The sequence below is a fragment of the Triticum urartu genome, chromosome 3A (assembly GCF_056163025.1).
Source record: "Triticum urartu cultivar PI428250 chromosome 3A, HENAU_Tu73, whole genome shotgun sequence".
Classification (NCBI taxonomy): Eukaryota; Viridiplantae; Streptophyta; class Magnoliopsida; order Poales; family Poaceae; genus Triticum; species Triticum urartu.
Window position 1 is genome coordinate 656,842,322 of NC_141875.1, and position 144,179 is coordinate 656,986,500.

Sequence of the window (144,179 nt, forward strand, 5' to 3'; positions counted from 1 at the left end):
TCCTGAAATACCTGAAAAGGACTAAGGATATGTTTCTCGTAAATGGAGGTGAAGAAGAGCTCATCGTAAATGGTTACGTTGATGCAAGCTTTGACACTGACCCGGATGATTCTAAATCGCAAATCGGATACATGTTTACATTAAACGATGGAGCTGTCAGTTGGTGCAGTTCTAAACAAAGCGTTGTGGCGGGATCTACATGTGAAGCAGAGTACATAGCTGCTTCGGAAGCAGCAAACGAAGGAGTCTGGATGAAGGAGTTCATACCCGATCTAGGTGTCATACCTAGTGCATCGGGTCCAATGAAAATCTTTTGTGACAATACTGCTGCAATTGCCTTGGCAAAGGAATCCAGATTTCATAAGAGAACCAAGCACATCAAGAGACGCTTCAATTCCATCCGGGATCTAGTCCAGGTGGGAGACATAGAGATTTGCAAGATACATACGAATCTGAATGTTGCAGACCCGTTGACTAAGCCTCTACCACGAGCAAAACATGATCAGCACCAAGGCTCCATGGGTGTTAGAATCATTACGGTGTAATCTAGATTATTGACTCTAGTGCAAGTGGGAGACTGAAGGAAATATGCCCTAGAGGCAATAATAAAGTTATTATTTATTTCCTTATAATCATGATAAAAGGTTTATTATTCATGCTTTAATTGTATTAACCGGAAACATAATACATGTGTGAATACATAGACAAACTAAACGTCACTAGTGTGCCTCTACTTGACTAGCTCGTTAATCAAAGATAGTTATGTTTCCTAACCATAGACATGTGTTGTCATTTGATTAACGGGATCACATCATTAGGAGAATGATGTGATTGACATGACCCATTCCATTAGCTTAGCACCCGATCGTTTAGTATGTTGCTATTGCTTTCTTCATGACTTATACATGTTCCTATGACTATGAGATTATGCAACTCCCGTTTGCCGGAGGAACACTTTGTGTGCTACCAAACGTCACAACGTAACTGGGTGATTATAAAGGAGCTCTACAGGTGTCTCCAAAGGTACATGTTGGGTTGGCGTATTTCGAGATTAGGATTTGTCACTCTGATTGTCGGAGAGGTATCTCTGGGCCCTCTCGGTAATGCACATCACATAAGCCTTGCAAGCATTGCAACTAATGAGTTAGTTGCGAGATGATGTATTACGAAACGAGTAAAGAGACTTGCCGGTAACGAGATTGAACTAGGTATTGAGATACCGACGATCAAATCTCGGGCAAGTAACATACCGATGACAAAGGGAACAACATATGTTGTTATGCGGTCTGACCGATAAAGATCTTCGTAGAATATGTAGGAGCCAATATGGGCATCCAGGTCCCACTATTGGTTATTGACCGGAGACATGTCTCGGTCATGTCTACATTGTTCTCTAACCCGTAGGGTCCGCACGCTTAAGGTTACGATGACAGTTATATTATGAGTTTATGCATTTTGATGTACCGAAGGTTGTTCGGAGTCCCGGATGTGATCACGGACATGACGAGGAGTCTCGAAATGGTCGAGACGTGAAGATTGATATATTGGAAGCCTATGTTTGGATATCGGAAGTGTTCCGGGTGAAATCGGGATTTTACCGAAGTACCGGGAAGGTTACCGGAACCCCCCGGGAGCTAAATGGGCCATGATGGGCCTTAGTGGAAAAGAGAAGAGGCAGCCCTACATGGGCTGCACGCCTCCCCCTTCCCCTAGTCCTATTAGGACTAGGAGAGGTGGCCGGCCCCCTCTCTCTCTTTTCCCCCTCCGCGAATCCTATTCCAACTAGGATTGGGGGGGGGATCCTACTCCCAGAGGGAGTAGGACTCTCCTGGCGCGCCACACCTTGGCCGGCCAGCCTCCCCCCCTCTAGTCCTTTATATACTGAGGGAGAGGCACCCTAGAACATACAAGTTGATCCACGTGATCTATTCCTTAGCCGTGTGCGGTGCCCCCAACCACCATAATCCTCGATAATACTGTAGCGGAGTTTAGGCGAAGCCCTACTGCTGTAGTGCATCAAGATCGTCACCACGCCGTCGTGCTGACGGAACTCTTCCCCGACACTTTGCTGGATCGGAGTCCGGGGATCGTCATCGGGCTGAACGTGTGCTCGAACTCGGATGTGCCGTAGTTTCGGTGCTTGATCGGTCGGATCGGGAAGACGTACGACTACTTCCTCTACGTTGCGTCAACGCTTCCGCAGTCAGTCTGCGTGGGTACGTATACAACACTCTCCCATCTCGTTGCTATGCATCACATGATCTTGCGTGAGCGTAGGAAATTTTTTGAAATTACTACGAAACCCAACACTCCTAGGGCCGGCCGCACCCCCCACCTTGCTCCTTTATATACGGGGGCAGGGGGGCACCTCTAGACACACAAGTTGATCTTCAAGATCGTTCTCTTAGCCGTGTGCGGTGCCCCCCTCCACCATAGTCCTCGATAATATTGTAGTGGTGCTTAGGCGAAGCCCTGTGACAGTAGAACATCAAGATCGTCACCACGCCATCGTGCTGATGGAACTCTTCCCCGACACTTTGCTGGATCGGAGTCCGGGGATCATCATCGAGCTGAACATGTGCTAGAACTAGGAGGTGCCGTAGTTTCGGTGCTTGATCGGTCGGGCCATGAAGACGTACGACTACATCAACCGCGTTGTCATAACGCTTCCGCTGTCGGTCTACGAGGGTACGTAGACAACACTCTCCCCTCTCGTTGCTATACATCACCATGATCTTGCGTGTGCGTAGGATTTTTTTTGAAATTACTACGTTACCCAACAGTGGCATACGAGCCTAGGTTTTATACGTTGATGTTATATGCACGAGTAGAACACAAGTGAGTTGTGGGCGATATAAGTCATACTGCTTACCAGCATGTCATACTTTGGTTCGGCGGTATTGTTGGATGAAGTGGCCCGGACTGACATTACATGTACGCTTACGCGAGACTGGTTCTACCGACGTGCTTTGCACACAGGTGGCTGGCGGGTGTCAGTTTCTCCAACTTTAGTTGAACCAAGTGTGGCTACGCCCGGTCCTTGCGAAGGTTAAAACAGCACCAACTTGACAAACTATCGTTGTGGTTTTGATGCGTATGTAAGATCGGTTCTTGCTTAAGCCCGTAGCAGCCACGTAAAACTTGCAACAACAACAAAGTAGAGGACGTCTAACTTGTTTTTGCAGGGCATCTTGTGATGTGATATGGTCAAGACATGATGCTAAATTTTATTGTATGAGATGATCATGTTTTGTAACCGAGTTATCGGCAACTGGCAGGAGCCATATGGTTGTCGCTTTATTGTATGCAATGCAATTGCGCTGTAATGCTTTACTTTATCACTAAACGGTAGCGATAGTCGTGGAAGCATAAGATTGGCGAGACGACAACGATGCTACAATGGTGATCAAGGTGTCGCGCCGGTGACGATGGTGATCATGACGGTGCTTCGAAGATGGAGATCACAAGCACAAGATGATGATGGCCATATCATATCACTTATATTGATTGCATGTGATGTTTATCTTTTATGCATCTTATCTTGCTTTGATTGACAGTAGCATTTTAAGATGATCTCTCACTAATTATCAAGAAGTGTTCTCCCTGAGTATGCACCGTTGCGAAAGTTCTTCGTGCTGAGACACCACGTGATGATCGGGTGTGATAGGCTCTACATTTAAATACAATGGGTACAAAACAGTTGCACACGCGGAATACTCAGGTTATACTTGACGAGCCAAGCATATACAGATATGGCCTCAGAACACGGAGAGCGAAAGGTCGAGCGTGAATCATATAGTAGATATGATCAACATAGTGATGTTCACCAATGAAACTACTCCATCTCACGTGATGATCGGACATGGTTTAGTTGATTTGGATCACGTGATCACTTAGAGGATTAGAGGGATGTCTATCTAAGTGGGAGTTCTTTAGTAATATGATTAATTGAACTTAAATTTATCATGAACTTAGTACCTGATAGTATCTTGCTTGTTTATGTTTGATTGTAGATAGATGGCCCGTGTTGTTGTTCCATTGAATTTTAATGCGTTCCTTGAGAAAGCAAAGTTGAAAGATGATGGTAGCAATTACACGGACTGGGTCCGTAACTTGAGGATTATCCTCATTGCTGCACAGAAGAATTACGTCCTGGAAGCACCGCTTGGTGCCATGCCTGCTGCTGGAGCAACACCAGATGTTATGAATGTCTGGCAGAGCAAAGCTGATGACTACTCGATAGTTCAGTGTGCCATGCTTTACGGCTTAGAATCGGGACTTCAACGACGTTTTGAACGTCATGGAGCATATGAGATGTTCCAGGAGTTGAAGTTAATATTTCAAGCAAATGCCCGGATTGAGAGATATGAAGTCTCCAATAAGTTCTATAGCTGCAAGATGGAGGAGAACAATTCTGTCAGTGAGCGTATATTCAAAATGTCTGGGTATAATAATCACTTCATTCAATTGGGAGTTAATCTTCCAAATGATTGCGTCATTGACAGAATTCTCCAATCACTTCCACCTAGCTACAAGAGCTTCGTGATGAACTATAATATGCAAGGGATGAATAAGACAATTCCCGAGCTCTTCGCAATGCTGAAAGCTGCGGAGGTAGAAATCAAAAAGGAGCATCAAGTGTTGATGGTCAACAAGACCACTAGTTTCAAGAAAAAGGGCAAAGGGAAGAAGAAGGGGAACTTCAAAAAGAACAGCAAGCAAGTTGCTGCTCAGGAGAAGAAACCCAAATCTGGACCTAAGCCTGAAACTGAGTGCTTCTATTGCAAGCAGACTGGTCACTGGAAGCGGAACTGCCCCAAGTATTTGGTGGATAAGAAGGATGGCAAGGTGAACAAAGGTATATGTGATATACATGTTATTGATGTGTACCTTACTAATGCTCACAGTAGCACCTGGGTATTTGATACTGGTTCTGTTGCTAATATTTGCAACTCGAAACAGGGACTACGGACTAAGCGAAGATTGGCTAAGGACGAGGTGACGATGCGCGTGGGAAATGGTTCCAAAGTCGATGTGATCGCGGTCGGCACGCTACCTCTACATCTACCTTCGGGATTAGTATTAGACCTAAATAATTGTTATTTGGTGCCAGCGTTAAGCATGAACATTATATCTGGATCTTGTTTGATGCGAGGCAGTTATTCATTTAAATCAGAGAATAATGGTTGTTCTATTTATATGAGTAATATCTTTTATGGTCATGCACCCTTGAAGAGTGGTCTATTCTTATTAAATCTCGATAGTAGTGACACACATATTCATAATGTTGAAGCCAAAAGATGCAGAGTTGATAATGATAGTGCAACTTATTTGTGGCACTGCCGTTTAGGTCATATTGGTGTAAAGCGCATGAAGAAACTCCATACTGATGGACTTTTGGAACCACTTGATTATGAATCACTTGGTACTTGTGAACCGTGCCTTATGGGCAAGATGACCAAAACACCGTTCTCCGGTACTATGGAGAGAGCAACAGATTTGTTGGAAATCATACATACAGATGTATGTGGCCCGATGAATGTTGAGGCTCGTGGCGGATATCATTATTTTCGCACCTTCACAGATGACTTAAGCAGATATGGGTATATCTACTTAATGAAACATAAATCTGAAACATTTGAAAAGTTCAAAGAATTTCAGAGTGAAGTTGAAAATCATCGTAACAAGAAAATAAAATTCCTACGATCTGATCGTGGAGGAGAATATTTGAGTTAGGATTTTGGTGTACATTTGAAACAATGCGGAATAGTTTCGCAACTCATGCCACCCAGAACACCACAGCGTAATGGTGTGTCCGAACATCGTAATCGTACTTTACTAGATATGGTGCGATCTATGATGTCTCTTACTGATTTACTGCTATCGTTTTGGGGTTATGCTTTAGAGACGGCCGCATTCACGTTAAATAGGGCACCATCAAAATCTGTTGGGACGGCGCCTTATAAACTGTGGTTTGGCAAGAAACCAAAGTTGTCGTTTCTGAAAGTTTGGGGCTGCGATGCTTATGTGAAAAAGCTTCAACCTGATAAGCTCGAACCCAAATAGGAGAAATGTGTCTTCATAGGATATCCAAAGGAAACTATTGGATACACCATCTATCACAGATCCGAAGGCAAGACTTTTGTTGCTAAATTCAGAAACTTTCTAGAGAAGGAGTTTCTCTCGAAAGAAGTGAGTGGGAGGAAAGTAGAACTTGATGAGGTAACTGTACCTGCTCCCTTATTGGAAAGTAGTACATCACAGAAACCAGTTTCTGTGACACCTACACCAATTAGTGAGGAAGCTAATGATGATAATCATGAAACTTCAGAACAAGATACTACTGAACCTCATAGATCAACCAGAGTAAGATCCGCACCAGAGTGGTACGGTAATCCTGTTCTGGAAGTCATGCTACTAGATCATGATGAACCTATGAACTATGGAGAAGCGATGGTGAGCCCAGATTCCGCAAAATGGCTTGAAGCCATGAAATCTGAGATGGGATCCATGTATGAGAACAAAGTGTGGACATTGGTTGACTTGCCCAATGATCGGCAAGCAATTGAGAATAAATGGATCTTCAAGAAGAAGACTGACGCTGACGGTAATGTTACTATCTACAAAGCTCGACTTGTCGCAAAAGGTTTTCAACAAGTTCAAGGGATTGACTATGATGGGACCTTCTCACCAGTAGCGATGCTTAAGTCTGTCCGAATCATGTTAGCAATTGCCACATTTTATGATTATGAAATTTGGCTGATGGATTTCAAAACTGCATTCCTGAATGGATTTCTGGAAGAAGAGTTGTATATGATGCAACCAAAAGGTTTTGTCGATCCAAAGGGAGCTAACAAAGTGTGCAAGCTCCAGCGATCCATTTATGGACTGGTGCAAGCCTCTCGGAGTTGGAATAAACGCTTTGATAATGTGATCAAAGCATTTGGTTTTGTACAGACTTTGGGAGAAGCCTGTATTTACAAGAAAGTGAGTGGGAGCTCTGTAGCACTTCTGATATTATATGTAGATGACATATTACTAATCGGAAATGATATAGAATTTCTGGATAGCATAAAGGGATACTTGAATAAGAGTTTTTCAATGAAAGACCTCGGTGAAGCTGCTTACATATTGGGCATTAAGATCTATAGAGATAGACCAAGACGCTTAATTGGACTTTCACAAAGCACATACCTTGACAAAGTTTTGAAGAAGTTCAAAATGGATCAAGCAAAGAAAGGATTCTTGCCTGTGTTACAAGGTGTGAAATTGAGTAAGACTCAATGCCCGACCACTGCAGAAGATAGAGAGAAAATGAAAGATGTTCCCTATGCTTCAGCCTTAGGCTCTATCATGTATGCAATGTTGTGTACCAGACCTGATGTATGTCTTGCTATAAGTCTAGCTGGGAGGTACCAAAGTAATCCAGGAGTGGATCACTGGACAGCGGTCAAGAACATCCTGAAATACCTGAAAAGGACTAAGGATATGTTTCTCGTAAATGGAGGTGAAGAAGAGCTCATCGTAAATGGTTACGTTGATGCAAGCTTTGACACTGACCCGGACGATTCTAAATCGCAAATCGGATACATGTTTACATTAAACGATGGAGCTGTCAGTTGGTGCAGTTCTAAACAAAGCGTTGTGGCGGGATCTACATGTGAAGCAGAGTACATAGCTGCTTCGGAAGCAGCAAACGAAGGAGTCTGGATGAAGGAGTTCATACCCGATCTAGGTGTCATACCTAGTGCATCGGGTCCAATGAAAATCTTTTGTGATAATACTGCTGCAATTGCCTTGGCAAAGGAATCCAGATTTCATAAGAGAACCAAGCACATCAAGAGACGCTTCAATTCCATCCGGGATCTAGTCCAGGTGGGAGACATAGAGATTTGCAAGATACATGCGGATCTGAATGTAGCAGACCCGTTGACTAAGCCTCTTCCACGAGCAAAACATGATCAGCACCAAAGCTCCATGGGTGTTAGAATCATTACTGTGTAATCTAGATTATTGACTCTAGTGCAAGTGGGAGACTGAAGGAAATATGTCCTAGAGGCAATAATAAAGTTATTATTTATTTCCTTATATCATGATAAATGTTTATTATTCATGCTAGAATTGTATTATCCGGAAACATAATACTTGTGTGAATACATAGACAAACTAAACGTCACTAGTGTGCCTCTACTTGACTAGCTCGTTAATCAAAGATAGTTATGTTTCCTAACCATAGACATGTGTTGTCATTTGATTAACGGGATCACATCATTAGGAGAATGATGTGATTGACATGACCCATTCCATTAGCTTAGCACCCGATAATTTAGTATGTTGCTATTGCTTTCTTCATGACTTATACATGTTCCTACGGCTATGAGATTATGCAACTCCCGTTTGCCGGAGGAACACTTTGTGTGCTACCAAACGTCACAACGTAACTGGGTGATTATAAAGGAGCTCTACAGGTGTCTCCAAAGGTACATGTTGGGTTGGCGTATTTCGAGATTAGGATTTGTCACTCCGATTGTCGGAGAGGTATCTCTGGGCCCTCTCGGTAATGCACATCACATAAGCCTTGCAAGCATTGCAACTAATGAGTTAGTTGCGAGATGATGTATTACGAAACGAGTAAAGAGACTTGCCGGTAACGAGATTGAACTAGGTATTGAGATACCGACGATCGAATCTCGGGCAAGTAACATACCGATGACAAAGGGAACAACATATGTTGTTATGCGGCCTGACTGATAAAGATCTTCGTAGAATATGTAGGATCCAATATGAGCATCCAGGTTCCGCTATTGGTTATTGACTGGAGACATGTCTCGGTCATGTTTACATTGTTCTCGAACCCGTAGGGTCCGCACACTTAACGTCACGATGACTGTTTCATTATGAGTTTATATATTTTGATGTACTGAAGTTTGTTCGGAGTCCCGGATGTGATCACGGACATGACGAGGAGTCTCGAAATGGTCGAGACATAAATATTGATATATTGGAAGCCTATGTTTGGACATCGGAAGTGTTCCGGGTGAAATCGGCATTTTACCGGAGTACCGGGAGGTTACCGGAACCCCCCGATAACCTAATGGGCCTTAATGGGCCTAGTGGGGGAAGAGGAGAGGAGGCCTAGGGGTTGCCGCACGCCCCTTCCCTCCCAAGTCCGAATTGGACAAGGAGGGGGGGCGGCGCCCCCCCTTTCCTTTCTTCCCTCTCCTCCTTCCCCCCAAGTCCTAATCCAACTAGGGAAAGGGGGGAGTCCTACTCCCGGTAGGAGTAGGACTCCTCCTGCGCGCCTCCTCCTAGGGCCGGCCGCACCCCCCCCCCTTGCTCCTTTATATACGGGGGCAGGGGGCACCTCTAGACACACAAGTTGATCTTCAAGATCGTTCTCTTAGCCGTGTGCGGTGCCCCCCTCCACCATAGTCCTCGATAATATTGTAGTGGTGCTTAGGCGAAGCCCTGCGACAGTAGAACATCAAGATCGTCACCACGCCGTCGTGCTGACGGAACTCTTCCCCGACACTTTGCTGGATCAGAGTCCGGGGATCGTCATCGAGATGAACGTGTGCTAGAACTCGGAGGTGCCGTAGTTTCGGTGCTTGATCGGTCGGGCCGTGAAGACGTACGACTACATCAACCGCGTTGTCATAACGCTTCCGCTGTCGGCCTACGAGGGTACGTAGACAACACTCTCCCCTCTCGTTGCTATACATCACCATGATCTTGCGTGTGCGTATGATTTTTTTTGAAATTACTATGTTACCCAACATCCCCAAGCTTAGACGCTTGAGACTTCTTGAAATATTATCTTGGGGTGCCTTGTTCATCCCAATCTTGAGCTTTTGTTTCTCCTTAATTCCTCTCATATCACGGTCTCCCTAAATCTCAAAAGCTTCATCCACACAAAACTCAACAAGGACTCGTGAGATAAGTTAGTATAAACCATTGCAAGACCTTATCATACTCTACTGTAGCAAATCACTAAAATTATTATTCAACATTTCATACTAAATTCCTCTGCATATTTAATAGTCCTATCCTCAAATAGAATCATTAAAAAAGCAAACATATGCAAACAATGCAAACATAACAGCAATCTGCCTAAACAGGATAGTCTGTAAAGAATGCTGCAACATCCATACTTCCCTAGCTCCAAAAATTATGAAAGAAAATTCCCACTGTAGTAAATTTATCAGAGCTTAATATGCAAAAGGTTTCAACATTTTATCACATTCTGACTTTTCTAGTGAATTATTGCAACAGCGGTAAACATTCTGTTTTCAAACAGCAACATGTATACTTGTAACATAGGCATAGTAAAGGCTATCAATGCCACTTTTATTGAAATAAAAGATGCAAAACATTGTTCTAAATAACAGAAAGCAAATCCTAACAAAATAAATTGACGCTCCAAGCAAAACACATATCATGTGGTAAATAAAAATATAGCTCCAAGTAAAGTTACCGATGAACGAAGACGAAAGAGGGGATGCCTTCCGGGGCATCCCCAAGCTTAGGCTCTTGTTTGTCCTTGAATATTACCTTGGGGTGCCATGGGCATCCCCAATATTAGGCTCTTGCCACTCCTTATTCCATAGTCCATCGAATCCTTACCCAAAACTTGAAAACTTCACAACACAAAACTTAACAGAAAACTCGTAAGCTCCGTTAGTATAAGAAAATAAATCACCACTTCAAGGTACTGTAATGAACTCATTATTTATTTATATTGGTGTTAAACCTACTGTATTCCAACTTCTCTATGGTTCATAAACTATTTTACTAGCCATAGATTCATCAAAATAAGTAAACAACACATGAAAAACAGAATCTGTCAAAAACAGAACAGTCTGTAGTAATCTGGATCAAACGTATACTTTTGGAACTCATAAAATTCTCAAATAAATTGCTGGACCTGAGTAATTTATCTATTAATCATATGCAAAAAATAATTAACTAAATAGCACTCTCCAAATAAAAATGGCAGTAATTCTCGTGAGCGCTAAAGTTTCTGGTTTTTACAGCATGATCATAAAGACTTCACCCAAGTCTTCCCAAAGGTTCTACTTGGCACAAACACTAATTAAAAGCAAAAAACCACATCTAAATAGAGGCTATATGAATTATTTATTACTAAACAGGAACAAAAAGCAAGGAACAAAAATAAAATTGGGTTGCCTCCCAACAAGCGCCATCGTTTAACGCCCCTAGCTAGGCATGATGATGTCAATGATGCTCACATAAAAGATAAGAATTGAAATATAAAGAGAGCATCATGAAGAATATTACTAGAACATTTAAGCCTAACCCACTTACTATGCATAGGGATTTTGTGAGCGAACAACTTGTGGGAACAAGAATCAACTTGCATAGGAAGGTAAAACAAGCATAACTTCAAAACTTTAAGCACATAGAGAGGAAACTTGATATTATTGCAATTCCTACAAGCATATGTTCCTCCCTCATAATAATTTCAGTAGCATCATGAATGAATTCAACAATATAAGTATCACATAAAGGACTATTTTCATGATGCACAAGCATAGAATTTTTATTACTCTCCACATACGCAAATTTCTTCTCATGAATAGTAGTGGGAGCAAACTCAACAAAGTAACTATCATGTGAGGCATAATCCAATTGAAAACTAAAATCATGATGACAAGTTTCATGGTTATCATTATTCTTTATAGCATACAAGTCATCAATAATCATCATAGATAGGAGGCATGCTTTCATCATAATAAATTTGCTCATCAAAACTTGGGGGACAAAAAATATCATCTTCATCAAACATAGCTTCCCCAAGCTTGTGGCTTTGCATATCATTAGCATCATGGATATTCAAAGAATTCGTACTAACAACATTGCAATCATGCTCATCATTCAAATATTTAGTGCCAAACATTTTATAGATTTCTTCTTCTAGCACTTGAGCACAATTATCCTTTCCATCATACTCACGAAAGATATTAAAAAGGTGAAGCGTATGAGACAAACTCAATTCCATTTTTTTATTTTCTTTTATAAAATAAACTAGTGATAGAACAAGAAACTAAAAGACTCGATTGCAAGATCTAAAGATATACCTTCAAGCGCTAACCTCCCCGGCAACGGCGCCAGAAAAGAGCTTGATGTCTACTACACAACCTTCTTCTTGTAGACGTTGTTGGGCCTCCAAGTGCAGAGGTTTGTAGGACAGTAGCAAATTTCCCTCAAGTGGATGACCTAAGGTTTATCAATCCGTAGGAGGCGTAGGATGAAGATGGTCTCTCTCAAGCAACCCTGCAACCAAATAACAAAGAGTCTCTTGTGTCCCCAACACACCCAATACAATGGTAAATTGTATAGGTTCACTAGTTCGGCGAAGAGATGGTGATACAAGTGCAATATGGATGGTAGATAAAGGTATTTTTAATCTGAAAATATAAAAACAGCAAGGTAACTAATGATAAAAGTGAGCGTAAGTGGTATTGCAATGCGTTGAAACAAGGCCTAGGGTTCATACTTTCACTAGTGCAAGTTCCCTCAACAATAATAACATAATTGGATCACATAACTATCCCTCAACATGCAACAAAGAGTCACTCCAAAGTCACTAATAGCGGAGAACGAACGAGGAGATTATGGTAGGGTACGAAACCACCTCAAAGTTATTCTTTCCAATCAATTCGTTGGGCTATTCCTATAAGTGTCACAAACAGCCCTAGAGTTCTTACTAGAATAACACCTTAAGACACAAATCAACCAAAACCCTAATGTCACCTAGATACTCCAATGTCACCTCAAGTATCCGTGGGTATGATTATACGATATGCATCACACAATCTCAGATTCATCTATTCAACCAACACAAAGGACCTCAAAGAGTGCCCCAAAGTTCTACCGGAGAATCACGACGAAAACGTGTGCCAACCCCTATGCATAGGTTCATGGGTGGAACCCGCAAGTTCATCACCAAAACATACATCAAGTGAATCACGTGATATCCCATTGTCACCACAGATATCCACGGCAAGACATACATCAAGTGTTCTCAAATCTTTAAAGACTCAATCCGATAGGATAACTTCAAAGGGGATACTCAATTCATTACAAGAGAGTAGAGGGGGGAAGAAACATCATAGGATCCAAATATAATAGCAAAGCTCGCGATACATCAAGATCGTATCACCTCAAGAACACGAGAGAGAGAGATCAAACACATAGCTACTGGTATATACCCTCAGCCCTGAGGGAGAACTACTCCCTCCTCGTCATGGAGAGCACCGGGATGATGAAGATGGCCACCGGAGAGGGATTGCCCCCTCCGGCAGGGTGCCAGAACGGGTCTAGATTGGTTTTCGGTGGCTACAGAGGCTTCTGGCGGCAGAACTCCCGATCTATTGTGCTCCCGGATGTTTTTAGGGTATATGTAGATATATATGCAGAAGAAGTACGTCAGGGGGGCATGAGGGGCCCACGAGGGTGGAGGGCGCGCCCAGGGGGTGGGCCCCCCTGCCTCGTGGCCTCCTCGCAGGTCCCCCGACGTGCACTCCAAGTCTTCTGGGCTTCTTTCCTTCCAAAAATGAGTTCCGTGAAGTTTCAGGTCAATTGGACTCCGTTTGATTTTCCTTTTCTTCGAAACCCTAAAATAGGGTAAAACCAGAAACTGGCACTGGGCTCTGGGTTAATAGGTTAGTCCCAAAAATGATATAAAAGTGTATAATAAAGCCCATAAACATTCAAAACAGTAGATAATATAGCATGGAGCAATCAAAAATTATAGATACGTTGGAGACGTATCATGCATCTAGAGTATTAAGTTCATAAAGAACGGAGTAACGCCTTAAGCAAGATGACATGATGTAGACAACGTAAACTCATGCATGAATAAACCCCATCTTTTTATCCTTAAAAACAACAATACAATTAATACATGTCATGTCCCTTCTGTCACTGGGATTGAGCACAACAAGGTCAAACCCATTACAAAGCACCTCTCCCATTCCAACATAAAATCTTTTTTTGCGAGAAGATAACAATTTCATAGATAATTCAATCTTAGACAAAAGCCCAGAAAACAGTAGATAATACAAAGGAGTCCTTCTGAGCTCCAACATTGCCGGCATCCCGAACGAGAGGAAGACGTGCCGCCGCCTGTGCTCGCCCATCCGCCTTGGATCGACGAAAGCATCCCCATGGCAACCGGGAAGTCCTCACTCACCGCCTCCAGAGAGGTAATGCCCAGGAACATCGGCTCCACCACGAACCACCATATCGTCATCTTCGAGATCTTCACATCCCAGATCCGCCGCCCCGCGGGATCTGACTGGGGAAGGAAGCACAACACGAACCCGTCGATTCACGAGTGCTGGGGAAGCAGGCGCACCCTCATGGAGCTCCACCAAGCGCCGAGGGGACGCACACCTACAACAAAAACCACACCGGCAACGCCACCACCTCCTCACCGCCGCCGGCCGATAACCCTATAGACCCTACACTAATTACAGCCGTGAGACGAGGACCCCCCCACCCCGCCCTCCCGCCGCCGGAGCGGCAGACGTAGGACGAGGGATCCGGCGCAATGGCGGCGTAGAGGTGGATTGGCCGGGAGATGTAAAAATTCACCCCTATTCTTCGGACGGGAGAAGGAGAGAGACGTCCAAGCTCGTCTTGAAGGCTGCCTCAACATAAATCAATCTAGTTGGCCACACCAAATCAATAGATTGGAGAGAAAAACGAAGCTATAATAATCATGCATAAAAGAGTCCAGAGAAAACTCAAATAATATTTATCGATAATCTGATCATAAACTCATAATTCATCGAATCCCAACAAACACACCGCAAAAAGGGATTACATCGGATAGAACTCCAAGAACGTCGAGGAGAACATTGTATTGAAGATCAAATAGAGAGAAGAATCCATCTAGCTACTAACTATGGACCCGTAGGTCTATGGTAAACTACTCACACATCATTGGAAGGACAGCAAGGTTGATGTAGAGCCCCTTCGTGATTGATTCCCCCTCCGACAGAGTGCCGAAAAAGGCCTCCGGATGGGATCTCTTGAGAACAGGAACTTACAGTGGCGAAAAAAGTATTCCGTGGACTCCTTTGTTGGTTTCCTGATTTTAAAGAATTTATAGAGGCGGAGTTAGGTCAAACGGAGCCACATGGGCCCCATGAACCACCAGGGCGCGCCCTGGTGCCTTGTGGGCCACTGGTCCATCTTCTTATCCCCTCCCGACGCTTTCAGGGTCTCGTATGTCCAGAAAAAATCTCCAAAAAGTTTCGTGGCATTTGGACTTCGTTTGGTACTGATAATCTGAAAAACCAAAAACATGCAAAAAACAACAACTGGCACTGGACACTAAGTTAATAGGTTAGTCCCAAATAATGATACATAATTGCTTGTAAGTGTATATAAAATGTCCAAGATTGATACTATAGTAGCATGGAACAATCAAAATTATAGATACGTTGGAGACGTATCAGCCACCCGCCGTGCCAGCAACGAGAGCCCACAGCCGCGTTCCTCCTCATGGATCGGCTAATCTGTAAAATAATATGAGATGGTGGAACAAAGTTTGGAATTAATTTCGGCCATATTGCATAAAAAAGCTAGAAAAGAAGAGTCGCTCGCAATGTTGAATTTGTGCACCATACCCCAAAAAGTAGGGTTGCATATAGGGGTTATATGCATATTGTTTCCTCAATCCACTAAACTGAGCCAAATATTAATATATGGGGATAGTTAACATTGGGCCAAATATATTGAGCCAAAAATATTTAAAAATCATTGAATTGAATACAGTGTGTGTGTGTCCATTTGAAATCTCACTATTATTGAATTAATCTTCATATTTTTACATGAAGATGACTCCATCCAATAGTGTACTCATGAGGTAGCCAAATTAGCTAGGGGTTCATGCATGGCAAATCACAAATTAATTTGATGGGAACCCTGTATGTTGATAATTCAACACAAATATCAAGGGTTCCCAAATATTAAGAAACTCTCTCATAATTCAACACATAATGATGAAAACACAATCATAAATAATCCATTAGATCCAATAAATAAAGAAACACTAATAGTTCAACACATAAATGATCTTTTCCCAATAAGATGAAGCAAATAATACAAAGATTCTATCATAGCATGAAACATATAGATCCAAATCAGCCCCTTACGGAATAAACCATAAACTAGGGTTTAAGCTTGTGTCACTCTAGCAACCCATCATCTACTTATTACTCCACAATGCCTTCCCTTAGGCCCCAGTATGGTGAAGTGTCATGTAGTCAATGTTCACATGACACCACCAAAGGAAGCAACAACTTACATATCATCAAAATATCGAACGAATACCGACATCACATGATTACTTATAACAAGAATTCTCCCATGTCCTCAAGAACAAAATTAACTACTCACAAAATCATATTCATCTTCAAGATCAGAGGTGTATTGAATATGCTTGAGATCTCAACATCTAATCTTCCACCAAATAAACCAACTAGCATCAACTACAAGATGCAATCAACACTACTAGCAACCCAGAGGTATCAATCCGAGGTTTTGGGACAAAGATTGAATACAAGAGATGCACTAGGGTTTAAGATGAGATGGTGCTGGTGAAGATGTTGATGAAGATTAGTCCTACCACAATGAGAGGATCGTTGGTGATGTCGATGGCTTCCACTTTCCCTCCCGGAGGGAAGTGTCCCCGGCGGAATCGCTCCGCCGGAGAGCAAAAGTGCTTATGCTCAGGTTCCGCCTCGAGACGGCGGCGCTTCATCTCGAAAGTCTTCTTCTGATTTTTTTTTCTTCTAGGGAAAATGGCTTCATATAGCAGAAGATGGGCACCGGAGGCTTGTCAGGGGGCCACAAGTTTAGTGGGCGTGCCCCTGAGCTTGTCGCTCCCTGGTGCCGCCGTCCTGGTATTTCTTCCGCCTATATTTTTTATATATTCCAAAAATAATTCTCCGGAATTTTTCAGGTCATTTGGAGTTGTGCAGAATAGTTGTCTCTACTATATCCTTTTCCGGTCCAGAATTCCAGCTGCCGGCAATCTCCCTCTTCATGTGAAACTTGCAAAATAAGAGAGAAAAGACATCAGAATAGTATCATAAAGTGAAATAATGACCCAAAATATGATAGATAACAGTAGGAAAACATGATGCAAAATGGACGTATCATCCCCTTATAAAATGGCTTACGAAAAAACTTATCATTTATCTCTTGAGTTAGAACTTAGAACATAAAGCCTATTGGGTGACTACTTTCTTTGGTGATCCGGAAATGGATCTAAAAGGATTCTCGGGTTTTCCCCTAGAGGTCAACCTGAGTTATCAAACCCATGGGAGGGCGGCGCCCTTTGAGCTAGGGTCTCAAACAAGTTTTTGCTAAAGAATTAATTCCAACTTTTGACCGGATCGTAAATCAAACTGACACAGGAAGAACACTTATAATAAAAATAGGCATGGGTATGAGGTATTATGCTTAATTATAACCATATGTTTGCGACGGGACCAAATATGATCTTAATTTGTGCTCTATAATTAACCCATCAAGATGTGCTTGCCACTTACCAAAGTGGGGGATTTGTCCAAATTACGTCTTGACCAGTTGATACATCTCCAACATATCTACAATTTTGATTGTTTCATGCTATTATATTATCAATCTTGTATGCTTTAGATACCATTTTATATTATTATTTTTTGACTAACCTATTGACTTAGTGCCCAACACCATTTGTTGTTTTTTGCTTATTTCTTTGTTTCACAGAAAAACTATACCAAACGAAGTCCAAATGTGATGAAACTTTATAGTGGTTTTTTGGACCAGAAAAGACCCAAAAAGCTTCGGGGAGGTACCAAACGATGATCGAGGCGGCCACAAAGCTCAGGTGGTGGGCCCCCGGGGGCACCATGTGAGCTTGTGGGCCCACCATGGTTCCTTTTGCCCTAATTCCATCTCCATAAATTCACAAATATTCAGAAACCCCAAGAGCGAGACCCGAAACAATTATTCCACCGCCGCAAGCCTCTATTCTTCGGCGATCCCATCTAGAGGCTTTTTCCGACAATCTGCTGGAGGGGGAAACCATTGGGGAGGCAATCTTCATCGACCTTGCTGCCTCCATGCTGAAAGCACTACTTCTGGGCCTATCTACACATGTAAGTACCATTCGGCCCAAAAGAAAAAATGCACAGGTAAGCCCGCGGTGTAGCAACTCGGTTGTAGTGGGCCGAGAGGGTAGCGTTGGTGTAACAGAGAAAAACAGCCAGACGCGAGTGGTGGCACGACCATGAGATCTAGAGTGTTCAACTGAGCGATCAGACGGCTGAAAACGCCAAATCATTGCAAAGGCTCATAGATGGTTGAGTTTTGGGCCAATCATATATGACGCCTGCTTACATCATATATTCGAGGCTTCAGTCAAGACTCCACCAGATGGGCCAGCCCATGTAACTACCGTTCTGTTTCAGGGTTTTTTCGTCCTCTCTTTTTTCTTTACTTCTTTTCATATTATTTTTAAATTTTTTGCACATATTTTTATAGTTTTTGCAATATAAAGCGAACCTTTTATCTAATATACTATGATCATTTTTCATACACACTGAACTTTTTTAGTATAGGGTGAACATTTTTCAAATACACACTCAACATTTTTTTAATATACAATGAACATTTTTGTTTGTACATGGAACATTATTAATGTATGATGAACCTTTCTTAAATACACAGTGAAACCATTTTTAATATAGGATGAACTTTTCTTAATATACACTAATACTTTCTATGAAATACATACTGAAACATTTTTTAAACTAGGTTTTTAAATATCTAGCTCCTAAAAACAACAATGGATTTTCTTAGGGGTACAACCAATGTATTTTTGAAAACCTGAGAAACACCAAAGAAAAAGAATGCTAGTGGGGCAAAGTGGACCGACCCATTTGCCCTGGCTACAATGAAGCCACCCCTAGTTGACACATATCATTTCCCTAATAATTTTTAAATCATGAACATTTGTTAAATTCACGAATTACTTTTAAAAAGGGAAATACATAAAAGAGAAAAGAAGAAAGAACAAAGGGTTGTCAAACAGGGGAGGTTACGCCTGAAATCCTGGCCAAATGGGCTGGCCCGCTCTTGTGCTAACATTTTTTTCTTTGTTTTTTCCATCGTGTTTTCTCCATAAAAACTGGCTTATATTTTTATGTAGATAAATATTTAAAAACCCATCAGTAATTTAAATAAATACTTCCGAAAATTGTCCGTTATGTATTCAAATAAAAAAAGTTCGTGTATGTATAAAAAGTTCAGCGTATATTTCAAAATACCTAGTGTGCATTAAAAAAAGTTTGTCATATAAGGAATATTTTTCTTGTATGAAAAATTGGTAATTGTCTATAACATAGAAACACAAAACAAAAAAATCTGAAAAGGAGAACAGGGAAAAAAGGAAAGTACAAAATGAGAAAAAAAAACAGAAACATAAAACCAGACGTGGAAAAAAAACAACATCTAGTCATATAAGCGGAGAAAACAAAGCCAGAACGTAGCACGCACGCAATGAATTCCTTGTCATCTCTGGCTTCAGCGGAGCCGCAACTATATGATGCCCATTGGCGTCATGTTGGATCAACAATTTTGTTGGCTTCAAAAAAATCATGCTAATCGGGCTTACGGCGGCATACTCGGCCTAGTGCATCAGATACCTTCACGTTAGAAGTTGTTCCCTGCCCAAGACTATGAAGAAAATGATCTGGTGTGGGAAAATGAGTTATACTAGAAGAACGTCCGTGCGTTGCAACGAGATCACATTAACTTTAAGAGTTCAATATTAATATTCTCATACATATCAAGTGACATTGACGATCTTTTTTACCATCAAATCCTCACACACACTCTCTCCCTCCCTCTTCCTCACTCTCTCTCCCCATCTCTCTCTCTCTAACGCACACACACATATCCATCTTATTGGGTGCGGGACCATAATCCATCTATTTCACACACACACGCTACGGGCTACAATGCATATAAGTGAACCAGATAAAGGATTAACGTCGTCTTCAAGGTCGAAACTCATTGCTCCCTCGTATGTTATGCTGACGTCAAACGGACGATAGCAGGCTCCCCAAAATTCAATAGTCTCAATAGTCCAAGCTCCCCCAAATCCAACCCATAAGTTAGGGAGAAATATGGTTACCCAATTTATTCTTATCTCTAACACATGGTCCCAACACAAAAAACTCCACTTCACAAGGGGCCTTTATGTTTTCCTGGCAAAATCTCCCCTTCTCACTCGACATTTCTCACTAAAGCCCTCTTCTTTAAAACAGGATGATGCCTGCCTCATCTTCGCCATGACACCCTCTCTTCAAATACTGTACTTCTCCACGGACCGCCAACGAGTCCCCCGCCAAACGCCCCGTGCTCCGCCCTGATCACATCCTAGTGTTAGTGCCAATTCACCACCACCATCAAGGGGAGGAGGCATGCACCACCCATGATGCGCCCCTCCCCCGAAAGAAGGCAGATCCAATTTCTCCACATTTTGAAAAATAATTTATTATTCTATTAGTAGTCTTCCTTCACAGGACCCTGCTCTAGCATTCTCATTGGTAAAATAGTTCATATAAACATGTTGCTAGAGAATAACAAACCAATGTAATCATCAATCAAATATGTTTCATTTAACTCTCTTTATCTATGTCACACATGTTATTAAGAATACAAGCTATAATCTTTCTCCATGTTCTTTTGCTCATCAGATTCTCTGAAGCCACCATGTCATCACATTGTCATGTGAGTAACTTTTACTACTCCGACACAATTCCACCATGGTTCCTATCACCTCGACGCCATCTTGACCGGTTTCCCCTGCCCCCTCGTCACATTCGGCTACGCCATTGTTCTATCATTTGCTTACTCCATATCATTTCGCCATCATGTGCGCACCCTTTTCCTAATCCTCTAAATTTATACCATGGCCCCCATCTCCTCTCCTCCAAATCCTCTTCCATTCCTCTTCTCGCAGCAAGCTTGTTGTATCTTGGCTAGCTTCACTCCTATGTATGTGCTCACATCACCATCATATGTACATCTTCTCCTACTCCACCTATTAGCTATGCCTACGGCTACCCCACCATTGATGTGTCCTCTACCTAATTGAGCATCATCCCAAGTAGCATCACTCATCGTTACATCCTAATCGAGCATAATTTTTTGTAAGCATCATTTTCTTTTACGCGGAACAATCTATTATCTATTGGACAATTTTAAAATGAATGTACACATTCTGCTTTACCGAAACTTAAAACTATCATGAGTGAATATTCTTCCAGAATGGACTTGATTTCTTAAATAATACACTTACAATGATGTGTACCAGATAAAAATGATTAAAAGGAAGCATTTCCCAGTGGTAACCGTAAAATAAACACTGCAAATCGAGCGATAGAAATTTCAGATTTATTGAAGCCTGGCACTTGAAAGTTGGAGTAGTACGCACAGAAAGAAAAATTATTTTATGTTTTCCTAAAATAAGTCTCCCATGAACACATTGCACGAATGAGCAGGAAGACAGAGTGCAAATTTATATGTACACTAACTGGTCCGTTCATCCATTTTGAATAGATCAGCTACAAAAGCTCACTTGGTTCATTCTCGCCAGAATTCACTGACATGATAATCAAACATGTCCTGCAGTGTCCCCACACCCGGCGCGTCCAACCTGACAATTAAGTGCACACAAAAATAAGACCAACAAAATTTAGCATCTTTACAGGAAAATACACCTATATATATTTCTGGGGTTTCTTACAAAGAAAATCATGGGAAGTAACTAAAAGAAGGTTAACATAGAGCTAACAGATATGAACAAACCAGACAATAAATGCATAGCGTCTGGGGAACGAAACCACTACCAGATACATGGTATCGCATGAGTGCCTGCCCTTCCTCTAGCCTGCAACATCTGGGAGCTGCATATATGCTTTCAGATTTGTGCTAATTCTGCAAATTCAGAATATGCCCAAAGACATTGTACATAGGTTTAGTTCTTTGCGATCCAATATATTCAGGAAAGAACAGTTTTAGTTCCATAGAGAAGGAATAAAAAAATTCGACCAAGACACCATCAGCCTGCTTATGCGATCAACATATAATTACTGGATTTCAACTTAAATAAATTCTTTGGAGATGATGTGCTAGCTATAAAGGGAATGACATTTGAGATGGTATACTGAGTCAATCGAACAACAAAAAGGAAGAACAAAATTGCTGTATTACATATTTACATGCAGTCACGTTGGGCACAAACTGAAAAATGAGTTCGCGATAAGATAACATAAGCCTGTCGTAGTTAAATATAACGGAGACGCACATAGAAGCTCTTCGCAGTTCACCGGATGAAATAGTTGGGTGTTCTGGATAGGTGGACTCCCGGTTGTGCCCAGCTGCGGCAACTGCCACACCCCACTACCACCGGACGGCGCCCCCATCCAGGAATACACAAGTTGCCCCACGCCAACCAAGATCTTTCAAATCTTCTCTAGCATTGTCATCGCAAAAGGACTTTCATCAGTGGCTCGCTGACAATCTCCCCCAAACCCTACAAGAGATTCAAGGAAGTTTAAACTTCCATTTTGCACATGTGCAATTGAGTCACTCACCTTGCTAGATTATGTCAGATCTATTATCCATATTTAAGCCCTCCGAATTATTGTATTTTCCTGGCAAAATAATGGATCAACAAGTTTGTCCCTTCATATTGTCAAACACGGGCTGACGGGACCATCTACTTTGGTCGTTCAAATTATAAAACGCAATCATGATGTTGAAATCTCATCTCATTCCATCACGTGAGCTTTTCCCAGTTTTTTTAAAGAGCTTTTCTCAGTTTTGGACAAACTGAATGACGGTGACGATTTGTATATTGTAGCTTTTCCTTCATTACGCTTCACTGGTTAGATGGGAGAGCGCGCTGTGCCCCTATGTTCAACCCCAAAAACCTAGATTCAAGGTTGTAGGTCATAGTAGTTGTCATCACTCGCAAGCTTGCTTGTGCACTTTAAAAAACTGTATGACGAAGCACATCAAGAGAAGCAAAGGTGCTCTCAAGTTGTTATGCATATCATATAGCACATGTAGGACAACAAAATGACAGTCATCAAGGAAAATATATAATTACCAAAATCAACCCCAAATCAGCACTCCCCTCGCCATCTATGTATCAGACTACTTGGAACTGAACTGTATGTAAAGCAAGATTTAAGTGTTGACCATTAGTCCTCAATGTCCCGTGTGTTCTCCATCATGCTCCTGACTTTACTGTCATACTCTAGTTCGTAGTCTAAATTCAGTTACTGGTTGCACTCACCCCTAAGTGAACACTAAAAGTTTTAACAGGATAAATCACACATATATATCATTTCCTTAGTCAATAGAGTCCTGGAACTGTGTCACAAGATACCGACAAAACTGACCGGAGTTTTCGTAGTTCTCTGAAACTTTTCATGTCTGGTTCGCTACTACTCACAGTTCTTTCCTGGATTCAATAAACCCCATGAAAGCAGACCTGTAAACAACTGAAAATAAGGTTGTAAAATTCATCAAAATCATCTAGAGCAAACAGTATGACATACTTTTTGCACAAGTACTGTAAAAACAAGTATTACCTGTCCTAGCCTTTTGGCTTGAACTGAAAAAACAGTATGACATACTTTTTTACTCCTACAACTACCTTCGTGATGATCGGATGAAAGTGTCGCAGACACTATGCACATTTATTTTGTTGGATTGTGCAGATCCAATTGAGCAGTCCCTAAAGCTGGAAGGATTATAGTTGAAAAAAAATACCTGGATAGCCTTTGTTGTGATACTACTTGCTTTATTGTCAATGAGGAAGTGCTAGAAGTATGAGAAAAATCCCAGTATACCATCAATTATTGATTACTTGTCAGACCCAACAAAGCATTCACACCTCCAAGATGTTTGTTAGACTGTTAACATAGCATGAATTCACTTCAGATTACTCCTTTCTGTACATATAATTAGATAAAAGAGAATACTGGTTATGAACTATATTCATAATATGAATGACAGTGTGAATCTCTCGGCAGAATTATGAAGCAAATATTGGTTAGGAACCAAGGTTAAAAGCAAACCTCGCATATGATAATATTGCTATTCTTTTCTTCTTCATTTCCATTTGTTTTCTTCAGTCCATAAGTGCATGAACTGAACAACCAAATCAGATTTAAGCAGAAATAGAACAATAGAGGGGTTGGGTGCAGATCATCCAGTTTTAAACATCAAGAACTGGAATTTGCAAAAACAGTAATCTACCTGGCGATGTTGGATGTCGTCCACCGGAGGAGATGGAGGAGCATGTCCGATGTCCCAATGGAAACTCCTTGACCTCTCAAGTCCATCTACCAAACACGTAAAAATTCCTCAAATCATCTCCAACTGGCATGTCAATCGACATGTTCTTGCTTCCTGACCGGCTCAAAAGAAAATTCAAAGAGAAAATAGAGAGGAACGTGAGTTGTAACCAACAGAAGACGCTTGTGAGGGCCAGTGCGGCGCAGCGAGCCGGCGTCGGCAACAGCAAGGGCGCGTCCACCAGCCGCGAGAGCCGAACTGGTCGGGCGCCGCGGGGGCAGCGCGTCGATGGGCGGTCGAGCCGTTGCGGAGGGTGGCGGGGCTCGGACGCGGGGACGGGGATTTCCTGCGCCGATTAGCTCCCATCCGTGGACTGACGCGGATCAGGTCGAGGACGGCGCGCTGATGCCGCCGTGGATCTGAGCGCTCCCTCTCCCTTCCCTTGCCTTGCCTTCCCTTCCCTACCCTTGGGAGAGGAATAGAAGGTTGGGGGCGACGGCACAGGGGGGCGAGGAGATCGCCGGCGGCGGGGTTGGATTGGGGTGCGGCGCCGGCGGCGGCTGCGACTGGAGACGGGAGAGGAGGTAGGGCTAGCGAGGGATTGGTTCTGTCGTGACGCTAAAACCAGCGGAGGGGAGGTGGTGGACGGAAAAAAAAAATCTACGAAGGTTAACCGACGAAAAAAATCAGACGAAAGTGGTGGGACGAAAATTAGAAGTAGAGATGTTGAAGACATCACGGCCAAGTAACCAGCCCTTGGGCATGTTCTGACGGGCGCCCCTAAGTCTCGTTGGGAGCTCCTATTCAGCGAGTCGGGCGCTATGAAAGGTGCAGAGCACCCGCTTTTCCTATTCGACGCATTCTGCGTCAAGTAGTCGATCGTCACACACCTGATCAAGCTACCGATCGAACCGGGCCGGCCCATCTTAGAAGCTAACCAGTACATCACATCCAATTTTGGGAACATTCTGGAAGGTTCCGGCCTAGTTTTTCCAATTCTGGGAACATTATAGAAGGTTCCTGAACCATGTTTTTACCGGTTTTCGCTTTCTTATGGTTTTTTCATTATTAATTTTTTCTTTTTTCTGGTTTTTCCATTTTTGTTTTTTGTAAATTTTTCCACAAATAATTCCTTTTCAAATCTGGTTCACTAATTTCGAAGAATCTTCATGTTTCCAATTTTTTTGGAAGATTCAAAAAATGTTCTCATTTATTCATATTTTGTTTCGGAGTTTCAACAAAAGGTTCTAATTTTCAAAAAGTGTCAGCGCTCCGAATTTTGTTTTGTAATATCAAAAAATATTCCCCTTTGAGAAAATGATCTTGTTTTCATATTTCGTTCCAGAGTTTGAAAAAAATGTTTGTGTTTTCCAAAAAAATGGAATTTCCAAAAATGATCCTGTTTTGAAAATTGTTCACATATTCATTTTTTCAAGGAGTTTGAAAAAATCAGTATTTTCCAAAAATGTTCCCATTTTTAAAAAATGTTTAAGTTTTCTTCAGCTTTGTTCACTAATTTTAAAAGTGTTTGCGATTCATAGAATATTGCCCTTTTTTCAAACAACTGTTTTGCGGTCGAAATTCCAAAAATACTCGAATATGCGGTGGTTTTGGTTCTTAATTGTTTCTCACAGCCTAATATACAGATATACACGTTAGCTCAACAGGTAATACCAAGTCATGGATCTCTACAAAACATGACTCTTTTTTAGGTCTACATACTCGTGTTAAAGTACCCATTCACTGCTAGTCGCTAGCTTGGAGAGTCGAATATCCAATATTTTTTGAGATTATAAAAAAGTTCTCACTATCAAAAAACGTTCATGGGTTCAAGAAATGCTCAACGAATTAAAGGACAGTTCCTTAATTCAAAAGTAATTGGAATTTAAAATAATGAACATTTTCTAAATTTAATTAAAAAAATTATATTTTGATAAAAAAACTTATGAGTTTTTTTAATAATTATGAACATATTTTGCATTTCATGAAATAATACTATATTTGGTGAACATTGTGTCAACCCGATGAACAAAATTTGTCTTAAAGATTTGTTTTAAGAAAAATGGGTGAACAAATTTTGAATTTGATGAAATTTTTGTTTTCATTTTTCTGAATTTTTTCAAAACCTTATGAACAAAAAATGAATTTTACGAACTTTATTAAATTGGTGAGCATTTATTTACATTGATGACCATTTTTTGTATTGGATGACCATTGTTTGTGTGTTTTGATTTTTTTTGAGAAATCATAAAATTTCCATGAATTCAGAAAATGGTTGGGAAACCAAAATGTTCACAATTTTTAAAAATTGTTTGCATATCATAAAAAAATTCTCGATTTCAAAAAATATGTTCACAAAATAAAATTATGTTCATGATTCTTAGAAAATGCTTGTGTATTCAACACGCTTTCGGGAATTGGGAAAAATGACCAGGAAATTTTAGAAAAGGATCACAAAAATTCAAACGGATCCATTGAAACAGATACGTAAATAACGAACAAAAGAAACCATTGCTTACATAAACTTTTTGTTGGGATTTGGAGAGGGTTTTTTATTATTTTATTTAGTTCATCACACATCGTGTAAAAAAAAGGTTTCTATGTTCTTTACAACATTGAGCCCCAAAAAAATGACACATTTTCCAATGGGTTAGTTTTTGTAAGCTATATGAAATGACTAAATGTCTAATTGGTTTCATACATATCTATGTTTATTCTGGTACTATAGTTTTACTGGTCATGGAAAACACCACGATGCTAGGTCAAGGCGAGACACATCATTCATCAGTCTACCTTAGGCAGGGTCTATCAATACAGTTTCCTCAGCCATTTTTTTTTCCTTGTGACGCCTTAGGAAATAAAGTCGTCATGAGACCATCACATTTTCAGTTTTCGAAATGAGTTTCTAAAAGTCTCTTATCTCATCATGACATGATTTTGACGTACTTTATGAAGTGACATTTTAAAAGTCAGTATCTCATACTGGCATAATTTGCATATAATCTGATTCTTTTTCTCCTGTGACAACGCACGGGCCTATTTGCGAAAACAGAAAAATAGAAAAGAAAAGAAAAAATAAAACAGAAAAGGAAAAAAATAAAAGAGAAAGCACAAAAGGAAAAGAAAGCAAAAACCACAAGAAAACCAGAAAACCAGGTTCAGGCAAGGTTGTAGAACCTTCCTAAAACCGGTTGGGGTGAAACCGCGGAATGGGCTGACCCATAGAAACAGCACCTTTGTTTGTGAAACCGCAGAATGGGCTTGGTGCGCGCCTGCACGCCACATATGTGCCAGCCCGTGGGCCAGCCCATGTGCAGAACGGATAGTGGGAAGCCCATTGTTTTTTTTCGCTTTATTCTATTTTAAGTTTTCTCCTTTTCAAAATTTATTCAGGATTCCCAAAAAGTTGTGGATTGGGAAATAATGTTCGTAAATTCAGAAAAGTGCATGATTCGAATAAATGTTTGTGAAATCATAGATGCACAGGGATTCAAAAAAATATTCGTGCTTTCAAAACAAATGTTTGTCTATTCATAAGATGTTCACAATTTCAAAAAATGTTAATGAACTTCCAAAAAATATTCGCAATATTAACAAATGTTGGGAAATTCTGATATGGTTCCCAAATTTCAAAAAAATATTCACAAATTCAAAAAATATACACAAACTCAAAAAAACATTTCGTTAAAAACAGAAAATGTTACTGAATTTCAAATTATGTTCCTAAAATTTGAAAAATATTCACCGATTCAAAACAATTGTTCACACCATCCAAAAAATTCGAAATTTCAATTAAAGGTTCATGAATGTTAAAAATGTTCAGAAATGTGTAAAAAAGTTCTCGATTTCAAAAAAATGTTAATGTATTTGCAAAATGTTCATGATTTCATAAAAAAATTAGGATTTCAAAAAATATACCAAAGTTAAAAAAGAAAAAATAGACCAAACCGAAAGGAAAGAAAACCGGATGAAGGAAGGTTCTAGAACCTGCCCAAAACCGGTGGAGAATAAATCAGGAAAATGGGCCGGATGATACGAATACCTAGCGCGTGAGGAGGGTATGCGCCAGGTCGCTCGCTGGCGACTTGGGGAGCTCCTAACCGGTGCCTTAAGCGCCGGTTCAGGAAGCTGGCGCTCGCACGCCGCACCTCATGGGCCGGCCCACCACACGCTGTAGAAGGAAAAATGTCTCGTGAATAAAACACGCAAAAAACTGCCGGTACCGTCACTCGAACTCACGCGTTGAAACTACAAGGGAGGAACCATTCAGCTAACCACTACAACAAGGAACCGCTAGTTAGTAAAAATGAACGCGAAGTGTATAAGAACCAATAAATTAGCGCTATTTATTAGATTTCCTAATTATTTTAAAAACACTTATTGAACTTGAAAAAAGATCATTGAACTTGAAAAAAAGTTCATCAAATTTGTAAAAAGTTCATCATTTTACTTAAAGTTCATCAAATTTGTAGAAATGTTCGTCCATTTTTGAAAAAGTGTTCATCAATTTCGGAAAAAATTCAACAAAATTTGAAAATAGTTCATCAATTTTGAAAAAAAGTTCATCGGATTTGCAAAAAAGTTCATCGATTTTGAAAAAAGTTCACGAATTCAAAAAAAGGTTCACAAAAAAAAGTTCATCGGATTTGCAAAAAGTTTATGGATTTTGAAAAAAGTTCATGAATTCAAAAAATGTTCACAAAAAAAGTTCATCAAATTTGAGAAACATTCATCGGAATTGCAAAAAATTTATGGATTTTGGAAAAAGTTCACGAATTCAAAAAAGGTTCACAAAAAAAAGTTCATCAAATTTGAGAAAATGTTCAACGGATTTGTAAATTTTTTATCAACTTTGAAAAAGTTCACAAATTCAAAAAAGGTTCACAAAACAATGTTCGTGAAATCGAAAAAGGTTCACAAAATAGAAAAAAAGAACAAACAGAAGAAAACCGGCGAAAAAAAGAAAGAAAAGAAAACAGGTTCACGTTCTTTATTTGAAGAACTGTGAAAGATGCTCTCAATCACCAAAGCTTGCTGTCCCCGGTGGTTACTGCCCATGTAAAGAGACTGTGGGGTGAAAGGTTCGAATCCTCCCCGGCACACATTTTTTTGAAAGAATTTAGAGTAGAAGAAAAAAAAAAGGTAAGACGGGCCAGCCCAGTGCGGACGGAGGGGTGTGCGCCCGATTGCACAAAGAACTATATCAGGCGCAGAGAGCGCCGTTTAGGAAATGCCGGCGACTTGCGCTCCTAATGGAGAGCTCCTCATCAGCGCCCACTCACCAGGTTATGCGGGCCGGCCCAAGAACGAGCCGAAGAGGTCGTTCAGCGCGCGGCTTCCAATAAAAGAAAAACGTCCCAAAAAAATATGTAGAAAGAAAGACTCGAACCCACGTGGCATTCCTGACGGACTTGGGGCTTCAACCACTGCACCAGGATACCATTTGAGTGTTGTACACGTAAACAATTTTATTTGACACAGTTTCTGCCGCAGCACAAATTATTTGCACAAGGGGAACGAAAAAATGAACAAGAATTCGTGAATTTTAAAAACAGATCATCTATTTTGAAAAAGGTCACGGATTTCAAAAGAATAAAAAAACTCATCATTTTTATAAACAGTTCATCAATTTTGAAAAAGGTTCATCCATTTTGAGGAAAAAAAGTTCACGGATTTCTGAAAAGTTAATCGGTTTTGATAAAAAAGATCACAAATTTGAAAAAAGTTCACCGGATTTTGGAAAAAGTTCACGGATTTAAAACAACTTCGTCACTTTTGATAAAAAAAAGTTCACGAGTTTGAAAAAAGTTCACCGAAGTTCAAAAAAGTTCATCGAATTTGAGAAAAAATTCATTATATTTTTGAAACAGTTCATGGATTTAAAACAAGTTCATCACTTTTTGATAAAAAAAGTTCACGAATTTGAAAATAGTTCAACGAGTTTGAAAAAAAGTTCATCGAATTTGAAAAAAGTTCGTCAAATTTGAGAAAAAAGTTCAACAAGATTGAAAAAAGGTCATCGATTTTGCGTCGAACCAGGAAGAAAGAAAAAAAGAAAAGGGAAGGAAGAAAAATAGAAAATGGAAAAAAGGAAATGATAAAAGAAAAGTACAAGGAACAAAAGAACTACTCCCTCCGTTCCTAAATACTTGTCTTTCTAGGCATTTCAACAAATGACTACATACGTAGCAAAACGGATGAATCTACACTCTAAAATATGTCTACATACATCCGTATGTAGTAGTTATTTGAAATGTCTAAAAAGACAAATATTTAGGAACGGAGGGAGTAGAAAGGTGTACACTGTTAGATTAGGCTTGGTGGCGTGGTGGTTTTTGTCGTGTACGATGAAGCTGGAGGTACCCTGTTCAAATCACAGTGCCGCCGCTTTTCTTTTGCTTTTGCGTTTTCAAAACAGAAATAAAAGGGCCGGCCCATATAGCGATGATGAGTGATCGGGGGGTGTGCGCCCTGTACGAGGTGACGTGCTTCTAGCGAGATCTAGGGAACCCTCGCTAAAGGGGACAGCGAGATGGGCCTGCCTCGGAGCGCGGGAGGCCACGACATCCTTTTTGTTCTTGCAAGTTTTTTGTTTATTTTTTGATTTAGTTTGTACTTATTTTAAATGTTGACGAAACACTTTATGAAATAATATTTAAAAAAATTGACAAAATATTTGAAAAATGGCCAATGTGTATCAAGAAAATGTTTATCATGTATACGAAAAATGTATATAAAAATTGATCATGTATTTTAGAAAATAGTAATCTATCATTTGAAAAAATTTATCAAGTATTTTAAAAATGTTAATCAAGCATTTAAAAAAATTAAATGTGTATAGAAAAAATTTTGACCATGCATTAATAAAATATGTTTTTTTAATCATGTATATAAAAAATCTTAACCAAGAAATGAATTTTTTTAATCAAACATTTGGAATATGTGAATTCTGTATTGAAAAAATGCCGGCCATGTATTAAAAAGTGATGAATTTTTTATCATGTATATAAAAATGTTAATCTAGTATTTGAAAAAATGTTTAACAAATATTTGAAAAATGTTAATCAACTATTTGAAAAATGTTAAATGTGCAGAAAAATGTTAACCATGTATTAAAAATGATTAAAAAAATTGATCATGTATATAAAAATGTTAATAAAGTATTCAAGAAAATATTAAATAATTATTTTAAAAATGTTAATGAAGCATTTGAAAAATGTTAAAAGTGTATTAAAAAATGTTGACCAGGTACCATTAAATGTAAACTTTTATTTGAAAAATGTTAGTTAAACATTTCAAAAATATTAAATGTCTCTATTGACCATGTATTCACAAATTGTTAATCTGGTATTTGAAAAATGTTAATCAAATATTGGAAAAATGTTAAACATGTATTAGAAAATTTAATTAGATATATACAAGAAATGTGTATAGAAAACAATGAAAACTGGTGAAAAACAAGAAATAAAGAAAAAACGCGAAGAAAGACAAAGAAAAAAAGAAAAAAAACATAATGAACCCAATAAGATATAAAGAAAACCGAAGAAAGAGACCAAAAAATAAAGGAAATAAAAAATCCAATGAAAACAGAGAAAAAAGGGTGAAAACAAAGCAGAAAAGTTCCAAAAAACTCAATGAAAAACTAGCTCGTTTCGCGTGAAGTAGGTCGCACCCAACTACCTTAGCATGAACTTGACGTGAGCTGAGTGGCTAGTAGTGCCTCGCGTCTTGATGGGGACCGGGGATCGATCCTTGGGTGCCCCCTTATCTTTGTTGTTTCTTTTTTAAGTCTGCGTGCGCTAATGGGCTAGCCTGACACTGTAGTAGCTCGATGCGAGAGATCCTTCCGTCTCGCTTGGTGCGAGATATAGCTCCCTGCGTCTTATGACAGGCTAGAACTTCAACTAGAGTGCGTTAGTAGCAGATATGAGAGCAGCACAGTATCCAGCCTAATAAGATTTTTTTTTTTGAATTGTTTGGATTGCTTACCACATATGTCACGTGGTATCCGGCCTAATAAGTGATATGGAGAAGACATCAAAGTTGTTTTCAACCAGAGATTTTACAAACTTCTTCTTTATTTACTACTCCCTCCGTTCCTAAATATTTGTCTTTCAAGACATTTCAAACGACTACTACATACGGATGTATGTAGACATATTTTAGAGTATAGATTCATTTATTTTGCTTCGTATGTAGTCACTTGTTGAAATGCCTAGAAAGACAAGTATTTAGAAACGGAGGGAGTACCTGTAATTTTGCTTATGAATCTAGAGAGTTGAACTATAAGGCTGATAGACTTGCTAGGCATGGTGTTTCTCTCCCTGTGAGGAGGCATATGTGGTTGGGCACTAAGCATGACCCAATTGTAATTCCTATGAACATTTTAGCTAATAAATAAAAGCCTAGCAAGCTTTTCTCAAAAAACTAAGAGGAGCAATTATCCCTAAAAAAACTAAGAGGAGCAATTTGCCTACGTACATCCAGTGTGGGGGCTCATCGTACATGTCCAACTTCTCTAGATGTGTCACCCGCTATTTCCTCATGACTTAATTGGATAAGAAGTATTTAGGAAACTGATTTTTCTTATCCTGAATTACGAGCATAACAAACTAATACCTTGTTTGAATTTGTCTAACAAACTCAGGGATATCTAAAACTAGTTTCCATAAGACCCAGAAATCAAGTGTTGGAAAAAACTACTATTTTGTGTGAGTTGTATTCTACAAGGAAAATAGTCCAACTTAGAGAAGAAGGAAAGGAGATATGCGTCCGAGAAGAACTCCAACCTCTCGACCCCTATATAAGGACGCAAAGACCCTATGAGGATGTGAGAGGGATCGAGACAAGTCATTACCAAGGAAGATTGATCGATGACATTTGTAGACATCATAAATAAATCAATCTAGATTGCTACCATATCCTCGAGGAGTCACCCATGAACGCGCCGAGACCAGAATTGTAATCGCTCCCGTGCCTTGTCTCAATATACATATAAGTATAAGTAGGGCTTTTTTGTACATGATACCGAACTTGGGTAAACCATGTGCCCCATGTTTGTCCGATGACTTCAGGTGAGATCCCACTATCATACAAAATTATGTAATGTTGTTAGGTACATTAACAAAAAACACCTTGCCAGTGTGTTCATTTTTCATTTTTCTCACGTCATCATAATCTTTGTGTACCACATAATTGTAAGAAAACATTCGAAATCTTATGATTGGTTCCATTGTAAGTATTAACCAGCTTGATCGATGGACACATGCGTTCTGACCTCACCAATCCTCTCCATCTTATCGATATCCTCGAGAAGCATATGGCTTTCGCTATCCTCTCTTATTCTTTTGATCCCAAATTAGGACCTCTCTTTCATGCACATCTTGATGTTGCCCACCAATTCCTCTCATCTCACCGAACTCTTTCCTCTCTGCCTCTAGGTCGGCATATGTTGCTGCCACCAATAGGGCTCATGAACCGTAATAATGTGACAAAGGCTTGTCATAAGTGTTAATGATATCGTCATGCACACCATTTTCCAGGTCTGTCAGTGGTATGTCATACAGCCGCCAACCAAAGAGTTACCAATGACGCGCGAGCACCTGCACATCATTGGTAAGCGTTTCGGTGACAAGCTCACATCTTCTACAACTAATAACATGGTGGCTATAGTTGTTTCGCGTCTAGTGTGTACTTGTTAAAATTTCGAGCCTAAACCTCAATTGGACAAATACTATAAGCATGCTTCTACAATTGGGTAATATTAATATGTGAAAGAGAGAAGTCTGACAAAACCTATATACATTCCGCGGTATTGTATAAAGCAGTGTTATCTATCTCGGTACGACACTCTAAACTACGTGGTAGTGTGAATGAAACCACAATTAACTGAGGGGGGCTTGCCAAAAGTGTCGATGGCATCGTTATGTGTGACATGATTTGTAACAAGTGGAAAACCTACACTTAAAAATAGTTACTAATTACTATAATAACTACAACGCTGCATTCCGTGAAAATAATTTTGTTGTTGCAAACTCATGAGAAGAAGAATTTACAAACTGCTTTACAACTATAGTAGAGTTACCATATGTGTTTGGAGTCTAACCAGGCGACACGCAAACTTAGAGTCATCGTATCTTGGCCTCTATTAAAAAACCCTCATTCAAACACTTTCCCTTCAAATTTAAATGCTTAGCACATCAAGCCAACACGCACATAGTTTGTAACAAGTTACATGAACAAAAGCATTTAGCCGGCGACATTTGCAAATCACATTTTGCTAGCGTGCGCATCATCCCCTTCATCAGCATGTGCGCCATTCCCTTCTCCGACATGTTCACCATCTCCTTATTTAGCTAGTGCATCATCCCCTTCTCCTTTGGCGTGTGCATTGTCCCCTCTTTCGAGGTTCTTGGAATGTGTGCACCATTCACTCCTTCTCCCAAAATGCTCGTCCCACTATATCCATTTGGTGCGAATCCAACATGATTAACCGATTCTCCTCGGCTATGTGTTCAGTTGTCACCCGGTGCTCCTTAATTTGTAGCCTATGTGTCTCCATCTCTTCCTGGCGTCATCAGCTATCTTGCATAGCATCCTATCTTACCCTCTCATCTTGATTCTTCTTCTCCTCCATCTCTAGCTTCTCTTACTTCCTCTTCTGAGTGCACTCGTTTATTGTCCTTCTCTCTTGAGCTTCCCCTTTCCTCTCTTCCTTTTGTCGGGTTGACCCATGAGAGACACCGGACTGGGACTTGTAGGCATCTTTTCCCTTTCCTCTCCATCACCATCATCATCGTCATTGTCGTCCATCTTCGAAGAGGAATTGCTGCGCTTCTCAGTTTTTGGACTGGTGTTATGATTGCTCGACTTTCAATTGTCATGGCCTTCTAACAAATTTTGGAGGCCAAATGTCTTGCCCGCCGACTTGGTCATTTGTTGGTACCTCTCTTAGGCGTTGTTATCCTAAAACAAACAAATGCTCAAATTGATGAGAATGCTCAAAGTAATCAGATGTGACAATCAAGAAACAATAAGATTGCTTACATATCAGTCAATGGTGGCACTGCTAGGAGGAGCTTGTTTCACTTGCTCCAAACAACATGGCCAACAGTTGCACATCTTTTAATCGTACCCCCATTGGTTTGTGAGATATTTGAGGGTACGATTCATTCTCCACCCAAGATGATGTTTGAAACGCTCCTCCATGTGCTTCCAATATACTTTGCACTCATTTGATCTTTCTCGACATCTGTATCGAAAGATATATTGAAGGAAATATGCCCTAGAGGCAATAATAAAGTTATTATTTATTTTCTTATATCATGATAAATGTTTATTATTCATGCTAGAATTGTATTAACCGGAAACATAATACATGTGTGAATACATAGACAAACAGAGTGTCACTAGTATGCCTCTACTTGACTAGCTCGTTGATCAAAGATGGTTATGTTTCCTAACCATAGACATGAGTTGTCATTTGATTAACGGGATCACATCATTAGGAGAATGATGTGATTGACTTGACCCATTACGTTAGCATAGCACTTGATCGTTTAGTTTGTTGTTATTGCTTTCTTCATGACTTATACATGTTCCTATGACTATGAGATTATGCAACTCCTGTTTACCAGAGGAACACTTTGTGTGCTAACAAACGTCACAACGTAACTGGGTGATTATAAAGGTGCTCTACAGGTGTCTCCGAAGGTACTTGTTGGGTTGGCGTATTTCGAGATTAGGATTTGTCACTCCGATTGTCGGAGAGGTATCTCTGGGCCTTCTCGGTAATGCACATCACTTAAGCCTTGCAAGCATTGCAACTAATGAGTTAGTTGCGGGATGATGTATTACGGAATGAGTAAAGAGACTTGCCAGTAACGAGATTGAACTAGGTATTAAGATACCGACGATTGAATCTCGGGCAAGTAAAATACCAATGACAAAGGGAACAACGTATGTTGTTATGCGGTCTGACCGATAAAGATCTTTGTAGAATATGTGGGAGCCAATATGAGCATCCAGGTTCCGCTATTGGTTATTGACTGGAGACATGTCTCGGTCATGTCTACATAGTTCTCGAACCCGTAGGGTCCGCACGCTTAAAGTTTTGGTGACGATTGTATTATGAGTTTATGTGATTTGATGTACCAAAGGTAGTTTGGAGTCCCGGATGATATCGGGGACATGACGAGGAGTCTCGAAATGGTCGAGATGTAAAGATCGATATATTGGACGACTATATTCGGACATCGGAAAGGTTCCGAGTGATTCGGGTATTTTCGGGGGTACCGGGGAGTTACGGGAATACGAGGAAGAAGTAATGGGCCTCATGGGCCAAGTGGTGGAAGAGAGGAGGCAGGGCGCGCGGCCCCCCCTAGCCCAAACCGAATTGGACTAGGGGACCGGCCCCCCTTTCTTCCTTCTCCTTCCTTCTCCTTCTCCTCCTTCCTTTCCTCCTCCTAGTAGGAGTAGGAAAGGGGAGTCCTACTCCTACTAGGAGGAGGACTCCTCCTCCTGGCACGCCCACAGAGGGCCGGCCGGCCTCCCCCCTTGCTCCTTTATATACAGGGGCAGGGGGACACCTCTAGACACACAAGTTGATCTCTTGATCTCTTAGCCGTGTGCGGTGCCCCCCTCCACCATAATCCACCTCGATCATATCATAGCGGTGCTTAGGCGAAGCACTGCGTCGGTAGAACATCATCATCGTCACCACGCCGTCGTGCTGACGAAACTCTCCCTCAACACTCGGCTAGATCGGAGTTCGAGGGACGTCATCGAGTTGAACGTGTGCAGAACTCGGAGGTGCCGTGCGTTCGGTACTTGATCGGTTGGATCGTGAAGACGTACGACTACATCAACCGCATTGTGCTAACGCTTCCGCTTTCGGTCTACGAGGGTACATGGACAACACTCTCCCCTCTCATTGCTATGCATCACCATGATCTTGCGTGTGCGTAGGAATATTTTTGAAATTACTACGTTCCCCAACAGTGGCATCCGAGCCAGGTTTTATGCGTTGATGTTATATGCACGAGTAAAACACAAGTGAGTTGTGGGCGATATAAGTCATACTGCTTACCAGCATGTCATATTTTGGTTCGGTGATATTGTTGGATGAAGCGGCCCGGACCGACATTACGCGTACGCTTACGCGAGACTGGTTCTACCGACGTGCTTTGCACACAGGTGGCTGGCGGGTGTCAGTTTCTCCAACTTTAGTTGAACCGAGTGTGGCTACGCCCGGTCCTTGCGAAGGTTAAAACAGCACCAACTTGACAAACTATCGTTGTGGTTTTTGATGCGTAGGTAAGAAACGGTTCTTGCTAAGCCCATAGCAGCCACGTAAAACTTGCAACAACAAAGTAGAGGACGTCTAACTTGTTTTTGCAGGGCATGTTGTGATGTGATATGGTCAAGAAATGATGCTAAATTTTATTGTATGAGATGATATGTTTTGTAACCGAGTTATCGGCAACTGGCAGGAGCCATATGGTTGTCGCTTTATTGTATGCAATGCAATTGCGCTGTAATGCTTTACTTTATCACTAAGCGGTAGCGATAGTCGTGGAAGTATAAGATTGGCGAGACGACAACGATGCTACGATGGTGATCAAGGTGTCGCGCCGGTGACGATGGTGATCATGACGGTGCTTCGGAGATGGAGATCACAAGCATAAGATGATGATGGCCATATCATATCACTTATATTGATTGCATGTGATGTTTATCTTTTATGCATCTTATCTTGTTTTGATTGACGGTGGCATTATAAGATGATCTCTCACTAAATTTCAAGATAAAAGTGTTCTCCCTGAGTATGCACCGTTGCCAAAGTTCATCGTGCCCAGACACCACGTGATGATTGGGTGTGATAAGCTCTACGTCCATCTACAACGGGTGCAAGCCAGTTTTGCACACGCAGAATACTCAGGTTAAACTTGACGAGCCTAGCATATGCATATATGGCCTCGGAACACTGAGACTGAAAGGTCGAGCATGAATCATATTGTAGATATGATCAACATAGTGATGTTCACCATTGAAAACTACTCCATTTCACGTGATGATCGGTTATGGTTTAGTTGATTTGGATCACGTGATCACTTAGATGATTAGAGGGATGTCTATCTAAGTGGGAGTTCTTAAGTAATATGATTAATTGAACTTTAAATTTATCATGAACTTAGTCCTAGTAGTATTAGCATATCTATGTTGTAGATCAATAGCTCGCGTTGTTGCTTCCCTATGTTTATTTTGATATGTTCCTAGAGAAAAACTAAGTTGAAAGATGTTAGTAGCAATGATGCGGATTGGATCCGTGATCTGAGGTTTATCCTCATTGCTGCATAGAAGAATTATGTCCTTGATGCACCGCTAGGTGACTGACCTATTGCAGGAGCAGATGCAGCCGTTATGAATGTTTGGCTAGCTCAATATGATGGCTACTTGATAGTTTAGTGCACCATGCTTAACAGCTTAGAATCGGGATTTCAAAGACGTTTTGAACGTCATGGACCATATGAGATGTTCCAGGAGTTGAAGTTAATATTTCAAGCAAATACCCGAGTTGAGAGATATGAAGTCTCCAACAAGTTCTATAGCTAAAAGATGGAGGAGAATAGCTCAAGCAGTGAGCATGTGCTCAGATTGTCTGGGTACTACAATCGCTTGAATCAAGTGGGAGTTAATCTTCCAGATAAAATAGTGATTGACAGAATTCTCTAGTCACCATCACCAAGTTAGTAGAACTTCATGATGAACTATAATATGCAAGGGATAACGGAAGCGATTCCCAAGCTCTTCGTGATGCTGGAATCAACGAAGGTAGAAATCAAGAAAAGCGTCAATTGTTGATGGTAAATAAAACCACTAGTTTCAAGAAAAAGGGCAAAGGGAAAGAAAGGAAACTTCAAGAAGAACGGCAAGCAAGTTGCTGCTCAAGTGAAGAAGCCCAAGTCTAGTCCTAAGCCTGAGACTAAGTGCTTCTACTGCAAAGGGACTGGTCACTGGAAGCGGAACTGCCCCAAGTATTTGGTGGATAAGAAGGATGGCAAAGTGAACAAAGGTATATTTGATATACAAATTATTTATGTGTATTTTACTAGTGTTCGTAGCAGCCCCTCGGTATTTGATACTAGTTCAGTTGCTAAGAATAGTAACTCAAAACGGGAGTTGCAGAATGAACAGAGACTAGTTAAGGGTGAAGTGACGATGTGTATTGGAAATGGTTCCAAGATTGATATGATCATCATCGCACACTCCCTATACTTTCGGGATTAGTGTTAAACCTAAAATAAATGTTATTTAGTGTTTGCGTTGAGCATGAATATGATTGGATCATGTTTATTGCAATACGGTTATTCATGTAAGTTAGAGAATAATTGTTGTTCTGTTTACATGAATAAAACCTTCTATGGTCATACACCCAATGAAAATGGTTTGTTGGATCTCGATCGTGGTGATACACATTTTTATAATATTGAAGCCAAAAGATGCAAAGTTAATAATGATAGTGCAATTTATTTGTGGCACTACCGTTTAGGTCATATTGGTGTAAAGCGCATGAAGAAAATCCATGCTGATGGGCTTTTGGAATCACTTGATTATGAATCAGTTGATGCTTGCCAACCATGCCTCATGGGCAAGATGACTAAGACTCCGTTCTCCGGAACAATGGAGCGAGCAATAGATTTGTTGGATCATACATACTGATGTATGTGGTCCGATGAATATTGAGGCTCGCGGCAGGTATCATTATTTTCTGATCTTCATAGATGATTTGAGCAGATATGAGTATATCTACTTGATGAAACACAAGTCTGAAACATTTGAAAAGTTCAAAGAATTTCAGAGTGAAGTGGAGAATCATCATACCAAAAATAAAAGTTTCTACGATATGATCGCAGAAGTAAAATATTTGAGTTACGAGTTTGGTCTTCAGTTAAAACAATGTGAAATAGTTTCACTACTCACGCCACCTGGAACACCACAGTGTAATGGTGTGCCGAACATCGTAACCGTACTTTATTAGATATGGTGCGATCTATGATGTCTCTTACCGATTTACCACTATCATTTTGGGGTTATGCATTAGAGACAGCTACATTCACATTAAATAGGGCACCATCTAAATCCGTTGAGATGACACTGTATGAACTATGGTTTTGCAAGAAATCTAAGCTGTCATTTCTTAAAGTTTGAGGTTGCAATGCTTATGTGAAAAATTTTCAACCTGATAAGCTCAAACCCAAATCGGAGAAGTGCATCTTCATAGGATACCCAAAAGAAAATGTTTGGTACACCTTCTATCACAGATCCGAAGGCAAGATATTCGTTGCTGAGAATGGATCCTTTCTAGAGAAGGAGGTTCTCTCGAAAGAAGTGAGTGGGAGGAAAGTAGAAGAGGTAACTTTACCTGCTCCCTTATTGGAAAGTAGTTCATCACAGAAATATGTTCCTGTGACTACTACACCAATTAGTGAGGAAGCTAATGATGATGATCATGTAACTTCAGATCAAGTTGCTACCGAACCTTGTAGGTAAACCAGAGTGAGATCCGCACCAGAGTGGTATGGTAATCCTGTTCTGGAGGTCATGTTACTTGACCATGACGAGCCTACGAACTATGAGGAAGCGATGATGAGCCCAGATTCCACGAAATGGCTTGAGGCCATAAAATCTGAGATGAGATCCATGTATAAGAACAAAGTATGGACTTTGATTGACTTTCCCAAAGATCGGCGAGCCATTGAGATTAAATGGATCTTCAAGAGGAAGACGGACGTTGATAGTAGTGTTACTATCTACAAAGCTAGAATTGTCGCAAAAGGTTTTCGACAAGTTCAAGGTGTTGACTATGATGAGAGTTTCTCACTCGTATCTATGCTTAAGGCTGTCTGAATCATGTTAGCAATTGCCACATTTTATGAAATCTGGCAAATGGATAAACAAAACTGCATTCCTTAATGGATTTATTAAAGAAGAGTTGTATATGATGCAATCAGAAGGTTTTGTCAATCCTAAAGGTGCTAACAAAATATGCAAGCTACAACGATCCATCTATGGACTGGTGCAAGCATCTCGGAGTTGGAATATACGCTTTGATAAGTTGATCAAAGCATATAGTTTTATACAGACTTGCGGTGAAGCCTATATTTACAAGAAAGTGAGTGGGAGCACTACAACATTTCTGATAAGTATATGTATGACATATTGTTGATCGGAGATAATGTAGAATTATTCAGCAAAGCATAAAGGTATGTTTGAAAGGAGTTTTTTCAAAGAAAGACCTCGGTGAAGCTGCTTACATATTGAGCATCAAGATCTATAGAGATAGATCAAGACGCTTGATAAGTTTTTTCAATGAGTACATACCTTGACAAGATTTTGAAGTAGTTCAAAATGGAACAGTCAAAGAAGGAGTTCTTGCCTGTGTTACAAGGTGTGAAGTTGAGTAAGACTCAAAACCCGACCACGACAGAAGATAGAGAGAGAATGAAAGTCATTCCCTATGCCTCAGCCATAGGTTCTATAAAGTATGCCATGCTGTGTACCAGACCTATTGTATACCCTGCCCTGAGTTTGGCAAAGGAGTACAATAGTGATCTAGGAGTAGATCACTGGACATTGGTCAAAATTATCCTTAGTGGAATAAGGATATGTTTCTCGATTATGGAAGTGACAAAAGGTTCGTCGTAAAGGGTTACGTCGATGCAAATTTTGACACTGATCCAGATGACTCAAAATCTCAATCTGGAAACATATTGAAAGTGGGAGCAATTAGCTAGAGTAGCTCTGTGCAGAGCATTGTTGACATAGAAATTTGCAAAATACTTACGGATCTGAATGTGGCAGACCCGTTGACTAAACTTCTCTCACAAGCAAAACATGATCACACCTCAGTACTCTTTGGGTGTTAATCACATAGCGATGTGAACTAGATTATTGACTCTAGTAAACCCTTTGGGTGTTGGTCACATGTCGATGTGAACTATGGGTGTTAATCACATGGTGATGTGAACTATTGGTATTAAATCACATGGCGATGTGAACTAGATTATTGACTCTAGTGCAAGTGGGAGACTGAATGAAATATGACCTAGAGGCAATAATAAAGTTATTATTTATTTCCTCATATCATGATAAATGTTTATTATTCATGCTAGAATTGTATTAACCGGAAACATAATACATGTGTGAATACATAGACAAACAGAGTGTCACTAGTATGCCTCGACTTGACTAGCTCGTTGATCAAAGATGGTTATGTTTCCTAACCATAGACATGAGTTGTCATTTGATTAACGGGATCACATCATTAGGAGAATGATGTGATTGACTTGACCCATTACGTTAGCATAGCACTTGATTGTTTAGTTGGTTGCTATTGCTTTCTTCATGACTTATACATGTTCCTATGACTATGAGATTATGCAACTCCCGTTTACCAGAGGAACACTTTGTGTGCTACCAAATGTCACAACGTAACTGGGTGATTATAAAGGTGCTCTACAGGTGTCTCCGAAGGTACTTGTTGGGTTGGCGTATTTCGAGATTAGGATTTGTCACTCCGATTGTCGGAGAGATATCTCTGGGCCCTCTCGGTAATGCACATCACTTAAGCCATGCAAGCATTGCAACTAATGAGTTAGTTGCGGGATGATGTATTACGGAACGAGTAAAGAGACTTGCCAGTAACGAGATTGAACTAGGTATTAAGATACCGACGATCGAATCTCGGGCAAGTAACATACCGATGACAAAGGGAACAACGTGTTGGGGAACGTAGTAATTTCAAAAAAAAATTCCTACGCACACGCAAGATCATGGTGATGTATAGCAACGAGAGGGGAGAGTGTTGTCTACGTACCATCGTAGACCGACAGCGGAAGCGTTATGACAATGCAGTTGATGTAGTCGTACGTCTTCATGGCCCGACCGATCAAGCACCGAAACTACGACACCTCCGAGTTCTAGCACACGTTCAGCTCGATGATGATCCCCGGACTCCGATCCAGTAAAGTGTCGCGGAAGAGTTCCGTCAGCACGACGGCGTGGTGACGATCTTGATGTTCTACTGTCGCAGGGCTTCGCCTAAGCACCACTACAATATTATCGAGGACTATGGTGGAGGGGGAGGGCACCGCACACGGCTAAGAGAACGATCTTGAAGATCAACTTGTGTCTAGAGGTGCCCCCTGCCCCCGTATATAAAGGAGCAAGGGGGGGTGAAGGAAATATGCCCTAGAGGCAATAATAAAGTTATTATTATTTATTTCCTTATATCATGATAAATGTTTATTATTCATGCTAGAATTGTATTAACCGGAAACATAATACATGTGTGAATACATAGACAAACAGAGTGTCACTAGTATGCCTCTACTTGACTAGCTCGTTAATCAAAGATGGTTATGTTTCCTAACCATGAACAAAGTGTTGTTATTTGATTAACAAGGTCACATCATTAGTTGAATGATCTGATTGACATGACCCATTCCATTAGCTTAGCACCCGATCGTTTAGTATGTTGCTATTGCTTTCTTCATGACTTATACATGTTCCTATGACTATGAGATTATGCAACTCCCGTTTGCCGGAGGAACACTTTGTGTGCTACCAAACGTCACAACGTAACTGGGTGATTATAAAGGAGCTCTATAGGTGTCTCCAATGGTAGATGTTGGGTTGGCGTATTTCGAGAATAGGATTTGTCACTCCGATTGTCGGAGAGGTATCTCTGGGCCCTCTCGGTAATGCACATCACATAAGCCTTGCAAGCATTGCAACTAATGAGTTAGTTGCGGGATGATGTATTACGGAACGAGTAAAGAGACTTGCCGGTAACGAGATTGAACTAGGTATTGGATACCGACGATCGAATCTCGGGCAAGTAACATACCGATGACAAAGGGAACAACGTATGTTGTTATGCGGTCTGACCGATAAAGATCTTCGTAGAATATGTAGGAGCCAATATGGGCATCCAGGTCCCGCTATTGGTTATTGACCGGAGACGTGTCTCGGTCATGTCTACATTGTTCTCGAACCGTAGGGTCCGCACGCTTAACGTCACGATGACAGTTATTATGAGTTTATGCATTTTGATGTACCGAAGATTGTTCGGAGTCCCGGATGTGATCATGGACATGACGAGGAGTCTCGAAATGGTCGAGACATAAAGATTGATATATTGGAAGCCTATGTTTGGATATCGGAAGTGTTCCGGGTGAAATCGGGATTTTACCGGAGTACCGGGAGGTTACCGGAACCCCCCGGGAGCTATATGGGCCTTAGTGGGCTTTAGTGGAAAGGAGAAAGGGGCAGCCCAAGGTGGGCCGCGCGCCTCCCCCCTCCCCTAGTCCTATTAGGACAAGGAGAGGTGGCCGGCCCCCTCTCTCTCTCTCTTTCCCCCCTCGAGGAATCCTATTCCAACTAGGATTGGGGGGGGATCCTACTCCCAGAGGGAGTAGGACTCCCTTGGCGCGCCCTCCTTGGCCGGCCGCCCCCTCCCCCTTGGCTCCTTTATATACGGAGGCAGGGGGCACCCTAGGACACACAAGTTGATCCTTGAGATCGTTCCTTAGCCGTGTGCGGTGCCCCCTGCCACCATATTCCACCTCGATTATATTGTAGCGGTGCTTAGGCGAAGCCCTGCGACGGTAGAACATCAAGATCGTCACCACGCCGTCGTGCTGACAGAACTCCTCCCCGACGCTTTGCTGGATCGGAGCCCGGGGATCGTCATCGAGCTGTACGTGTGCTAAGAACTCGGAGGTGCCGGAGTAACGGTGCTTGGATCGGTCGGATCGAGAAGACGTACGACTACTTTCTCTACGTTGCGTCAACGCTTCCGCAGTCGGTCTGCGTGGGTACGTAGACAACACTCTCCCCTCTCGTTGCTATGCATCACCATGATCTTGCGTGTGCGTAGGAAATTTTTTGAAATTACTGCGTTCCCCAACAGTGGCATCCGAGCCTAGGTTTTATGGTTTGATGTTATATGCACGAGTAGAACACAAGTGAGTTGTGGGCGATATAAGTCATACTGCCTACCAGCATGTCATACTTTGGTTCAGCGGTATTGTTGGACGAGACGACCCGGACCAACATTACGCGTACGCTTACGCGAGACCGGTTCCCCCGACGTGCTTTGCACATAGGTGGCTTGCGGGCGACTGTCTCTCCAACTTTAGTTGAACCGGGTATGGCTACGCCCGGTCCTTGCGAAGGTTAAAACGGAGTCTATTTGACAAACTATCATTGTGGTTTTGATGCGTAGGTGAGATTGGTTCTTGCTTAAGCCCGTAGCAGCCACATAAAACTTGCAACAACAAAGTAGAGGACGTCTAACTTGTTTTTGCAGGGCATGTTGTGATGTGATATGGTCAAGGCATGATGATGAATTTTATTGTATGAGATGATCATGTTTTGTAACCGAGTTATCGGCAACTAGCAGGAGCCATATGGTTGTCGCTTTATTGTATGCAATGCAATCGCGATGTAATGCTTTACTTTATCACTAAGCGGTAGCGATAGTCGTGGAAGCATAAGATTGGCGAGACGACAACGATGCTACGATGGAGATCAAGGTGTCGCGCCGGTGACGATGGTGATCATGACAGTGCTTCGGAGATGGAGATCACAAGCACAAGATGATGATGGCCATATCATATCACTTATATTGATTGCATGTGATGTTTATCCTTTTATGCATCTTATCTTGCTTTGATTAACGGTAGCATTATAAGATGATCTCTCACTAAATTATCAAGAAGTGTTCTCCCTGAGTATGCACCGTTGCCAAAGTTCGTCGTGCCCAGACACCACGTGATGATCGGGTGTGATAAGCTCTACGTCCATCTACAACGGGTGCAAGCCAATTTTTGCACACGCAGAATACTCAGGTTAAACTTGACGAGCCTAGCATATGCAGATATGGCCTCGGAACACGGAGACCGAAAGGTCGAGCATGAATCATATAGTAGATATGATCAACATAACGATGTTCACCATTGAAAACTACTCCATCTCACGTGATGATCGGTTATGGTTTAGTTGATTTGGATCACGTGATCACTTAGAGGATTAGAGGGATGTCTATCTAAGTGGGAGTTCTTAAGTAATTTGATTAATTAAAATTAAACTTATCATGAACTTAGTACCTGATAGTATCTTGCTTGTTTATGTTGATTGTAGATAGATGGCTCGTGCTGTTGTTCCGTTGAATTTTAATGCGTTCCTTGAGAAAGCAAAGTTGAAAGATGATGGTAGCAATTACACGGACTGGGTCCGTAACTTGAGGATTATCCTCATTGATGCTTAGAAGAATTACGTCCTGGAAGCACCGCTGGGTGCCAGGCCTACTGAACGTTTGGGTTTCTTCTCCTGAGCAGCAACTTTCTTGCTGTTCTTTTTGAAGTTCCCCTTCTTCTTCCCTTTGCCCTTTTTCTTGAAACTAGTGGTCTTGTTGACCATCAACACTTGATGCTCCTTTTTGATTTCTACCTCCGCAGCTTTCAGCATTGCGAAGAGCTCGGGAATTGTCTTATTCATCCCTTGCATATTATAGTTCATCACGAAGCTCTTGTAGCTAGGTGGAAGTGATTGGAGAATTCTGTCAATAACGCAATCATCTGGAAGATTAACTCCCAATTGAATCAAGTGATTATTATACCCAGACATTTTGAGTATATGCTCACTGACAGAACTATTCTCCTCCATCTTGCAGCTATAGAACTTATTGGAGACTTCATATCTCTCAATCCGGGCATTTGCTTGAAATTTTAACTTCAACTCCTGGAACATCTCATATGCTCCATGACGTTCAAAACGTCGTTGAAGTCCCGATTCTAAGCCGTAAAGCATGGCACACTGAACTATCGAGTAGTCATTAGCTTTGCTCTGCCAGACGTTCATAACATCTGGTGTTGCTCCAGCAGCAGGCCTGGCACCCAGCGGTGCTTCCAGGACGTAATTCTTCTATGCAGCAATGAGGATAATCCTGAAGTTACGGACCCAGTCCGTGTAATTGCTACCATCATCTTTCAATTTTGCTTTCTCAAGGAACGCATTAAAATTCAATGGAACAACAACACGGGCCATCTATCTACAATCAAACATAAACAAGCAAGATACTATCAGGTACTAAGTTCATGATAAATTTAAGTTCAATTAATCATATTACTAAAGAACTCCCACTTAGATAGACATCCCTCTAATCCTCTAAGTGATCACGTGATCCAAATCAACTAAACCATGTCCGATCATCACGTGAGATGGAGTAGTTTCATTGGTGAACATCACTATGTTGATCATATCTACTATATGATTCACGCTCGACCTTTCGGTCTCCGTGTTCCGAGGCCATATCTGTATATGCTTGGCTCGTCAAGTATAACCTGAGTATTCCGCGTGTGCAACTGTTTTGTACCCGTTGTATTTGAACGTAGAGCCTATCACACCCGATCATCACGTGATGTCTCAGCACGAAGAACTTTCGCAACGGTGCATACTCAGGGAGAACACTTCTTGATAATTAGTGAGAGATCATCTTAAAATGCTACCGTCAATCAAAGCAAGATAAGATGCATAAAAGATAAACATCACATGCAATCAATATAAGTGATATGATATGGCCATCATCATCTTGTGCTTGTGATCTCCATCTTCGAAGCACCGTCATGATCACCATCGTCACCGGCGCGACACCTTGATCACCATCGTAGCATCGTTGTCGTCTCGCCAATCTTATGCTTCCACGACTATCGCTACCGCTTACTGATAAAGTAAAGCATTACAGCGCAATTGCATTGCATACAATAAAGCGACAACCATATGGCTCCTGCCAGTTGCCGATAACTCGGTTACAAAACATGATCATCTCATACAATAAAATTTAGCATCATGTCTTGACCATATCACATCACAACATGCCCTGCAAAAACAAGTTAGACGTCCTCTACTTTGTTGTTGCAAGTTTTACGTGGCTGCTACGGGCTTAAGCAAGAACCAATCTTACCTACGCATCAAAACCACAACGATAGTTTGTCAAGTTGGTGCTGTTTTAACCTTCGCAAGGACCGGGCATAGCCACACTTGGTTCAACTAAAGTTGGAGAAACTGACACCCGCCAGCCACCTGTGTGCAAAGCACGTCGGTAGAACCAGTCTCGCGTAAGCGTACGCGTAATGTCGGTCCGGGCCGCTTCATCCAACAATACCGCCGAACCAAAGTATGACATGCTGGTAAGCAGTATGACTTATATCGCCCACAACTCACTTGTGTTCTACTCGTGCATATAACATCAACATATAAAACCTAGGCTCGGATGCCACTGTTGGGGAACGTAGTAATTTCAAAAAAAATTCCTACGCACACGCAAGATCATGGTGATGTATAGCAACGAGAGGGGAGAGTGTTGTCTACGTACCCTCGTAGACCGGCAGCGGAAGCGTTATGACAATGTGGTTGATGTAGTCGTACGTCTTCACGGCCCGACCGATCAAGCACCGAAACTACGGCACCTCCGAGTTCTAGCACACGTTCAGCTCGATGACGATCCCCGGACTCCGATCCAGCAAAGTGTCGGGGAAGAGTTCTGTCAGCACGACGGCGTGGTGACGATCTTGATGTTCTAGTGTCGCAGGGCTTCGCCTAAGCACCACTACAATATTATCGAGGACTATGGTGGAGGGGGGCACCGCACACGGCTAAGAGAACGATCTTGAAGATCAACTTGTGTCTAGAGGTGCCCCCTGCCCCCGTATATAAAGGAGCAAGGGGGGGGGTGCGGCCGGCCCTAGGAGGAGGCGCGCAGGAGGAGTCCTACTCCTACCGGGAGTAGGACTCCCCCCTTTCCCTAGTTGGATTAGGACTTGGGGGGAAGGAGGAGAGGGAAGAAAGGAAAGGGGGGGGCGCCCCCCCTCCTTGTCCAATTCGGACTTGGGGGGGAAGGGGCACGCGGCAACCCCTAGGCCTCCTCTCCTCTTCCTCTACTAGGCCCATTAAGGCCCATTAGGTTACCGGGGGGTTCCGGTAACCTCCCGGTACTCCGGTAAAATGCCGATTTCACCCGGAACACTTCCGATGTCCAAACATAGGCTTCCAATATATCAATCTTTATGTATCGACCATTTCGAGACTCCTCGTCATGTCCGTGATCACATCCGGAACTCCGAACAAACTTCGGTACATCAAAATATATAAACTCATAATGAAACTGTCATCGTAACATTAAGCGTGCGGAACCTACGAGTTCGAGAACAATGTAGACATGACCGAGACATGTCTCCGGTCAATAACCAATAGCGGAACCTGGATGCTCATATTGGCTCCTACATATTCTATGAAGATCTTTATCGGTCAGACCGCATAACAACATACGTTGTTCCCTTTGTCATCGGTATGTTACTTGCCCGAGATTCGATCGTTGGTATCTCAATACCTAGTTCAATCTCGTTACCGGCAAGTCTCTTTACTCGTTTCGTAATACATCATCTCGCAACTAACTCATTAGTTGCAATGCTTGCAAGGCTTATGTGATGTGCATTACCGAGAGGGCCCAGAGATACCTCTCCGACAATCGGAGTGACAAATCCTAATCTAGAAATACGCCAACCCAACATGTACCTTTGGAGACACCTGTAGAGCTCCTTTATAATCACCCAGTTACGTTGTGACGTTTGGTAGCACACAAAGTGTTCCTCCGACAAACGGGAGTTGCATAATCTCATAGTCATAGGAACATGTATAAGTCATGAAGAAAGCAATAGCAACATACTAAACGATCGTGTGCTAAGCTAATGGAATGGGTCATGTCAATCACATCATTCTCCTAATGATGTGATCCCGTTAATCAAATGACAACACATGTCTATGGTTAGGAAACATAACCATCTTTGATTAACGAGCTAGTCAAGTAGAGGCACACTAGTGACGTTTAGTTTGTCTATGTATTCACACAAGTATTATGTTTCCGGATAATACAATTCTAGCATGAGTAATAAACATTTATCATGATATAAGGAAATAAATAATAACTTTATTATTGCCTCTAGGGCATATTTCCGTCACAACGTATGTTGTTATGCGGTCTGACCGATAAAGATCTTCGTAGAATATGTGGGAGCCAATATGAGCATCCAGGTTTCGCTATTGGTTATTGACCGAAGACATGTCTCAGTCATGTCTACATAGTTCTCGAACCCGTAGTGTCCGCACGCTTAAAGTTTCGGTGACGATTGTATTATGAGTTTATGCGATTTGATGTACCAAAGGTAGTTCGGAGTCCCAGATGAGATCGGGGACATGACGAGGAGTCTCAAAATGGTCGAGACATAAAGATCGATATATTGGACTACTATATTCGGACATCGGAAAGGTTTCGAGTGATTCGGGTATTTTCGGGGGTACCGGGGAGTTACGGGAATACGAGGAAGAAGTAATGGGCCTCATGGGCCAAGTGGTGGAAGAGAGGAGGCAGGGCGCGCGGCTCCCTATCCCAAACCGAATTGGACTAGGGGACCGGCCCCCCTTTCCTCCTTTTCCTCCTTTTCCTCCTTCTCCTTCCTTCTCCTTCTCCTCCTTCCTTTCCTCCTCCTAGTAGGAGTAGGAAAGGGGAGTCCTACTCCTACTAGGAGGAGGACTCCTCCTCCTGGCGCGCCCATAGAGGGCCGTCCGGCCTCCCCCCTTGCTCCTTTATATACAGGGGCAGGGGGGCACCTCTAGACACACAAGTTGATCTCTTGATCTATTAGCCGTGTGCGGTGCCCCCCTCCACCATAATCCACCTCGATCATATCGTAGCGGTGCTTAGGCGAAGCCCTGTGTCGGTAGAACATCATCATCGTCACCACGCCGTCGTGCTGACGAAACTCTCCCTCAACACCCGGCTGGATCGGAGTTCGAGGGACGTCATCAAGTTGAACGTGTGCAGAACTCGGAGGTGCCGTGCGTTCGGTACTTGATCGATCGGATCGTGAAGACGTACGACTACATCAACTGCGTTGTGCTAATGCTTCCGCTTTCGGTCTACGAGGGTACGTGGACAACACTCTCCCCTCTCGTTGCTATGCATCACCATGATCTTGCGTGTGCATAGGAATATTTTTGAAATTACTACGTTCCCCAACAGATATCTTCCCATGCCATGAAAAGCGCGACATCCTCATCAGGCTTGAAGTTAGCTCCCCGAATTTTGACCTTCCTCGACGAGCCAGAGGGTTTGAATTGATCAAATTTCATATCTTGGTCAGATTCGTGATAAAGCGAGACAATGATGCGCCCTTGAGATCAACATCATTTTGTCCTGGAATCACCCATCATACTATTGAGAAATAATTCATCGTCGAGGGTCGACCGACCGACAACAATTTTCCACACCCACCTCGCATTCAACTGAACAAAAACCGAATACAAAGCAAATAATGCATTTCTTTTCCTCATCGCTATCTCTGATCCAGTGCAGGATAGGGTAGGCTCACCAGTTTGCCCCGTTGGGATGAAGTGACAAGGGATAACGACGCAGCCTTTACATGTCTTCTTCTTTGGCCCCTCCTATGTGGATTGTTGCCGTCCCAACGGGGGAGGGCGCCGCCTACATGCGGTGACATACAATTTGCCACCTCTGCGTCAGACTCTTCGCTGGCAGGATGGACGAGGTGTTGACCAAGGTGGTGGCGGCCGAATGTCGGAGGCACAACAATTGTTGAAGTCGTCTAATCCGGCTCCAACTGATGGAATCAGAGATGGAGGTCAAAGGTGTCGTCCATGTCGTTGCCGGTGGGGCCTGGGGACGATCAGAAGCAGTCAAAGGCGGGGCTATGACGAGTAAGGGGAGGTGACGGTGTAGGCAAGAAGAGCTGCGAGAGGAGCACGTCAAACTGTTTTTTAGAAGACATTTCCTTAGACTATGAAGGCACGTGTGATGACTTTGTCAATCTCAAGATGTTGTGTTGGCTCAGTCTCTCGGAGATACTCACAGGGATAGTGTGTGTGCATTCATAGGGGGAGGGTTTGAATTGGTCAAAATTCGTATCTTGGTCGGATGTATGATAAAAAAGAGACAACGATGCGCCCTTGACATCGACATCATTTGTCCCGGAATCACTCATCATACTATCAAGAAACAATTCATTGTTGAGGGTCGACCCCTCTGACAAAATCATCGCTAAATTACAAACATTGCATATTGTCCACCAATTTCCCACGGTCAACCTGCATTCAATCAAAGAAAAAAAATGAACACAAGGCAAATGATGAATTTCTTTTACCTCATCGCCATTTATGGTCCAGTCTAGGATAGGGAAGGCTCCCCAGTTCCACCTGTCGCTGGGACGAAGCGAGGAGGGGCAAAGGTGTGGCCTTTCCCTGTCTTCTTCTTTGGCCCTGTCGGTGTGGATCGTTGTGGTCTTGATGGGGGAGGCCGCCGCCTGCATGCGAAGACATAGGCTTTTCCACCTCCGCGTCAGGCTCTTCTCCGATATGGTGGACGAGGTGCTGACCAAGGCGGTGGCGGCTGATTGTCGGAGGCGTAACAACTGTTGAAGTCGTCGGATCCTACTCAAAACTGATGGAATCATATGCGGAGGTCAGAAGGCGTTGTCACGCCGTTGTCGGAGGGAGTGGAGACGGCCAAAAAGCGGTCAAAGGCGAGAAGAGCAACGAGAGGAGGATGGTCACGCATAACTGTTTTTTTGGAGGAGATGTTTTCTCATAGAGTTGTTGGAAATATGCCCTAGAGGCAATAATAAATTGATTATTATTATATTATTTCCTTGTTCATGATAATCGTTTATTATCCATGCTATAATTGTATTGATAGGAAACTCAGATACATGTGTGGATACATAGACAACACCATGTCCCTAGTGAGCCTCTAGTTGACTAGCTCGTTGATCAATAGATGGTTATGGTTTCCTAACCATGGACATTGGATGTCGTTGATAACGGGATCACATCATTAGGAGAATGATGTGATGGACAAGACCCAATCCTAAGCATAGCACTAGATCGTGTAGTTCGTATGCTAAAGCTTTTCTAATGTCAAGTATCATTTTCTTAGACCATGAGATTGTGCAACTCCCGGATACCGTAGGAGTGCTTTGGGTGTATCAAACGTCACAACGTAACTGGGTGACTATAAAGGTGCACTACAGGTATCTCCGAAAGTGTCTGTTGGGTTGGCACGAATCGAGACTGGGATTTGTCACTCCGTGTAAACGGAGAGGTATCTCTGGGCCCACTCGGTAGGACATCATCATAATGTGCACAATGTGATCAAGGAGTTGATCACGGGATGATGTGTTACGGAACGAGTAAAGAGACTTGCCGGTAACGAGATTGAACAAGGTATCAGGATACCGACGATCGAATCTCGGGCAAGTATCGTACCGCTAGACAAAGGGAATTGAATACGGGATTGATTAAGTCCTTGACATCGTGGTTCATCCGATGAGATCATCGTGGAACATGTGGGAGCCAACATGGGTATCCAGATCCCGCTGTTGGTTATTGACCGGAGAACGTCTCGGTCATGTCTGCATGTCTCCCGAACCCGTAGGGTCTACACACTTAAGGTTCGATGACGCTAGGGTTGTAAAGGAAGTTTGTATGTGGTTACCGAATGTTGTTCGGAGTCACGGATGAGATCCCGGACGTCACGAGGAGTTCCGGAATGGTCCGGAGGTAAAGATTTATATATGGGAAGTCCTGTTTTGGTCACCGGAAGAGTTTCGGGGTTTATCGGTAACGTACCGGGACCACCGGAAGGGTCCCGGGGGTCCACCAAGTGGGGCCACCAGCCTCGGGGGGCCACATGGGCTGTAGGGAGTGTTCCTTGGCCTACATGGGCCAAGGGCATCAGCCCCACTAAGGCCCATGCGCCTAAGAGATGGAGAGGGGGCAAACCCTAATGGGATATGGGCCTTAGGGCCCATATTGGTGCGCCTCCCTCTCCCATCCCCTCTTGGCCGCCCCCTTGCTCCCCATCTAGGGCTGCCGCCCCCTAGGGGTGGGAACCCTAGAGGGGGCGCAACCCCTCCCCTTCCCTATATATATGAGGCATAGGGCTACCCATAAGATGCGATTCGATCTCTCGTTGGTGCAGCCCTGCATCTCTCTCTCCCTCCTCTTCTGTGGTGCTTGGCGAAGCCCTACAAGATTGCCACGCTCCTCCATCACCACCACGCCGTTGTGCTGCTGCTGGATGGAGTCTTCCTCAACCTCTCCCTCTCTCCTTGCTGGATCAAGGCGTGGGAGACGTCACCGGGCTGCACGTGTGTTGAACGCGGAGGTGCCGTGCGTTCGGCACTTAGTCATCGGTGATTTGAATCACGACGAGTACGACTCCATCAACCCCGTTCACTTGAATGCTTCCGCTTAGCGATCTACAAGGGTATGTAGATGCACTCTCCTTCCCCTCGTTGCTGGTCTCTCCATAGATAGATCTTGGTGACACGTAGGAAATTTTTGAATTTCTGCTACGTTCCCCAACAAGAGTAACCAGAGGCACCCGCGGTACCTTCGTCAATTTCAAATTGTTATGCCAGCTCAGACTCTTGAAGATGCTCATAGGGATAAGATGTGTGTTGATAGCTTCGTCAATCTCAAAATGTTATGCCGGCTCAGCCTCTCGAAGATGTTCATAGGGATAAGATGTGTGATAGCTTCGTCAATCTGAAATTGTTATGCCGGCTCAGGCTCTTGAAGATGCTCATAGGGATAAGATGTGTGTTGATAGCTTCGTCAATCTCAAAATGTTATGCCGGCTCAGGCTCTCGAAGATGCTCATAGGGATAAGATGTGTGTTGATAGCTTCGTCAATCTCAAAATGTTATGCCGGCTCAGGCTCTCGAAGATGCTCATAGGGATAAGATGTGTGTTGATAGCTTCGTCAATCTCAAAATGTTATGCCGGCTCAGGCTCTCGAAGATGCTCATAGGGATAAGGTCTATGTTGATAGCTTTGTCAATCTCAAAATGTTATGCCGGCTCAGGCTCTCGAAGATGCTCATAGGGATAAGGTCTATGTTGATAGCTTTGTCAATCTCAAAATGTTATGCCGGCTCAGACTCTCGAAGATGCTCATAGGGATAAGATGTGTGTTGATAGCTTCGTCAATCTCAAAATGTTATGCCAGCTCAGACTCTCGAAGATGCTCATAGGTATAAGGTGTGTGTTCGTGCGTTCATAGGGATGAATGTATATATAAAGGTCTGTGTCTGTACTGTGTTTAAGAAAAAAAAAGTCAAACTCGGGGCACCCACCGAATATTTGTTCCGGCCGGGTCCGCCCACCGCTCCACAAGTGTGACGCAAGAGGCCGTGACGTGCCGAAACCGAGCGAAGGAACGCGCCGCTCACCGTGCCACCACAAACAAAGCTGGTACGAAACTCCCGAACGCGCCGCCCGCGATTTGGTCTCCAAAATTCGCAATTCGCCGTTGCTCTCTCTCTCGCTCGCTTAGGGTTTCGTTTCCAAACTCCCCCCGGTCTCGTATTTAAACCGGACTCCCCTCCCGATTCGATTTCCTACTCCGGCTTCTGCGCCGTCACCTTTCTCACCCACACCACAGCCAAACATACATTTTTAATCTTGTTCGCAAACAAAGAATTTTTCCCATCATCAGAAATCAGAAACCAAATCCACCGAACCGAGCGAGGAGGAGGAGCCGGCCCCCTCTCTGCCCGCCGGGTCCCCCGTCCCGTCCCTGCCTCTCGACGAAAACGAGGTGAGCGCCACCCCCCTCCCTCCCCCTCTCCGCCCGCTGCTCGCTCTCCCTCTCTACTTGCGCGCAAAAATTGGGCGACGCGTTCAAAACCGCCCGCGCGATTCTCGCCTGGTTCGCTCGCCGCCGCCGGCCGCCGTCGCCGCGGAAGTGGGATTCCCGCAACTTCCGGTGGGTTGGGTTGGGTTTGGTTCGGGACACTTGCTTCGGGACGAAAGGCCTCTTTTTCTACATACAGGGGAAGACAGAGATACCGGCCGGCGTCTTCGAGCACCGGCGCGAATCGGCGGCGGGCGCGGGGGTTCCGGGGCTCTCCTATCCGGTTCGTGGACCGATGGCGATCGCGTAGGCTCCGCCGCCACGCCCGGCGGCGCCGCTTTGGGTGGGTGCATTGGTTCAATCTGCCTGGGGTTTGGGTGCGCTTCTCCGTGGGTTGGTTGGTTGGTTGCCGTTCCCAGGTTGGACTCCGATTTGTTTCGTGTGTGCGCTCTACACATACATACACGGGTTGGAATCGTCGTTTCCTGTGCGCTCTACACATACGCGGGTTGGAACCTCCGTTTCCTCCCCGTGATTGGAAGCGGCGCCTCACATTGCCACGTTCGTGTTCCTGACTTGTTCTTGGGGGTAAACGCTTGATCGATTTTTTTTTCTTTGTGGTATGTAGGTTTAAGTAGAATCTCCCTGTGATGATTGGAGAGTGTTCTTCCCATTAGTGTTTAGCATTGGTTTGACATGATTACTGTTCATCTTCAGTTTTATGACTGATTAAGCATCAGCTTTATAAACGTTTAACGGCGATTAACTCGCACGATGGCGTGAGAGCGGAGCGCTGCTCCTTTTTTTTCTTGAGATATGCTTTGCTTGATCAAGTTTGGCTTGGTCTGTAGTTTGCTGTATTTGGGTGGGATCTTTCTGACATGATTGGAGAGTGTTCTGCCCATTACTGTTACAATTGCTTGGGCATGATTACTGTTTAGCTTATAGTTTATAATTGAGAGTGCTAGACTGCAAGGTTCAGATTAAGTATCAACCTTGGAACAACAAACCGATATTAACTAACCCAATGGCGTACACCAAAGCGCTGATGCTTCTGCATGCTGTGAGTTGTTCAGGACATTTTAAACGACAAATTGCCTTGTGCGTAGTTTTCGTACTAGAATCCCTCTAGGATGATTGGAGAGTGTGCTGCTCTTTATTGTTTAGCATGGCTTTGATACGATTACTGTCTAGATTTCCGTAATGATTGAAACTAGTTAAATTGGACTAGGGGTTTAAGGGTACAGATCAAGTATGAACTACTGGGATAGTAAGCAATCAACTATTGACTCACTAGATGGTGCAAAATGTGGCTTCTTTTGATTTGTTTGATTAATTTTATTCAGTAACACAAAGGTGCAAGTGTTGGGACCTGGTAGTGTCCCATGAAATGCGTAGTTTTGTGTGAATACTGGATTTGGCAGGATCGAGATAACTGCACGTGCAGGGTTATTAAACATTTCAGGCAGGTTAATCAATGGTCATAGTCTTGAGAAAACATAGTAGCTGATGATGAATTCAACTACTGGGACATCATAGCTGTTAAAGATAATAATTACTGTGAAACCTAAACATAAATGCTAATGCTGCAGAGTTTCTTGTACTAGTTGTAGTCTAATTTGCTTCTTTTGGAATGCGTGCAAGGATGGTAATATTTTCCCTTAAATCATGCAGTATACCGAATTAATACTGTTTGGGAACATAGTAACCAAGTCTAGTTTTCTAGTAGCATGTTTAATTCTTTTAATTAGGATGTGGTTGGCTTTTGACGTGTTAGTCGTCCCCCTTTTTCTTCTTCTTGTGGAATGCTTTTGTTTGCAATCATGCGTCATCTCTCTTCGATTTTGTTCCAGTTAAATGTTTACTATATGAATATGGATTTGGCGCCATTGAGTCGAGTGCACAGGCAGTGTACCCAACATTTTGTGCACTCCCTCAATGAAGTATTATTTGATACTATGGTACCTTATCACAATACTTACTTGAATGTTATGATTGATTTATGAAACAAGGCTGACAAAATATTCTACAGGTTCGTTTCCTCCCCGTGATTAGAAGCAGCAGCTGCACATTGCCACACTCGTGTTTTGGTGCCGTGAGTTGTTATTGTGGGAAACGCTTGATCAGGTTTGTCTTGCTACTATGTAGGTTTAAGTAGAATCTCCCTGTGATGATTGGAGAGTGTTCTTCTCAATATTGTTTAGCATTGGTTCGACATGATTGCTGTTTATCTTCAGTTTTATGATCGATTAAGCATCAGCTTTGGGAACAGCAAGCGGAAATTAACTCGCTGGATGGCGCGAAAGTGAAACGCCACTCCTTTTGTTTTTGTTTTTTTGGGGGGTGGGGGGGGATGCTTTGCTTGATCAAGTTTGTCTAGGTCTACAGTTTGCTGTTTTGGGGTGGGATCTCTCTGCCATGATTGGAAAGTGTTCTGCTCATCTACTGTTTAGCATTGCTTGGGAAAGATTATTTATTTTTTAGCTTTTAGTTCATAATTTGGCAGTACTGGACTACTAGGGCTGCTAGGGTCTAGATTAAGTATCAACTTTGGGGAAACAGCAGTCAGATATTAACTCGCCCAACAGCGTGTATGCCAAACACTAATCCTTTTGCATGCTGTGAGTTGCTGGAGACATTTTGATCAACTTTGCCTCGCTATTGTAGTTTTTGTATCTAGCTAAAATCTCTCTAGGCTGATTGGAGAGTATGCTGCTCTTTATTGTTTAGCATGGTTTTCGTATTGATTACTGTCTATATTTCTGCAATGGTTGAAACTAGTTAATTTGGACTAGGGACTTAAAGGTACAGATCAAGTATGAACCCCTGAAATAGTAATCAGTCAACCATAAACTCACTCCATGGTCCGAAATGCGGCTTCTTTCAGATTGATTGTTTATTTTTATTCAATTGCACATGGTGGAATTGTGGAAGTGCATATTCGTTAATGACCTTACTACTTGGAATGTAGTAACCGCATCCAGTTTTCTAGTAGCATGTCCAATTCTTTTGATTAGGACGTGGTTGTAAACTAAACATAGCACTTCATGCATGGATTTTGATGTGTTATAGTAGTGCCCTTGTTTTCTTCTGTTTGAATGCTGCTGTACCCAATCATGTGTTATCTCTCTTTGCTTTTGTTTCAATAAAATGTGTTATATGGATATGGATTTGACACCATAGAGACGAGTGCACAGGCAGTGTACTCCACATTTTGTGCACTCCCTCAATGAAGTATTTTAAAATTTGATACGATGGTAGCTTATCACAATACTTATTTGAACGTTATGATTGATTTATGAAACAAGGCTGACACAGTATTTTCTACAGATATGGAGTGCAACAAAGATGAAGCGATCAGATCAAAGGAGATGGCTGAAAGGAAGTACAAGGTGAACGATTTTGCGGGCGCAAGGAAGTTTGCCTTGAAAGCAAAGGGTCTTTTCGATCTTGAGGGCATCGATCAGATGATTGTAGCCTTGGATGTCCACCTAAGGTCACTGAAAAAGTTTGAAGGGGAGAATGACTGGTATGGCATCCTAGAAGTATCAACCTGGGCTGATGAGGAGACTATCAGGAAGCAGTACAAGAAGCTGGCCTTACAAACTCATCCAGACAAGAACAGTTTCGTTGGTGCTGATAGTGCTTTCAATCTCATCTCAGATGCTTGGAATGTATTGTCTGACAAAAACAAGAGAATACTTCATGATCAGAGGAGGCATATGAGCTCTTTACGAGTCCTTCAGAATAACTCCCAAGTAAGTGTTGATAACACTTCCAGTTCATCCATGCCAAGTATGAATGGCTTCTGCAGGCAAAATACTGGTCCAGCCTCACCTCCCAATGTGCCTACTCCAAATATCCCAAAGCTAAGCACATTTTGGACAGTCTGCATTTCTTGTCGCATGAACTTTGAGTACCCAAGGCAATACGTGAACCAATATATGATATGCCCAGAGTGCCATAAACCTTTTAAGGCTGAAGAAGTTCCTCCTCCGCCTACTTCAAGTCACACCTACCAACCAAAGTCAATGGATACTAATAGTAGTAGGGGTCGCACAGCATGTCCTGGTGAGGGAATGGCAGGAACAGGAGTGGCTAGTGGTAGCCGGAATCATCATAATCCTATGCAGCAGCGGTGCTCTTTTCAGGGATCTGCAGGTGGTGCACACACTTTTTCACATTCAGTGCAACAGACACATGGTACTGTTTCAGGCTCTTCCGGATCATCAATCCCTAGAAAAGCTGCAGCAAGGAAGGAAAAGGAAGCCGCAAAGAAGCGATACAAGAAAGTGGCGCCGCAGTCAACAAGCTCTGGCCTTGATGGCGACTCAAGTTCACAGAACAAAGCCAAAAGGAAGGCTCGCTCCACTGACCGGGCATCGGGAGCGAAGAGGCGCAAGGAAACATCTAATTGTCCTGTATCTGCAGGGAGCAGCTTCATCAAGGAGATGGAGAAGTTGGATATGCGAAGCTTACTAATTAACAAGATGAAACTCCAACTTCGGGACAAATTAGAGGAGTTCAACAGGAAGAAGGCTGATATGGAGAATGGACGAAAGATGCAGACTAGTCAGAGAACAAACAAAGCGGCCACATGCAGCACATCAGTTGATGCCAAGAAAATGAAGAGGACACAACGAAGTAGTTCTGTTCATCCAGAAGATGATAATGGGAAGAAACTGAACAGTGAAAGAAAGAGGGCAGAGAAGAGGAAGCATGCCGGTTCAGAAGAAATGGGGTCATGGGAGTGGAAGAAACCTGAAATACGGATTTTTTACACCAGGAGAAGCCGTAGGGAACAAGAGCCATCTCCCGATGAAATGCTTGTCCCTGATGCAGATTTCTATGCCTTTGGTGATCATTCTGGGAACTCTTTCCAGAAGGATCAAGTGTGGGCCACATATGATGAAGAAGATGGCATGCCTCGCTACTATGCTTTGATCCAGACAGTGCACTCCAGACGCCCTTTTAAGGTTACATTTGCATTCCTCAAGGCGGATAATCCCGACGAGTTTGGGGCTTCAAACTGGCTCTCATGTGGATTCTCCAAGACCTGTGGCGATTTCAAGCCTGGTGCATCCGAAGATGCTGACGAGCTGAATAAATTCTCTCATCTTGTCGCATGTCAGAAAGGTCCAGGTAGAAGAATCATCAGAATTCTTCCACGGAAAGGTGATATCTGGGCCCTGTACCAGAACTGGTCTGCCGACTGGGATGAACTTGTACCTGATGAGACAATGTACAAGTATGACTTGGTGCAGGTTCTTGACAGCTACAGCCCAAGTGAAGGCCTTTCTGTCATGCCCATTGAGAAAGTGCCTGGCTTTGTGTCTGTGTTCAAGCCACTTTCTGACCCAGCAAAGAGCAGGAGGATTCCAGAGGAGGAAATGACGCGGTTTTCGCACCAGGTGCCGTTTCATATCCTTACTGGTGAAGAAGCTCACAATTCCCCCAAGGGATGCTATGAATTGGATCCAGGGTCAACTCCAAAGGAACTTCTTCAAGTAGTCTGATGATGCCACATGCGCTTGTTCTGTGCTCCCGCTTAACTGTTTTTCCTTCTTTCACTTGTTTCAACCTGGAGTTAGTTGGGTGGTACGGTTTGTCTAGTGCTGTACCATATGTTCCCAGGTTGTGCTGGTGACCTGTAGTATACTCCCCATGTATACCCCCATGTTGTGTTATGTAGCAGAATCCTTGTTTAAGGGTAAACATAGCTGGGTTTTTGAACAATGAAATATACCTGGGTTAAAGTGTTCTTTTGCGGAGAAAAATGTACTCAACTCCCTGAACATGCCTGTTGGACTAGTTAAATATGATATTTCATGGTTTCTTTATGGTTGCAGCCAAGCATGTCGCTGTGTTGTTTCTTGGAACGGACAGGAATGGACAAATTGATCTGGACACTTCTCTTGGCTCAGCTTTTAGGTAAACCATTTTGTCTTACTGCCACTCAAGACATTTGGCTTTGTTAGACCTTTTTAACATGTTACCTTATCAAAATTTTGTTGCACCTGTGAAAATTCTATGCGTCTATTTAGCCTTATTGACCAAACCAGATGATGATAAGAAATGATTTACTAGGTTTCTAGAACTCTGATCTGACACCTATATTTAGAAACGGAGGGAGTATATATATACCAGATCCCTTTCGTCCCGCACCGCACTATCGCGCCCAAGGAGGATTCAAAAGGGAGCAGCGGCGGCGAGAGGCCCGGTGCTGACCGCAACCCTAGCCCGAATCAGCACCCGCCGGCCGAAGCTTCCGGAGGGTGCTGCTGCGGCCGCCGAGGCCGACGACGAGGCATGGCACGGCGCCCGTTCACGGCCCTCAGCCAGGCCGCGCCGACCTCCAGGAGCAGGCAAGTTGGCTAGATCTCGCGGCCCCGGCCGTCCCTCCTCGTCCCTAGGGTTCCGAGGTGCATGACTAATATCTCGATGTTTTAATTTTTTTTTGAGGGTGCGACTAACATATAACATACCTTTTGGATCGATGCAGGAGAGGGCGTACATGATGCTGCGGATGAACGGAGGCGCCGAGAGCAGCAATTATGGGAGCTCAGAGGCCGGGAGCTACGAGCACGAGAACGAGGAGCTGGAGCACCACCACCGCGTCCACCACCAGGAGCACCCGGGTGGCGTCCATGGTGATGGGGACGATGATCTCAAGGCTGAGGGTGAGGGCTACCTGGAAGAATGAAGGCGAGGACGAGCTCTCCGAGGCTCTGAAGAGGAGGGGTTCGATTAGGATGAGGAGGTGCAGGACGTGGAGCCAGCGCTAGACCCGGCAGAGTACAGGTTGTCACATGGCTTATGGCCCTCGCTGGGATCAGCGATTGTGAGTATGTTTTGTTTTTCATCTCATTTCACATTTCGCGTGGGCTACTGATGTGCAGTTTTGCTTTTGCTTTGTAGGGCGGGCAGAGGAGCATGTTGAGGATCACATAAACGCTGTGCAGGTAGTGGTTTATGTTTCCTTTTCTTGGATGGATTTAATTTTTGTATTTGAAGTTGGAAGTTGGGAGCACTCGAGTTTTGATTAAATGACCTTGGACCGACAGCAATGCTTATTTTGTTAATGTGTGTGACATACAGTGTAGTAGGAGTACTTGTTTATTTTAATTGAAGCTGTTGCATAATTTCTTGGCAGAGCTAAATTATTCTCTGATATAGCAATCAAAGCCAAAAACAACTTATGATGTAGATAGTATGCTATAAGCGGTAACATTTAACTCCTGCCATGTTTTCTCCGGGGATTGTGGCATGCATCTCCAATTCGTCTAATTTATGCGCGGAGAACTTTATCTTTGTTCGAATTGTGGTATCGTGTTTTTGCTTACTTATTGAAACCAGCCAAATTTGACAGAGTACCTGACATTTACAAATCGGCATGTTACTGAAGAAACACATGATTCATGGCAAGGTTTATCCAGATGAATACTCTTATGAGGCAAGTTATTTTTGCTTTATTCCCTTTGGTGCCCGGGCTTGCATCTGAAGTTCCAAGATGCAATGCTAATGGTTCTAGATTTCTAGTCATGATTTCAGGAATTAGTTGCATTGGGTGAAGTGGTTGGTACAGAAAGTAGAGGTCTCTCTGCTGATACACTTGCTTCCTTAGCTTCAGTAACCTACAACACAAAAGATATGGAAGATGGCAACACAGAACAGTACGTTCAAATACTTTTAAGTTTCAATATCCTTACAGTAATATATATGATTAAAGTGGCATGCTAACGTGTAATTATTGTTGGTAGACGTGTAATTTGTCGCAGGGAATTTGAGAAAGGTGAATCCTTGGTTGCACTTCCCTACAAGCATTCATACCATCCTGACTGCATTATTCAGTGGCGTCAAATAAATAAGGTACAATGCCACTTTCAACCTAGTTATTGTTAGAACATATAGTTCCCCATAGATGAGGATTGCCTATGTTTTCATGGTATGAAGCATATCAGGCAATCACACCTGCGCGATGGAAAATGTAGGGTTCCTTTGTACCTCTACTATACAACCACACGTCTATGCTTATTAATCAAGTCACCTGAATAGAAAATGTAGGGTTCCTTTGTACCTGCGCACCACTTTTTTTTTTACATATTTTAGTATTTGTATTTTTAGATGTCTTGGGTCTCTAGAACTCAGGTTTGGTGATAGTATTTTTGTTTAGGGTTTTATATACTAGGCTATTGGTATTCCTTGTAGAATTTTTGCACCTCCAACAGTGTATGTAAAAATGGGCATTTCTAAAAATTAATTGAAAGTGCTTAATGTAATTTGTCCATAGATGTTTCAGCAGCATACATATATGGTGAGTATTTACACGATGTCTTGTGTGCAATTATCTATATGTCATGACCATTTACTTTTCACTCTAAATGATCATATGACCATTTACTTTTGTGTTAGAAATTTTTTATTCAAATTCAAGTTAAATTGAAAGCTTCTGATCTTGCTAACATGTGTGTGTGAATTCATACTAATGCTCAAAGTTTAGGTTCTAACACCCAGTTAATGCTGAAAATTAGGGTGTAATGATTGTGATGTCTCATGAGACTTGAATATACCATATATGGAAGTCCCATTTTATATTATTGCACATATAGTATAGAGAAGTAGAAATATGCAAATCGACGAGCATTTAACTTATGTAGTGTTGTGTACAAGAAATCAACGTTTACTCCTACCTTATTTCTACCTGTATATACTGATGTTGTTTATCTCCTGCTGAGCTGGTTGTAACCTTGTTTCTGTATGGTGTCCTCTTAGTGGGTAATCCCCTGTGAGTTATACAGGCTGTTGCTGCCATGTTTTTCAAATGTACAAATTGGTCATCATCAACTCTTCATGATTCACGAGCTTTCAGGTAAAGCATCTTGTCTGACTGCCGCAGCAGGCCATTGTTGCGCCTGATAAAATCTTGTGTGATGTTGATTTGCTTCGGGGGCAGTTCTTCTGCTTAGGTTTCTGGTTACTACGGGCATATTTCAGTAGGGACCTAGGTGTTTTGCAGGTTACTCTGGCAGCATTTCGATTGATAACAGGCTACTTTGTAAATAAAACATGCAATAAAGTTTTTCTATCGTTACAGATGTGGACGCAGCTGGCCTCCTCAACCTCTAGCTGCATGCATTCATGCACTACACGCACGCCGTCTCCAAGGCTCCAACCTCGCTCGGCAAAGCATGGCCAAGCAAGCAGAGGTAACATAGCACTCGCCACCAAACGCTTCCGCGGGAGAGTCTCATGGTCCCGCAGGTTTATACTTTTTAGAGATCGAGAGAGTGAGAGATGCCGGCCAGTACATGGAGGACCCATCCAACGAGTCGATCGGATGCCCATCATGCGGCATCCTCAACCTCTAGCTCCTTAATGGCTACCAGACGCCCATCTGGCTGCATCCAGCCAGTACATGAAGATACCGATCGATCTTTGTAACTTCTACTATTGTCCCTATTAATTGGTATCAATCGGTATATCTTTGCAATTTTTGCTGGCTCCAATGGATAGATCTGAGTAATTTTTGTGAAAGTTCCTGGTTTTGTGTATGTGTTCAAGCCACTTTTAATTGTTGTGAAAATTCCTGGTATTGTGTCTGTGTTGAAGCCACTTTCTGACCCAACAAAGAGCAGGAGGATTCTGACGGAGTAAATGATGTGTTTTTCGCACCAGGTGCCATTTCATATCCAGAACTCCCCCAAGGTATGCTATGAATTGGATCCAGCCTCAACTACAAAGGAACTTCTCCAAGTAGTTCCAGTTTGATGATGCCACATATGCTTGCTCTGACTTCTGTCCTTTCCTCCCCGCCCACCTTTCTTTTGTGGAGCACGAAGAAGGTAACACTCATCGGTCGTCTATCTCTATCCCTCTCCTTCCATAGCTGGCCAACAGTAAGTGCTCCCAATTAATGAGCATCCATTCCAAAGATTTTCTTCACACGAAACGGTGTAATGGAACATTAATCCAGGACAGTTGTGGCCGCGGGGAGGATCTCGAAGCTGTAGGCATAAGATCGAATGGGTAGGCCGCGGAGATGAGACGGCACACATGTCCTGCAGGAGACCAGCATGGCAGCTTGTTTGAGGGGATGTTGCCCAGGCGATGGGGCTCGAGGGACAAACAAACTCATCGGGATGGCTTGTGGTGGGCCGGGCTTTGTGCACTACTGGTCTTAGGAAGTACAATGGTGGTTCCATACGCAAAAAATAAAAGGGGTGTACCATATGTACCCAGGTTGTGCTGGTGACCTGTAGTATACTCCCCATGTATACCCCCATGTTGTGTTATGTAGCAGCATCCTTGTTTAAGGGTAAACGCTGGGTTTTTGAACAATGAAATATACCTGGGTCAAATTGTTCTTTTGCAGAGAAAAATGTACTCAACTCCCTGAACATGCCTATTGGACTAGTTAAATATGATATTTCATGGTTTCTTTATGGTTGCAGCCAAGCATGTCGCTATAGTGTTTCTTGGAATGGACAAATTGATCGCTATAGTGTTTCTTGGAATGGACAAATTGATCTAGACACTTCTCTTGGCCCAACTTTCAGGTAAATCATTTTGTCTTACTGGCACTCAAGACATTTGGCTTTGTTAGACCTTTTTAACATGTTACCTTATCAAAATTTTGTTGCACATGTGAAAATTCTATGCGTCTATTTAGCCTTATTTATCAAACCAGATGATGATAAGAAATGAATTACTAGGTTTCTAGAACTCTGATCTGACACACCTATATTTAGAAATGGAGGGAGTATATATATACCAGATCACTTTCGTCCCGCACTGCACTATCACGCCCAAGGAGGATTCAAAAGGGAGCAGCGGCGGCGAGAGGCCCTGCACCGACCGCAACCCTAGCCCAAGCACATGCCGGTCGATGCTTCCGGAGGAAGCCGCTGCGAGCCTGCGACATCCGAGGCCGACGACGATGCGCGGCGCGACACTCGTTTACGGCCCTCAGCTAGGTCAACGCCGAAATCCAGGAGCGGGCAAGTTGGCTAGATCTCGTGGCCCTGGCTGTCCCGTCCCCGTCCCTAGGGTTCCGAGGTGCGCGACTGATATCCCGATGTTCTAATTTTTTTGAGGGTGCGACCAACATATAACATCCCTTTTGGATAGATGCAGGAGAGGACGTACATGATGTTGCGGATGAATGGAGTCGGCGAGTGCAGCGATTATGGGAGCTCAGAGGATGGGAGCTACGAGCATGAGCATGAGGAGGAGCTAGAGCACCACCACCGCGTCCACCTCCAGGAGCACCCAGGTGGCGTCCATGGTGATGGGGATGATGATCTCAAGGCTGAGGGTGAGGGCTACCTGCAAGGATGAAGGCGAGGACGAGCTCTCCGAGGCTTTGGAGAGGAGGAGTTCGATTAGGATTACGAGGTGCAGGACGTGGAGCTAGCACTAGACCCTGCAGAGTACAGGTTGTCACATGGCTTATGCCCCTCGCTGGGATCAACGATTGTGAGTATGTTTTGTTTTTCAGCTCATTTCACATTTCGCGTGGGTTGCTGTTGTGCCGCCTTACTTCTGCTTTGTAGGGCGGGCAGAGGAGCATGTTGATTATCACATAAACGCTGCGCAGGTAGTGATTTATGTTTCCTTTTCTTGGATGGATTTATTTTCTGTATTTGAAGTTGGAAGTTGGGAGCACTCAAGTTTTGATTAAATGACCTTGGACCGACAACAATGCTTATTTTGTTAATGCGTGTGACATATAGTGTAGTACGAGTAAATATTTATTTTAATTGAAGCAGTGGCACAATTCCTTGGTAGAGCTAAATTATTCTCTGATATAGCAATCAAAGCCAAAAGCAACTTATGATGTACTCCCTCCGTTCCAAATTACTCGTCTTAGAAATGGATGTATCTACAATTAAAATACATCTAGATACATCCATACATGTGACAAGTAATTCGAAATGGAGGGAGTAGATAATATGCTATAAGTGGTAACATTTACCTCCTGCCATGTTTTCTCCGGGGATTGTGGCATGCACCTCCAATTCGTCTAATTTATGCATGGAGAACTTTATCTTTGTTCAAATTGTGGTATCATGTTTTTCTTACTAACCAGCCAAATTTAACAGAGTACCTGGAATTTACAAATCGGCATGTTAATGAAGAAATACAGGATTCATGGCAAGGTTTATCCAGATGAGTACTCTTATGAGGCAAGTTATTTTTGCTTTATTCCCTTTGGTGCGCGGGCTTACATCTGAAGTTCCAAGATGTAATGCTAATGGTTCTAGACTTCTAGTCACGATTTCTAGAATTAGTTGCATTGGGTTAAGTGGTTAGTACAGAAAGTAGAGGTATCTCTGCTGATACACTTTCTTCCTTAGCTTCAGTAACTTACAACACAAAAGATATGCAAGATGGCAAGACAGAACATTACGTTCAAGTACTTTTAAGTTTCATAGCCTTACAATAATATATATTATTAAAGTGGCATGCTAACGTGTAATTATTGTTGGTAGATGTGTAATTTGTCGCAGGGAATTTGAGAAAGGTGAATCCGTGGTTGCACTTCCCTGCAAGCATTCATACCATCCTGACTGCATTATTCAGTGCCGTCAAATAAATAAGGTACAATGCCACTTTCAACCTAGTTATTGTTAGAACATATAGTTCCCCATAGATGAGGATTGCCTATGTTTTCATGGTATGAAGCATATCAGGCAATCACACCTGCGCCATGGAAATGTAGGGTTCCTTTGTACCTCTACTATACAACCTCACGTCTATGCTTATTAATCTAGTCACCAGCATAGAAAATGTAGGGTTCCTTTGTACCAGTGCACCACTTTTTTTTTACATGTTTTAGTATTTGTATTTTTAGATGTCTTTGGTCTCTAGAACTCAGGTTTGGCGTTTGTATGTTTGTTTAGTGTTTTTATATACTGGGCTATTGGTATTCCTTGTAGAATTTCTACACCTCCAACAGTGTATCTAAAAATGGGTATTTTTAAAAATTGCATTGAAAGTGCTTAATGTAATATGTCCATAGATGTTTTAGCAGCATACATATATGGTGAGTATTTAGAGTATGATGTCTTGTGTGCAATTATTTACATGTCATGACCGTTTACTTTTCACTTTAATGATTGATGTATCATGATACTTTTGTGTGAGCAGATTTTTATTCAAATTCAAGTTAAATTGAAAGCTTCTGATGTTGCTAACATGTGTGTTTGAATTCATACTAATGCTCAAAGTTAAGGTTCTAACACCCAGTTAATGCTAAAAATTAGGGCATAATAATTGTGATGTCTGATGAGACTTGAATATACCATATATGGAAGTCCCATTTTATATTATTTGACATATAGTATAGAGAAGTAGAAATATGCAAATGGATGAGCATGCAACTTATGTAGTGTTGTGTACAAGAAATCAACGTTTATTCCTGCCTTATCACATTCTACCTTTATATACCGATGCTGTTATCTCCTGCTGAGTTGGTTGTAACCTTGTTTCTTTATGGTGTCCTCTTAGCGGGTAATCCCGTGTGTGTTCTACAGGTTGTTGCTGCCATGTTTTTCAAATGGACAAGTTGGTGATCATCATCTCGTCATGATTCACGAGCTTTCAGGTAAAGCATCTTGTTTGTCCGCCGCTGCATGCCATTGTTGCGCCTGATAAAATCTTTTGTGATGTTGATTTGCTTCGGGGGTAGTTCTTCTGCTTAGGTTTCTGGTTACTTCGGGCATATTTCAGTAGGCACCTGGGTGTTTTGCAGGTTACTCTGGCCGCATTTTGATTGATAATAGGTTACTTTGTAAATAAAACATGCAATAAAGTTTTTCTATCGTTATAGATCTGGACGCAGCTGGCCTCCTCAACCTGTAGCTGCGTGCATTCATGCACTGCACGTACGCACGCCGCCTCCAAGGCTCCAACCTCGCTCGTTAATGCATGGCCAAGCAAGCAGAGGTAATGTAGCACTCGCCGCCAAACGCTTCCGCGGGAGAGTCTCATGGCCACGCAGGTTTTTTACTTTTTAGAGAGAGAGAGAGAGAGAGAGAGATGCCGGCCTGTACGTGGAGGACCCATCCAATGAGTCGACCGTACGCCCATCATGTGGCGTCCTCAACCTCTAGCTCCTTAATGGCTACCGGACGCCCATCTGGCTGCATCCGACCAGTATATGAAGTTACCGATCGATCTTTGTAACTTCTATGGTCCCTATTAATTGGTATCAATCGGTATATCTTTGCAATTTTTGCTGGCTCCAATGGGTAGATCTGAGTAATTTTTGTGAAAGTTCCTGGCTTTGTGTCTGTGTTCAAGCCACTTTTAATTGTTGTGAAAATTCCTGGTTTTGTGTCTGTGTTGAAGCCACTTTCTGACCCAGCAAAGAGCAGGAGGATTCCGATGGAGTAAATGATGCGGCTTTCGCACCAGGTGCCATTTCATATCCAGAACTCCCCCAAGGTATGCTATGAATTGGATCCATCCTCAACTACAACGGAACTTCTCCAAGTAGTTCCAGTCTGATGATGCCACATATGCTTCTGACTTTTGTCCTTTCCTCCCCGCCCACCTTTCTTTTGTGGAGCACGAAGACTGTAACGCTCCTTGATCGTCTATCTCTATCCCTCTCCTTCCATAGTTGGCCAACAGTAAGTGCTCCTAATTAATGAGCATCCATTCCAAAGATTTTCTTAACACGGCACGGTGCAATGGAATATTAATCCAGGACAGTGGTAGCCGCATGGAGGATTTGGAAGCTGTAGGCATAAGATCGAATGGGTAGGCCGCGGAGATGAGGCGTCACACACGGCCTGTAGGAGACCAGCGTGGCAGCTTGTCGGAGGGGATGTTTCCCAGGCGACGGGGCTCGAGGGACAAACAAACTCATCGGGATGGCTTGCGGTGGGCCGGGCTTTGGGCACAGTGGTGGAAGTACAGTGGTGGTTCCACACGCAAAAAATAAAAAGGGTGTACCATATGTACCCAGGTTGTGCTGGTGACCTGTAGTATACTCCCCATGTATACGTCCATGTTGTGTTATGTAGCAGCATCCTTTATTTAAGGGTAAACGCTGGGTTTTTGAACAATGAAATATACCTTTGTTAAATTGTTCTTTTGCAGAGAAAAATGTACTCTACTCCATGGACATGCCTGTTGGACTAGTTAAATATGATATTTCATGGTTTCTTTATGGTTGCAGCAAAGCATGTCGCTATGGTGTTTCTTGGAATGGACAAATTGATCTAGACACTTCTCTTGGCTCAGCTTTCAGGTAAATCATTTTGTTTTACTGGCACTCAAGACATTTGGCTTTGTTAGAACTTTTTATAACATGTTAACTTATCAAAATTTTGTTGCACCTGTGAAAATTCTATGCGTCTATTTAGCCTTATTGATCAAACCAGATGATGATAAGAAATGAATTACTAGGTTTCTAGAACTCCGATCTGACACATCTATATTTAGAAACGGAGGAAGTATATATATACCAGATCCCTTTCACCCCGCACTGCACTATCACGCCCAAGGAGGATTCAAAAGGGAGCAGGGGCGGCGAGAGGCCCGGCGCCGACCGCAACCCCAACCCGAATCAGCACCCGCCGGCCTACGCTTCCGGGGGAAGCCGCTGTGAGGGCCGAGGCCGACGGCGACGCGCGGCTCGAAACTCGTTTACGGCCCTCAGCCAGGTCCACACCGAAATCCAGGAGCAGACAAGTTGGCTAGATCTCGCGGCCCTGGCTGTCCCGTCCCCATCCCTAAGGTTCCGAGGTGCACGACTGATATCCCGATGTTCAAATTTTTTTAGGGTGCGACCAACAAAGAACATCCCTTTTGGGTAGATGCAGGAGAGGGCGTACATGATGTTGCGGATGAATGGAGCCGGCGAGTGCAGCGATTATGGGAGCTCAGAGGACGGGAGCTACGAGCATGAGCATGAGGAGGAGCTAGAGCACCACCACCACGCCCACCTCCAGGAGCACCCGGGTGGCATCCATGGCTATGGGGATGATGATCTCAATGTAACGCCTCGGATGTAACTTTCCATATTTGTAACTCCAACTCTTGCCATTTCTGGCTATGTGATATGATATTCCCTCCGTGGTTGGGTTTTTGCCCTTCCTTTTGCATTTTGTTCATGTCATGCATCTCATCTCATGGCATCATGTGCATCTCTTTTGTATTCGTGTTCGTCTCATGCGTCCAGTCATTTCCCCGTTGTCCGTTTCGCAATCCGACATTCCCACATGCACCCGTCGCACCCCTCAAATTTGTTAAAGTTCCTGATTTTGCATCTATGTTCAAGCCACTTTTAATTGTTGTGAAAATTCCTGGTATTGTGTCTGTGTTGAAGCCACTTTCTGACCCATCAAAGAGCAGGAGGATTCCGACGGAGTAAATGATGTGTTTTTCGCACCAGGTGCCATTTCATATCCAGAACTCCTCCAAGGTATGCTATGAATTGGATCCAGCCTCAACTACAAAGGAACTTCTCCAAGTAGTTCCAGTTTGATGATGCCACATATGCTTGCTCCGACTTCTGTCCATTCCTCCCCGCCCACCTTTCTTTTGTGGAGCACGAAGACGGTAACGCTCCTCGGTCGTCTATCTCTATCCCACTCCTTCAATAGCTGGCCAACAGTAAGTGCTCCCAATTAATGAGCATCCATTCCAAAGATTTGCTTAACATGGCACGGTGTAATGGAACATTAATCCAGGACAGTTGTGGTCGCGGGGAGGATCTCGAAGCTGTAGGCATAAGATCGAATGGGTAGGCCGCGGAGATGAGACGGCACACACGGCCTGCAGGAGACCAGCGTGGCAGCTTGTCGGAGGGGATGTTGCCCAGGCGATGGGACTCGAGGGACAAACAAACTCATCGGGATGGCTTGCGGTGGGCCAGGCTTTGGGCACTACTGGTCTTAGGAAGTAAAATGGTGGTTCCACGCGCAAAAAATAAAAGGGGTGTACCATATGTACCCAGGTTGTGCTGGTGACCTGTAGTATACTCCCCATGTATACCCCCTTGTTGTGTTATGTAGCAGCATCCTTGTTTAAGGGTAAACGCTGAGTTTTTGAAAAATGAAATATACCTGGGTCAAATTGTTCTTTTGCAGAGAAAAATGTCCTCAACTCCCTGAACATGCCTGTTGGACTAGTTAAATATGATATTTCATGGTTTCTTTATGGTTGCAGCCAAGCATGTCGCTATAGTGTTCCTTGGAATGGACAAATTGATCGCTATAGTGTTTCTTGGAATGGACAAATTGATCTAGACACTTCTCTTGGCCCAACGTTCAGGTAAATCATTTTGTCTTACTGGCACTCAAGACATTTGGCTTTGTTAGACCTTTTTAACATGTTACCTTATCAAAATTTTGTTGCACTTGTGAAAATTCTATGCGTCTATTTAGCCTTATTGATCAAACCAGATGATGATAAGAAATGAATTACTAGGTTTCTAGAACTCTAATCTGACACACCTATATTTAGAAACGGAGGGAGTATATATATACCAGATCCCTTTCGTCCCGCACCGCACTATCGCGCCCAAGGAGGATTCAAAAGGGAGCAGCGGCGGCGAGAGGCCCTGCGTCGACCACAACCCTAGCCCGAATCAGCACCTGACGGCCGACGCTTCCGGAGGAAGCCGCTTCGACCAGTGGCGGAGCTTGGGCTGAATTTGTGCATGGCCAAATGGGCTGGAGGGGCAAGAAATATGCTTTTAGGCTGATTTTAACTGGACATATGGGCTGAATACTAGGGGATATTTGCTAACTTTCTCATGGGCTGGGGGGGCGGGGGGCGATGGCCCAGGTTGCCCTCCACAAAGCTCCACCACTGGCTGCGACGTCCGAGGCCGACGACGATGTGCGGCGCGGCACTCGTTTACGGCCCTCAGCCAGGTCAATGCCGAAATCCAGGAGCAGGCAAGTTGGCTAGATCTCACGGCCCTGGCTGTCCCGTGCGCGTCCCTAGGGTTCCGAGGTGCGCGACTGATATCCCGATGTTCTATTTTTTTGAGGGTGCGACCAACATATAACATCCCTTTTGGATAGATGCAGGAGAGGATGTACATGATGTTGCGGATGAATGGAGTCGGCGAGTGCAGCGATTATGGGAGCTCAGAGGACGGGAGCTACGAGCATGAGCATGAGGAGGAGCTGGAGCACCACCACCGCGTCCACCTCCAGGAGCACCCGGGTGGCGTCCATGGTGATGGGGATGATGATCTCAAGGCTGAGGGTGAGGGCTACCTGCAAGGATGAAGGCGAGGATGAGCTCTCTGAGGCTTTGGAGAGGAGGAGTTCGATTAGGATGACGAGGTGCAGGACGTGGAGCCAGCACTAGACCCTGCAGAGTACAGGTTGTCACATGGCTTATGCCCCTCGCTGGGATCAACGATTGTGAGTATGTTTTGTTTTTCAGCTCATTTCACATTTTGCGTGGGTTGCTGTTGTGCCACCTTACTTCTGCTTTGTAGGGCGGGCAGAGGAGCATGTTGATTATCACATAAACGCTGCGCAGGTAGTGAATTATGTTTCCTTTTCTTGGATGGATTTATTTTCTGTATTTGAAGTTGGAAGTTGGGAGCACTCAAGTTTTGATTAAATGATCTTGGACCGACAACAATGCTTATTTTGTTAATGCGTGTGACATATAGTGTAGTACGAGTACACATTTATTTTAATTGAAGCAGTGGCACAATTCCTTGGTAGAGCTAAATTATTCTCTGATATAGCAATCAAAGCCAAAAGCAACTTATGATGTAGATAATATGCTATAAGTGGTAACATTTACCTCTTGCCATGTTTTCTTCAAGGATTGTGGCATGCACCTCCAATTCGTCTAATTTATGCATGGAGAACTTCATCTTTGTCCAAATTGTGGTATCATGTTTTTGCTTACTAACCAGCCAAATTTGTCAGAGTACCTGACATTTACAAATCGGCATGTTAATGAAGAAATACATGATTCATGGCAAGGTTTATCCAGATGAGTACTCTTATGAGGCAAGTTATTTTTTCTTTATTCCCTTTGGTGCGCGGGCTTACATCTGAAGTTGCAAGATGTAATGCTAATGGTTCTAGACTTCTAGTCATGATTTCTAGAATTAGTTGCATTGGGTTAAGTGGTTAGTACAGAAAGTAGAGGTATCTCTGCTGATACACTTTCTTCCATAGCTTCAGTAACTTACAACACAAAAGATATGCAAGATGGCAAGACAGAACAGTATGTTCAAGTACTTTTAAGTTTCATAGCCTTACAATAATATATATTATTAAAGTGGCATGCTAACGTGTAATTATTGTTGGTAGATGTGTAATTTGTTGCAGGGAATTTAAGAAAGGTGAATCCTTGGTTGCACTTCCCTGCAAGCATTCATACCATCCTGACTGCATTATTCAGTGGCGTCAAATAAATAAGGTACAATGCCACTTTCAACCTAGTTATTGTTAGAACATATAGTTCCCCATAGATGAGGATTGCCTATGTTTTCATGGTATGAAGCATATCAGGCAATCACACCTGCGTCATGGAAATGTAGGGTTCCTTTGTACCTCTACTATACAACCTCATGTCTATGCTTATTAATCTAGTCACCAGCATAGAAAATGTAGGGTTCCTTTGTACCAGTGCACCACTTTTTTTTTACATATTTTAGTATTTGTATTTTTAGATGTCTTTGGTCTCTAGAACTCAGGTTTGGCGATTGTATGTTTGTTTAGTGTTTTTATATACTGGGCTATTGGTATTCCTTGTAGAATTTCTGCACCTCCAACAGTGTATGTAAAAATGGGTATTTCTAAAAATTGCATTGAAAGTGCTTAATGTAATATGTCCATAGATGTTTTAGCAGCATACATATATGGTGAGTATTTAGAGTATGATGTCTTGTGTGCAATTATTTACATGTCATGACCGTTTACTTTTCACTTTAATGATTGATGTATCATGATACTTTTGTGTGAGCAGATTTTTATTCAAATTCAAGTTAAATTGAAAGCTTCTGATGTTGCTAACATGTGTGTTTGAATTCATACTAATGCTCAAAGTTAAGGTTCTAACACCCAGTTAATGCTGAAAATTAGGGCATAATAATTGTGATGTCTGATGAGACTTGAATATACCATATATGGAAGTCCCATTTTATATTATTTCACATATAGTATAAAGAAGTAGAAATATGCAAATGGATGAGCATGCAACTTATGTAGTGTTGTGTACAAGAAATCAACATTTATTCCTGCCTTATCACATTCTACCTTTATGGACTGATGCTGTTATCTCCTGCTGAGTTGGTTGTAACCTTGTTTCTTTATGGTGTCCTCTTAGCGGGTAATCCCGTATGTGTTCTACAGGTTGTTGCTGCCATGTTTTTCAAATGGACAAGTTGGTGATCATCATCTCGTCATGATTCACGAGCTTTCAGATAAAGCATCTTGTTTGTCCGCCGCTGCATGCTATTGTTGCGGCTGATAAAATCTTTTGTAATGTTGATTTGCTTCGGGGGTAGTTCTTCTGCTTAAGTTTCTGGTTACTTCGGGCATATTTCAATAGGAACCTGGGTGTTTTGCAGGTTACTCTGGCCGCATTTCGATTGATAATAGGTTACTTTGTAAATAAAACATGCAATAATGTTTTTCTATCATTATAGATCTGGACGCAGCTAGCCTCCTCAACCTATAGCTGCATGCATTCATGCACTACACGTATGCACGCCGCCTCCAAGGCTCCAACCCCGCTCGTCAATGCATGGCCAAGCAAGCAGAGGTAATGTAGCACTTGCCGCCAAATGCTTCCGCGGGAGAGTCTCATGGCTACGCAGGTTTTTACTTTTTAGAGAGAGAGAGATAGAGATGTCGGCCAGTACGTGGAGGACCCATCCAATGAGTCGACCGGACGCCCATCATGTGGCGTCCTCAACCTCTAGCTCCTTAATGGCTACCGGACGCCCATCTGGCTGCATCCGGCCAGTATATGAAGTTACGGATCAATCTTTGTAACTTCTATGGTCCCTATTAATTGGTATCAATCGGTATATCTTTGCAATATTTGCTGGCTCCAATGGGTAGATCTGAGTAATTTTTGTGAAAGTTCCTGGTTTTGTGTCTGTGTTCAAGCCACTTTTAATTGTTGTGAAAATACCTGGTTTTGTGTCTGTGTTGAAGCCACTTTCTGGCCCAGCAAAGAGCAGGAGGATTCCGAGGGAGTAAATGATGCAGTTTTCGCACTAGGTGCCATTTCATATCCAGAACTCCCCGAAGGTATGCTATGAATTGGATCCAGCCTCAACTACAACGGAACTTCTCCAAGTAGTTCCAGTCTGATGATGCCACATATGCTTCTGACTTCTGTCCTTTCCTCCCCGCCCACCTTCCTTTCGTGGAGCACGAAGACGGTAACGCTCCTCGATCGTCTATCTCTATCCCTCTCCTTCCATAGCTGGCCAACAGTAAGTGCTCCCAATTAATGAGCATCCATTCCAAAGATTTTCTTAACACGGCACAGTGTAATGGAACATTAATCCAGGACAGTGGTGGCTGCGGGGAGGATTTGGAAGCTGTAGGCATAAGATTGAATGGGTAGGCCGTGGAGATGAGACGACACACACGACCTGTAGGAGACCAGCGTGGCAGCTTGTTGGAGGGGATGTTGCCCAGGGCTCGAGGGACAAACAAACTCATCGGGATGGCTTGCGGTGGGCCGGGCTTTGGGCACTTCTGGTCTTAGGAAGTACAGTGGTGGTTCCACACGCAAAAAATAAAAAGGGTGTACCATATGTACCCAGGTTGTGCTGGTGACCTGTAGTATACTCCCCATGTATACCTCCATGTTGTGTTATGTAGCAGCATCCTTGTTTAAGGGTAAACGCTGGGTTTTGAACAATGAAATATACCTAGGTTAAATTGTTCTTTTGCAGAGAAAAATGTACTCAACTCCATGGCCATACCTGTTGGACTAGTTAAATATGATATTTCATGGTTTCTTTATGGTTGCAGCCAAGCATGTCACTATGGTGTTTCTTGGAATGGACAAATTGATCTAGACACTTCTCTTGGCTCAGCTTTCAGGTAAATCATTTTGTCTTACTGGCACTCAAGACATTTGGCTTTGATAGACCTTTTTAACATGTTAACTTATCAAAATTTTGTTGCACCTGTGAAAATTCTATGTGTCTATTTAGCCTTATCGATCAAACCAGATGATGATAAGAAATGAATTACTAGGTTTCTAGAACTCTGATCTGACACACCTATATTTAGAAACGGAGGGAGTATATATATACCAGATCCCTTTCACCCCGCACCGCACTATCGCGCCCAAGGAGGATTCAAAAGGGAGCAGCAGCGGTGTAACACCCCAGCTGTAATTTACCTTATTTGTACTCCAACTCTTGCCGTTTTCGGCACTAAGTTATTTTATTTCCTCGTTTTTGGGGTTTTGTCTTCGTGTGTTTTGTCTTTGTCATGCATCTCATATCATGTCATCATGTGCATTACATTTGCATACGTGTTCGTCTCATGCATCCGAGCTTTTTCCCCGTTGTCCGTTTTGCATTCCGGCGCTCCTATGTCCTCCGGTGTCCCTTTCTACCTCTTTTCGTGTGTGGGTGTTAAACGTTTTCGGATTGGACCGAGACTTGTCATGCGGCCTTGGTTTACTATCGGTAGACCGCCTGTCAAGTTTCGTGCCATTTGGACTTCGTTTGATACTATAACAGTTAACCGAGGGACCGAAAAGGCCTCGTGTGTGTTGCAGCCCAACACCTCTCCAAAGTGGCCCAAAACCCAGCAAAACCCCTTCTATCATCTAGAGCGTTCGATCATGATCGCGTGGCTGCAAACCGCACCTCATTTGGAGCTTCCTAGCTCCTATACCTATAAAACTAGATCTCCCCCGAAAATTCCAGGTCAAATCCTACCCTAACCCTAGTCCATTCGTCCTCAGCGCCGGACACGTCCGGACGTGCCGGACACAATCACGCCGCCAGTCCCGAGCCGCCACGTGGCGCACGAGCCCCACTTCGCCGCCTCCCGCCGCCGCCCGCGCCGCGCCTGGGCCAGAGGCGCCCGCGCCGCGCCCCTTCATCCCCGACCTCGCGCCGCCGCCCGCGCCTGTTCCTCCGCCGCGCCGCCCAGCTCCGGTGGCCGGAGCTCGCCGTGCCGCCCTGCGGAGCTCGCCGCACCACCGGCCGGCCCTCCCCGCCGCGCGCCGCCCTCGTCAGCGCCGCCGCCCGGATTCGGTGAGGAGAGCCCGGATCAGCCTCTCCCTCGCCTCCCCGTCGCATCTCCTTCCTCGCCGGAGCCGCTGCAACCTCGCCGGCGATCCTCGGATTGCGTGAAGCTACAGGAACCCTAGATCTGTTCTTGAGGGTTGACTTTTCCCTCTCCTCCTATTATTATTTTTGCATAGTTTGACATGCCATAACTCTGCATCCGTAGCTCCGATTCGTGTGTGTAGCATATCAAAATGTTCGTCTTGACGAGTACATCATTTCATCTTGATACCCGAAATGCTGTTGGAAGAGGGCTATGTGAGGAATATTTCAGATCTGTTTCAGCAAATGGCCTTTTGTCATTTTTGCCATGATTAATGTGTGCATGCTATGATCCTGAGCTCTACATGTGTTTTGTAGAATGCCATGCCATCTTTACAGGGGTGTCGCCATGTATTTTTGTGATCTTTATGGTGACTAGCACAAGCATGCAAAGTAGCCTACTCAATGATGCTGATTTCAGGGACTTAGAATTTCACTAAGTCCTTGTCCTGATATTGTTTTTATGCCATATGTTCATGTTATTTCCTAGTGATCCGTGCCTCTTTTGAGGATGATCAGTAAGGATGTTTTGTTAATATTGTTGTGCTCTATCCATCCATGTCTTTGTTTGAAATTATGGAGCACCCTAGCTTGAGTCAATCAAGCTCTACTTTTGCTATAAAATGTTCCTGGCAGATTGTTAACCTGTTTAGCGATTTTGCCGAGCTTGTTGTTATTGATCCGTGCATTCTATGATGTTGTTCTTGCCATTTCTAGCTTCTATGCCATGTCTTCTTGATGGGTGTATGCTTAGTTTGTCATGCCATGCTCTGTAGTGAGTGCATCGAGCTCGTAAACATGCCTACTTGTTAATCTGTTTTCCATGCTCCAGTTTTTCACCAAGTCTGAATCTGTTTATGTTTTTGCTATGTTCACATGCTTGCAATTGTATTTTCTGATCCCTTTTGGCTCAAGGTCACTCAGGGACTTTTGTTATATGCTTAGAGTAGCTTCATGACATGCCTTGATTTGCCATTATATGTTCCTGTAACTTGTAGTTTTCGTGCTCTAAAGATTGATTCCTGATGATAAATTCCTGATTTGTTGTTAATTTCACTAAGTCTGAAATCAGTAATCTTTTGCACTTTTGCCATGCTTGTTTGAACCTGTTAATGGATGAATTAGCCGTAGCTCAGTGTTCATCTTTTGTCAAGCATCATGAGTGGATCCCTGCCATGTATTTTGTTATCATGTTTGAGTGTTGTAGCATATTTATCTTGATGCATTTAGATGGTCACTTGCTGATTATCGCAGGGTGCCATTTTTGTTTTGCTTGCCGTTTCCAAACCGTGCATCCGATTCCGGTGATCTTTATATCGATTTCGACCGAAATCATCTCACCTTTCCAGTGGCACTCTTGGATTTCCAAGTTGAGGCCAGGTTCAATCATTCCTTTGCAAATCTTGCATATGCATCACATACCGCATCTCGCATATCATACCATGTTGGCATCATGTTGCTTGAGCATTGCACGTGGTTGATTGTGCTCCTTTTGCTTGGTGTTCTTGTTTGGGTAGAGCCGGGAGACGCGTTCGTGAATGAGGAGCCCGTTGAGTTTGCTTACGAGGATCAAGGCAACTCTGAAAACTTTGCAGGCAAGATGACCATACCCTCGAAATCACTTCTATCTTTGCTTGCTAGATGCTCGCTCTTTTGCTATTCCTATGCTACGATACCTACCACTTGCTTATCATGCCTCCCAAATTGCCATGTCAAACCTCTAACCCACCATGTCCTAGCAAACCGTTGTTTGGCTATGTTACCTCTTTGCTCAGCCCCTCTTATAGCGTTGCTAGTTGCAGGTGAAGATTGGAGATCGTTCCTTGTTGGAACATGTTTATTTGTTGGGATATCATAACATTATCTTGTTTATCTTAATGCACCTATATACTTGGTAAAGGGTGGAAGGCTCGGCCTTATGCCTGGTGTTTTGTTCCACTCTTGCCGCCCTAGTTTCCGTCATATCGATGTTATGTTCCCGGATTTTGCGTTCCTTACACGATTGGGTTATAATGGGAACCCCTTGACATTTCGCCTTGAATAAAACTCCTCCAGCAATGCCCAACCACCACCTAGCCTCTTTTTCCCTTGGGTTTCCGGAGCCCGAGGGTCATCTTTATTTAAACCCCCCTGGGCCAGTCCTCCTCTGAGTGTTGGTCCGACTGAGCTGCCTGCGGGGCCACCTCGGGGAAACTTGAGGGTTGGTTTTACTTGTAGCTAGTCTCATCTGAGTGTGCCCTGAGAACGAGATATGTGCAGCTCCTATCGGGATTTGTCGACACATTCGCGCGGTGTTGCTGGACTTGTTTTACCATTGTCGAGGATGTCTTGTAACCGGGATGCCGAGTCTGATCGGTTTGTCTTGGGAGAAGGTATATCCTTCGTTGACCGTGAGAGCTTGTGATGGGCTAAGTTGGGACTCCCCTGCAGGGATTTGAACTTTCGAAAGCCGTGCCCGCGGTTATGGGCAGATGGGAATTTGTTAATGTCAGGTTGTAGATAACATGAAACTTAACTTAATTAAAATGCATCCACCGCGTGTGTAACCGTGATGGTCTCTTCTCGGCGGAGTCCGGGAAGTGAACACAGTGTTGGAGTAATGCTTGACGTAGGTTGTTCTAGGATCACATCTTGATCATAGTTGTTCGACCGTGCTTTTTCCTTCTCTTCTCGCTCTCATTTGCGCTTGTTAGCCACCATATATGCTAGTCGCTTGCTGCAGCTCCACATCATACCTTACCTTACCTATAAGCTTAAATAGTATTGATCGCGAGGGTGTGAGATTGCTGAGTCCCCGTGACTCACAGATTACTTCCAAAACCAGATGCAGGGACCGATGATGTCGCTCCAGATGATATGACCGAGCTCAAGTGGGAGTTCGATGAAGACTCTCGTCGTTATTATGTGTCTTTCCCAGATGATCAGTAGTGGTGCCCAGTTGGGGTAATCGGGGATTTGTCGCATTTGGGGGTTGATCTTTATTTTGGTACCGTAGTCGGGCCCTGAGTGTATTGGATGAATGTAATGACTTATTTATGTATTTGTGTGACATGGCGAGTGTAAGCCAACTATGTACCTTTCCCCTTTATTTATTTACATGGGTTGTTGTGAAGATTACCTCACTTGCGACATTGCTTTCAATGCGATTATGCCTCTAAGTCGTGCTTCGACACATAGGAGATATAGCCGCATCGAGGGCGTTACAAGCGGCGAGAGGCCCGGCGCCGACCGCAACCCCAACCAGAATCAGCACCCGTCGACCGACGCTTCCGGAGGAAGCCGCTGTGACGGTCGAGGCCGACGGCGATGCGCGGCGCGGCACTCGTTTACGGCCCTCAGCCAGGTCCACACCGAAATCCAGGAGCATCAAGTTGGCTAGATCTCGCGGCCCTGGCTGTCCCGTCCCCATCCCTAGGGTTCCGAGGTGTGCGACTGATATCCCGATGTTCTAATTTTTTTAGGGTGTGACCAACATATAACATCCCTTTTGGATAGATGCAAGAGAGGGTGTACATGATGTTGCGGATGAATGGAGCCGGCGAGTGCAGGGATTATGGGAGCTCAGAGGAGGGGAGCTACGAGCATGAGCATGATGAGGAGCTAGAGCACCACCACCGCGCCCACCTCTAGGAGCACATGGGCGGTGTCCATGGTGATGGGGATGATGATCTCAATGTAACGCCCCGGATGTAACTTTCCATATTTGTAACTCCAACTCTTGCCATTTCCGGCTATGTGATATGATATTCCCTCCGTGGTTGGGTTTTTGTCTTTCCTTTTGCATTTTGTTCATGTCATGCATCTCATTTCATGGCATCATGTGCATCTCTTTTCTATTCGAGTTCGTCTCATGCATCTGGTCATTTTCCCCGTTGTCCGTTTCGCGATCCGACACTCCCACATGCACCCATTGCACCCGCGGGAGAAAAACATTCTCGGAATGGGCCGAGATTTGTCGAGTGGCCTTGGTACGTCACCCGTAGGCCGCCTTTCAAATTTCGTTCCATTTGGAGGTCGTTTGATGCCCCAACGGTTAACCGGGTAACCATAAAAGCCCCTCTCTTGTTGCAGCCCAACAACCCTCCAAAACAGCCCACTAACCTATCTAAACCCCCTCCATGCTCTCCGTTGTTGGATCACGATCGTGTGGGCGAAAACCGCACCTCATTTAGACACTCCTAGCCCCCCTACCTATAAATATGCCTTCCCCGTCCAAAATCTCGGATCCAAACCCTAGCCACCTCCCCTCTCCGCGTCGGACACGTTTGGACGGCGTCGGAGGCGTCCGCCGCCGCGCCTCGCACCACTCACGAGCCGACATGTTTCGCCTCGCTCCCATCGCCGCCTTGGCCCGGCGAGGCCCGCAGCCGCCCCCTCCGGCCTGCTTGGCCCGCGCCCCCGCCCGATTCTGCCGCCGCCCGCTCCCTTCCCGCCGGTGCCGCCATCCTTCGCCGTCTCCGCCATCGTCCGCGGCGAGACGCCGCCGCCAAGTCCTTGCCTCGCCGCCTTCCTCCACCATTGCCGACCGGCTGGATCTGCCGCGCCACCACCAGATCCGCGCCGCCCGATGCCGGATCCGACGACCTCCACCTCGCTGGCGGCCTCTACGAGCTCCGGTCGCCGCCTCCCCTGCAGCTTCGGCGAGCTGCTCCGGCCTCGCCTCGGTTTCCGCGCCGAAACCCTAGATCTAGAGGTCGAATATAATTCCAAGTCCTGAAAATCTTGCATCATGTGCCCATGTTCATCATGCCATATCTCCATGCTCATAGCTCCGTTTTGTGCATATGATATATCAAAATGTTCATCTCATGATGCTATTCATGTTAGTGTCATTTTCATGCATGTTAATGTCCATATTGATGCCCTAACATTCGTTGCAAAAGTGCTATATGATGTTGTCTGCTGGAATTCAACATAACTTGCTGATTTGTCATTTTCGTTGCATTTTGTGTGTGCATGCTATGAGCATGATGTCTACATGTTTTATCAGATCCATCATGCCATATTTACAATGGTGCAAGCCTTGTAGTTTTATGAGCTCTGTGGTGACTAGCACAAGCATGCAAAGTTAGCTATGCTGTGATGTTGCTGATTTCAGACACTTAGTGATTTTGCTAAGTCTTTTTTCTGTTATATTTTGATGCTATGTAAACTTGTTGCTACCAGTAGATCCATGCACATTTTGAGGTAGTTCAGTAAGACTGTTTTGAAGATATGATTATGCTCTATCCATTTATGCCTCTGGTTGCAATTATGGAGTACTATAACTTGTCATTACCATGCTCTACTTTTGCTAAATATTGTTGCTAGCAGATTGGTAACATGAGGTTCAGTTTTTCCATGTGTTTTGCTAGTGATACAAGTACCCTATGAACTTGCTCTTGCCATGCTTAGCTTCATGAATATGTCTACTTACTGTTGGTTACCTTGTTATACAATGAAATGCTTTGTGGTGAGTGGCATGAGCTTGCAAAGTTGCCATCATGAATCTGTTTCTGCCATGCTTTGTTTTTCTTCCAAGTCTGAAACTGATCATACCATTCGCCATGTTTGCATTGATGCTACCATCTTGTCCATGCATCTTTGGTTAAAGTTCAGTAAGGAAGTTTTGTTCTATGCCTTTAGTACTAGCATGCCATGCCTTTGTTTGCCATGATATGTTCCTGTAGCATGTTGTTTGCTAGCTCTAAACATTGCTACCTGATGCTTTTTTGACATGTTTAGTATTTTCTCCAAGTCCGTGAAGCTGTTATCATTTGCATTTTTGCCATGCCATTTTAAGCTTGTTCTAGTGAGTTCTAGCAGGAGCTCAGTGTTCATGATTTGTAGAGCTTCACATGTACTTTAATGCCATGTGCTTTGTTACTATGTTGGAGTGTTGTAGCATAGTTTCTTGTTGCATCTTAAGTGCTATGATGCTGTTAAGCGTAGATTTGTATCATTCTTGTTTTGCTTGTCATTTGCAAACCATGCATCTATTTCCGGTGATCCTTATATCGATTTTGACCGAAATCACCTCATCTTTCCAGCAGCATACTTGGTTTGCCAAGTTGATGCCTTGATCATCCTTTTCCTTCCGGAGTACCCATATGCATTGCACATCATACCTTGCATTCCATGTCATGTCTTGCATCATGTTGCTTGTGCATTGCACCGTGATTGATTGTTGTTCCATTGCTTGTGTTCTTGCTTTGGGTAGAGCCGGGAGACGAGTTCGTGAACGAGGTACCTGTTGAGTACACTAACAAGGAGCAAGCTTTCGACAACTCTGAGAACTCTGCAGGCAAGATGACCATTACCCTCGATATTACTTCTATCTTTGCTTGCTAGTTGTTCATTCTATTGCCATGTCGCGCTACCTACCACTTGTTTATCATGCCTCCCATATTACCATGTCAAGCCTTTAACCCACCTTCCTAGCAAACCGTTGTTTGGCTAAGTTACCGCTTTTGCTAAGCCCCTCTTATAGCGTTGCTAGTTGTAGGTGCCTTGCAGGTTGTTCCATGTTGGAACATGGATATGTTGGGATATCACAATATCTCTTATTTTAATTAATGCATCTATATACTTGGCAAAGGGTGGAAGGCTTGGCCTTTTGCTCAGTGTTTTGTTCCACTCTTGCCGCCCTAGTTTCCTTCATACCGGTGTTATGTTCCTTGATTTTTGCGTTACTTATGTGGTTGGGGTTATGGGACCCCCTTAACAGTTCGCTTTGAATAAAACTCCTCCAGCAAGGCCCAACCTTGGTTTTAACATTTTGCCTAACAACAACCTAAACTTTTCCCTAAGGAGTTCCAAACCCGAGGGTCATCTTTATTTAACCCACTGGGCCAGTGTTCCTCTGAGTGCTGGTCCAACTTGGGCGATGTCCGGCGCCCCCTGGGCAACCAGGGTCTCAGCTAACCCGATGTCTGGCCCATCCGGTGTGCCCTGAGAATGAGATATGTGTGACTCCTATCGGGATTTATCGGCACATCGGGCGGTCTTGCTGGTCTTGTTTTACCATTGTCGAAATGTCTTGTAACCAGGATTCTGAGACTGATCGGGTCTTTTCAGGAGAAGGAATATCCTTCGTTGATCGTGGGAGCTTGTGATGGGCTAAGTTGGGACACCCCTGCAGGGTATAAACTTTCGAGAGCCGTGCCCACGGTTATGTGGCAGATGGGAATTTGTTAATATCCGGTTGTAGAAAACTTGACACTTGCCTTAATTAAAATGAATCAACCGCGTGTGTAGTCGTGATGGTATTTTTTCGGCGGAGTCCGGGAAGTGAACACGGTTTGGGTTATGTTTGAATGTAAGTAGTTCAACATCACTTCTTGATCACTTCTAGCTTCACGTCCGTTGCATAGTTTCTCATCTTACTCTTGTACTCGTATGTTAGCCATCATATTTGCTTAGCGCTTGCTGCAACTCCACCTTATTACCTTATCCTACCTATAAGCTTAAATAGTCTTGATCTCGCGGGTTTTGAGATTGTTTAGTCCTCGTGACTCACAGATACTACCAAAACAGTTGCAGGTGCCGATGATACCAGTGCAGGTGATGCTATCAAACTCAAGTGGGAGTTAAACGAGGACCTTAGTCGTTACTACGTTTCTTTTCCCGATGATCAGTAGTGGTGCCCAGTTGGGACGATCGAGGATCTAGCAGTTGGGTTTATCATCTTTTCATTTGGATTTGTCCGTAGTCAGACTATGTGTGTACTTTGAATGATGTATGAATTATTTGATATTTGTGTGACGTGGTGACTGTAAGCCAACTCTATTTATGCCTTTCTTGTTCATTACATGGGATTGTGTGAAGATGACCCTTCTTGCGACAAAACCACAATGCGGTTATGCCTCTAAGTCGTGCCCCGACACGTGGGAGATATAGCCGCATCATGGGCGTTACACTCAAGGCTGAGGGTGAGGGCTACCTGCGAGGATGAAGGCGAGGACGAGCTCTCCGAGGCTTTGGAGAGGAGGGGTTCGATTAGGATGGGGAGGTGCAGGACATGGAGCCAGCACTAGACCCTACAGAGTACAGGTTATCACATGGATTATGCCCCTCGCTGGGATCAGCGATTGTGAGTATGTTTTGTTTTTCAGCTCATTTCACATTTCGCGTGGGTTGCTGATGTGCAGCTTTACTTTTGCTTTGTAGGGTGGGCAGAGGAGCATGTTGATTATCACATAAACGCTGTGCAGGTAGTGATTTATGTTTCCTTTTCTTGGATGGATTTAATTTTTTATTTGAAGTCGGAAGTTGGGAGCACTCAAGTTTTGATTAAATGACCTTGGACCGACAACAACGCTTATTTTGTTAATGCGTGTGACATATAGTGAAGTAGGAGTACTTATTTATTTTAAATGAAGCAATGGCATAATTCCTTGGTAGAGCTAAATTATTCTCTGATATAACAATCAAAGCCAAAATATAGCAATCAAAGCCAAAAGCAACTTATGATGTAGATAGTATGCTATAAGTGGTAACATTTACCTCCTGCCATGTTTTCTCCAGGGATTGTGGCATGCACCTCCAATTCGTCTAATTTATGCATGGAGAACTTTATCTTTGTTCAAATTGTGGTATCGTGTTTTTGCTTACTAACCAGCCAAATTTGACAGAGTACCTCACATTTACAAATCGGCATGTTACTGAAGAAATACATGATTCATGGCAAGGTTTATCTAGATGAGTACTCTTATGATCCAAGTTATTTTTGCTTTATTCCCTTTGGTGCGCGGGCTTACATCTGAAGTTCCAAGATGCAATGCTAATGGTTCTAGACTTTTAATCATGATTTCAGGAATTAGTTGCATTGGGTTAAGTGGTTAGTACAGAAAGTAGATGTCTCTCTACTGATACACTTTCTTCCTTAGCTTTAGTAACTTACAACACAAAAGATATGCAATATGGCAAGACAGAACAGTACGTTCAAATACTTTTCAGTTTCATAGCCTTACAATAATATATATTATTAAAGTGGCATGCTAACATGTAATTATTGTTGGTAGATGTGTAATTTTTCGCAGGAATTTTGAGAAAGGTGAATCCTTGGTTGCACTTCCCTACAAGCATTCATACCATCTTGACTGCATTATTCAGTGGCATCAAATAAATAAGATACAATGCCACTTTCAACCTAGTTATTGTTAGAACATATAGTTACCCATAGATGAGGATTGCTTATGTTTTCATGGTATGAAGCATATCGGGCAATCACACCTGTGACATGGAAATGTAGGGTTCCTTTGTACCTCTACTATACAACCAAACGGCTATGCTTATTAATCTAGTCACCAGCATAGAAAATGTAGGGTTCCTTTGTACCCGTGCACCACTTTTTTATACACATTTTGGTATTTGTATTTTTAGATGTCTTGGGTCTCTAGAACTCAGGTTTGGCGACTGTATGTTTGTTTGGTGTTTTATATACTGGGCTATTGGTATTCCTTGTAGAATTTCTGCACCTCCAACAGTGTAATTAAAAATGGGTATTTCTAAAAATTGCATTTAAAGTGCTTAATGAGGTACGTCCATAGATGTTTTAGCACCATACATATATGGTGAGTATTTACAGTATGATGTCTTGTGTGCAATTATTTACATGTCATGACCATTTACTTTTCACTGTAAACGATCCGATGTATCATGATACTTTTGTTTTAGCAAATTTTTATTCAAAATCAAGTTAAATTGAAAGCTTCTCATGTTGCTAACAAGTGTGTATGAAATCATACTAATGCTCAAAGTTAAGGTTATAACACCCAGTTAATGCTGAAAATTAGCACATAAAAATTGTGATGTCTGATGCGACTTCAATATACCATATATGGAATCCCATTTTATATTATTGCACATATAGTATAGATAAGTAGAAATATGCAAATGGATAAGCATGTAACTTATGTAGTGTTGTGTACAAGAAATCGACGTTTACTCCTGCCTTATCACCTTCTACCTATATATACTCATGTTGTTTATCTCCTGCTGAGTTGGTTGTAACCTTGTTTCTTTATGGTGTCCTCTTAGAGGGTAATCCTGTGTGTGTTCTACAGGCTGTTGCTGCCATGTTTTTCAAATGGACAAATTGGTGATCATCAACTCATCATTATTCAGGAGCTTTCAGGCAAAGCATCATGTCTGTCCGTCGCTGCAGGCCATTGTTGCGCCTGATAAAATCTTGCGTGATGTTGATTTGCTTCACGGGCAGTTCTTCTGCTTAGGTTTCTGGTTACTCCAGGCATATTTCAGTAGACACCTAGGTGTTTTGCAGGTTACTCTGGCCGCATTTCAATTGATAATAGGTTACTTTGTAAATAAAACATGCAATAAAGTTTTTCTATCATTACAGATCTGGACGTAGCTGGCCTCCTCAACTTGTAGCTGCATGCATTCATGCACTGCATGCACGTACGCTGTCTCCAAGGCTCCAACCTTGCTCGTCAATGCATGGCTAAGCAATCAGAGGTAATGTAGCACTCGCCGCCAAACGCTTCTGCGGGAGAGTCTCATGGTTCCACAGGTTTTTACTTTTTAGAGAGAGAGAGAGAGAGAGAAAGAGATGCCGGCCAGTACGTGGAGGACCCATCCATTGAGTCGACCGGACACCCATCATCTGGCGCCCTCAACCTCTATCTCCTTAATGGCTACCGGACGCCCATTTAGCTGCATCTGGCCAGTATATGAAGTTAGCGATTGATCTTTGTAACTTCTATGGTCCCTACTAATTGGCATCAGTCGGTATATCTTTGCAATTTTTGCTAGCCCCAATGGGTAGATCTGAGTAATTTTTTTGAAAGTTCCTGGTTTGGTGTTTGTGTTCAAGCCACTTTTAATTTTTGTGAAAATTCCTAGTTTTGTGTCTGTGTTGAAGCCACTTTCTGACCCAACAAAGAGCGGGGGCATTCCGACGGAGGAAATGATGCGATTTTTGTCGGGGGTTGGGTGCGACATATGCCAAAGGATGGCTTATCATGGTGGGGGCGAGTAGAACGTCGCTGGTGCCTGGAAATGGGATGAGGCGAAGACATGCACGCCGGCGAATCTTACCCAGCTTCAGGGCTCTCTGGGGAGATAATACCCCTACTGCTGCTCTCCGGGGTCTCCGCATGATCACTATGGCAAAGTGCTTACACGATTGCTCCTTGAGCTGTTTCCTGGAGGTAGGAGAGGGCAGGGCAAGCTCTCTCCCTCCTATATGATCTGGTCTAGAGCTAATGGATTCCAACCCTTTGCATGGGTGCCCTGGGGGGTTTATATAGGCCTACCCCCCAGGGGTACAATGGTAATCCGGCTGGACGCGGGCCCAGCCGTCAGTGCCTCTGGCCTCCGTCTTCTCCACCGATGCTGGGGCCCGCTGACTAGTGGGCCTCGCCGACTGGTCTGGTATGGAGCCGACAGGCCGTGTCCGCCGCGGGCGGGTCTTGCCGGCTACTGATTACTGTAGCCGTGCTTCTGATGACGCGGGCTTGATCATGGAGTCGTGGCAACAGCCCCGCCGCCTGGCGGGCGATCACTATTGCCACTCTCCATCACATCTGATTAATGGCGCATGGGCCCCCGGGGGAGTGCTTGGCCGACTCCGGGGGCCGACTGGCGGCGCACTTGCCGTCTCCTAGGGTCTCACTGACTGGTGGGACCTGCTGCCTCCGGGCCATACAGACAAGCCGTCGTGGGCGCTGGATTCGGTCCTGCGGTGCTGATGTCAGGGCCGGCACGGCAACAGTGTCACGCCGCACGGAGATCTTCCTGGGTACGGCGTACTGTGCCCATGCCTGCCCTTGGTAAGGGGCGGGAGCGGGTTTTACTGTAGCCACTCCCCGATCCTGTCCCTCCCGATGAGGACATGGGGTTTGTTGGAGTCGCAGGCCGACTCCCCAAAGCTGGCTTCTCTGGAAGTCGCCAGTCAGGACTCAGCTTACCCTGAAGTCGTCCCTGGGACTCGGCCGTGAGTGGGCAGTCGGCCCTCTTGTCGTCGACTCCTTAGAAGGTGGCTCTTCGCCCTGGGGTCTTGAGGGGCGCAGCCTGCCCCGATGTCTTGAAAGGTTCTAGGGCTCGGGTTGGCCTACCCGTGGCCCATTACTCCGACAGTAGTCCCCGAAGCTGGTGAGGCGCCGCGGACAATCGACCGAGAAGCCTCAGCAGTTTCTCTTTCCGGGTGCTCAACACATGGTTCTTGGTTGACTTCTGCCGGGCCGGCTAGAAGGAGTCGGACTCGCCCAACTCTGACTCGCACAATATTTCGAATGTCGCGGCGGGATCCAAGTAGCGTGCTAGCTAAGCCTCCAGGCCGCCGCCCGTTCTAGGCCTGTCATGCGATGACACGTGGCTGGGCCATTCTGCCAGCCTACGTGCGCGACGGGACAGGCCCATAGGCAGGGCCCGCCACTACCGCGCCTCGGCGCCCGAGCGGATCCGCTGCAGCCCCAGCGGACTGTTGGGATTCCCATGGAGTTACTGCGCACAGTAACTTTGTCGTGGAACATGGGGGTCGTGGGGCCGTGGGCGCAGTAAATCCCACGACCGCCCCCTTGGCTTCGCAGCCCGTGAGGCTATAAGTAGGGGAAAGAGGGGGGCACGCGCGCCTCTCCTTCCCACTACTCCTCGCTCTCCTCCTTCTCACTGCTCCTCGCTCTCCTCCTCCTTCTTCTTCGCTCCGCCGCGCGCCCAAGCTTCGACGAACGCTGCGGCGACCAGCTCGCGATGAGTTCTTCCTCTGCCGCCGCGCCTCCCCCGGTGCGCTCCGACACTTGGGACGGCTCCGAAGTTCACGACGACCACATCGAGTTCCTCCGCAAGACTCGTCGGCTTCCCGGCGAGGATCACGTGCGGGTGCGTCTTGCGCCGAAGGGGGAGATTTCCCCCGCGCCGCAGGAGGGCGAGCGGGTCATCTTCCGCTCGCACTGCTTGCGCGGGTTGGGGCTGCCGGCGAGCAGTTTCTTCCGCTCCTTCCTGGAGTTCTACGGCCTCCAGCCGCGCCACCTCACCCCCAACACGGTGGTGCTGCTGTCCGCCTTCGTGGCCTTGTGCGAAGGCTTCCTCGGAGTCCTCCCCACCCTCGAGCTCTGGGGGGAGTTCTTCTTCTCCAAGCTCAGCACCCAGGCTGCAGGCGTGCCGGCTCAATGCGGCGCTTTCATCGCCGTGCGAAGGTTGGGGGCCGACAACCCCTTCCCCACCATCTCGCTGATTAAGTCGGTGAAGATGTGGCAGAGATCGTACTTCTATGTCAGGAGCGTCTCCACGAGGGGCGACTGGGTCAACCTGCCGGCTTTCGAAGCCGGCCCGCCGGCTGGGAGGCTGCCCAACTGGTCGTACCGGGCCAAGTCACTGACGCCTGCGGGAGCCGGCACCGTCGCGCGACTCCGAGTGCTGACGCAGTCGGAGGGCTTGACTGGTCCAGACTTGCTGGCCGCCTTCGTGGCGCGTCGAGTTCTCCCGCTCCAAGGTCGCCCCCACATGATATGCCAAATGAGCGGGCGCCACGACCCGAGTCGGATGTGCACCAAAGACATGCCTCACGAGGAGGTGGCCTACATGGTGAACTACCTCTCGGACAGCAAGCTCCTAGAGGATTGGCGGTTCGGTAAGGAGCCGTACTCCCGTGCCAACCCCCCGCCCGTGGTGAGTTGCCTTTTCTTTCTTTCTTTGATTGTCTTCTTTCTTGCCGAGTTTGTTTTGACCAGTTGGCTTTGGTCAGAATCCCCTCCTCCATCCACCAGCTGGCACCTCGGGGCCGGCCCACGAGTTCCTTGCCGACCGGGCGGAGAGCGACGTTGACGACCCTGATCTGGGGGCGGCGGCTCTAGAGGACGACGTCGAGGGAGGAGGAGGAGCAGCAGGAGGCTCCAGGCCTTCGGCCACTTTCGCCGACTGGCCTGACAACGATGCCGAGGGGGAAGTCGCCCCCCGCCATCGGCCAGGAGCCAGCCAGCCTGGCGCGGGCTCTTCTGCCGCGCCAGGCACTCCGGACGGTGGGAAGAAGCGTAGGGCCGTGCCGACTTTGTTCGGCAGTCGGCCGAAGAAACCCAAGGGTTCGGCCGCGGCGACCCGGCGGGACGAGGCGGCTGCGAAGGCCATCCGCTTCCGTAAGGAAGTGAAGAAGCCGCCGCTGGTCTCCGCGTGAGTATTCTGTCTCAACGCTTTATTCTTTCTTTGTGGCTTTGTCTGAGTCTTTTGCTTGCTTCCCTTGCTTCAGGGCTCCCCTCACTCTTGAGAGGGTCACCGCCGCCTCCGTCATGGGGTCAGCGGAGACGTCCGCCACCACCCGGCGGATTGACCCCACTGCTGACCTCCGGGAGGCAACAGAGCAAAATGCGCAGGAGAAGCGCAACTAAGAAGAGGCCGCTCACCTGGAGAAGGCGGAGGCCTCCGCCAAGAAGAAACTGGCGGAGGCCGAAGCCGTCGCCGCGATGAAGCGGTAGGCTGAGGAGGCCGCGTGCCACCAATCGGCGGTGTTCGTCACCCCGCTGAACTCCGCGCCGCCGCCTCCGGAGTTCACGGGGCAGACTGGGGAAGCCGGCGGCGAGAACCCCGTCATGGAGAGGGAAGGAGATGACTCCTCTACACCGGACGTGATCGTTCTGCCACCGCCTCCGCCGCCGTCTGGGAGCCCGCAAGGCAAATAGCCAGCGGACCCTCTGGTGCCGCCGACCATAGACCAGGCCGTGGTGAGGCTACTCCTCCAAGTCGGCTCGCCAACGCGCCACCGTTTGGAGAAGGCGACTTCGGCACCCCGCCCCCTGGAGGCCGGCACCGCCAGCTCGGCGATCCCAGACGCCGAAGCGACGAGCGCCGCGCCCATTGGGTGGGTGCGAGGAGGCGGCACAGGGCCACTGAACCAGGTGCTTCAGGACATCCAGGCGAAGCTTCGTGCTGAGGGCGACGCTCTCCAGAATTGCACGAAGGCGTACCTGGCATCGCGGGCATCCGTCCGGGTATGTTTTTTTCCTTTGGTCCTTGTTTTCTTGTTCCTCTCTGTGGGGGCGCACCAGCGCACCCACTGGGTGTAGTCCCCGAGTTTCGGGCTGGCTGCTGAGCAGGCGGCCCGGAACTCCAATTGATGAACTCTGGGCATTAACTTTTTGTCTGAAACGCTTGTCGCAGGATTACCACAACCTCCGCGTCACTGTCTTCAACCGTAACATTGAAGAGCTGGGCAAGCGGACCGCCGATTTGTCGGAGAGCCGGAGTAAGTCCTTTTTCTTCTTTGCGGGGGCGCGCTGGCGCACCCGCGGGCTATAGTTCCCAAGATTCGGGCCGACTGCTGAGCAGTTGGGCCAGATCTCCCCGACGACCTTCTTTATTGATGACTTAACGCCTTCTTTCTTCCTTCTTTTCAGGAGCCAATGCTGCTCTTCAACAGCAGCTGAGTGAAGCCAACTCCGCATTGCGCGCCAAAGGGGAGGAGTGCAGCAAGCTCGCCACAGAGCGCGATCTGCTGGCCACTCAATTGGCAGAGCAGAGGGAGCTGCTTGCGAAGACACAGAGGGAGGCGGAAGAGACGGAAACCGCCCTCCTGGCCGAGTTCGCGAGCGAGCGCTCCTCCTGGTCTGACAAGGAGGCGATGCTGGCCTCCGGCTTCCATGAGATTGAAGACATCGTTGATGGTGAGTTTCTTTACTTTCTTTCTTCGAGCTGCCGATTATAAGTCGTGCCGACTCCTAGTTTTTGACTTGCTTCTTCATTTCTTCCGTCTTGGCAGACTTCTTTCCTGGGCACTCGCAGGCCGCCATCCAAGCCATCGAGGCTGACCGTGAAGGTCGGAGGGCGGAGGGCGCAGAGATCGCCACCGACGCCCCCCGAACCCTTGACGAGCACATCCTAAGCATCGAGGCTCGCCTTCGGCCGACTCACCGGATGCTGCGCCGGCTTCAGCGTGTCGGTGCCCAGGCGATTGCCGCCTTGTGGCCGGACATGCAGGCTCCATGCATCCCCAGCCTGACGGCCGACTGGCTAGAGGTCGCGGCTGGTCGTCTTGAGGCCTGGAAGGGCTCTTTGGCCCGAGCTGGAGCGCGCCGGGCCTTGGAGTTCGTCAAGGCATGGTATCAGGGGCTGGATCTAGACCGGCTGGCCACACTTCGGTCGGAGGCCCAGCCGGAGCTGGCAGCTGCGGAAGAGGCCCTCATCAAGCGTGCTGCGGCGATCGTCGAGTACACCGACACCAACATCTTCGTTCCCGAGCGGTCTGAAGATGGCGAGGAGGTACCGCCGGAGTGGTTTGTGATGAACCCAGACTACGGCGAGGACTCGGCGGAGGTGATTGGCTCCAGCGTCGAGGAGGAAGGCGAGGCGGAGGACGGAGGCGAGACGGAGGCACCAGAAGATGGAGCAGACGGCCAGCTTCAGCTCGACCGCGCCTCCAGCAACGAGCCACGTGCGACCGAGTCGACTGCCGCCGGAGGCGATCAAGCCGAGACTACCCAACCGGCCGCCCCGACGCTGCCGCCTCCTCCGACCCTTCGAATCCGTCTGCTGCTTCCTAAGCTGCCGCCTTATCTTTATTTTATCTGCTTTAGTAGTCTTTGAAGAACTTGTTAGTTCGCACAATTCCACCCGCGGGGTGTATTTTGAACTTCTGCTCGAAGATTCGGCCAAGGGCTTACGTTATGTAAATATATTTATCCGAGTTCTATCTTTTCTTGCTCATTGCTCTTTTGGCTTTTTTCCTTTGCTGCTTTCTCTTAGTTGCCTGCCTTGCCAATCGGACAGCGCTCTGCGGACTGCCGCTGGGTCAAATGCTTGGCTACTTTGGGAAGGCAAGTACTTAGCCGTTTTTAAGAGTTTTTGAGCAAGTTGAATAGAAGGCGGCAATCCGACTATTCGAGAGTCGGTTTGCAAAAAAAGGCTGGAAGCCGTCTTGAACTATGTAGCTTTGAGTCCTTAGCCATTTTTCATGCGAACGCCCATTCTACCTTACTTCTGCCCACCGAACAGTCGCTCTGCGAGCTGCGGCTTCTGACAGGAGACGGTTTAGGTGTTACAGACTACTTGTCCGGCTGCAGGAAGCATTTCATAGTGCAAGGCGGCAAGTCCCCGGGCCGACTTGTTGAGCCCAGTGCCAAGCGGCATAACAAAGAGTAACATACTTGTAGGCATAATTTTTATCATACAAACAAAAGAGGGCAGTCCCCGAGCTCGTCTCGGGGCCCCCGAAGTCTTGGTACTTTAATACAAAAGGTAGCATGGTACATACTGCATCAACTGTAAAATCTTTGGAGGAGATTTGCATTCCATGGCCGCTCTGTCTCCTTGCCGGAGTCGTCCCTCTTGCGTGCTCGGGGCTTCTGAGCGTCAATCAGGTAGTAGGAGTCGTTGCCCAGTACTTTGCTGATGATGAAAGGGCCTTCCCAAGGCGCCGACAACTTGTGCTGGCTGGCTGTTCGCTGGATCAGCAGGAGCACAAGGTCGCCTTCTTGGAAAGATCTTGGCTTGACCTTCCTGTTGTGGTATCGGCGCAGGCTCTGCTGGTAGATGCTGGACCGGCTGAGTGCCAATAGGCGGCCCTCTTCCAGCAGATCGACACCGTCTTGTCGTGCTTCTTCTGCTTCATCCTTGGTGTACATGGTGACTCGTGGGGAGTCGAACTCTATGTCCGTTGGGATGACGGCTTTGGCACCGTAGACGAGGAAGAAAGGCGTGAAGCCAGTTGACTTGTTTGGAGTCGTGCGCAGACTCCAGAGGACGGCTGGTAGCTCGTCGATCCAGCAGCCAGCCGAGCGCTCCAGAGGCTTGATCAGCCGAGGTTTGATGCTAGACAGGATGAGGCCGTTTGCTCGCTCCACCTGGCCGTTTGACTGTGGGTGGGCGACGGACGCTAGCTCCAGTCGGATGCCCTGTGTTGCACAGAAACGGGCCAAGCCGCCTTTGTTAAAATTTGTGCCGTTGTCGGTGATGATGCTGTGTGGTATGCCGTACCGAATTGTGATATCGGAGATGAAAGTTATGGCAGTCGGACCGTTCAGCTTCTTGATTGGCTTTGCTTCTATCCACTTGGTGAACTTGTCCACTGCGACGAGTAAGTGAGTTAAGCCACCTCGTGCTGTCTTGAATGATCCCACCATGTCTAGACCCCAAACTGCGAAAGGCCAGGCAATGGGGATGGTCTTGAGTGCAGAAGCCGGCTGGTGCGGCTTGGAGCTGAACTTCTGGCACCCTTTGCATTTTTGGACCAATTCCTTGGCCTCTTCTAAGGCAGTCGGCCAGAAGAAACCGTGTCGAAAGGCTTTTGCGATGAGTGCTCTTGAAGCCGCATGGTGGCCGCACTCGCCTTGATGGATGTCTTTGAGAATTGCTTGGCCTTGCTCTGGCTCTACGCAGCGCTGGTAGACACCAGTGACGCTGCGCCTGACTAGCTCTCTGTTGACTATGGTGTAGGCTGCCGCCCGGCGTTGTACTTGCCAAGCTGAGGTCTCATCAGTCGGCAGCTCTTTGCTCGCCAGGAATTTGAGGATGGGCTGGGCCCATGAGGGTGCTGGTATTTCTTTGACTACTAGAACTGCGACTTGGAAGAGGGCGGTTGGGCTGGGAGGCGGCGGGTTGGAGTCAACAACCGCTTGCTGGGTTAATGAAGTCCCCAGGCCGACTGGCGCGGCCCATGGGTCGAGTTCTGGAGTCTTCGAGTCCGCCGCCGCAGTCCCCGGGCCGGGTTCGACTGTGGCGGCTTTGGAGCCATCTGCCAAAATCCCCGTACCGTCTGCCGGGGCTCGGGAGTCGGATCCAACGTCTTCGGGAGGAGCCGGCACAAAGATGGAGTCTGACTCTGGTGAAGGCTTGACAGACGGCTTGAGGAGGTGTTGAAGGGCGACACCGGATGGTATTGCTTGGCGGGTAGAGCCGATTCGTGCCAAGGCGTCTGCTTGGTCGTTGTCGTTTCTTGGCACATGGAGGAACTCGCACCCTTCGAAATACCCGCTGAGTTGCTGTACAAGAAAACGGTAACTCGCCATGTTTGCATCTTTCGCGTCCCAGTCGCCAGATGACTGCTGGACCACTAAGTCCGAGTCGCCGTAACACAAGATCCGGCGGATGCCAAGTTCTTTGGCAAGCCGGAGCCCGTGAATGAGCGCCTCGTACTCGGCGGCGTTGTTGGAGGCGGCAAAATGGATTTGCAGTGCGTATTTGAGCTTGTCGCCTTTAGGAGAGGTGAAGACGACGTCGGCTCCCAAGCCGGTGCGCATCTTGGAGCCGTCGAAATGCATCCGCCAATGGGTGGAGTCAGGCGCTGGAGGTAGGTACTGGGTCTCGGCCCAGTCGACGAGGAAGTCGGCCAGTGCTTGTGACTTGATAGCGGTGCGGGGCTGGTAGTGGATGGTGTAGGGAGCCAGCTCTATGGCCCACTTGGCTGCTCGGCCAGAAGCATCTCGGCTTCCGATGATCTCGGCAAGTGGGGCCGTGCAGACCATAGTGATCGGATTCTCTTGAAAGTAAGGCTTCAATTTCTTGGCAGTAAAGTGTACGCCACATCACATCTTCTGGTAGTGGGGGTAGTTCTGCTTGGAGGTCGACAGTACTTCGCTCAGGTAATATACTGGTCTCTGGACAGGTAGTGCCTTGCCTTCCTCCTTTCGTTCTACTACAATGACCGTGCTGACTACCCGGCTGGTGGCGGCGATGTACAGGAGCATGGGTTCCTTGGGAGTCGGAGCCGCAAGGATGGGTGGAGTAGTCAGCATCTTCTTCAACTGGAGAAAAGCTTCATCCTCCTTATGGTTCCACTCGAAAAAAGTGGTCTTCTTCATGAGTTGGTATAAGGGGAGAGCTTTCTCGCCCAGCCAACTGATGAATCGGCTGATGGACGCCAAGCAGCCGGTGAACTTTTGCACTTCCAGCAGTCGGCTGGGTACCTCCATTCTCTCAATGGCCTTGATCTTTACAGGGTTGCACTCTATGCCGCGTTCAGATACCAGGAAGCCAAGGAGCTGGCCGACTGGTACCCCGAAGACACACTTCTCGGGATTGAGCTTGATCTGGAATCGGCGCAGGTTCTCAAAGGTCTCCTTGAGGTCTTCCAGCAGTGTTCCACGCTTTTCTGTCTTCACCACCATGTCGTCCACGTAGACGTGGGCGTTCCTACCGAGCTACTTGAGGAGGCACTTCTGCATGCAACGCTGAAAGGTGGCGCCAGCATTCCTTAAGCCGAACGTCATGGTGAGGTAGCAGATGGCTCCAAGCGGCGTGATGAAGGCGGTCTTCAGTCTGTCAGCCGGGTTCAGCTTGATCTGGTGATATCCTGAGTATGCATCAAAAAAACTCAATAGCTCACATCCGGCTGTGGAGTCTATCACCTGATCAATTCTTGGTAGAGCAAACGGGTCCTTAGGGCAGGCCTTGTTGAGGCTCCTGTAGTCAATACACATTCGCCACTGCTTGTTCTTCTTCAGTACCAGGACCGGATTTGCTAGCCATTCTGGAAAGAATACTTCCATAATGAAGCCGGCTACTAGGAGTCGGGCTATCTCTTCTCTGACAACTCTTCTCTTCTCTTCTGATAGGCGGCGCAGGGGCTGCCTGACCGGCTTTGCATTAGATCGGACATGTAACTTGTGCTCGGCGAATTCCGTTGGTACACCTAGCATGCCTTTGGGGGACCATGCGAAGATGTCCCGATTCTCACGGAGGAAATCGACGAGCTCGCCTTCCTATTTGCTGTCGAGGTTTGTGCCTAGGACAGCGTACCTCTCTGGGTGCTCCAGATCCAAGGGTATCTTCTTTGTCTCTTTGGCTGGCTTGAACGAACCCTCAGCCTCCGACTCCTTTGGGTTGGGCGATACCTCTGGCTGCTTGCCGGCCATCGCCACAACTCGCTCAAGGAGCCGCTTCTCAGCCGCGATCACCAGGGACTCGGCTAGCCGACTGCTCTCAGCCGCACAGGCAGACGACTTCCGGTAGTCGCCGGCTACAGTCAGAATTCCCCTGGAACTGGGCATCTTCATTTTGAGGTAGGCGTAGTGGGGGACCGCCATGAACTTGGCCAAGGCGGGTCGGCCGAGTAGCGCATGGTATGGGCTCTCAAGGTCCACCACCTCAAACCAAACCGACTCTCAGCGGAAGTGATCTTTGTCTCCGAAGAGGACGTCCATCAAAATCTTGCCGATTGGTGAGCAGGAAAGCCCAGGAACAATGCCGTGGAACACAGTCCGGCTGTTCTGAAGCTGTCTTTGCTTGATTCGTAACTTCTCCATGGTGTCCTTGTACAGGATATTGATGTTGCTGCCTCCGTCTATCAGAACTCGCGAAAAACGTGCGGCTCGCCTATCCGTAGCAAAGGTGGCGTCCAAGACCAAGGCATAGGATCCTGGACTCGGCATCACCTCTGGGTGGTCAGCCCTGCTCCAGCTGATGGGCTTCTCGGACCAGTGCATGAACTCTGGCGTCTCTGATGCTACAGCATTCACCTCTTGTCGCTGCAGCCGCCTGTTGCGTCGATCATCGGCCATACTGGTAAACACCACGTAGGCTCCGTGTTCTTCAGGGTATTTGTCTTATACTGCGCCGACTGGCCTAACAGCCGGCTGCTGGGGCGGTGGCGGAGGCGGCTGCCCAGCAGGCGGGGGAGGCAGGAGGCCGTCTCCCTTGGCGATCCTGGTGAGCCAGTGGCACTTCCGGGTGGTGTGATTCGACGGCTTTGCACCGCTATGGAACTTGCAAGGTCCATCCAGAGTCTTCTCGTAGGAGAAGGCCGGCAACAAATTGGGCTTGCCGCCTTTCTGTCGCTTGGGCGGAGGCTGCCCGTCCGGCTGCTGGGCTTCAACGGTCGCGACCTGCCAGCTGCTGGAAGCCGGCAGCGGGGCCTTGCGCTTGTGGTCGCCCTGCTGTTGTCGCCGATTGGCGTCTCCCGCCGGAGTTCTTGGAGCTTGAGGGGCCACTTTGCCAGTTGTGTTGACTTGAATCTCCGCCTTCATGGAGGAGTCAGCCGTGGCGTACTTGTCCGCTATGATCAACAGCTCGTCGAGGGTTTCTGGCTCGTCGCAGAGGAGCTTGTGCTTGAGGAGGGTGCCTTCTCTGCACCCGGTCGTGAAGTACTCGATGGCCTGCACCTTGTGCATGCCCTCGCAGGAGTTCCGAAGCTCGGCCCAACGCGTGAGGTAGTCGTGAGTCGACTCGTCGGGACCTTGCACGCACAAGGAGAGCTGGCGAGGCTTGGGAGGACGCTTGTACGTGCTGGTGAAGTTGCGGACGAACGCTTCGGTGAAGTCGACCCAGCTGTTGATGCTGCTGGGCTTCAGGCTGTTCAGCCATGTCCGTGACGTGCCCTGGAGCATGAGCGGAACGTATTTTATGGCGACACGCTTGTTGCCGTTTGCTATATTGACAGCCGTGGAGTAGTTGACCAGCCAGTCTTCCGGCTTCACGGAGCCGGCATACTTGGGCGTGTCTCTTGGGAGCGTGAACCCTCTGGGAAATGGCTCGTCTCGAATGCGGGGTCCGAAACAAGGCGGACCCAACTCATCTTCTTCTTCCAATGCTAGGGATAGGTGAAGTCGGTCGATCCGGTGGCGGGCGTCATTTTCTCCGACTCCCTCTCGGCGGCCAAGGCGATCGCCGAGAGTCGGATGGTCAATAGGCGGCGGGGAGACTCGCCTCTCCTTGCGAGGAGGAGGAGGCGGACAGTCGACCCGTCGTTCCACTGCTCTCGGGCGGCCGTCTCGGTCGCGCTCTATGGTAATGTGAGTCCGACTGTGGTTGACAGCCGGATCCTTGTCTCTTCTTCCTCGGGCACCGCCAGTCGGCGTCCGAGACGTCGCGCCTTGATCTCGGCGAAGGTTGTCGTTTTGCCACTGCGGCGCCTCCGTGCGGCAGCCGGCCTTGTTCTGCGCGGCAGCCGCGTCGAGGAGCCGCTGGACTTGCTCCATCATCAGGCGGCGTTCTTCGCCCTCGAAATTGTCCATCTCGTCCGCCGCTGCCTGGGCGGCTCGGATGTTCTCCACTGGTGTAGCGTACACAGGGCAGCTGGCCCCAAACAGGTTGGCGATGGCTACGCCGCACTGCTGGACCGCGCCAAAGCGGCTGGGCCCTGCCGGGGCCGGTGAGCCGCCAACGACGCGATCCATCTCCCGCTGGTAGGCTTCTGACAAGCGTCTCATGCTGGCCAGCTTCTTCGTGCCTTCGACGAGCTGAAGGCGGCGCACCTCCAACATCTCTGCGTCAGCGTCTTCCAGAATGGGCACAGTTAGGTCTTGTAGCTCCGCGCCGAGTGAGTCGTGCGCTCCTCCGCCGGGGAGCTCGTCATGACTGATGACGAGCACCTCGGTGACGGTGCTTCCGTCGCTCTCCGCGCGAGGGAGAGGTTCGTCGTAGACCACCACATTAGTGGGGAACGCGTCGAGCGACGCGGTGTCGGAGTCGACCAGCATCGGGTCGGTGGAGCCTACAGACTCCAAGTCTACGGCAGGCTCGCCGGAAACGTGGAGTTGATCGAGGAGGCCCGCGAGGAGGCTCTCGGAGCCGCCCGTGCCTGCGTTGGATGCAGGTTCGTCGGAGAGGCGAACCTCTCCGACAAGTTCGGCGAGGCAACTGGCTGCGCAGGTGATCTCAAGGCCGCGCAGCGCGTCGACACAAACTCCGTCTGGCGTGCCTGGCTGGCTGCGCTCGCCAGGGAGGAAAAGGGTTCCCGTCTAGAACAGGTCTCCGAACGACGGTGCACCAGGCCCCACGGTGGGCGCCAAATGTCGGGGGTTGGGTGTGACATATGCCAAAGGATGGCTTATCATGGTGGGGGCGAGTAGAACGTCGCCGGTGCCTGGAAACGAGATGAGGCGAAGACATGCACGCTGTCTTCTCCACCGATTGCTGGGGCCCGCCGACTGGTGGGCCCCGCCGACTGGTCTGGTATGGAGCCGACAGGCCGTGTCCGCCGCGGGCGGGTCTTGCCGGCTGCTGATTACTGTAGCCGTGCTTCTGATGACGCGGGCTTGATCATGGAGTCGTGGCAATAGCCCCGCTGCCTGGCGGGCGATCACTATTGCCACTCTCCATCACATCTGATTAATGGAGCATGGGCCCCCAGGGGAGTGCTTGGCCGACTCCGGGGGCCGACTGGCGGCGCACTTGCCGTCTCCTGGGGTCTCACTGACTGGTGGGACCTGCTGCCTCCGGGCCGTACAAACAAGCCGTTGTGGGCGCTGGATTCGGTCCTACGGTGCTGATGTCAGGGCCGGCACGACAACAGTGTCACGCCGCATGGAGATCTTCCTGGGTACTGCGTACTGTGCCCATGCTTGCCCTTGGTAAGGGGCGGGAGCGGGTTTTACCGTAGCCACTCCCCGATCCTATCCCTCCCGATGAGGACATGGAGTTTGTTGGAGTCGCAGGCCGACTCCCCAAAGCCGGCTTCTCTGGAAGTCGCCAGTCAGGAGTCGGCTTACCCTGAAGTCATCCCTGGGACTCGGCCATGAGTGGGCAGTCGGTCGTCTTGCCGTCGACTCCTTAGAAGGCGGCTCTTCGCCCTGGGGTCTTGAGGGGCGCAGCCTGCTCCGATGTCTTGAAAGGTTCTGTGGCTCGGGTTGGTCTACCCGTGGCCCATTACTCCGACAATTTTCGCACCAGGTGCCATTTCATATTCCGAATTCCCCCAAGGTATGCTATGAATTGGAACCAGCCTCAACTACAAAGGAACTTCTCTAAGTAGTTCCAGTCTGATGATGCCACATATGCTTGCTCTGACTTCTGTCCTTTCCTCCCCGCCCACCTTCCTTTTGTGGAGCACGAGGACGGTAACGCTCATGGGTCGTCTATCTCTATCCTTCTGCTTCCATAGCTAGCCAATAGTAATTGCTCCCAATTAATGAGCATCCATTCTAGAGATTTGCTTAACACAACACAGTGTAATGGAACATTAATCTAAGACAATGGTGGTCGCGGGGAGGATGCGGAAGGTGTAGGCAAAAGATCGAATGGGTAGGCCATGGAGATGAGACGGCACACACGACCTGCAGGAGACCAGGGTGGCAGCTGGTCGGAGGGGATGTTGCCCCGGCGACGGGGCTCGAGGGACAAACAAACTCATCGGGATGGCTTGCGTTGGGCCGGGATTTGGGAACTACCGGTCTGAGGAAGTATAGTGGTGGTTCCACATACAAAAAATAAAAGGGTGTACCATATGTACCCAGGTTGTGCTGGTGACGTGTAGTATACTCCCCATGTATACCCCCATGTTGTGCTATGTAGCAACATCCTTCCTTAAGGGTAAACGCTGGGTTTTTGAACAATGAAATATACCTGGGTTAAACTGTTCTTTTGCAGAGAAAAATGTACTCAACTCCCTGAACATGCCCGTTGGACTAGTTAAATATGATATTTCATGGTTTCTTTATGGTTGAAGGCCAGCATGTCGCTATGGTGTTTCTTGGAATGGACAAATTGATCTAGACACTTCTCTTGGCTCAGCTTTCAGGTAAATCATTTTGTATTACTGCCACTCAAGACATTTGGCTTTGATAGACTTTTTTAACATGTTACCTTATCAAAGTTTTGTTGCACCTCTCAAAATTCTATGCGTCTATTTAGCCTTATTGATCAAACCAGAAGATGGTACGAAATGATTTACTAGGTTTCTAGAACTCTGATCTGACACACCTATATTTAGAAATGGAGGGAGTATATATATATACCAGATCACTTTCGTCCCGTACTGCACTATCGCGCCCAAGGAGGATTCAAAAGGGTGCAGCGGCGGCGAGAGGCCCGGCGCCGACCGCAACCCTAGCCCGAATCAGCACCTGCCTCCCAACACTTCCGGAGGGGGCTGCTGCGCCGATGGCGAGGCGAGGCGCGACACTCGTTTACGGTCCTCAGCCCTGTCCACGTCGACATCCAGGAGCAGGCAAGTTGGCTAGATCTTGTGGCCCTGGCTGTCCCGTCCCCGTCCCTAGGGTTCCGAGGTGCGTGACTGATATCCTGATGTTCCAATTTCTTTTGAGGGTGCGACCAACATATAACATCCCTTTTGTATAGATGCAGGAGAGGGCGTTCATGATTTTGTAGATGAATGGAGGCGGCGAGGACAGCGATTATGGGAGCTCAGAGGACGGGAGCTACGAGCATGAGCATGAGGAGGAGCTAGAGCACCACCACCGCGTCCACCTCCAGGAGCACCTGGGTGGCGTCCATGGTGATGGGGACGATGATCTCAAGGCTGAGGGTGAGGGCCACCTACGAGGATGAGCTCTCCGAGGCTTTGGAGAGGTGGGGTTCGATTAGGATGAGGAGGTGCAGGACGTGGAGCCAGCACTAGACCATGCAGCGTACAGGTTGTCACATGGCTTATGCCCCTCACTGGGATCAACGATTGTGAGTATGTTTTGTTTCTAAACTCATTTCACATTCCGCGTGGGCTGCTGATGTGCAGATGTACTTTTGCTTTGCAGGGCGGGCAGAGGAGCAAGTTGATTATCACATAAACGCTGCACAGGTAGTGATTTATGTTTCCTTTTCTTGGATGGATTTAATTTTTGTATTTGAAGTTGGAAGTTGGGAGCACTAAAGTTTTGATTAAATGACCTTGGATAGACATCAATTCTTATTATGTTAATGTGTGTGACATACAGTACTGTAGTAGGAGTACTTATTTATTTTAACTGAAGTTGTGGCACAATTCCTTGGTAGAGCTAAATTATTCTCTGATATAGCAATGAAAGCCAAAAGCAACTTATGATGTAGATAGTATGCTATAATTGGTAACATTTACCTCCTGCCATGTTTTGTTTGGGGATTGTGGCATGCACCTCCAATTCGTCTAATTTATGCATGGAGAACTTTATCTTTGATCAAATTGTGGTATCGTGTTTTTGCTTACTAACCAGCCAAATTTGAAAGTGTACCTGACATTTACAAATTGACATGTTACTGAAGAAATACAAGACTCATGGCAAGGTTTATCCAGATGAGTACTCTTATGAGGAAAGTTAGTTTTTGCTTTATTCCCTTTGGTGCCCGGGCTTACATCTGAACTTCCGAGATGCAATGCTAATGGTTCTAGACTTCTAGTCATGATTTCAGGAATTAGTTGCATTAGGTTAAGTGGTTGGTATAGAAAGTAGAGGTCTCTCTATTGATACACTTTCTTCCTTAGCTTCAATAACTTACAACACAAAATATATGCAAGATGGCAACACAGAATAGTACATTCAAATACTTTTAAGTTTTATAGCCTTACGATACTATATATTATTAAAGTGTCATGCTAACATGTAATTATTGTTGGTAGACGTGTAATTTGTTGCATGGAATTTGAGAAAGGTGAATCCTTGGTTGCACTTCCCTGCAAGCATTCATACCATCCTGACTGCATTATTCAGTGGCGTCAAATAAATAAGGTACAATGCCACTTTCAACCTTGTTATTGTTAGAACATAGTTCCCCATAGATGAGGATTGCCTATATGTTTTCATGGTATGAAGCATATCAGGCAATCACATCTGCGCCAAGGAAATGTAGGGTTCCTTTGTACCTCTACTATACAACCACATGTCTATGCTTATTAATCTAGTCACCAACATAGAAAATGTAGGGTTCCTTTATACCCGTGCACCACTTTTTTTTTACATATTTTAGTATTTGTATTTTTAGATGTCTTGGGTCTCTAGAACTCAGGTTTGGCAATTGTATTCTTGTTTAGGGTTTTACATACTAGGCTATTGGTATTCCTTGTAGAATTTTGGCACCTCCAACAGTGTATGTAAAAATGGGTATTTCTAAAAATTGCATTGGAAGTGCTTGATGTAATATGTCCATAGATGTTTCAGCAACATACATATATGGTGAGTATTTACAGTTTGATGTCTTGTGTGCAATTATTTACATGTCTAACCATTTACTTTTCACTGTAAATGATTCGATGTATCATGATACTTTTGTGTTAGCAAATTTAATTCAAGTGAAATTGAAAGCTTCTGATGTTCTAACATGTGTGTTTGAATTCATACTAATGCTCAAAGTTAAGGTTCTAACACCCAGTTAATGCGGAAAATTAGGGCATAATAATTGTGATGTCTGGTCAGACTTACCATATATGGAAGTCCCATTTTATATTATTGCACATATAGGATAGAGAAGTAGAAATTTGCCTATTGATGAGCATGTAACATATGTAGTGCTGTGTACAAGAAATCAACGTTTACTCCTGCCTTATCACGTTCTACCTGTATATACTGATGCTGTTTATCTCCAGTTGAGCTGGTTGGAACCTTGTTTCTATTTGGTGTCCTCTTAGCGGGTAAGCCCGTGTGTGTTCTACAGGTTGTTGCTACCATGTTTTTTGAATGGACAAATTGGTGATCATCAACTCGTCATGATTCACGAGCTTTCAGGTAAAGCATATTGTCTGACCTATGCTGCAGGCCATTTTTGCGCCTGACAAAATCTTATGTGATGTTGATTTGCTTCAGGGGCAGTTCTTCTGCTTTGGTTTCTGGTTACTTCAGGCATATTTCAGTAAGCACCTAGGTGTTTTGCAGGTTACTCTGGCCACATTTCGATTGATAATTGGTTACTTCATAAAAACATGCAATAAAGTTTTTCTATCATTAGAGATCTGGACGCAGCTGGGTTCCTCAACATGTAGCTGCATGCATTCATGCACTACACGCACGCATGCCGTCTCCATGGCTCCAACCTCGCTCGGCAAAGCATGGCCAAGCAAGTAGAGGTAACGTAGCAGTCACCACCAAATGCTTCTGCGGGAGAGTCTCATGGTCCTGCAGTTTTATACTTTTTAGAGCGAGAGAGAAATGCCGACCAGTACATGCAGGACCCATCCAACGAGTCGACCGGACGCCCATCATACGGGTCCTCAACCTCTAGCTCCTTAATGGCTACCAGGTGCCCATCTTGGTGAATCCGGCCAGTACATGAAGATACCGATCGATCTTTGTAACTTCTATGGTCCCTATTAATTGGTATCAATCAGTATATCTTTGCAATTTTTGCTGGCTCCAATGGGTAGATTTGAGTAATTTTTGTGAAAGTTCCTGGTTTTGTGTCTGTGTCCAAGCCACTTTTAGTTGTTGTGAAATGTAACAGCCTGGTTTTTGGCCCTTTTCTTTTTCTTTTTGATTTATTGGTTTTTGCTCTGTTTTTCTTTTTGGAGTGGTTCTGTGGCTTTGCCACCTGGGAAATCATCTTCATTTCCTCTCCCAAGTGACTCATGATCATCAAAACCTTGCCAAGATCATGTCACTCCACTGCTTGACCAAACCCTAATTTCTTTTTCTCAGGAATATTCCTTTTCCTATTAAAGGAATAACCCTGTCTGCCCTAGGTTGTGAAGCAACCTATATTTCTGTCCATCCAAGAATTCCCAAATAAATCTCATAATTTCTTTGGGTCATATATTGCTCAAATATGCCCAAACTTTCCTGTCCTAGCCCAAGAATAATTCCCCAATAATTATTCTTCCTTTCTGTCCAGAGTGGCACTTTGTGAATGAAGTGTCATTTATCTTATCTTGTTTGCTCCCAAACTTGTTGGGCATTCTTTTATGTCCAAATAATTGCCACATGACAAAATTCAACTTTATTTGCCTAGCCAATCTTCCTCAGTGATGTTTCAAAGTTTCTGTCAAACAGAAGCCACTATGAAGGAAGTACTACCTAGGGTTATCCAAATGAGTTGAAATTTTGCACACTCCTTCATGTCCTCATATTAACACCCTCCACCCATGTTCAGCCCCATCCAGTCATCTATGTGAGCACAATATCAAATCTTTCATTCTGGCAATATTTTCCAGGTTGTGAAGCAAGTGCATTTTATATTGCTTCAAAAATCCTGATAAATTACCAGATCATGCTCCTACCTGTATAACTTCTCTCCACCAAATTTGGGACCAATCCATCAAGCCAATACTCCTCTCGAATTTTTGTAAGTTTCTGTCCAAAGGATATTTTTGTGAAGCAAGTACCATTTTGGCTTGTCCAATTGGTATGGAATTTTTACAGCATCTTACTATGACCAAATCATTAGGCCTTACCAAATTCCAGCTCAAGTTGATGCTCCAGGTGAGTGCACCATCCTGATCTTGATTTTGGACTAAATATGCAGTTGTAAAGCAACTATGGTGTATCTTGGTCCAAATCATCTCAAAATTAACAGGATTATAGTCCTTCCTAAGCTGATCACCCCAGACAAACTCTCTGGCTCCAATCCCCTTCCTATTGATCATCAGTTCTCGGCCAAGTTTACCGCAGTAAACTTTAGAGGATGATTACCATTTAACCAGAGTAGTTTTCATCGATCTACCACCTCAGTTGAAGCCTCCCCAGGATGAACTTACCACTAGACAACAAGTTCTAGCTCATTTCCCCCGCTACATGCCAGTGCACGCGGTGACCGCGACGATGGCGAGCCTGTGCACGTGCTCTGTGTGTAGTGGCTGCGTCTAGTGGCCGTTTGTGCTTCAGCACCTCCTCCTCTCATCGCCTTCGCGTGCATGCCCGTGTCCAACGTCTTCACCTCATCGTCGCCACCCCCTGGACAGCTCACCCCCTCCGTCCGCTTCCTCACCGACGCTCATCGCCGAATGCCCACGTTCCCCTCCATGAAAGCGTATTCGTCCTCTCCCTCGGGCCAGAATACGTTTTTCGTTCTGGAAAACGTATTTCCTGAGAAGGCGCTTTCAGTTTTCCAGCCGAGGGCCTGTTTGTGATGATTTCTTTACAGACAAGTCCCTAGCAGAAAAACCCTTATATCTCTTTACTCCCAACTCAAAATGAGGTGATTCCAAAGACCACTTCTTCGTTTCGTCGAGCCCGTTCTATTGGTATAATTCTCACTATGTTTTAACATTCTGAAAATGACCATTTTTCCCTTGCGCTTAATCATCCCCTCTGAGAGAGAACATTTTCCGGCGATTCTTTCTGCGAGCTTCTTGCACTTCTTCCCGGTGATTTGTTCCACCCCAGGCAAGCCACAACCACCATTTGCATGATAGCCATGTAGTAGCATTGGTTTTCAACTTGAATCTTTAATAACTGTATGATTATTTTGCTACTGCAGTCATTATTTCGGTTATGCTTATGGATCGGTGGTTATCATCATGCTATGATTTCTTGCACATTGTTATCACGTTCTACCTGCTAGTATTACTTTCATATTGGCCATGCTTGGTAGTAATACATGTTGGCTTGATCATGTTCTTCGGTGCATGACTAGCGTCAGTTACCGAATACCATTAATATGTTTTGTTCCTTGCTGTTAGCTGGTTAAGTGTTTACTCGGTTATGTTATTAATGTGTTCTTGCATGGTACTTATTGCTGATGTTAATGGTCATGTTATGCTATGAGTAGTGTTTTACTTGTCATATTCATGCTCGGTATTATGTTAGGCTCAGTTGGAGAGGATTCATTGTTGATATGGTGGATAGTTATGTTGCACCCCGTGCTTATGTTGATATCATGCTCATGCATTGTAATTGCATCATGTTATTTTATCATGGCTCAGCATATTGCATTCAAGTTTAACCGGATTAAATTGAACTTGAACAACTGTTGGCTGAGTCATGGTGCCACCATATCGAGCTGACCAGTGCAACCACGCTTACCTTTATGGGAAGGTCCTAACTGGGTCTATTGTCGTGCCTCTCACCGGTGCCTCCAAGGAGGGAAGGTTATGGGCGCGCGCTACCCTAATTAGGTAGGCGGACATAAGCCTTGTGTGCCCGTTATTGTTGTATGGATCCTTGTCCCCGTTTGGGACCGTTTTGCCATGATGGCGGCCGTTTTTCCATGACGGTGGCCATTGGTGCCTTTGGTAGGCACGGGGACACCCAGGACTTAGCCCAAAGGGGAGTTGGTCGGAGTGGCCGGGAGAGTGTCATGGCAGTATGACGGTTTTGTCGGAACGCCGTTGGTCCACCCGAATGGGAGTGCGAGGCCATGGGTTCCGTAGTGTGGGTACAGTGTACTAACCTCTACAGAGTGTATATTAAATCTATCGATAGCCGTGCCCACGGATTAGGGACCAGTTTGTGTCGGTCACACTATGAGTCAACAGTAATAATATTAATGATGTGCTTAATAACAACCACGGTTCGATGATGAGATAAGTTGGTTATGTGATCCGTGAATGATCACCGTTTGGTTACGAGGTAACTCGTTGAGCCTAGAGTGGTTCTGTTTGTGATCTGTGAATGATCACCGTTTGGTTACGAGGTAACCTGTTGAGCCAGAGTGGTTCCGTTTGTGATCCGTGAATTATCACCGTTTGGTTACGAGGTAACCCGTTGAACCAAGAGTGGTTCCATTCGTGATCATGAGATGATCACCGTGGTATCGAGGATACCGAGTTGTTGGATATTCGTGATGTTGTGCGGGAATCGTGGGTAAAGATCAAGCTCCTTGTGCTCATTTAATGATTACTATGGTATTGTTTAAACCAAGCTTGATTTGATCCTGAGATGATCGTGTGATGTCTGAGGTTGGTAAGTGATGCCTGTGATGGTTACGAGGTAACCCGAGCAGAATGGTGCATATAGTGTCATCATGTTGCATGCTAGTATCGTTAGATTTATATGTTCATGCCATGCTCATATTGTTCCAGCTGTATCATGTTCATGTGGTTCATGACATGTTATTCTGATGATCTCATGATAAATTCCTGCTTAATCTGTAATTGCCAAGCTGTTGTTTGTCTTGAATGCTTCTGGTTATTGTGAGCTTGCAAGTACATTCAATGTACTGACCTGGCGTGTCATGCCAGTTTGCACATCATGCCGTGATTGCTTGATTGCTTATCGTGGTTTCCGTTCGTGCTAGCTAGGATAAGCATTCCATCCAGAGTCCCTGCAGAGTGGAGTTCATCACCGTCGTCGCTATTCCGCTGCTAGAAGTTTTTCCGCTGCTTCGAGTTGTTCTGCTGCTCGCATAGAGCAACTGAGGATGGCGTAGTGTCGCCGTACCGATGTTATTCATTGTAATATTGGAGACCTTGTATTCATATTCGTGTAATAATAGAAAGCTGGTTTGTTCTATGCTAAGCAGTGCCGTATTCCAGAAGACTTCTCCTCGATCTCTGGGCTAGAATACGGGGCGTTTTGGTTTCTCCGAGCCAGGGTGCCACAACGCTTGGTATCAGAGTAGGTCTGGCTATAGGATGCCCTAGTCAGTGTGAGCGGTAGAAATCGGTAGAAATCGGTAGTTTAAAGTCCAGGTTGTTTATTGCTTTTGGTTGCTGCATTTGTTTGTTGCATAGCATGCATATAGCCTTAGTATTTGTTGCTAACATTTTATCTGGTGAGTGTAGCTGGCATCGGTTCGGATCCACTACAGCTCAGCCTTTGCATTTCTCCAGTTTTCTTTTCTTGCTCGTTCTTTGGTGTTTGGTGTCATTTCTGTCCCAGCAGAGTGATGCCAAGTGATCCCGACACCGTTTGCAAAACTAGTGCTCAGGTATCTCGCCGATATCCTCCTTTCAGCCCCGCCTATCGTTTCGGTGATAGACATGCTTTTATCCCGAATTGCTCTTCATTTTGTCATGTTGGAAACCCTTAATGATCTTAGTTATCAAGAAAGGGCAATGTCAGCAGCCTCAGTTTTCCCCCACTATCCTATTCCTTGGACGAGTACGGATCTTTTTCCATCCGCTTAATAATAATGTGGTTGCGACCTTCATGTCCCATTACAGGTTTATCGAGTGCGTCCTCGCCTCCAAGCTAGTCCAGGTTGCTACTTGGCTAAGCTAGCACTTGGTGTAGCACTGTTTACACCAATTCTTCCACACATTTATTCGTCCTCGGGCACCTCGTCACAACATGCTAGATCGTAGAACTGGAGATCCCGCGAGATTTGTGTGCTTAAGTAGGCATGCATATTGTGTGACTAGTAGTAATATGTGACATTGACTGTGTGTGAATTGATTGTTGTTGTGTGCTTTTGTTTAGTTGATTTTTCTTTTGCTTCTTTCTTTTGGGCCCCGGTGTTACATTATTTTCCCCCTATAAAAAGTTGCTCATCAACCGCCACCGGACCCAAAGAATCAGCAAGGAGTTCAAATATTTGGAAACTCAGCTAAACAGAATGGAATTCTCAGCCGATAGCAGTGAAATGGGGAATATCTGATTTTGAGGCTAATAATCAATTTTGCATTAGTGTGCACTCCTCACAAAAGTATTGATAACTCAAGTCTACATCAGTACAAAATCCTCACAGCAGTAATGATCAAGTCAGCAGCAAGACAAGTCAGGTACAAGATCAACGGTACATTTTCAGTCAAATGTATGGATCATATACAAAATTTTGGCTCAGCAGTGCATGATGCTTGAAATATGTTATCATCCGAAATAAAGTCAGAATGTGATATGCTCAAGGCAGACAATCAAACAAATTTTCTCATGCAAATAATCAGCCCCAGAATATTATGGGCGTGTGTGTAGATTTCAGTCTGAACATTAGTATGAAGCTTGGGATGTAATAAACTTAGTCTTCTTCCACACGTTATCAGAAGAAATTTATGATGAAAGGCTCCTCAAATTTCCTCAGCATGAGATGTGAAAAATTTCCGGTCCAAGATACCCGATCTTTCTCAGCAAGATACCTCGATAAAAGCTTTAGACAGACGAAAATGAATTTTTCTCAACAAGCAAACCTGAGGAGAAGCTTCTCAAGTACGGAACTCAGGCTTCTCCAGCAAAATAATCAGACCAAGCTTCGTGTGTAAGCTATAGAGCCTTCTTCTGCACGATACCCAGACAAAAGATTTGAGCAGATGATATCAAGTCTTCCTTAGCAAGCTACTCGGATGACTTCTCTCGTAAGCCATTCAGTTTGCGTCAGTATCATACTAATACACCATCCTCAGAGGTTATATGATAAGCAGTACCGCTCAAGAATTAGACTCGCAACATTTTGTCGGAAGCACAAATCCGGCAGGGCATGTGTCTTCTTCGGAAAGCCAGTGTTTGGTTGCATGTGATTCTTATATATGGTGAGCATGTATCCCCAGTCATATTAGTCACTCATACGAGATTGCGGCAAGGATCCAGCTGATATACCTAAGGAAAGTGAGGATCCCACAACCTCACGAGTCAGGCAAAGCAAAATAAGCAGAGATACGTCCCATAAATTACAAGAATTGACAAGATCTGGGGATGACATCACCGAATCAACAGTCTTGAAAATGGTCATCAAGGTCGTTATTCCCGCAACTGACAAGGAGATGCCTTAAAACCTTGTCACCTTCTTGTATGATTGGCATCAACAACGAGCTCTGTACCGCTACAAGTCCCGATTATATGTCATATATGTGTGGACCCAGGTCAAAAAACAGGCACAAGGGAATAATGTCAAAAATATTGCATTAATCACGTCCCTGGTCATACGAAGAATCAAGGACATGTGTGGCCAAGTTATTCCAATAAGGTATCCCAACAAAGAAAATCATGACCATCAAAAGGATGAGGCTGATAGCAACGATATGATGATTTTTGCATGACCATCAGGGTCCGGATACCCAAATCAGTTGGAGGTCATAATTCCATATGGATCCACAAAGGCATAATCTATTTTACAAGGATCTCATATCCCACTGACCCGCTGGGAATGGTTAATATGGAAAATCCAAATAGGTATACCGACAAAATGACAAAGTCAAAAGTCGAACAATCAGCTCAGACGACCCGGTATACTCACCGACAGAATCAAGTACACGGTCGGTCGGTCAGGAAAAAAAGAAATTGTCTGTCAGCCCCTGTCAGGCCAGTCTCAACATGTAAATATTTGAGGTATGACACAGCTATAACTCGATACCCCGCCATATTTCTCATGAAAAAAAAGAGGCAGTCGAATCTTTGGTACATATCTCATGCTCGAGCCAAAAAGGAATCTTTCAAAATAAATCGGTACCACTTATGGCCAGTTAGAGTCTGTCAGAAGATGGCCATGATGAATTCTCAGCATTTATTGAAACCATAAGACTTGTATTTATTTGAAGCAACCTCATGATAGATGTAAAAAGGTTTTCATGACCAAAAGAAAATTTATGCTCAGATCCCTTGGATATCACCACAGGTATGGAGAATCAACGTCAGTAAAAAAAGAATTGGTACATGAGCAAAGACCCATTAGAATCTGGGAAAGGTGAAGCAAGCCACCCCAAGGCAAGGTAAGTTAATCATCTGAAATTCTTGGGGTAACAATAAATAAAGGAAAAAGGATACCCAAGCTGGAAACGGTGTCCTCAAGTCATACTTTTTCGGGCCCTGAGCAACCAAATCTCGAGGACGAGATTTCTTTAAGGGGGGAAGGTTTGTAACAACCTGGTTTTTGGCCCTTTTCTTTTTCTTTTTGGTTTATTGGTTTTTGCTCTGTTTTTCTTTTTGGAGTGGTTATGTGGCCTTGCCACCTGGGAAAATCATCTTCATTTCCTCTCCCAAGTGACTCATGATCATCAAAACCTTGCCAAGATCATGTCACTCCACTTCTTGACCAAACCCTAATTTCATTTTCTCAGGAATATTCCTTTTCCTATTAAAGGAATAACCCTGTCTGCGCTAGGTTGTGAAGCAACCTATATTTCTGTCCATCCAAGAATTCCTAAATAAATCTTATAATTTCTTTGGGTCATATATTGCTCAAATATGCCCAAACATTCCTGTCCTAGCCCAAGAATAATTCCCCAATAATTATTCTTCCTTTCTGTCCAGAGTGGCACTTTGTGAATGAAGTGTCATTTATCTTATCTTGTTTGCTCCCAAACTTGTTGGGAATTCTTTTATGTCCAAATAATTTCCACATGCCAAAATTCAACTTTATTTGCCTAGCCAATCTTCCTCAGTGATTTTTCAAAGTTTTTGTCAAATAGAAGCCACTCTGACGGAAGTACTAGCTAGGGTTATCCAAATGAGTTGAAATTTTGCACACTCCTTCAAGTACTCATATTAACCCCCTCGACCCATGTTCAGCCCCATCCAATCATCTATGTGAGCACAACATCAAATCTTTCATTCTGGCAATATTTTCAGGTTGTGAAGCAAGTGCATTTTATATTGCTTCAAAAATCCTGATAAATTACCAGATCATGCTCCTGCCTATATAACTTCTCTCCACAAAATTTAGGACCAATCCATCAAGCCAATACTCCTCTAGAATTTTTGCACGTTTCTATCCAGAGGAGATGTTTGTGAAGCAAGTACCATTTTGGACTGTCCAACTGGTATGAAATTTTTACAGCATCTTACTATGACCAAATCATTAGGCCTTAGCAAGGCGCTACAGCTAACGTATAGCAGTAGCGCCGGTCCACCCGCGCTACTGCTACACAAGTGTTGCAGCAGCGCGCTTAAAGGAACCTCGCTGCTGCTAATAGCTATAGCGCGCTTCCCCTGTGCGCGCTACTGCTACAACCGCGTTGCTGCTAACTTTTCTCCACTCGCTACTGCTAATTTTAGTAGTTTTTTGTTTTTTTCGGCATATTTGTTTTGTATTTGAACATGCTTTATAGAAGAATCTTTAGCACATACAAATGTCATCATGATACACATACAAATTCCCGCGGGACCACAAATGTAATCATATCATATACATACAAATAGTCTCGTCATAATCATCATCCAACACAAAGTGGTATCTTGTCATCATCTCGAAAATAGCGATACATGCAAGTCTCGAATACTTGCAACTACAACGTCATCCATCTAAACAAAGGTATACGCGAGAAGAGCTATCACTATGAGTGAGAGCGGAACTATGGAGTACATGAGATGGCGGTTACGAGTCCTCTCTCGCGCTAGCGTGAACCTTAAGTAACTAGCTTCTCCTTCTTGTCTGCTTTTGAAGCCTTTATGGCTGGCGTCTGAGAACCCATTCACTTGCGCCTGACACTCATGCCACTCGTTGTACACCCCCGGAACCTTCCCTTTGTACACGACATAGCAGTTCCATCTCGCCATCAAGAAACTAGGTACCTGTTAGAGATGCATGTTCATGAAGAGGATGTACAATCATATATATGCAACAAAATATACTAGAGAACACCGAAAAAGAAAGGGTTAGCAACTAGATGCAACATACAGTACGCAAATTAATTAACTAGAGGTACGCAGGTCATCATACGCAAACTAACAAAGTAGCGTTATGCAAGTTCGGCAGGGATCATGGACATCACAAAGTTGCATCGCCACAAATAGTATACAAGTTCAACCGACACATATCATCATCATCGGCATCATAAATCACTAGAAGTTCCATCCTTCCATATCATCGAGGATGGACCCTAGCTTCTTGAACGGCGTGAGGTCTAGACGTTGCATGCCTATGCGAGTTCGGACGTCAGCTCGCGATATAGGGCCGTGGTGGAACATCCCCTTCTCATCGATGACTTCTTTCATGATGATCGTCGCAATGTCGCTTTGGATGCGAAAGAAGTCATCTCTAAGTTTATAATCCGCTTCTCCATGAGATTCTAGCCACTTGTGGATATGATCATCATTTCTGCTTCTCATGCGAAGCTTTTGGTGATCCGTGTTGAACTGAATCATGAGATGGAGGATGTACAATCCATCCTTCTTGCTTGGTTTTGGGACTTGGATGCAGGAGAAGTTAGTTTTATGCGCGAAACCCATCTTCTTGTTCCTTTGTTTCCTGATCTGCATGTGGCCACCTCTAAAGCTGAAGCCTTGGAGAGCATCATCTTGAATATTCATTATGTGGGTGTAGTCTTTTTTCTCGTAGTCTCTGGAAGGGTCAAAATACACGGCGTGGGAGACTTGCGGATAAAGAACGATAAGGACGGCGCGCCCGTTGCTGCGGGGAAAAGACACCTCAAATTATTCCCCATAGAGAGAGAAGGAATGATTGAAATGTATGAAAGGGTTGTTCGAAACTGACTTACTTTGGATGATAAGGCACGAGGACAATTTCCCGGTCCTTATTCTGTACCATGAAGTTTTGGAGGTAGTCCCTAGCAGTTTCACGCTCAAAGTCGCCGAGACTCAAGAAAGACTCGTGCATGTAGTACGGATCCGCCACACAGATTTGCGAGACTTCTTCACTGTTCATGACAGAGCTCATATGTAGCGCAAAAAGGCGGAAGATTGTAAAATCGAGCCGCCTTGTCAGAAACATCTCAAAGATATGGTCAAACCGCAGGAAGAACACCTCCGCGGGCCGTGTCTCGACGTAGCACTTCCCCTCAGGCACACGAGCCGCGTATGTCGGATATCCTGGATCCTTTGAGGCTAGTAGGCTTTTCTCAGTCGACAGCACATGGTCGTGCAGTCTCCTGAGATCCCCTGGTAGTGCCTCCAGCGGTTTCGGCGGTAGCATCGGCTCGCCCATGAGATGGAACATGGCCGCACCTTTCACGGGTACACGCTCTTCAAAATGCATCATTTGGCTGCTATGTGCTCTGGCTTGTTTGGAGGAAGCTATCTTCCCCGATCTCTTTCTCTCCTTTTTCTTGGGCACACCTTCTAGACCCTTCCTTAACCCCTACCCCAGTGTTCCCGGGCTAAGTACTGTACGACCCTCGCGCTGAGATAGTTGAGCTTGTGTTGAGCCGGCATCTTCAGGCGTGTCCTGTGAGGATTTCATGAAGAGAGACTTTTTGCAATCCTTGCTACGACCTTCCTGCCCGGGCATATCATCCATATCCTCATTAGCAAGATGATAGCCCGATTCGTCATATGGTTGACTCATCAATTCTATGTCACAGTCATACGCGTTTGTATTGAGGAAATCCATAGGGTCGACCTCCGTCTCATCATCCATTCTCTGTTCTACAGGACAAATTACATCAGCCAGCACTATTGCACCCCCTTCATCATATCGTCCACCGCTCTCACCCGGCACTACAGGAGCTGGTAATTGCGTAGGCAGGGTGGTGGTCTCCGCACATGCTTGTTGATGTGTGGTTATTGGTGTGCTCTCGGCCGGCTCCAGACGATTAAGATTCTTCGGCCATAGCAGCACCCAACCCTTGCAGCTTCCAATCCGCAGCGGTGTCTCGTTGTCCGCTCCCACATGCTGTACTGGAGGAGGCAAATCCTCGTGCCCCGATTTCACACTGGACAAGCTAACCCTGAAGTGCCCAGCAGGGATCAGCTGGTTGTGGAACGTGGGTTGCAAGGGGTCCATTATCATCCCCTTTCCCACGTCCACCTTCTGGCCTTTGATCAAGTAGAGTATGGTGCACGGGGTTTCTTTCGCCTGCTAACACATATGTCTGTGGCATAAAACATCCGAAAGGCAACAAAAATGGAATATTATATTTATATATACATATGTTGGTGCGACATGTAATTACCGTGACGGCGTCGAGCTCAACCAAAGACGAAGGCCCACCAAGTGCGCCAGAGACTGAGGACGGGCTGCTATGAGCGGGAGCGGCTGTGAGAGGAGGCCCAGTTGCGTGAGCAAGTGATGGTGCGATGGTGTTGTTGTTGATGGAGTTGCTCCCGACGAAACTGGGCAACGGGAAATCATGTACCGTCTTGTCTGGATTTTCCTTCGTCCACTTGATGATAACTGGAACCAAGTTAGTAGCAAAATCATGTCTGCAGGCAGTTACAGCTACATTGACTGCCTGCTGTAGCAACTCATATTTGTCCTCGGCTGCTTTTTTCGCGTCCTCAGTTGCTTTTTTCTCGACCGCAAGCTTCACCTTCGCGTCGATGTCCGCATGACTAAACTTCTTTTTCTGCTTCTTGGCCTCCAGGCCCTCGTTGTAAAACACCTTCCACATGGCGCCATCTCCAGCGCCGTGCACATGACCATATTGCGGCCGCTGGCCCAAAGGGAGTCCCTTAAGTTCGTTCAAGGCCCGGTTGAGAGGGGTGTCCCACTTGGGCCTCATCGGAGAAGTAGGGTTTTCGGCTGCAAGCTGGTGTTGCTTCTCTAGTAGTCTAATCAATTTCCTCGTGATCTTGTCCATGTAAAAAACCTTTTTCTCCTAGTCCCACTTGTAGCGGGCCCTGATGAAGTCATGCTCCAAGGGGTTGGTGAACTTCATGAAGGGGTCTGGGAGACCCGCGGCTTCACGTTCCGCGTCCTCCTTATCCCATATGGGCCTTTTACCGAGGTAGCCACGGCTTCCGAGGCGATGCTTTCCCGTGTTCCTTTGCTGAAGGCTCTTGAATTTCGCAGCCTTAGCCTTGGCGTCCTCGGTAGCGCAAGTGTCCTTGAACTTTTCGAACTCCTCTTCCGTAAGTGTCGGATTTTCCTCTAGAATCTTGGACAGGGATTCCTCAGCCTCAATAGCTCGTTTCACCCTCGATTTCTAGGAAGCCAAATCATTGCTGAACATGCCCATGGCGTGATTGTTAATCTTTTCCATCTTCGGATCATCCCACGGTTGTTCTATGTTATCATCCCGATCGGGGAACTTGAATCTCTTGTGCAACTTCGTTAGGAGCAACTGCGTCAAATGTTCTTTACTCCTTAAGTCATCGTCATTGATGCTCACGCATTCCTGTAGGATGCATCCTACTTGGTTCCCATAGCACTTGCGAGGTTCTTCCGGCTCCAACGGCTCAAACTTGCCAGGTGCCATCTTTGTGATCACAAGTCGTCCAATCCCTAGTTTGTTAGGTTTTCGTATCCTCTGCTTCTTATGCCTCTTTTAGGTACCGGCATTGACGCCGGTATCTTCCCCGGCGGTACCTTCCCCACCGGTCTCGGCGCCACCATCGATGCCGGCGCCGTCGGTGTCGGTGTCGGCGTTAGTACCATCATCGAGGCGGACCTGCAAACCTTGCTTAGCAGTCAAAAAGTCGAGGTAGTGTTGTTCACCCTCATAATCCATCTCGTCTGCATCTTGGTCAGAAGGCCCAGTTTCTTCGTTGTTCGACATGTTTCCTATGATTAAGTGTCCTCATTTATTTCTAAAAGTATGAATAAATGAGAAATGAGATAAAAAAGAAATCTATGTGCCAGCACTCGATATGCCAACTATGTAGCACAAATCATGCCTTTATTCACGGGAAATTTCGGCATGACCTTTGCTAAAAAATGGACATATCGAGTGCCTGAAATTCATCGGAACGGAAATGAATCAACATTCCAGCGTAACATAGGCAACTCGGATCATTTACCAAAACATGACATGTCCAAAACATGACATATCCACATATCACATGTCCAGTTCAAATTTGCATATAAATTCAGCAAATTTTGAAACCTATCTAAATTCATAACTAAATAGATAACCTAATTAACATAACTAAAACCTAAGTAAATTAACCCTAGCTAGCAAAGAGAGAGGGGGGGTGGTTTACAGAGGGTGCAGGGCGAGGAGGCAGGCCCGACGACGGCCGAGGTTGGGAGGGGAGGAAGCAGAGGAGGGAGGCGAGGGCCGACGGGTCGGGGGCGAGCGCCGGCGCCGGGGGCGAGCGCGCCTGGGTCGGGGGCGGCGGGGTCGTAGGCGAGCGCGCCGGGGTCGGGCGCGGCGGGGTCAGGGGCGAGCGCGCCGGGGTCGGGGGCGAGCGCGCCGAGGTCGGGGGCAGGCGCGGCGGTGCGACGGGGCCGGGGAAGAGAGAGTGGGGATTTGGGGGAAAAGAGGCGGGATGAAGCAGGGAGAGGGAGAATTTTGGGTTAAGTGGACGTAGCAGTAGCGCGTTTACACGAAACGCGCTACTACTATTACGAGCAGCTATAGCGATTTTCTGGAGAAACCGCTACTGCTAACTTGACTAGCTGTAGCTCTTTTTCACTAAAGCGCTACTGCTATAACCAGTTTCCCTTTTTTGTTTTCCTCAGCATAATAGGAACATATATATTACATCATTGGACCCTTGGATAATAATGGCTAAGTGTGTATACAAAATAGGAACATATATATATATATTACATCATTGGACCCATGCATAATAATGACTAATTAAGTGTGTATACAAAATAGGAACATATATTTCCATTTTGCAAAAGCATGAAATATTAATCACACCTCTATCTCGAGATCGAGCACACGGTGGAGATGATGATGTAGGGAGGTCAAAAGTGCACAAAGCTCTTATTGACAAAGAAAGATCTAGTTAGGGGGCAAATAGGTCACTTAACTAAATGCTACATCTACCTAGCTAGCTAATTTGGGAGGAGACAACTTCAACTAGTGGAGGGGGGAGGAAAAAGAGAAAGGAGATGAATTAATGGAGGTGGTGTAGTTATAGCTAGGAGTAATGAAGAGAGAGAAATGTAGGTAGAAGAGGGAGAGTAATGGGGGGAGAAGTATTGAGGAAGAAGAAGAGTGAGAGAGGGAGGATGTGGGAGGTAGGGGAAAGGGAGGAGAGGAGATGGGGAGGGGAGGTGGAAAAGGTGGTGGGTGCTGCGTCTTAGCAGTAGCGCGGGAGAGAAAGCGCGCTGCTGCTAACAGCGTAGCAACAGCGCGCTTTCCTGTCACGCGCTACTGCTAAACGGGCCAACCCATGTGCACAATTTCAAAATTAGCAGCAGCGAGGTGACAAAAAAGCGCGCTGCTACTATGGCATTAGCAGCAGCGTGCTCCATGGCTCCGCGCTACTGGTAAACTTATGTCGTTGTGTACTGTCGAAGGATTTTTGTAGCTGCGCGGTTTAAGCGTCACGCGCTACTGCTAAGTTTGCACCAGTAGCGAGGTTTCCGTAGCCGCGCTGCTACTACTTAGCAGCAGCGCCTGTTTTTATGCCGCGCTGCTGCTAAGATTCTGTGCATAAGGTTTTCCCTAGTAGTGCATATTCCAGCTCAAGTTGATGCTCCAGGTGAGTGCACCATCCTGATCTTGTTTCTGGACTAAATATGCAGTTGTGAAGCAACTATGGTGTATCTTGGTCCAAATCATCTCAAAATTAACAGGATTATAGTCCTTCCTAAGCTGATCACCCCAGACAAACTCTCTGGCTCCAATCCCCTTCCTGTTGATCAGCAGTTCTCGGCCAAGTCTACTGCAGTAAACTTCAGATGATGATTACCATTTAACCAGAGCAGTTTTCATCGATCTACCACCTCAGTTGAAGCCTCCCCAGGATGAACTTACCACTAGACAACAGGTTCCAGCTCATTTCCCCCGCTACATGCCAGTGCACGCGGTGACCGCGACGATGGCGAGCCTGTGCACGCGCTCTGTGTGTAGTGGCTGCGTCTAGTGGCCGTTTGTGCTTCGACACCTCCTCCTCTCGTCGCCTTCGCGTGCGTGACCATGTCCAACGTCTTCACCTCATCGTCGCCACCCCCTGGACAGCTCACCCCCTCCATCCGCTTCCTCACCGACGCTCGCTGCCGAATGCCCACGGGAGCACAGTGCACCGACCGTCGTCTTCCTCCTCATCTCTTCCTCCCTGCGCTCCTTTGGCCTCCTCCTCCCCATGAGCTCTCTCCTGTTCCTCCCTCGTCGCCTGCCTCCGAGCTCATGCGCGTGCACATGCGTCCGCGACGCCGACCACTCGTCCGTGGCGACGGCAGCATGGCTCCCCCTCCCCTCGGCTATTTAAGCAGCCCCGAGGCCTCCTGACCGCGCCAAGCTCTTCACCTCACTCCCTCAGTCCTCCTCAACCCCTCAAGCGAGCACCAAGATGCCTCCTTCCCATCCACGAAAGTGTATTCGTCCTCTCCCTCAGTCCAAATTACGTCTTCCGTTCTGGAAAACGTATTTCCTGAGAAGGCGCTTTTAGTTTTCCAGCCGAGGGCCTGTTTGTGATGATTTCTTTACAGATAGGTCCCTGGCAGAAAACCCTAATATCTTTTTACGCCCAACTCCAAATGAGGTGATTCCAATGCCCACTTCTTCATTGCATCGAGCCCGTTCTGTTGGTATAATTCTCACTATGTTTTAACATTATGAAAATGACCATTTTGCCCTTGCGCTTAATCAGCCCCTTTGAGAGAGAACGTTTTCCGACGATTCTTTCCGCGAGCTTCTCGCACTTCTTCCTGGTGATTTCTTCCACCTCAGGCAAGCCACAACCACCATTTGCATGATAGACATGAAGTAGCATTGGTTTTCAACTTGAATCTTTAATAACTGTATGATTGTTTTGCTACTGCGGCCGTTATTTCGGTTATGCTTATGGATCGGTGGTTATCATCATGCTATGCTTTCTTGCACTTTGTTATCACCTTCTACCTGCTAGTATTACTTTCATATTGGCCATGCTTGGTAGTAATACATGTTGTCTTGGTCATGTTCTTCGGTGCATGACTAGCGTCAGTTATCGAACACCATTAATATGTTTTGTTCCTTGCTATTAGCTGGTTAAGTCTTTACTCGGTTATGTTATTGATGTGTTCTTGCATGGTACTTATTGCTGATGATAATGGTCATGTTATGCTATGAGTAGTGTTTTACTTGTAATATTCATGCTCGGTATTATGTTAGGCTAAGTTGGAGAGGATTCATTGTTGATATGGTGGATAGTTATGTTGCACCCAATGCTTATGTTGATATCATGCTCATGCATTGTAATTGCATCATGTTATTTTATCATGGCTCAGCATATTGCATTCAAGTTTAACCGGATTAAATTGAACTTGAACAACTGTTGGCTGAGTCATGGTGCCACCATATCGAGCTGACCAGTGCAACCACGCTTACCTTTATGGGAAGGTCCTAACTGGGTCTATTGTCGTGCCTCTCGCAGGTGCCTCCAATGAGGGAAGGTTATAGGCGCGCGCTACCCTGATCAGGTAGGCGGACATAAGCCTTGTGTGCCCGTTGTTGTTGTATGGATCCTTGTCCCTGTTTGGGACCGTTTTGTAATGATGGTGGCTGTTTTGCCATGACGGCGGTTGTTGGTGTCTTCGGTAGGTACGGGGCCACCCGGGACTTAGCCCAAAGGGGAGTTGGTCGGAGTGGCCGGGAGAGTGTCATGGCAGTATGAAGGTTTTTTCGGAACGCCGTTGGTCCACCCGAATGGGAGTGCGAGGCCATGGGTTCCATAGTGTGGGTACAATGTACTAACCTCTGTAGAGTGTATATTAAATCTATCGATAGTCGTGCCCGCAAATAAGGGCCCAGTTCGTGTCGGTCACACTATGAGTCAACAGTAATAATATTAATGATGTGCTTAATAACAACCACGGTTCGATGATGAGATAAGTTGGTTATGTGATCCGTGAATGATCACCGTTTGGTTACAAGGTAACCCATTGAGCCCAGAGTGGTTCTGTTTGTGATCCATGAATGATCACCGTTTGGTTACGAGGTAACCCGTTGAGCCAGAGTGGTTCCGTTTGTGATCCTGAATGGTCACCGTTTGGTTCCGAGGTAACCCATTGAACCAAGAGTGGTTCCGTTCGTGATCATGAGATGATCACCATGGTATCGAGGATACCGATTTGTTGGATATTCGTGATGTTGTGCGAGAATCACGGGTAAAGATCAAGCTCCTTGTGGTCATTTAATGATTACTATGGTATTGTTTATACCAAGCTTGATTTGACCCTGAGATGATCATGTGATGTTCGAGGTTGTTAAGTGATGCGTGTGATGGTTACAAGGTAACCCGAGCAAAATAAATGGTGCATATAGTGTCATCATGTTGCATGCTAGTATCGTCAGATTTATATGTTCATGCCATGCTCATATTGTTCCAGCTGTATCATGTTCATGTGGTTCATGCCATGTTATTCTGATGATCTCATGATAAATTCCTGCTTAATCTGTAATTGCCAAGCTGTTGTTTGTCTTGAATGCTTCTAGTTATTGTGAGCTTGCAAGTACATTCAATGTACTGACCTGGCGTGTCATGCTAGTTTGCAGGTCATGCCGTGATTGCTTGATTGCTTGTCGTGGTTTCCGTTCGTGTGAGCTAGGATAAGCGTTCCATCCAGAGTCCCTGCGGAGTGGAGTTCATCACCGTCGTTGCTATTCCGCTACTAGAACTTTTTCCGCTGCTTCGAGTTGTTCTGCTGCTTGCATAGAGCAACTGAGGAGGGCGTAGTGTCGCCGTACCGATGCTATTCATTGTATTATCAGAGACCTCGTATTCATTTTCGTGTAACAATAGAAAGCTGGTTTGTTCTATGCTAAGCAGTGCCGTATTCCAGAAGACTTCTCCTCGATCTCTGGGCTGGAATACAGGGCGTTCCGGTTTCTCTGAGCCGGGGTGCCACATGAAAATTCATGGTTTTGTGTCTGTGTTGAAGCCACTTTCAGATCCAGCAAAGAGCGGGACGATTCCGACAGAGTAAATGATGTAGTTTTCGCACCAGGTGCCATTTCATATCCAGAACTCCCCCAAGGTATGCTATGAATTGGACCCAACCTCAACTACAAAGGAACTTCTCCAAGTAGTTCCAGTTTGATGATGCCACATATGCTTGCTCTGACTTCTGTCCTTTCCTCCCCGCCCACCTTCCTTTTGTGGAGCACGAAGACGGTAATGCTCCTGGGTCGTATATCTCTATCCCTCTCCTTCCATAGCTAGCCAACAGTAAGTGCTCCCAATTAATGAGCATCCATTCCAAAGATTTTCTTAACTCGTCACGGTGTAATGGAACAATAATCCAGGACAGTGGTGGCCGCGGGGAGGATCTGGAAGCTATAGGCAAAAGATCGAATGGGTAGGCCGCGGAGATGAGACGGCAAACACGGCCTGCAGGAGACCAGCATGGCAGCTTGTCAGAGGGGATGTTGCTCAGGCGACGGGGCTCGAGGGACAAACAAACTCATCGGGATGGCTTGCGGTGGGCCAGGCTTTATGCACTATTGGTCTTAGGAAGTACAATGGTGGTTCCACGCGCAAAAAATAAAATGGGTGTACCATATGTACCAAGGTTGTGCTGGTAACCTGTAGTATACTCCCCATATATACCCCAATGTTGTGTTATGTAGCAGCATCCTTGTTGGTAAACGCCGGGTTTTTGAACAATGAAATATATCTGGGTGAAAGTGCAACTATGCCTGGGTGGTTTTGGTAATTCCTAACAACATATAGCTCATTGAGCTAATGCTATTTCAAGATAAATATTTCAGGAAAGCTCAATGATTGGCATGGCATGGATTAGAAATTTGGACCCCTCAAAATGCTAAGGACAAAAGATTGGATCAAGCTTTAGAGCTCAAAGACTCTACATTTTACTTTTAGTGATTCAAGATCACATTGAGTCCATAGGAAAAGCCAATACTATTAAAAGGGGATGAGGTGTTGCTTAATGGGTTACTTGCTCAAAATTCTTAGTGATATGCTCCAAAACCCTCAACCACTTTCTCATATCCACATATGTCCCAAACCAAAAGTCAAACTTGGCCCCATCGAAACTTTCTATCCGGCGCCACCGAGTTCAGTTGACATAGCCACTGCCACAAAACCCTAGTCTTTTCGGTCTCACCGATAGGGACCTCGGTCTCACCGAGATGGGATTGCAAACTCTCTGTTTCCCTTTGTAATGTTTTAGTCCAACCGAAATGAGCGATCGGTTCCACCGAGTTCACAATGCAAACTCTTTGTTTCCCCTTCGTAACGTTTCGGTCCAACCGATATGAGCGAATTGGTCCCACCGAGTTTGCCTGACCAACTCTTTGGTTAGCTTATTACCAAAATCGGTTCCACCGAGTTTGTGTAATCGGTCTCACTGAGAGTACATTATGCCCTAACCCTAGTGAAATTGGTCTGACATGTCGGTCCCACCGAAAATCCTAACATTCACATTTTGAACTAAATCGGTCCAACTGAGTTTCATTATTCGGTCCCACCGAGTTTGGTGATTTGTGTGTAACGGTTAGATTTTGTGTGGAGGCTATATATACCCCTCCACCCACTCTTCATTTGTGAGGAGAGCCATTAGAACATTCCTACACTTCCATCATACATTTTCTGCGAGAGAACCACCTACTCATGTGTTGAGGTCAAGATATTCCATTCCAATCATATGAATCTTGATCTCTAGCTTTCTCCAAATTGCTTTCCACTCAAATCATCTTTCCACCAAATCCAAATCAGTGAGAGAGAGTTCAGTGTTGGGGAGACTATCATTTGAAGCACAAGAGCCAGGAGTTCATCATCAACACACCGTCTATTACCTTTTGGAGAGTGGTGTCTCCTAGATTGGTTAGGTGTCACTTGGTAGCCTCCGTCAAGATTGTGGAGTTGAACCGAGGTGTATGTACGGGCAAGGAGATTGCCTACTTCGTGAAGATCTACCCTAGTGAGGCAAGTCCTTCATGGGCGATAGCCATGGTGGGATAGACAAGGTTGCTTCTTCGTGGACCCTTCATGGGTGGAGCCCTTCGTGGACACGTGCAACCGTTACCCTTCATGGGTTGAAGTCTCCATCAACGTGGATGTACGATAGCACCACCTATCGGAACCACGCCAAAAATCCCCATGTCTACATTGCGTTTGCTCCCTCCAAACTCCTCCCTTTACCTTCATGTGCAATGTTTTTCATTCCACTGCTATACTCTTGGACTTGCATGTGTAGGTTGTTTACTTGATTAGTGCTAAGTTGCTAAAATCTGCCAAGACTTAAAATTGGGAAAAGGCTAGATTTTAATTTGGTCAAGTAGTCTAATCACCTCCCTTAGACATACTTTTGACCCTACAAGTGGTATCAGAGCTTTGGTCTCCATTTGCCTTGATTTCCATAGCTTTTGGTGATCATAGCCTTGGTTTCGCAACCTAGGAGAGTATGGCGTCTAGTGAGGGAAATTACCACCGTAGAGGTCCTTACTTTGATGGTACTAATTTTGCTAGTTGGAAGCATAAAATGAAAATGCATATTCTTGGACATAACCCCGCCGTTTGGGCTATTGTGTTTATTGGCTTGCAAGGTGAATTCTTTTATGGGAGAGAACCGAACCATGAAGCTACCACGGAAGAGTTGAAGATGCTGCAATACAATGCTCAAGCTTGTGATATTCTCTTCAACGGATTGTGCCCCAAAGAATTCAACAAAATCAACCATCTTGAGAATGCAAAGGAAATTTGGGATACTTTGATTGATATGCACGAAGGTACCAACTCCGTCAAGGAATCCAAATTGGATGTGCTTCAAAGTAAACTTGACTAGTTCAAAATGAAGGATGGTGAAGGTGTCGCTGAAATGTACTCTAGGATTACTCTCATCACAAATGAGATTGCCAGCTTAGGAAGTGAAGAGATGACCGATAGATTCATCATCAAGAAGATACTAAGAGCCTTGGATGGAAAATACGATACCGTGTGCACATAGATTCAACTGATCCCCAATTACAAAGATCTCAAGCCAACGGAAGTCATTGGAAGACTTGTTTCTCATGAGATGTCACTTAAGGATAAGGAAGAGCTTCACAACAAGCCAAGTGGTGCTTACAAAGCCTCATGTGATGCTCCCACATCATCAAGTGAGAAGCAAGCCTTCAATGAAGAATTGAGCCTAATGGTGAAGAGCTTCAACAAGTTCTACAAGAGTAGAAGCAAGGAAAGAAGTTCCAATTCAAGGTCCTACAATGACAAAAGATCTTTGAGTCGTGAACATAATTGCTACAATTGTGGAAGACCCGGACACTACTCCAATGAGTGTACGGATCCCTACAAAAGAAGAGAAGATTCTCCCAAAAGAAGAAGTAGAAGAGAAGAATCACCACCAAGAGAGAGAAGGAGTAGAGATGACCGTTATGAATGAAGAACATCACGGAGAAGCAAGGATTCAGAAAGGAAGGACAAACCATCAAGGAGCTACACAAAACGAAGACATCAAGCTCATGTTGGTGAATGGGTATCCGGCTCCAACTCCGACAATCACTCCGAGAGAAGTTATCACTCCGACTCCGAATATACTCAAGATGAAGGTGTTGCCGGTCTAGCACTTGTGTCAACCAACTCCTATGACATATTTGAGTCACCAAATGAAAGAATTGGAAGATGCTTCATGGCTAAAGGCCCAATTAAAGGTATCACACCCCGAGTATGTTGATTTCAATAGTGATGAAGATGATTTGGTAGGTGATGATGATTTACTTGTTGACAATTCTAGTGATGAAAACTATGATGAACTTGCTATTAATCATGCTAATCAAGATAAAACGAATGACGATGATAAGAAGGGGATTGGGCTTCTAACTAAAGAACTAAACACTCTTAAGTTATCTCATGAAACTTCCTTGGAAAATCATCGAGAGCTTTTAAAGACTCATGAAAAGTTACGCTTTGAAAAGCTCAACCTTGAGCAAGAGCATGGGTTATTAAAAGCGATCAATGATGATCTTCGCAAGAAAAGTTCTTCTTATATTGCCAAGCGTTCACTCTTGTCTACTTACATGCCACAAGTTAAATCTAGCAACAAGAGTAAGAAAGATTCTTCTTCTAGTAGTAACAATAATCATGCTAAATCCAATGTTGTTGCTTCTAGTAGTTCTCTTGATTCCACTAATGATTCTCTTAGCTAAGTTACACTTGAGCAAGAAAATAGCTTATTGAAGGGAATTATAGAGAAATGTGTTTACAAGAGCCTTGCCGGAAGTAAGCAATTTGAGGAAATTGTACGCAAGCAAGGAAGACACCGGAAGAATCAAGGAATTGGTTTTGAACGAAGGTTCAATGCCAATGGAGTTGAGTGGGAAGAAGATCAATACCCCAAGACGAAGTTTGTTCCTCAACAAGTGAAGTATGATCCTACTTCTTTCCAAGGAACACAAGCTCAAGATGATCTTCCACCACAAGACCACAAGCAAAAAGGCAAGGACAAGCTTCAAGAGGAGATTGATGCATTTGAAGAAGCTACCAAGGCCTTGGTCAAGTGGGTTCCCAAGACTACATCAAGTTCCACTTCATCAAGTATGACTACAACTCCAAGGATTCCCATCAAGATGGTGTGGATCCCAAAGAATAAGAACTAGAGAGTTCTTGAGGGTGACTCCGCCAACATACTTCACTCATATATTTTGCCAAGGACATGTGCAAACAACCTCCATATCTTGCACTAGTTCAAGGAGTCACAAACCCTCTTGTTGGTAAGACAAGGGACAAGGTAACCTAATGCTTTCATGGACATCATCTTATGTGAAAATCACTCTATGTCTATGGATATCCTTGTTTGTTCCTTGTGGGACTAATCCATGTAGGTATTTTAAGTGCATCTCATTCCAATGGATTGCTCCAAATGATCTACATCAACATTGAGCATCTACATATTCAACACCTACATGAAATCATCATCGACATAACCCAAGGTTAGTTCATCCCTCTTAGGGGGGATATCACATCTAGGGGGAGCTTTACTCTAATCAATTGAGCTAAAGCAACTCTAATGGTGTGAACACAACAATGCTTTATGTAAAAGTGGCAACCCCACTTGTGCTTAAACGATGAGTATGACCTACGATCAAATGTTCTCAATTGACTTCTCAGTCAATATACTCATATATAGATGACCTAGTCATTGCCAATTGCTTGATAGATAGTAGAGTGTTTGTGCATGCTTTGCCACATATTTCATTTGCCATTTTATTGTGTGAGCATGTTGGGTGCATATTTTACTCATTCGAGGACATCCACTTGTTGTTTTGATTGTTTGGCATTTTTCTCTTTTGCCAAGTGGATGGACAAGAATGCCTAAGACCCCCCTCTAGATATCTATGCTTTTCTCGTCTCAAACTCTATTCATGCTACATCACAAAGTTTGATCAAGTCAGATTCGAACCACTCTATGTGAGGAGCACTTGTAGTCCCTGATTCGTCATAGACTTAAACTTCCAAAACCTCTTTGTGTATTTCGGTATGACCGAGTCATCCACTTCGGTCACACCGAGTTCACTAAGTTGATCCAGGTTTTCCATCTCGGTGCAACCGATTTGAACTTTTCGGTCACACCAAGTTGTAGTAACCGCTCGCGATTCTGCATCTCGGTGCCACCGAGTTGTTCCACTCAGTCACACCGAAAGGGTTGGGATATATATACCCACGGGTGAGATTTCGGAAATTTCTTCAAACTCCTCAGCCCGCGCGTGTGTCCTGCTCTGCCTCCTCAGGTCTATGGAGCATCTCCTCACCGCCAGTGACCTCCCGCCGCTGGTTTCCAACGTCGTCAATGGAAATCTGCTCTGCCGTTGCCGCCATAGCGAACCTCTGTCGAACTAGGGTATGGGTTTGACTCTATGTGCTAATTCCTTAACTCCGATTCATAGCACATTACTTTGCCATGATCATGACCACGTATGCAAACAATCCATCCACTGAAAACTTCCTTTAGGTTAGATTGGATTTGAGAATTTAGGGTTAGGTCTCCGCCGAATTCATCTCGGATCGACCGAATTGTAGAAATCGGTCTCACCGATTTGGCTTAGGCCATAGCACATGTATTTTTGGTCTGACCGAAAATTGCAAATCAGTGTGGCCGAGTTCGATTCTCTGTGAAACCCTAGCAGTCTCGGTGCCACCGAACTGTGACTCGGTTTGACCGAGTTCACTAGTTTAGGATCCAAAAGCTGCTTCAGTATCACCAAGTTTATCAAATCGGTAGCTCCAAAATGCTTTCTGTGGAGAACTAAAACTAAGTTTTTAAGTCATCTGTTTTGCAAAAACTCTGCACTTTGTGATGCTCATCCACTCTACCTCATCGATATCTATTCACAGGGTTGCTGTCAGTGATTGACAAGATGTCTGACCAGAGTGACAGTCAGAACAAATCTAAGGAACATGTGCAATTGAGTGAGGGTTCAGATCCCTCAAGCAGCTATGCTGAGGGCACTAGAAGTACACACAGTAACTTGCCCAAGGCAGCCACTAGAGCAAGGAAGAAGAAAACCTCAGACTCTGAGGATGAAGACTATGTGGCTGTTGAGGATTGTCGAATTTCGGGTTCCGGCAGACCCTTGTGGTTCGAACACTGGGGTGCGCGCGGAGATCTCTCCCCTACCGATCTACGTCCAATCTCCTCGCGTGATTTGAGCTAGAAACAACGAACAACACAAGGGACACAAGGTCTATACTGGTTCGGGCCACCGTTGTGGTGTAATACCCTACACCAGTGTGTGGTGTGGTGGATTTCCTCGGAGGCTGATGGTGAATAGTACAAGGGAAGAACAACCTCGCGAGAGGTGTTCTTGAGCTGGTGCGATGAACTGCTGGGGGTGAGTTCAGTCGCCTCTCTCTCTCTCTAGGTGTCTCTCTTTTTTGGTTGTCCTTTACTCTGTGGTGGCTAGCTCTAGTTATAGAGGCCCTGGGCCTCTCCCAAAATAATGAGCGGGAAGGGCACCAACAATTGGCCATTTTGAAGGGGAACATCTAGTACAAGTTATCCTGACCAAAGGTGGTCTTCGGCTGCCAAAAGTACTGGTGATGATGCTGTCTTGGGCTCCACGGTGACCTCCGTCCTGCCGCTCTGCTGGTCTTGGTCTCGTTGCACCGGAATGGCAACCTTTGCCCGGTGCCTTGGCCTGTGCTTGCCCCCTTTGCACCAAAGGGGAAACAAGGACACTGCATAGGCCGGCGCCCGCCTGGCGCCCGCCTGGTCTCGATCGTCATGGCTTGCGTCACGGGCTCCTCGCGAGGCACCCTTGCCTTGATCTCTCCGCCTCCTCGCGAGCCTGCCTGATGAGGCTGCCTCTGAGGAAGCTTTCTGTCGTCCACCCCGCGAGGCTTGGCCCCTCGCGAGGGTCTTGAGCTTGAGCTGATGAAGATGGGCCGCGCTGGGCCCCCACTTGAGCCACGCTGCAGGCCGCAGGCAGGCAAGTCTGGGGACCCCCGTTCCTAGAACACCGACAGTAGCCCCCGGGCCCAAGGCGCGCCCAGGCTTGGCCTAGCAGGAAAGCAAAGGGGCAAGAGCGAAGCACCGCGGGCCCTAACAGCCTGCGACCTTGGGCGCCACGTGGCGATTGACTGGACGTTGGCATCTACGCTTCCCCATGACGCCTCGGCAACTGTCTATCTGACAAAAGAGATGCCCGGGCCAGACTTACTTGCTTTGTTCTTGTTCGCCTCGCTCTAGATCCCCTTTATCACTCTCCTCCTTCTTGCTTCCGAAATCCTCCAGATCTGTCTCAATCCTTCTCGCTTGGCATGCCATGGCGCCTCGCAAGTCCCCGACCGAGGCCTGGTACTCACCGGCCCTGGATTCCCCGAACCTGCCGAAGAAGTACCTCGCCCTCACGCGCCTGATGACAGTGGCGCAGGGCAGCAAGGGGGCGACTGTGCTCAAGGCCGGCTCCGACTAGCCTGAAGGCAGGGGAGCACCTTCTATCCGCTCTTTTTGAGCGCCATCGTCGCCGGTCTGGTGCCTCCTTTCTCCGAGTTCTTCTTTGCTGTTCTCCGCTAGTACAACTTGCAGGCTCTGCATCTCCACCCCAACTCTGTTCTTCTTCTGGCGATTTTTGCTTACTACTGTGAGGCTCATGTCGGGGTAAAGCCCTCGGTGGCTTTGTTGTGCCATTATTTTTCCCTCCGGGTTTTTGGTGGCCATGTCTCCGCATGTGCGAGCTTCATCGCATACTCCAATTCCAATGCTATCTCGAAGCCTGGGAAGAGAATCGAAGGCTTTTGGAGCAAGTGGGTCATGGTGGACGTCGGGCGCCTCCACCCCCGTCTAGTGTTGCCCACGGGGCAGCCCAAGGCTGTCGACGCGTGGTCCCGCGGGGAGCTCATCGACCCTCGTGCGAGGGTGGTGCTGAAGAGGATGAACGCGGACCTGAGGCCGAGCAACTTGGGGACGGCGAAGCTGACTGGAGCCACGCTCCTGAGGGAGTTCTTGGAGCACTGGGTGGCTCCACTCCAGGAGCACTCGCTCCCGTTGTGGGGGCTTGGGGAAACGGACGCTGCCTTGCGCCTAAGCTATGAGGCCCTGACCAATGAGAACCTGGTCACGGCCCTCCATTCCTTGGTTGGGGGAGACGTGGCGAAGCCGATGGGCGCCCCCGTCCCCCTGTTCCTTCGTCACGACTAGGAGTAGGTGGTGAACGCCATGCCCACCTTTAATGGCGATGGGCTGGTGCCCACGGAAGATCTCGAGGGTCTTGCGGCACTAGCGATGGTGAACGTGTCCTCCGGCAGCTCCAGCGGGTGTGAGGAGGAAGAAGAGGAAGAGGAAGAAGAGTCTGACTTCGAGGCGACTGGCGAGGAGTCGGGGAAGTCCTTCCCTTGGCTCAGGTCTCGGGCCCTCCGCTCCATGCCGGATGACGACGATGCCGGCGCCAGGCGAGGAGGGGAGGACTCTCCCTTGGTCGCAAGGAAGGGCAGGTCGGGGCTAGTTCCCCCAGGGTCCGCTTTGATCCCTGGGCGGTCTGAGGCCAGCCCCAGCCCTCCCGACATGGCTTCTGCTTCCGGGCCTCCCGAGGCTGATCCCAGCTGCAGGCTCTCGGGCTTCAAGTTCGGCCGGAGGTTGCTTGGGTCCGCGAGCGACGATCAGTAAGTGCTTGATTCCTGCTTTGCTTGGTTTCTGCCGCCGAGGCTTGACGTCCATATTCTTTTATCAGGTTGGCGCCTGCGGCGAAGTGGTTGAAAGGGGCTTCTACGGCCCCGCTTGGTGCGAGTCGACCTGCTGGGATGGCGCCTTTGTCCGCTGAGGGGAAAGACGGCGCGACTCGCGCCTCCCCTGCCCGATCGTCCTCGCGAGGCTGACTGGGACGCCTCGGCAAGGAGTCAGCCCCCGTGGCTCCGCTGACCCTGGAGTCGACTACATTTGATGCTGCAGCCGGGGCAGCTAAGGCCTAGGGGGTTCCTTCCTGCCAAGCCATGATCATGCTGCCGTCTTCTTCGCCTGCTTCACCGGTTCCCGCTTCTTCTGTTTCCTCTGCCGCTGTCCTGGACTAGGTCACCAGCGAACTGAGCCATCTGCGGGAGGATCTTCTGAGCGTGGACCCTCGCCTAGCGGCCGGGCGCCTGGAGTTAGCTTCTGGCTAGGCCCGTTACGCTGCCTCCGTCCGAGCAGCGCTGAGCCAGGCCGTGGCGGCCTCCGAGGGGGAGAAGCAGGCCGCCAACCAAGCCAAGGCCGCTCGCGACGCTGCCCTGGGTGACACCGAGGCTGCCAAGGCTCGCTGCGAAGCGCTGGAGACTGAGCTGCAAGGCCTGCGCGATGAGCTCGCCAAGGAGGTCCACGGCCGCCAGGAGAAAGAGAAGGAGATGAAGGCTCGGGAGGCTGCCGTCAAGGACCGGGACGTCAAGCTTGATGACCACCACGGTCAGTTGGAGACGCTGGAGCGGTCGCTGAAGGCGGAGAGGACCGAGCTAGACGCCAAGGCGAAGGTCCTAGCGGAGGATCGGGTGGCCTTCGCGAAGATGGAGAAGAGGACTCGTGCCGCGCTGAAGACGCTTTACGAGAGCGGCTTGGAGGAGCCGTTGGCTGGCGCGGAGAACGGCCCCGCCAAGCTGCTTCCCTTCCTAGTCCGTGCGCTTGAAGATGTCGTAGACGGCCTTGGCCCCACGGCCGAGGCCGAGGCGCGCGCCCTGTCTTCGGCGGCGCTGACGCGTGTCCTCAGCCACGTCTACCTGCGCGACCCCAACGTCAACCTCGACAGCCTGCTGGAGCCTATGAGCACTGACCTTGCCGCCGCTGCCGCTGAGGCCGTGAAAGTCCGAGCCGAAGCTTTGCTAGGGAGGTTCCGCGCCTTTAGCATCTTGCCCGGGCGTGGTGCCGCCAGCTCCGCGGCCCTAGGAGGCAGCAACACTGGGGAGTGATCCCTTCGCGTCTTCTGTCCTGTTTTTATTCCTGCAACATGCACCATGCCTCGCGGAGGCGTTTAAACTTGTGTTTGGCATCGTGAAACAATCTATGGCTTGTAATATTTGCTTTGAATCTCCTGGAATTTGCATTTTTCTCCCCTACTTGCTCGCGCTCTACGTCGGCAGGGCCCGACCACACGCATACCTCACCCAGTGTTAGCCCCGACCGGAAACCAGGACGGAACTAAGGAGTGAGGGGCTAGGTGGCAAGTTAGGCTCCTGAGTCGCGATGCTCAGGAGTCCCCCTTGACGCACAAGCAACAAGTAGGAAAGGGGGGAACGAGGAGTGGATTGATTGTTCTGCGTCGGCAGGGCCCGGCCCCGCGCGTACCTCACCCAGTGTTAGCCCCGACCAGAAACCAGGACGGGACTAAGGAGTGAGGGGCTATGGGGCAAGTTAGGCTCCTGAGTCACGATGCGCGGGAGTCCCCCTTGAATTTCAAACGGGTTTCCATACCTTGGCTCCGCTTGAGGAGGGGCGCGTGACGACCAGGTCCGAGGGACCTGGCTGGGTGGCTTGCGCTCGGGCGAGGCCCGGGCGTAGCCCCCGTGTCCAGCCCCCTCGCGCGGCACTCCCGAGGGGAGGCGTTGCGATGGCGCCAGACACTGAGCTCTGGGCTCCCTGAGGTTGGTATGGCCGTAGGCCGCCCTCAGTTGTTTATCACCAGCGCGGAGCATAGCACTTCTGTATGTGTACGGGCATAGCCGCTCCTCGGCACTGTCGTCAGCCAGCACGGATCATGGTGCTTCCACTGGTATGTGGGAGGGGGCTCCCCTCCGGGCGTGTACAGCCCCGCCTTGACATGTGGCCGGCACGGTAGGGCTAGGAGAGGTGTATCTGGGCACTCGTGAGCCAGCGCGGGACTCACAAGGCCCTACCTCGAGGCGGGTTGCGCCTGGCTCTGGGCCTTTATCAATGGTGTGTTCCTGCAGGGTGGTTAGAATGCAAATGCTCTACGTCCTCAGGTCCCGTCCCTCGAGCTAGCTCAGCCGCCACTGGTATGACAGGTCGCGATGCCGTGGGTTAAGGCTAGGGGGTGAGGGCTGGAGAGCCAGTAGGAGCCCATGAGTCACGATGCTCAGGTACCCCCCTTTTAACGTGCAAGCGCTTTGCATGAAGGCGGAGAAGTCCGCGATAAGAAGTAGGTGACAATTAAGCGCGAAAGAGCAAATTCATTTTAAGTAAACGCGGGAAAAGCAAACGCCGCTGGGCTAGGCCCGAGCAGCTCAGGGATGATGCAGCCCGAGGGGCACCCCCAACAAGGTAAGTAAAGAGCATAAGCAACACGGATACATGCCGCAGGGACGGACCCACGCGACCTGGGAATGATGCGGCCCTCTGGGCGCTCCCAGCTAAAAATGGGACTTAGAAAGATGTCACCTGGTGCCGTTGAAGATGGAGTGATGTTGAAGAAGCAGGCGATGTGCGATGAAGACGTCGATCCTCACGAGCCCCCAGGTCCAGGAGCCTCGGGAGGCTCCGGGGGCACTGGTGGGTTTCCGAGGGCCTTCTCCATCTCCGCCAGGACCGCACGATGCCTGTCCTCTTGAGCCTCCAGAATGCTCCTCAGCAGGCGCTGATGAGCGGTGACCGCGTTCGGCAGCCGAAAGGCACGCGAACGTAGCTGTGAGGTGGACCCTAGCAACGCCCCACGCGCGAAGGCCAGAGGCGCTCCTGAGACGCGGCTCGGTTGAGCCCTGGCACGTCGACGCAGATGTGCAACCCACCATCCTTGCCTAGATGTGGGGCTATGGCGGGCAAGCGGCGGCTGCCGCGCATGACCCTCAACTCCTGTAGCTCCTGAGTGTTGCTTGCGATGAACTCCTGAGGGTTTGGTATTCCTTGCCTTGTACCTTCCTGAGGGAAACATGCCTGGAAGCACCCCTCCAAGTGGTGCCCGAGTGCCTCCCTCGCGACCTTGGCAAAGTCGGTGGCTCTCTAAGAAAGAGCCCTCGAGCCCTGCCTGAGGAGGGCGCCGGTCGCGCCTTCCTATGCGAGAGAGGGTGGCGCTCCCTGATTGGGTGCAGATCCCGACGCAACACCTTCGGAGGCGCCTGCCTCCTGATGGCTTGGGCCAAGCGAAACCTTCTTCTTCTTGGGGGTCGCCTCAGGAAGTCTTCCATTCCTGTGGTCCGGGTCTTCGATTGCTGCGGCTTGGAACGCGCGCTCAAGTGAACACACTGCGTCCCTTTCTTCACAAGATATGGTGATGACTCCACCGCTTCCTGGCATCTTGAGGACATTGTACCCATGGTGAGTCACTGCCATGAACTTGGCCAGGGCTGGGTATCCAAGGATGGCATTGTATGGCAGATAGATGTGGGCGACGTCGAAGTCGATAAGCTTGGTGCGGTAGTTGTTGCGCTGTCCGAAGGCGACTGGAAGGCAAACCTGCCCTATCGGAACAGTGGAACCATCAGTGACTCCTGAGAAGGGCTTGGTCGGCTGGAGCTGATCGTACGACACTTGGAGATTGTCGAACGTCTCGACGGACAGGACGTTGAGTGCTGCTCCGCCGTCAATGAGGGTCCTGGTGACCCGCACATTGCCGATGACAGGGGAGCAAAGCATCGGGAGGACTCCGGCCGTTGCCGCGCACTTGAGCTGATCCGCTGAGCTGAACATGATAGCGCACGCAGACCACCTGAGAGGGCACATGGCCTCAAGCTTGGGGAGGACTGCATTCACCTCACGAGCAAACTTCTTAAAGATGCGCTGTGAGGCTGGGGCCTGCGCGCCACCCGAGATGCAAGCGATTGTGCGCGGCTCCTGGAAGCCCCCAGCCCCCTCGTCTTGATGTTGGTCTTCGTTCCTCCTCGGTGGTGGCGGCAGAGGAGGAAGGCCTGCGTTGCCGTACGGGCGATCCTCACAAGGCTGATCTCTCTAGCCTCCCTCGCAAGGCTGGTCCTGCCAGCGATCCTCGCGAGGTCGGTCACGCCACCCTTGGTGAGGGCCATGGTCTTCCCATCGTCCGCCACCTCTTCCTCCTCCTCGGCCATAGCCCCTGTCGTTGTGCTCGGGGCGTCGGCCGGCACGTCCATCTCTCACGACCCTGAGCTCTTGACATTCGTTGGTGTTGTGGGCGTGGAGGTCATGGTACATGCAGTACCGGCTGCCCTTGGATGACTTAGGCTGATCCCTGCCTCGCTTAGTGTCTGGCTCCGCTGCAAGCATGGCAGCCCCCTTGCGCTTCACGTCCTTGGCCTTGGGCTTCTTCTCTTCTGGGTCGGCAGCCGGGAGTTCGAGGAGTGAAAGGCGCCCTTCCTCATCCCTGGCGCACTTGGTCGCCAAGTTGAATAGCTCCACGGATGTGCACAGGTCTTCATGGATTTCTAGCTCCTCCTTCATCTTGATATCGCGTACGCCATCGGAGAAGGCCGAGATGATGGCTTCTTCAGTCACCTTGGGGATCTTGAGGCGAGCGTTGTTGAAGCGCTGGATGTATTTCTGCAGGGTTTCCCCTTGCTGCTGCTTGATGCGGCACAGATCGCTCACGGCCGGGGCCCGGTCGCGAGTGCCCTGGAAGTTGGCGATGAAGCGAGTGCGCATCTCGTCCCAGGAGGAGATTGTGCCAGGAGCCAGGTTCAGGAGCCAGGTGCGGGCCCCTTCCTTGAGCGCCATGGGAAACCAGTTCGCAATGACCCTTTCGTCTCCGTTGGCGGCTTCGATGCATAGCTCATAGAGCTGTAGGAACTCCGCGGGGTCCGTCGTGCCATCGTAGCGAGGGGGCATGTCAGGCTTGAATTTGCCTGGCCATGCGACGCCGCGTAGCTCGGGGGTGAGGGCGCGGCAGCCTGCCGTGGCCACCGGTGCCTTTTGCTGGTGTTGGGATGGTTCCTGGGGATTACCGCATGCCGCCGCGGGGTCTTGGCATGGAGGTGCAGGGACGCGATCTTGGCGCGCCGGCGCTAGGAGCGCGCGAGCACCTTCTTGGGGACGAGGGATCTCTTGGCAGCTCCTTTCTTGCTGCGCAGGCGCCGGACACGGAGGGTCTCGCCCTGGGGCTGCACGCCTTGGAGCCAGGGCGCCTTCTTGGGGAGGAGGTGGTGGAGGCGCCTCCTGATCCCCACCTCCTGCGCGGAATGGAGGGCGAGGCAGCGAGAGGGGGAGCCACCCGCGGCGTTGACGAGCTCGGTGATGCGGGCGAGCCAGTCCTCGTAGAGGTCGTCGATGGGGCGGTCTTGCAAGAGCTCTCTTGCCTGGAGCAGCACGGCGTGCGCGTCCATGGGGGCGCGACGGGCGTGGCACGACGAAGCGGCTGGAGTCAGCGACGGTGTGGCGGTGCGGCCCTCCCGCCGTACCGAAGGATGCTGGGACGAGGCCTGCTGCTCGTTCCCCGCCGGGCCGGTGGCGGCGTTGGCGGCAGGCAACGGGGAACGACGAGGACTTCCGCCGACGGGCGCCGTCTGGGCGACGCGGGTATCGAGAGCAGCCTGGCGCTCAGCGCGAGCCCGACGAGCGTCAGCCATGGACACCACGGAAGATCACACGCGAAGAACGGAAGAAACATTCCGGCGCACCCCTACCTGGCGCGCCAAATGTCGGATTTCGGGTTTCGACAGACCCTTGTGGTTCGAACACTGGGGTGCGCGCGGAGATCTCTCCCCTACCGATCTACGTCCAATCTCCTCGCATGATTTGAGCTAGAAACAACGAACAACACAAGGGACACAAGGTTTATACTGGTTCGGGCCACCGTTGTGGTGTAATACCCTACTCCAGTGTGTGGTGTGGTGGATTGCCTCGGAGGCTGATGGTGAACAGTACAAGGGAAGAACAGCCTCGCGAGAGGTGTTCTTGAGCTGGTGCGATGAACTGCTGGGGTGAGTTCAGTCGCCTCTCTCTCTCTGGGTGTCTCTCTTTTTTGGTTGTCCTTTACTCTGTGGTGGCTAGCTCTACTTATAGAGGCCTTGGGCCTCTCCCCAAATAATGAGGAGAAAATTCCTTATTTGACACTGTCTTAAAATCTGGTTCCTTATTTGACACTAGAAAAGTTTTTCTTCCCTATTTGGCACTAGTCCTAAATTTTATTCCCTATACGACACTTCCGTCCATTTTGAGCCTAAATGACACCTCAAAAGACGATTTTGCCCTTCATGCAGTATGTGTGTGCGCGTGTGTGTGCTGTTGCCTGTGTGGGTGCACGCGGACATGTGTGCTGCTGCTGCATGTGTGTGTGTGTGCATGTGTGCTGCTGCGTGTGTGTTTGCTACTGCATGTGTACGTGCGCGCGCGCGTGTGTGTGTGTGTGTGCTGTTGCGTGCCTATGTGCTGCCTGCGTGTGTGTGTATGTGTGTGTGCTGCGTGCGTGTTGCTGCGTGTGTGTGCGCATGTGTGTTGCTGCGTGTGTGCTTGTGCACGTGCGTGTTGCTGCGTGTGTGTGCGCGTGCGTGTGTGTTGGTGCATGTGTATGTGTTTTTGCGTGTGTGCTCCTGCCCTCGCACTGATGCTGCGTGTGTGCGCTATTGGCCCCCACACACATACCACATGAGAGGCAAAGAGTCTTTTCAGGTGTCATTTAGGCTCAAAATGGACGGAAATGTCATATAAGGAATAAAATTTAGAACTTGTGTCAAATAGGGAAGAAAAACTTTTCCAGTGTCAAATAAGGAAGTAGATTTTAAGATAGTGTCAAATAGGGAAGAAAAACTTTTCCAGTGTCAAATAAGGAAGCAGATTTTAAGATAGTGTCAAATAAGGAATTTTCTCAATAATGAGAGGGAAGGGCGCCAACAATTGGCCATTTTGAAGGGGAACATCTAGTACAAGTTATCCTGACCAAAGGTGGTCTTCGGCTGCCAAAAGTACTGGTGATGACGCCGTCTTGGGCTCCACGGTGACCTCCGTCCTACTGCTCTGCTGGTCTTGGTCTCGTTGCACCGGAATGGCAACCTTTGCCCGGTGCCTTGGCCTGTGCTTGCCCCCTTTGCACCAAAGGGGAAACAAGGACACTGCATAGGCCGGCGCCCGCCTGGTCTCGATCATCATGGCTTGCATCACGGGCTCCTCGCGAGGTACCCCTGCCTTGATCTCTCTGCCTCCTCGCGAGCCTGCCTGATGAGGCTGCCTCTGAGGAAGCTTTCTATCATCCGCCCCGCAAGGCTTGGCCCCTCACGAGGGTCTTGAGCTTGAGCTGATGAAGATGGGCCGCGCTGGGCCCCCACTTGAGCCACGCTGCAGGCCGCAGGTAGGCAAGTCTGGGGACCCCCATTCCCAGAACGCCGACAAGGATGAGGCCACCTCAAAGAAGAAAGTGCTGAAGAAGGAGTATGGCTCAGCTGCTACAACAAAGCCAGGGGTGCACAAGAAGGCACCTGCAAGAGAATGCCAACATCCAAGCCTAGGAAATCAGCCTTGGAAGAAACTATGGAGTTCACTCTTGAACCCAAAGAGGCTAGAGAAGGCAAGAAGAGAAAGGAGAGGGTCAAGAAGACCACTGCCAAAATCCTAGGGAGATCATCCATGTTTAAGGATCAAGCAGAAGAAGAGGAAGAGGATGCTCCAGCACCCAAAGCTCAGAAGGTTATGGGAGATGCTATTAAGTCAGGGGCTGCAACATCAAAGCCCAAGTCTGCTCCCAAAGCTCAAGCTCAGAAGTCAAAGCCCAAGAGGAACACTAGAAGTATTCCCGCTAAAGAGAAAAACAAGGCCCCAATGCCTCAAGCTGAAGAAGAGGATGATGAGTCTCTTGTTTTGAGGAAATTGAAACCCAAGATCCCAGACCACAATGATGCTCATCCAGTGGGTGAAGACATGCACATCAAAAAGATGCTGGACTGAGACTGTGGAGACAGTCTGATCCCTATGTTGTTAGGAGGAGGACTGCAGTTGATTACAGAGTTCATACCAAAGAACAGCAAGACTTCTATGCGACAATTTTTCTTGACAAGAAGCCCATTATTTGTGACATGAGATGGGTTGATTGGGAATACATCAAGGTGAATGAAGATCATTTCCCAGGAGTATATGCCAGTTTCAAAGCATGTGGAGTAGACGAGTTTGTTGGACAAAAGCTCACAAAATGGAACGATAAGCTGATCATGCAGTTTTACTCCACTGCTCACTTTTACCCAGATGGGAAGATCATATGGATGTCTGAAAGTACTAGGTACCAATCCAGTGTTGAAGAATGGGCCAAGCTGATCAATGCCCCAGAAGAACATGAGGATGACTTGGATGTGTA

The 144,179-nt window shown here is 46.2% G+C and overlaps 1 protein-coding gene and 2 pseudogenes across 28 annotated transcripts; 2 read left to right on the forward strand and 1 right to left on the reverse strand.

The window, feature by feature from the left end:
- Window positions 1-21,467: 21,467 nt before the first annotated feature.
- On the reverse strand, window positions 21,468-25,119 carry LOC125545790 (uncharacterized). Of its 27 annotated transcripts, none has more exons than XM_087513830.1 (8): window positions 24,574-25,119; window positions 24,361-24,446; window positions 24,180-24,252; window positions 23,872-24,014; window positions 23,499-23,590; window positions 22,397-22,624; window positions 21,939-22,026; window positions 21,468-21,745 (listed from the first exon to the last, which is right to left on the reverse strand). In XM_087513830.1, the coding sequence occupies exons 1-4, from the start codon at window positions 24,763-24,765 to the stop codon at window positions 23,958-23,960; spliced, it is 408 nt and encodes a 135-aa protein (XP_087369956.1). In that variant the 5' UTR covers window positions 24,766-25,119; the 3' UTR covers window positions 21,468-21,745; window positions 21,939-22,026; window positions 22,397-22,624; window positions 23,499-23,590; window positions 23,872-23,957. The 27 variants fall into 27 exon arrangements, 13 of the variants coding, with proteins under 13 accessions (XP_087369956.1, XP_087369954.1, XP_087369958.1 ...); XM_087513828.1 differs by having other exon boundaries at window positions 23,499-23,600; XM_087513832.1 differs by lacking the exon at window positions 23,499-23,590.
- A 30,748-nt stretch (window positions 25,120-55,867) lies between these two features.
- LOC125549039 (uncharacterized) lies at window positions 55,868-105,631 on the forward strand (annotated as a pseudogene). Its single transcript, XR_015599874.1, has 13 exons — window positions 55,868-56,136; window positions 58,205-58,299; window positions 59,503-61,679; window positions 62,675-62,852; window positions 63,091-63,134; window positions 63,542-63,625; window positions 64,463-64,486; window positions 64,585-64,672; window positions 65,782-65,877; window positions 67,670-67,768; window positions 70,004-70,039; window positions 89,855-89,938; window positions 105,428-105,631. The product of XR_015599874.1 is annotated as an uncharacterized LOC125549039 (transcript).
- LOC147981131 (uncharacterized) lies at window positions 73,966-83,110 on the forward strand (annotated as a pseudogene).
- Window positions 105,632-144,179: the final 38,548 nt, after the last annotated feature.

Excerpts from the sequence above, each read along its gene's own strand:
- LOC125545790 (XM_087513832.1), bottom strand. The coding sequence starts at position 24,765 with ATGGGAGCTAATCGGCGCAGGAAATCCCCGTCCCCGCGTCCGAGCCCC. Across the intron at positions 24,447-24,573 it reads GGCCCTCACAAGCGTCTTCT|ATGGACTTGAGAGGTCAAGG; the intron begins GTTGGTTACAAC and ends CGTGTTTGGTAG. Across the intron at positions 24,253-24,360 it reads ACGACATCCAACATCGCCAG|TTCATGCACTTATGGACTGA; the intron begins GTAGATTACTGT and ends TTGGTTGTTCAG.